The 144179-nt window shown below is 38.2% G+C and overlaps 2 protein-coding genes and 1 pseudogene across 3 annotated transcripts; 1 reads left to right on the top strand and 2 right to left on the bottom strand.

The window, feature by feature from the left end:
• Window positions 1-52412: 52412 nt before the first annotated feature.
• Window positions 52413-102717, bottom strand: IDO2 (indoleamine 2,3-dioxygenase 2). The gene is made up of 10 exons (XM_036250613.1): window positions 102604-102717; window positions 88353-88448; window positions 76636-76755; window positions 74192-74310; window positions 72265-72279; window positions 70950-71049; window positions 69473-69590; window positions 61474-61525; window positions 55421-55569; window positions 52413-53960 (listed from the first exon to the last, which is right to left on the bottom strand). The coding sequence occupies exons 1-10, from the start codon at window positions 102700-102702 to the stop codon at window positions 53605-53607; spliced, it is 1224 nt and encodes a 407-aa protein (XP_036106506.1). The 5' UTR covers window positions 102703-102717; the 3' UTR covers window positions 52413-53604.
• An 8201-nt stretch (window positions 102718-110918) lies between these two features.
• LOC118622332 lies at window positions 110919-111759 on the top strand (annotated as a pseudogene).
• Window positions 111760-114814: 3055 nt separating this feature from the next.
• Window positions 114815-133231, bottom strand: IDO1 (indoleamine 2,3-dioxygenase 1). 2 transcript variants are annotated; one of them, XM_036250609.1, is made up of 11 exons: window positions 133026-133230; window positions 132833-132937; window positions 129273-129368; window positions 129039-129155; window positions 122625-122743; window positions 121587-121601; window positions 119916-120015; window positions 119215-119332; window positions 118093-118144; window positions 117500-117648; window positions 114826-116246 (listed from the first exon to the last, which is right to left on the bottom strand). In XM_036250609.1, exons 1-11 carry the CDS (start codon window positions 133119-133121, stop codon window positions 115897-115899), a joined length of 1317 nt encoding a protein of 438 aa, XP_036106502.1. In that variant the 5' UTR covers window positions 133122-133230; the 3' UTR covers window positions 114826-115896. The 2 variants fall into 2 exon arrangements, with proteins under 2 accessions (XP_036106503.1, XP_036106502.1); XM_036250610.1 differs by lacking the exon at window positions 132833-132937 and having other exon boundaries at window positions 114815-116246; window positions 133026-133231.
• Between the last annotated feature and the right edge of the window lie 10948 nt (window positions 133232-144179).

The following is a 144179-nucleotide window of genomic DNA, read 5'->3' as shown; positions in this document are numbered from 1 at the left end:
TTGTGGAACCTGACAACTTTCCACCGGCTTTAGGTCAGTTTGCTTTAAAAGCAGGGTTCTGAAAATGAATCCAACTAAATGACAATTTACTCAATTATTAAATTTAATAAATTATTAAGTTGTTTAAGGACTTTTTAGTTTTTCTTTCGCTTCAAACTCTTGCCCCTGCTTTTGTCCGCTCTTCCGGCAGCCCTGCCTGCATTGGCTTCGATGCCAGCCTTCTGTGTTTTTATGACAGTGGAGGGTGCTTTCCTGTAAACACTGGCATGAAAAGAGCTGCGGCACATAGTGTCAGACCCTGTGTGAGTGTAAGATGTTTAACAACCTCTTCGATTGAGGTAGGTACAGAATCGAGGGCAGTAGCAGGACTCAAATCCACACAAATAAAGTAGTGAGTAAAAAGCATAAAAAGAAATGATATCTATTTACATATAAAATGGAAAATAGAAGCAAGAAATATAGATGTAAGTCCTGCATAGGAGCTGAAATAAACAGAACTTTGAAAAATTTCTAATTGGGGCCAGCCAGTGTGGCTTAGTGGATTGTCATCCCATTGACTGAGAAGTCCCTGTTTGATCCCTGGTCAGGGCACATGCCTGGGTTGTGGGCTCAATTTCTGGGGCAGGGGGGTGCAGGAGGCAGCAGATCAATGTTTCTATCTCTTCCTTCTTCTCTCTCTAAAAACATAATATAAAAAAATTTGATCTATTAGTAAATGGTATTTTGTAAATTGAAATATTTCTCTTGCACACGATTCCATTTTTGAGTTTTCTTATGAGTTTACTATGTGCCTTGAGTCAGAGCCCAGAGCTATATTAGTTTCAATATTTCTCTCTATTTAAGGGAGGAGGGAAAGAGCAGGGGTAATGAGAAACTTCTTCTAAGTTCTGAATAAAACCACTTTAAGTATATCTAGTGCCTGCTGTCTTGCTTGAAATAAACCCACTTGACCCCCAAAACCTCTTTAAAAGAATGATGGAATCCTCCTTTTATAAAATAATTTAGGAACCAATAAAGATAATGGAGAGTATGCTAGTGATCTGGGCCAGTACTGCTCCTAAATATTGTAGGCTAATTTCACACATCCTCACTATAATAATAGAAAGTCCTGAATGATATTGTGTTCTACCCAGATATCTGTTGGAAGAAGACAGTGAATGGAGGAAGGGAGAGAGGAAAAAAGAGAGGGAAAAACATTGTGTTGAACTCTTTTGGTATGACCAACATTGAGCTCAGTGCTGTGGAGATCACAAAATAAAGATTTTCTCACTTTTTTTTCACACTGGTCTCTCCCAGGAACAACCTTGTCACTGTTCTCTGAACACAATGTACTTAGCCTGACCTTCTTAGCACTATTACCTTTCCTTTCTGACTCTCCAAAGTCTACCTATTTGTCAGGGTAGATTAATGGCCCCTCCTCTATGTCTTTCCTATACACCCTGGTGTCTTCCACCTATTTCTTCTTTGAATTTATAGTAGGTTTATAAACTCATTTGAATTTTAGCCCCTTTTCGTTGGCATAAACTTAGAAATTAATGAGCAACAAATGAATAGGACATTATTATTTCTTCTGTGTATTGTATAAGAGTATGAGCAAGCCCACTAAAATACAATGTCTTGTATTTTCTTCCCGTTAGTGTTTACAACAATGCTGGTCCTATTTGACGCACATATAGATCGATAAATAAATGAACAAGTGAGTGAAGGCACTGATCTAACAGTTGCAGACATAACTGGAAGAAGGATGACGAAACGGCAGGCAATAGAGCAAAAGATCGGGTCAGAACGAAGTACTGGCTTAGCACCCGCTCTTTCCCACAGAGCTCGGAGTTTTCTTTACAGATTGAAACTCAGTTGTTTCAAAATAGTCAAGGTAAAAAATGTGAAAGAAGTTCAAAAGAAAAATGAATGATTTCATAAACACAGATCCCTACACTAATAGCCCTTTATGGACAATAAAATGTCCATAAGAGGCAACCTAAAATAAATTTCCTTTCTCAGAGCTCAAGAGAAAAATAATCATTGAACATCTTTCTTTAATCAAGTCTACATTTTCAGTAATGAGGAAGCTCAAACAGCTCCATTTCCTGTTTATGTCAAAGGTTTGTCACTGGATGCAGGAAAAATATTCATCTTGGTGGCCTTCCCGTAAAGGTAGCACCCACTCCCCAATGCCCTATTCTTTCAGAGTGCAATTCATTAATGTCACTACCAGTAACCCAAAGGCCATATTGAGTCAAAGCTCTGTGTCCTGCAGTTGCATAAAGAAAGAAATCCCACTTGCCTAATATTTTATTTTGTTCCATGCCCAGGGCTTCTGGAAAGCATACTTTAAAGTCCAGCATGGGGCCTGCCTGAGTTGGTGACTTTTAGAGATCTCTTTTGTTGTAAACTGAACCAAGATGCATAACTGTTTACATGGCATTTGTTTATTGCTTGTCTTCAGCTGGCAAATGCCAAAACTATGCATTTGTTCGAACTATATTCTTGTCCTGCCAACACTGTAGAGATAGCATCATTGAAAGCTGGCCCTTGTTACTGCTGACTCCATCATTCAGAGGCAGGGGACAGCATGTAATTCTGCCTCTGGTAATCCATTTGTGACAGGACTTTTACAGCCTGCATACCTTTGCTTACTAGGCCCAGATGTTGTCTGATACTTTCTCAATAATGCATATTTTAAAGACTTTCTCTTAATTACTTGTTTTGAAATAATTTTATACTTATACCAGATTTTATCATTCTCTCTCTCTCTTGCGCGCGCTCTCTCTCTCTCTCTCTCTCTCTCTCAGTGTGTGTGGGGGTATATGAATTTTTTTCTGAATCTTTTGAGAGTAAGTTGCAAAGATAATAGCCTTTTACCTCAGTGTGTATTTCCTAAAAACAAGGGCATTTTCTTACAAACCAGAACACAATTTTCCAAATCATGAAATTTGCATTAATGCAGCTCTATTATCTAATCCACAGAATTTAGTCAAGTTTTATCATTTCTTTTACCAAATTCTTTATACCATAAGAATTTTTTTCTGGTTCAGGATCCAATCCACAATGTCACATTAGGTTTCTTTGGGTTTTTATTCTCTATTAATTCAAAATAGTTCTTCAGCCTCTTTCTCCTTCATGATCCTAACATTTTTTAAAAAGTAGTGCCCTTTATTTTTTAGTATGACTCTCAGTTGGGAATTTTCTGAAGCCTCTTTATGGTTTTATTGATGAAATACATTTTTGGCAGGAACACCGCAGAAGTAATGTTATCCCATCAGGAGACACACGTTATCTCTTCATCTGATTAGTGGTGATGCTAACTTTGTTCACTTTGTCAAAGTTTCTCATGAAATTTTTACCCATTGATTTTAGTACCTAGTGATGGTTTTTGACTCAAGCAATTATGACTACAGTGGTTGTGAAATGGTGACTTTTCTGAATACATTTATGCCATCTATATTTATTATTTGCTATTCTACTATCAAAAAAAACTTTCCCCTCTTGCTTGTTTACTTATATTTATGTGCTTATGAATATTTCATATTTATATTTAATATATATTTGGATTGACTGTGTGTATAAAATATATACATATAAAATTTATATTTAGTTTAAATCTGCATATATGCCAAAACTGAGTTCTGACACTCATAAATCCAATCCAAGATACAAATTGTCAAAGTGAAAGGCCTGTTGGACCCCAAGAAAGAGAAATAAAAACAAATTTTAAAATATCCCATTCATTTTACATTTAAAAACATTTCATCACATCAAATAGAAAGAGAAAATCCAAAATGAGATTTGATAGATTACCTAAAAAAATAGGAACCTAATTGTACTAAAAAACACATAAAGCTTTTGAAAAAATCTTTAGGTTTGTAACTATACCAGAAAAATATATTTTTTTTCTTAAGGTTTATAACATAAGTTTTTTGCCATTGTGACAAAAAAAAAAAAAAAAAGGCATAAATCATAAATAAAAGAGGAATTTTTCCATGGAACTTGACAAGCTATTTCTAAAATTCAAGTGAAAAAGATATGTGTAGGAATAACTAAGCTATAAAAGGGGGGAGGGGGGGGATGCTTGTCCTAACAAATACCAAGACATATTATAAACTTTTAAATATCAAAGCAATCTGCTAAGAAAACAAATAAACACCAATAGGCTAATAGAACAGACCAGAGAGTTGAGAAACAGAACTTACTAGACAAGAAAATTTCTTATAAGTGGTGTCTTTATTTTTTTATATATATATTTATTTATTTATTTATTTTTGTGGTACGTACCCCTAGCAGGAACTGAACCTGGCACTCTCTGGCCCGCAGGCTGATCCTCAACCGCTGAGCCAAACTGGCCAGGGCTTAAGTGGTGTCTTTATATTAAGGAGAAATTCTTACACATTAAAAGATTTTGGAAAAATTAGCTATACTTTTCGAAAAGTATTAAATTAATCAATAGTGGTGATATATTTTTAAATAATGCATTATATATTACCTTTATGTATAGTTACATTTTTTTATAAAAGCAAGGGCAGATCATAGAGATGTCTAGGAAAAGTGAATTAGAAGAAACAATGGAGATAACTGTTGTCTGTGAGGGACAAGTCTAGAGAGGGGACCGGCAATATGGAATTTAGCCCAAGTTGCTTTGTGAAATTTTTACGGTCATCCAAAAATAACTAATTTAGCTCTCAGTACAGGAGGTCATGTGCAAAAGGGAACTTCTTACAACCCACGGAGCTGGGAAGATGGGAAAGCAAAACACCACTCAAGTCTCAAAATAACAAGGGTTAGCTTCTTGGATTTTTTCTAACTTAATAACTCTTTGTGGTTAAAAATTAGAACCAAAAAAATGGATAGTTTCTCTTTCCTCGCTATCAGTCAACAAAATACTCTGGAAGACAGGAGTGAGTACATCTTGTTTATCTTTACATCCTTTGGCTATGCATGTCAATAAAACATTATTAAATGGAAAAAATAAATACAAAAGGATGGGTAATTGAATGAAATCTGAATTAACTTCTACCTCTATATAGTTTTTCTCTGTCACTTTGAGGCAAAGCTACCTATAAATTTTTGCCCAACATTCTCTTACAAATTTTAGTATAATCTAGTTATTTGTTGCACATCTCTCTCTTTGAGTAGACTATAAGTTCTTTAAAGTTAGGTAATCTATCTTATTCAATATTGCATTTTCTTTTTCCAACATCATCACTGAACGTACTGATTAGGCAACATAAGAAATGTTTGGTAAAAGAAAAGTGGGGCAAATGTGAGAGCAAAAGGCTGTTCACAGTGAAAGGAGGAACGGGAGAAGGCGAGGGAGAGGGACACAGAGAGAAAATATGCACAATTTCAAAACAGAAGTAGCAAAAACTCTGTTAATACTATGTGTGGATGTGAAAATAATGTCTTATAGAGACACTATATTTCCAAAGAAAAAAATAAGAAGTAATAGAGATTAGAACTGATAACGGTAAAGGAAGTTATAGTGCTATTGAGAACTGAAATAGTTGGGCATTTTTTATTTGGTTTGTTTTTATAAATACATTTTTACAAATGTCACAGCCTTCATGCTTGCTACTGCAAAGCGATGATGTGGTCAAGGTGGCAAGTTGATTCCAAGCAGGTAAAAGTAGAAGATATTGCCAATATAGTGAACCAAGAAAAATATGTAAAATTCAGAGTACCAAAGACTTGCAGAGGGCAATAATAATATATTGACTTTGAGAAAATATTATTTGGATAAAAGCATTAATCAAGAGAATAATGGAGATGGTATTAGAAGCCTCTTAAACACTTCAAGGAGGCCAAACAAGGAACATTTTTATAACAGGAAAAGACTTTCAAATGTCTAGCAGCTAGGCTAAACAGAATATTAATTACTATGAATGGGCATACTACCAGGGCAAATAAGTACCAAAGCCAACCTGACTTTGAAAGCTAAGTTAGGAGAACTCTCCACACAATTTGCTGAAAAACAACTGCACCACCAACAGCAAAGCCTGAACCATCTGGCACATCCGCACAATCTTGTTCTAGGAAATTAGCCAAGTGTGATAGAAACTGTTCAAGTTGGGCAGCATCTAAAATCTAAGTGTTTCCAACCTAATCCCATTGTAAATAATCATGAACATAGAAGTTAAAGAAGAGAAGCAGAAAGAATACTCCTTTGTTTTGTGCAATCTGGCTTCAGGGAGGGTAGGATACCCTGAGGAAAGCAAATGGAAACACCATGAGGATTAAAAAAACTATTTTAAATGATGGGAATGATTTCAGAGGCACTGGGTTGTGCTTGGAATTAAAAAATTGAGCTTTGTGGAATTCTGAATGGGGGGAAAGGGCACCCAAGGTTAGCCAAAGCTGGCTGAGGAGAGATATTAGCTCTCTGTGAGTAGGGAGTGAAATGCTCACAGAGTAAAAAACAGCCCAGAATTTCCAAGGAAGTTTATTTTAGAGCACAATTTGCACAAAGCTTTCTAATCAGTTTTGCTACTGAAAGTGTTACAGGAGAATTCAGTGGGCCAGATTTCCCTGGCACTCATGGGAGTGAGGTTCTTGAGGAGCCTCTGAAATAAGCATTTTCAGAAAACCCCAAGGGAGAATGAGATGTGGTGAAAGATTTTATTTGCATGGAGTTACATTCCTTGTGTTGCAAAGTCCAATGTCCCTTAGTCCAGCCTTGGAAAAGGGGCAGCTATGGGTTCAGCAAAGCTCAAGTAGGGCCAGTGTCCAGAATATTCATTTCATGATGAAACTGGTTCCGGCAAAATATTAGGCAAGATTCAGTTCATTAATCCATTGTGTGAAGTCCACATGGCTATGGGCCACATGGGTGAATGCAAGTGAACACTTCCCCTACAACCAGAGAGCCAGGAGCTCAGGCAAGCAAGAGAGCAAACAAACCAAGAGAGGGAACTTCCTTTTTTCAGGAGGTTATGTATCTCAGACTTTGCGTCCTTACAGTGGCCATGTCTATTCTGGCCATTGACTTATTCTCATGTGTGAATGACAGGTAGGCACCTTCCCATATCACCTACACCTTACTGGGTGTGGATCTAAACTGCCTTTGTTCAGTCCCTTGCCCCATCAATTTGTGGGGAACAGACCTGGAGAGTGTTAACTTGCAGCTTTCTGGCAAAGCTGTATTAATGGCATGCCTGTATTATCTAGTCTCCCCTTCACTCCTTTCCTGTTAAATAATAACCAGATTATTATAATGGTAGCAAAAGAAGTAAAATCAGGGCTGCCCACTTTCCTTTTCTAACATTATGCAAAAGAAATCAAGTGTGTACCAAAGGAACACCAATTAGGCATTTTCTGAATTACTATGGTTTACTTTGGTTTATTACAGCTTAATACCATAATAAAGTAATAAGTATCTACTGAGAAACTACAGTGTACAAGGCAGTAGATGCCCCACATGATAACCAGAGTTTGATATGCATGTTTGAGAATGGACCCTTTGGGTAATTTTATCACATTTCTGTGCATATTAGTGGTATATATCCAACTAAAATTAAAACACTAATTAAATTAAAACTACTATGTTCATTGCAGTGTAATTTACAATAGCCAAATATGAAAGTAACCTAATGGCCTATCAATAGATGAGTGGCACATATATACAATGGACTATTACTCAGCCATAAAAAATAATGAAATCTTATAATTTGCAGCAGCATGAATGAACCTAGAGGGTATTGTACTAAGTGAAATAAGTCAGACGGAGAAACACAGATGCCATGATTTAACTTATATGTGGAATCTAAAGAACAAAATAAACAAACAAAATTGAAACAGACCCATAAATACAAAGATCAGACTAATGGTTGCCAGAGGGGAAGGGTTTGGGACCTAGGTAAAAATAGTGAAGAGATTAAAAAGAACAAATCGATAGTCATAAAATAATCACAGGGATGTAAACAACAGCAAAAACATAGTCATTAATATTGTAATAACTATGGTGCCAGGTGAGTACTTGAAATATAGGGGGAACAGTTTGTAAAGTATATAATTGTCTAATGACTATGCTGTACACCTGAAGCTAATACAAAATAATATTAAAAGTGAATCATAATTGAAAAGTAAAAAGTAAAGTCATTAAACGTTGAAAAAAAGAATATTCTATACTCACTGACTGTATTTCATTTTCAATTTATTTTTTAATCTATTTTGTGTCTATTTTTTACAGTGTAAGTATTTATAAAATGCTTAATATAGATAAAAATAAACAGGCATATATATGCATATTCACCAATCAGATTTAACAAATATCATTTTTTTATACCTGCCATAGCTTATTGTTTAAAGAAAAAACAAAATATCACAGAAACACTTACAAACTCCCACCCATATCCCATCCTTCCTTCTCCCATCTAATACATAACCATTATTTTGAGGTTGTGAAATAACATTCCATGCTTATGGTTATAAATTTAGTAAACATGTGTGTAGAATTTTTTCTAAGCCAGTATTATATGTCCTAAAATTGATTCTTGGTGGTTTTTGTTTTTCACCTTTAGGACCTTGACTCATGGGGAATTAATTTTCATCACAATGTGTAGCTTGGGGTAGTTAAGAGCTAAGTTTCCAGAGACTCCCTGAACAAAGCAAAATTCTGCTTCTGCCACTTACTTACTGTGTGACTGTGAGCACATACCACCTCTTTCTGAGACTCGACTTAATCATCTGTATAATATCTTATTGGCATGTAGAAAGGATTGAGTTAACTCATATATAACATTTATTAGACCGGTGCCTGGCATGTAAAGAACACTCAACAAATGTTATTTATTATTGTGATTGTTTTTGCCGTTACTATTATCACATAAAGTAGAAATTTAATTAAATCTGTTGTAAATGGATAATTACTCTAACACTATCACAAATACTCTCTCCCCCCAAATACTGGTTTCTAAAGCTATCTCATATAACAAGCTTCTATATATGCAAGTGTCTGTTCTGGTCTCTGTTTTTCAGTTGCTCTGATTATCTATCCCTGCATCTATTGCACACTGCCCTAATTATGGTAGTCTTCTAATATGTCTTGTGTTTGAGATAGCTAGTCAATGCTCCTCTTCTTATTTTGTATCATTTTGGCAATTCTTGGCCCTTCATTCTTCCATGTTAGTTTTAGTATCCATTAGTTACATTCTTTTAAAAATAACAAACAAACAAAAATCCACTGTGAACACAGTTAGAAATACAGATATCTGTTAGAATATCTGTTAGAAATACAGATACTAAGTGTTCCTAGTCATGAACATGACTTCTATCAACAGTTAATTTGGACCTTTTAAGCATATCCTTCAATAAAGTTTTATAATTTTCCATAAAGTTTATTCTCTACTTTTCATAATTATATTCCCATATACTCTTGATGATGTAATGGATAAGGTTTCTAAATTTTTATTGTCGGCATAAAACATTACTGTTATTAATTCTAATAGTTTATGCATTGTTTTTCTTTTCTCTGTAGATAACCATGTCACCTTTGAATAATGATCATTTTGTTTCTTCCAAATTGCACATCATTTACATTTTCCTGTCTTATTAGTCTGGCTAAGACTGAAGTTACAATTCTAAAGAAAATTGCTGATAGCAGGCATCCTTATCTTTTTCTTTGCTTTAGGGGAAATGCTTTAATATTTTAAAATTAAATACCATATTCGATTTCAGATGTTAATTGACAAAGTGATAAAAGTTAATGCCATTTTATGCCTAGTTCGTTGAGATTTTTTAAAAACCATGAACATTGAATTTTAACATATGCTTTTTTGCATTTATTAAGATAATCTCAGAGTTTATCTCCTTTAATCATAATTGTCAAAGTAGTGAATGATAGTTGCATAGTTTCTAGTTAAACTATCTGTGAATTACTGAGATGATGCACCTTACTTGTTCACTGAAAAATATGTCTGAATTCAATAGAGTTTAATAATATTTTATTTAGAATTACTGCATCTGTATTCCTATGTAAGATTGCCCTACAATTTTTTTTTCTTTTCATACTTCCTCAGGCCAGTTTTAGAACTGGAATTATATTGGCTTCATAAAGTGATTTGGAGAGCTTCTTTCCTTTGCCTATTTTCTGGACTATATTGTATATTAAGTCTGTTTTAACTCACTTTCTAGGTAGGACTTTTTTTTTTTTTTTTTTTTTTTGAGAGGGAAGATGGGAAAAATAAGGGATAGGTAGATTTTTGACCATCCGTTGAATAACTTTAATGGCATAATTTCCAACCAGGTCTCTCTCTCTCTCTCTCTCTCTCTCTCTTTCTCTTTCTCTCTCTCTCTCTCTCTCTCTCTCTCTCTCTCTCTCTCTCTCTCTCTCTCGGATTTGCCTATATTGTTAATCTTTTCAAAGAACCAGCTTTGATTTTTGTTAATCCTCTTTGTTTTCCTTACTCTTGTCTTTCTCTTCTTTATCATTTACTTTCCCTTTCTTTATGTTCATGCTATTAGCCTTTTCATTCTTTATAAATGAACACATAGCTCACTAAATTTTTAAATCTGTGTTCATTCTCAATTTGTGCCTTTAAGTCTCTAATCTTTATTACTTTAGTTGTATCTCATAGTTTTGATATGTGGTTTTTCAGTTCTCTAGACATCCTAATATCCATTCTGAATTCCTCTTTGACTCAGGAAATACTCAACTGTTCTAATTTAAAAATTTTAAACAAGTTATTTGGCTACTTGTAGTTTGTTTTTAATGTCTGTCGGTACCATGTCAAATTCTGACACATCTTCAGGCATGATCAGTCATGGAGTATCTTAATTTGGGGAGACAGGGTTAAATTATATAATAATTTAAGCAAATTTGTTAATTTGCTCTTTGATTTTTTTTTTTTTTTTACTTTTTTTCCAATTGTCCTGCTTCTGACAAGTGAAAAGTAAAATATTTTGCTATGATTTTATTTTGTCCATTTTCCTTCTGATTCTGTTTTTAGTTTTATATATTTTGAGGTTGTACTTTTAGAATAGATGGGTTTAGTATTATTATATTTACCTGAGGAATTGTTTATTTTATAATCTCTTTGATTATCTTTATTACTAATATTTCTTTATATCTTTAACTCTAATTGGCTAACATTTTTTTGGTATACAATTTAACATTTGTTTAGATTAGCATTTGCCTAATATATCTCTTCCCATTTTTTGGTTAGCATCCTATCTGTATAATGCCCTTAAATTACACAAAACTTAACTTTGTGTTTATCTAATCAGAGGGTATTAATTTTTTAGCTGATGAGGATGCTCTAGATTTGGGGATATTATAGATATGTTTGGAATTATTTGTATAATTGTTTATTGTGTTTTCATACTATTTCTTGATTTTTATTTTTATTTTTCTTAATCACCTTTCTGTTGGATGACTAGAATTTTTTTCTGCTTTTCCCCCTCTCCCAAATTAAAAAGTATTCTATATATATTGTCTGATAATATGATGTAATGCTAAAATGAATACCTGAATTAACAGATTTTTCTCATTAATAATAAAAGACTGGAATGAGCACATCTTCCATATCATTGTTGTGTACTATATCAGTCACATCCTGTTATCCCTTTCTTTTCAATTAAGCATAATTTTAAGTATAGTCATTAACTTTACAATAATCCTTATTTAGATTCATTCACGTTTTCATAATTTATTTTCTAACCATTCAATTTTGCTTCCTTTTTCTGCCAGGTTCAATTTTCATCTTTATGAAATATACTCTTCAGTAGTTCTTTCAACAGAATGTCTGAGTGGTAAAGTTGGTATTTATGAGAAAACATTACTATTTTACATTTGCTCTTGAAAAAGAACTTTAACTGGGCATAGAATCTAAGTTCACATTATATTTCTTAGCAACTATAAGATATTATTTAATTATTTCTTTCTATTTTTGCTGGTGGTTCATCTAATTGACTATTTAATTGCTTATATTTGGTAGGTAACATGTCTTTTCTATCTGATAGCTTCTGAGTTATTTTGCTTCTTCTTTCCTCTGTACTTCCACCGTGGTGCATCTCATTGAATGCTTATTTTTACTTATCCAGTTCGGGAATTCATATGATTTTTTCCTCCCTTCCTTCTTTCCTTTGAATTATTACAGATGCCCCCTTTTTTTTCCCATTGACCCCCTCTTCCCCAACCCCATTCCCCTCTTGTCTTCCCCACACTATTGTCAGTGTTTATTGGTTTTGCATATATGCATAGAAGTTCTTTGGTTTATCTCATCCTGCCCTCCCTGCCCCCTTCCTTTTGAGGTTCATCAGTCTAACAACCAATTTGTACTTTTTAATTCCTTCATTTTTTTCACCCATCCTCCCAGCCCCGACCCATCTGGCAAGCAACAAAAGTTCTCTATATCTATGAGTCTTTCTCTGTTCTACTTGCTCATTTTGTTTGTAAATTCAATTGTTGATAGATATGTATTAATTGCCATTTTATTGTTCATATCTTTGTTCTTCTCCTTCAAGAAGACCTGTCAACATTTCATATAATTCTGGTTTGGTGCTGATGAATTCCTTTAGCTTTTTCTTGTCTGAAAAATTCTTAACATATCCATCTAGTCTAAATGATAGCTTTGCAGGATAGAGCAATCTTGGTTGTAGGTCACTGCTTTTCATCACCTTGAATATCTCTTGCCACTCCTTTCTGGCCTGCCAAGTTTCTTTTGAGAAATCGGCTGACAGTCTTAAGGGAGCTCCTTTGTAGGTAACAAACTGCTTTTCTCTTGCTGCTTTTAAGATTCTCTCTTTGTATTTAACCTTTGGCATTTTGATGATGATGTGTCTTGGTGTGGACCTTTTTGGGTTCATCTTATTTGGGACACACTTTGCTTCCTGGGCTTTATATCTGCTTCCTTCACCAAGTTAGGGATTATTGTCATTATTGTCTCAAATAAGTTTTCAATTTCTTGTTTTCTCTCTTCTCCTCTGGCACCCCTAAGATACAAATGTTGGTACGCTTGAAGTTGTCCCAGAGGCTCCTTGCACTATCCTCATTTTTTTTTATTCTTTTTTCTTTTTACTGTTCTGATTGGATGTTTTTTGCTACCTTATATTCCAAGTCAATGGTTTGTTTCTTGGCTTTACCTCCTCTACTATTGATTCCGTGTAAATAATAGTTATTTCAGTTAGTGCATCCTTCATTTCTGACTGTTTTTTTTTTTTTTTAATTTATTTTTGTTACAGATGTTTCTCCTTTTTCCCCCATTGACACCATCCTCCCCATCCCCCACTACCCTGTCCCCAGCTTTGTTGTCCATGTTCATCAGTTATGCATACATGCATAGAAGTTCTGTGGTTTATCTCTTCCCCACCACCCTCTCTTCTGGGCATTGTCAGTCTGTACCCTACTTCCACATCTCTGGGTCTACCCTGTTCCTCAGACTGTTATGTTCATTATATTCCACAAATAAGTGAGATCATGTGATATTTGTCTTTCTCTGCTTGGCTTGTTTTACTTAGGATAATACTCTCCAGGTCCCTCCATGTTGTCTCAAAGGATAAGAGATCTTTCTTTCTTATAGCTGCACAATATTCCATTGTGTATATGTACCACTGCTTTTTCATCCACTCATCTACTGATGGACACTTGGGTTGTTTCCAGATCTTAGCTATTGTAAATAATGCTGCTATGTACACAAGGGTACATATATTCTTTCTGAATGGTGTTTTAGGCATCCTAGGGTATATTCCTAGAAATAGGATCTTTGGGTCAAATGGCAATTCAATTTTTAAACTTTTGAAATAACACCATATTGTTTTCCATAGTGGCTGCATCAGTCTGTGTTCCACCAGCAGTGCACTAGAGTCCCCTTTTCTCCACACCCTCGCCAACACTTGTTGTTTGATGATTTGTTGATGCCGACCATTCTGACAGGTGTGAGGTGATACTTTATTGTTGTTTTAATTTGCATCTCTCTGATGATTAGTGATGTTGAACATTTCTTCATATGTCTCCTAGCCTTTTGTATATCTTATTTGGAGAGTTGTCTATTTAGGTCCTCTGTCCATTTTTTAATTGGGTTCTATGTCTTCCTTTTGTTGAGTTGTATGAGCACTCTATATATTTTGGAAATTAACCCCTTTTCTGATGTATCATTGGCAATTATGCTCTCCCATACAGTGGATTCCCTTTCTATTTTGATGGTTCTTTCCTTTGCTGTGCAGAAGCGTTTGAGTTTGATGTAGTCCCATGTGTTCATTTTCTCCTTTGTTTTTGTTGCCTTAGGTGATGTATCAGTGAAAATTCTTCTGCGTATGATGTCTGAAATTTTGTTGCCTACATTTTCTTCTAGGATTTTTATGGATTCATGAGTCACATTTAAGTCTTCTATCCATTTTGAGTTTATTCTTGTGTAGGGTGTAATTTGATGGTCTAGTTTCATTATTTTGCATTATTTAGCTGTCCAATTTTCCCAACAACATTTGTTGAAGATGCTGTCTTTACTTCATTGTATGCTCTTGCCACCTTTGTCAAATATTAAATGAGCATAATGTCCTTGGTCAATTTCCGGGTTCACTGTTCTGTTCTGTTCTGTTCCACTAATCTATATGCCTGTTCTTGTGCCAGTACCAGACTGATTACAGTAGCTCTGTAATATAACCTGATATCCAGTGTTGTGATCCCACCTACTTTGTCTGACTGGTCTTTTTTGTTGTTGTTGATGTTCTCACTAAGTTCCTTGGATGTCTCCATAAGTTCCTTGCAGGTCTCACTAGTTCTCTGAATGTCTTACCAAGTTCCTTGAGCAACCTTATAGCCTGTGTTTTGAATTCTACATCTGATTGATTGCTTATCTCCATTTTGTTTCATTCTTTTTCTGGAATTTTATTCTTTTCTTTCATTTGAGATATGTTTTTTTGTCTCCTCATTTTGGTTCCTTCCGTGTGATTGTTTCTATGTATTAGGTAGTTACTATGTCTCCTAGGCTTCAGAGGTTGGCCTGTTACTGTAGGTGTCTTATAGAATTCAGTGGCAATTTCCCTGATCACTCCAGCTGGGCCCTCAAGGTGCACCCCTAGTGTCGACTGTACACCCTTCTTTTGTAATTGAGCCTTGATTGCTGTTGGTATGTCAGTGGGAGGAATTTACTCAGGCTGATCAGCTGCAAGGACTGGTTGTGCCCACTGACCACTGGCCTCTGACTCCCTTGGAGAATCAGCTGTGTAGGGGCCCACCACACAGAGCAAGACTTGCTTCATCAGGGCTACGGTACCCACTGAGTTCGCTCATTGAATGTATCACTTGTGGAGGTGGTTGGGTGGTGGTATAGCGCTGTGGTCTGAAGCTGTCCACTGGGTGTGCTGGCTCTGGGGCAAGGTCAAACACTGCTTGTGTTCTACCCAGGGCCACCTGGCATAAGCAACAAAGTGATCTTCAAATGGCTGCTTCTTGTGTTGGGCTTGGAGGTGCCCAGGAAAAGCCAAGTTGTGAACCAAGGCTGGCTTCTTCTATTGCCAGGCCTGGGGCTACTTAACAGGAGGTATGGGGCTCACTGAGACCAGATGCTGCTTGTTTGAGAGATTTTAGGAAACACTGAAGCAGGATCCAAGACAGGCCAATCCTATGGTAAAGCCTTTGGAAACAGCTTGGGTAGGCCCAAAAGTTGGGTGGGGCGGGTCCTCAGGGAATCACCTCAGGCAAACAGTGTGAGCCCGGTTGCTGGAGTCTCAAATATGGCAGCCGTCTGCTACCCCAGGGAAGGGCTCACCAAAGGAACATCAGCTTCCGCCAGCAAGTTTTTCCAAGAGAAAGCCGCCTCTCTAGCCTTTGTCCTGAGGCCAAACAGCTCAGTTCTTCCCTGTATGTCTCTGGTGCCCCTCAAGCTGCCTCCCCATTGAACTTAGAGAGAGCAAGTCTGAGTAAGTCTGTGTGCGGGCCCTTTAAGAGGAGCTGCCTGGGGCTCCAGCAGCCTCAGCCTCAGTTTCTGCTAGTTTTACTGCCAGAAGTTATGGGGACTTCTCTTCCTGGCACTGGAACCCTGAGCTGGGAGCCTGGTGTGAGATGGGGACCACTCACTCCTCACTCCTCAGGGAGGACCTTCACATCTGAGGTGTCCTGATTTATTCGCCACATGTGGGTGTGGGAACAGCTTGTCTGCACCTCCGCCCCTTCTACCAGTCTTGATGTGGCTGCTTCTTTAATTTCGTAGTTGTAGGACTTCCATTCAGGTTGATTTCAGAAGGTTCTGAATGATGGTTGTGCTGTAGATTAGTCGTAATTTTGATGTGGTTGTGGGAGGAGGCGATACCGCGTTTACCTGCACCGCCCTCTTCTTGACCGGAAGTCTCTCATGTGGTTCTTTATAATGAACAGTCACTGTTTTTCATCATATCTAAAAATTCTTAGCTACTTATTTTGTACACTTTTATATTTGCCCAACTTTTCCCTTATTCTCTTCTTCTAGAGCCCTTATTAGACACACATGAGTCATCTTTATTCTATTTGCCATGATGATCAAACTTTACATTTTCTATTCCTTTATTTCACTGTATAATTATGTCCTGTAGTAACTGCAGATGAATTACCACAAGACACTACTACAATTAGTGAACCTACAAATCTTTCACACTATTTCTTTATTTAGTTGTGTTTAAAATGCTTTATTCAATTGTGCTCAAAATGATGTGTAACTAAACCTTTGAGTATTTAATTCCAATGATCATATTTTTATTTTTAAAAATTCTTTTTTTTAAACATGATTTCTAAAATGTTGCCTTTTTTAATAATGTTGTTATAGTTTTAACTCTTTAACAATTTAAAGAACATTTTGTGATTTTTCTATTACTTCTAATTTGAAGCCTTATTCTTAGTGTTTGCTATTAACCAATGTCTTCCTTGAGATACATTATTTTCTTGTGTGGTTTGTAATTTTTGTGTGTGACTTTTTATTTAGCTGAGATATGTTTGTGTGTGTTTGTGTGTGCTGTATAAAACTCCTCCTAGAAAAAAATTTTCATTTGCTTATGTCAGAATCCCAGCATATCTGCACTTTTGGACCAATATTTATGGCAGCTTTTTCTCTTCATTTGGCATAGACTGGGATTTCCATTTCCCAATGAATATATTTTCTCCCACTTTTTTTCCAGAAAGAAATCAGAATTTTGTTTCTTTCTTGAATTAGCAGATGTGTGTAGTTTTGTTTTCTTTTCACGCAGTGAGCAGCTCTCCCCAGTTCTGTATTTTCTGCATGAGTCTGGATAATATGTTGCTTTTTCAAATGTGCCTGAGTCAAGAACCCACCACCTCCTCTCAGACCATCATCCTGGCCCCAGAAATTAAGGCCCATATTGGAATTTAATTCCTTCCTGAGTTACCATGGTGTTACTCATGAGCTTTCCTGTCTGACTTTAACATATTTCTTTGTTTCTGCATCTAATAATTTTACCTTATTTCTTTTTATGTCAAATATGTATTAAAATATTTTTGTTTACATATTATCAAAAACTTCTGTGTATTAGTAACAAAAAAATAGGCACATATTCAGCATACTATACGGTGAAACCAAAAGTTCATTTACTCTTAAAAAAAAATCTTTGTAAAATAAATATATGTATGTGTGTCTGTATGTAAAATGAACTCCTACAGGTCAAGAAACAGAGTTTCATTACCAGCACCCGAAGTTCCCATGTACCTCTCCCCATGATGACACTCTTCTTCCCATGGGATAATTACAATCTGACTTTTGTGATGGGTATTTTTTGTCTTTTTGTTATAAGTTTACTACTTATATTAATTATAAAGCAGAAGACTTTACTTCTATGTGATTTTTAACTTTATGTGATGGGAATAATTCTTCTCTGTTCATTCTTAAGTTCTACCTCTTCTGATCAAGAGTATGTTTTAACATCCATGTATGTCAGGGTTTGGCAAATCTTTTCCGTAAGGAGCCAAATAATAAATATTTTAGTCTTTTCAGGCTATGTACATTCTCTGACACATATTCTCTGGTGTTTGTTTTTCTGTTTGTTTTACAAGTCATAGAAATGTAAAAAACATTCCTAGCTTTTGGGCCATACAAAAATAGGTCACAGTGGATTTATTTGGCCATGGGCGGTAGTTTGCTGAATTTTGATCTATGTTATTGCAGGCAACTATAGTTATTTATTTTTATTACTATAGAGCAGGCTACATTTATTCATTCTAATGTTGATGAGTGTTGGAGTTTTTCTTCAAGTTTTCTGCTATCATTATTCTTCTAGGATTATACTTGTACATATTTCTTGATGTGCATATCCATGAGTTTATACTTAAGAGTGGAATTGCTTAAAATGCATATATTTGACTTTTGAAAATACTTAAAAAATTTTATATTCTAATTATATATTTCAATTTACACTCACACCAAATGGTATAACATTTCCTATTGTTATCTATACCCTTGTCAATATAGTAGTGAGGAAATGTTAGATTTTAGCCAATCTTGATGTATAATAGTATTTCATTTTGGCTCAAATTAATGTTTTCTTGATTATAAGTGAGGTTAAACTCATTTTCAAATGTTTATTGGCCATTTTGATTTCTACTTTTATGAAGTACCTATTCACATATTTTTTTATTAAAAAAAATTGTGATATCCTGTTTACTTCTATATTTACTTCCAGGTTTTGTTGTTGTTTTTTTGTTTTGTTTTATTTTTGTAAGAGTTTTTTATATTTTTTACATGGTAGTTCTTGACTAGTTATATGGGTTAAAAGTATTTTTTATGTTCTGTGGCTTGCCTTGTCTCTCTATAAATGCTGTCTTTTGGTAACAGAAGTACTTAGTTTCAAAGTAGCTCAATTTTTTAATCACCTGTTTTGACATCTCATTTAATAGCTATTTCCCTATTGCAGATCATATATTTTTTATATATAAAAATGTTTGTATTTTTCCCTTTATATTTAAATTGTTAACTCACCTAAAGATGTTTTGTGTGTAGTATGCAGTAATGTTCAAATTTCTTTTGTCCACATGGGAAACGCAATTGTTCTAAAGCCACATATCTTAAAAAATGTCATATATTAAATACTCACATGTTCATGTCCCAGTTCCAATATCCTCTATTCTATTCCATTGCACTACCCCAGTACAAATACAAAGCTTTAAAAATTATTACAGCTTTATAATAAGACTTAAAATAGGTTAGTTCTTCTGAATAGGTTCTTCTTCCTTAAAAGTTCCTTTGTCTTGCTTGACCATTGCATTTCTATGTCGTTTTTACACTAAACCCATCACATTCTAAGATAAAATACCAAGGACAATTGCTGGGTTGTTGATTGTGATTCTACTGAATCCTTTAATATTGAGCCTTCCAAGTCATCTATAGGGTCTGTTGCTTCTTCTATTTATATCTTTTTCTATAATGTCTCTTAAAAACATTTAATGCCTCGTAATTTCTCCATAGAAGTCTTTCATACATTTTGTTATATTTTTCTTAAGTGCTTCATATTATTTGATGTTATAAGTAGTACATATTTTTATATATTTTAATTTCTAAATGTTCATATTTTTGCTATAATATGAAAGTAAAACTGGTTGTTTTATATTGCTTCAGTATTCAGCTACCATTTAAGAACAACTATTAATTTTAATAATTTTTCTATAGTTTTAAATATATATAATATATATCTGAAATTATATTATCTCTGTACAACTGATTTTTTACTTTCTTTCATTACAATCCTTATAATGTTTAATTCTTTGTTTTGCCTTGTTTTTTTCAATAAATGTGGAGTAGAAGCAGTGATAACATACCTATCTTTTTTCAGCTTTCAGAGGAAAAGCTCTTGCTACTTCACTAACAAGTTTTGCTGCAGGTTTTATGTAAATTTCTCTGATATCAAGGAGTTTTTCTTTGACTTTTAGTTTGGGAGTTATATCATGAATGAACGTTGGATTTAATAAAATTGTTTTTCTGAATGTCTTGAGAAAATCATGCAAATTTTATCTTTTAATCTGTTAATATTGTGAATGAAATAAAAATTTGAAGATAAAAATCTATTAATCACTGGTATATAAATTATTCTTAAAGCCAAAAGAATTCATAAGATCATATATGAAAGAGTGCAAAGACAGAAGAAAAAGTCAAGGACTGAGCCTTGAGTAAATTCAGATTTGTAAAGTAGAAAGAGCTGGAAAATAATATTGAGTAGGAATATTTGGTGAAATAGAAGAAATACCAGAGAATCAAACAGTCTAATAAGATATCTCGTTGGCAACGTACAGGTCTTTTAAGTACCTTTTACAATAAACATCTTCAAAGAGTGGTGAGGAGTCATGGTGTCGATATGGAGAAACCAAATTAGAAAGAATCCAAACTGGATTCTGAAAAAAAAAATTTTGGGATTTGTGCTCCCAGTTGGGGATTTGTGCTCCTAATAAAAGCAGCTTCAAATCTAGACTTGGGTATCCTAAAAATCTCTTTAAAAGCACTAAAGAGTTCACTAAATAGTGTAAACATCCTTGAAAAGTTCCGAAGGAAAGCTGGAATCCAGAGATTTAAGCAAAATAAGGATAACCAAGCCAATTTTGTCTGAGAGCATTTTGAGTGTAGGAATTAAGGGCAAAGATGACATGTGAGAATTATCCATTGGCCCACTACTGTCCTTAGACCCTGACAAGAAAGATCCCAACCCTGAAAACACACTTCAGATTTCTCCTTATACCATAAATCTAACAACAATAACAATGTTAGAGTTATTAATCCTCCCTAGGCAACTGTTGTCACTTGGGATCCCACACCCAACCTTGGCAGAGCACTACTCATAACTGCCAACCTTTGCTTTGACTAATACCACCCAAGGGAACACTTTCACATCTTTTGCCTTATATACTGGGAAGAATAGCCAATTTTGTTCAAATTCTTTAAAGATTTGAGAGTTGTGTTGCTGCTGATTTCAGAGAAAGACGCTGTTTTGAATTACCCAGTGGATTTTGAGGGGGAGAAGTGTTTAGATATATTATTTAACCTGTCAAGCCCTACCTCTTAGATAGCATGAATGCAATAGATTTTTATATTTCTCAGAAGTGTGTAGTATCCATTTTTGGTTCCTCTTTCATTCCAATTTGGTTCTGGAGATTGATTTTATTTTTTATGTAATAGAAAACCATGAGAGTATTTTAAAACAGAAGAATGATCTTAGCTGACTTTGAATTTAAAGAAATGATTTTTATATTATGTGGAAATTTTACTGGAGGGGGATGAGTCAATACAAGAGAATAAATTAGGAGATTATGGTAATCTAGGCAGTATAAAATGATGTTTAGTGCATTATCTCTGGACACAGGCTTCCAAAGTTTGAAATCCCCTTTTAGGCACAAGCTATTTCTATGACATTGTGGAGATGACAACCTCTTTCATTTAGTTTTCTTCTCTTCCTAATCAGTAAAATGGAATTAAAAATAATTTAGTTTATTAATAATTTTTTTGTAAAGATTATATTAGCTATGCAAAGCACTTCCAACTGTGCCTAGCACTCAGTAAATGCTCTGTGGGTGTTAACTATAATTACTGAAGGTGGAATGAGAAAGAATAAAATTGAGGGCAATTTTAATATTTCTGGTTTAAGCTACAGGATAAATGGTGGCAGCATTTACTGAGGTAAGAAATACTGGGAGATTAGCAGATTTGGGGGAAGAGAATAGAATCAAGAATCCAGCGTTGGACTTACTGAATTTGTAATTTCCAGTAGACATTTAATTGGATACTGAATGTTGAGTAGGCAGTTGGATCAATGTGTCTTTGAGAGGAACAGTTAATTTATATGAATTTAGGAACCAACAGTGCACTGGTTGGAAAAAAAGAGATTTCAGGAAAGGACCTTAGGGCACTGCAACATTTAATATTTGGGGAGAAGAGAGAATCCAGAAAGAAACAATGAGGAAGAGCAGTCTGTGTGGTAGGAGAGCCAGAACTCTACAGAAATGTGGATGTGATGTTTTTAAAAGGGATTTTAAGAATGGGTGAGTCATCATTTGTGTAATAAGCTCCTGAGAGTTCAGATGGGATGATTGAGGTCTGACCATAAGGTTTGATCTTATGGAGGTCATGCTGACCTTGATGACCATGGTTTCAAAGGAGTGATTGAAGAGGTAAATGTATCCAGTAGACTCAAGACTGAAAAGAAAGAGAAAAACTCAAAGCTGGATATAAACAAACTTTTGAGTTGGTGTCTGCCAGAATTTTTCATTGTAGTTATTCTTTTCCTGTTTAAAGTAAGTTGCATGCAGTTTACTTTGATCATAGGCAAATATTTCATTTCAAATTAAATATTCAATAAATTTATTTATTTATTTATGCCATAATAAGATTCATGGTTTTTTAATGGTATTCAGTGGGTTATATTCTGTTACTATAATTATTCACTTTAATGCCCAAATTATTTCTTACTTGGCTAGTGGAAGCCGTTCAAGCTGGCTTCTATGTTCTTTAGATATGCTTACTCTCTTTAGCTTGTTTGGCTTATGCCAGGCTGGCTTCTTGCATGGATGCCCTCTATCCTTCTTGGGACATTACACTGTGTTTTTCCACTGCCAATGCCCCTGTCATAGATTCCTCTTTACCCAGTGACCCACTTCTCTGAGCCTCCATGGTCTTACACCTACCTTGCTTGATAGCACTTAATGACTAGAGAAACCAAATTGTTCCAGAAGGAAAGTAAGGACAAAAGAAAGAGAGGAATGTATAGGAAAATAAAGAGAATTAAAGAGAAATAAACTAAAGAGAGAACAATGAATAGGGAAGGGAGAGAAGAAAAAAGAAGGGAAGGAAAACAGAAAAGAAAGGAAAGGGATGAGAAGAAAAGGATTAAGGAAGTAGAAGAGAAAAAGCTAAAATAACTTTAGTTGTTTTTGTTTCCATGTTTTCTCATGATCTACCCCATCCATCATCCACAGAGCAGCTGAGTGGCATTTGCACAATCTACATCAAATCATGCCAGTGTTTCATTTATTCAGAGTCTGAATCATGACCCAGAAGGCCATAGTACTACGACGACGACGACGGCGACTACTACTACTACTATAATTTGTCTTCTAGGGACTTTCCCATCTTCATCTCTTCTCACCCCATAATTGATTGTGATGCTGCTACACTCAAGTCACTTTAACCTTTAGGTTTTTTCACTGTTAAGCTTTTTCCTTCTTCAAGGTCCTCAGCACATGCTTCTCTGTGTCTATAATCCTTTCACTTTCCTTTGCCTGGCTAACTCCCACCTAGCCCTTTGATCTTTGCTTTAATAGAACTTATGCAGAAACATCGCTTTCTGCCTGCTGATGTATAAAACATCTCCTCTGTTGTTTCTCTCACAGAACACCACGGAAGCTTAACTCATCGCACTTAACACAATGGATACTCACGGGCATAATATTGGGCTCATTCGCTAGGGATAAGGTCTACTTTGTTCATCATAATACATGCAGTACCTAACATATATTAGGTACTTAAATATTGTGGCCAGATGAAAATCAAAATAAACCAAGAAATAGAAATAGTTGACTTCAAAGCCAGGTTGAGCCCTTAAAACTACTGATCCTCTACCGCTTCTTTCCAGGGAATCATGCTTTCTCTTATCATGTAACTTCTGAACCTGCCACCTTGACCTTTAATGATGGTCTGGGATGTGTACACCAGAAATAATTCTTATTCTTGTGTGATCCTGGCATACTTTATCCCAGAGACATGTCTCAAAGGAGGCTGTTGGACGATTTTCTAATTCTAGAACTCAACTGCCGACGAGGTGTGAACCACGTTCCTAAAAACTAAACTAACAAGATCTCTTTAGGGCAAGATGACCGTGAAGTGTACTTTAGATCAGCCAGTCCAGGGATGCTGGCCTGCCATGATTACTTCAGCTAATAATAATGTATTGATGTATTGGACATTTCCTATATATCAGGCATTTCACAGATCATTTTATTCACTCGTTTTATCTTATTTATTTTAGCTATCTATGAGGTAAATACTAGGGTGAATGTTATTGTTTTCAATGTCAGTGTCTCAAATAATCATAAAATAATACTATAGTATTTACTTCCAGATGAGGAAACTGAGCATCACAGTGGTAGATTTTGTGGTGGGATGTGAGTTCGGAGTAGTCTGACTCAAAAACTCCTCGGTCTTGATTTTCGGGCACTCTCCGGTATTCTATTTTCAGGTCCTGCCCAGGTGCCCACACATTCACAGAAAGTGTACACATAATATGCTTCATAAAAAGGCTAAAAAATAAGGAGAAGTAATAACCCTTCTATCATATGATTTGCCATATCTGTTGCTAAACAAAGCCTCATCCAGAATTATGGAAGGGGAAGGGTAATTTTTAAATCTTAAAACCCTTCTTCTTTCCCAACTCTCCCTTTCTCAGGGTCTGACACTATACAAGGTGGGCAAAAGTAGGCTTACAGTTGTGAGTACAAGAAACACAGAATTTATTGTATTATTATTTATTAAGTATTATTTATTAAGTATAAATTATTATTTCTTTGTATTACAGCTATAAACCTACTTTTGCTCAGCCCTGTATTAGCTTACTGCAGCTACACCTCTTGAAATAGCACATTACCAATCTGTGCTCACAAAAGGGGAACTTGATGGACCTTGGCACTTGCCTATTTGATCTATTGAGGAAGGTATCTGACGTCCATTCTTCCTTTTGAAGTGCCTCCACTCAAGTCTGGGATCTTGTGCCACCAAGTCAGTTAGCCCTTCCTAGAGCAAAGGCACACCTTTGTGAGCAGTTAACAAGTTGAGTCACCTGCTGATTAGCACTTTCTAAAAGGAAGTCCCTATAGATAAGTGCTTTTCTATGCACAATCCAGTGGTGTTTGTTTTGGCAACAGTTTGCTCCAGAAACTTTGGAGAAAATACGCCTTGGACTAAATACTCTATAATGACCTGTTATAGTTCCCGGTAGACTGACTTTTGGATTTGGGGGCTGTGGTTTTGATTTCTTTTTTAGGTTGAAATCTGAGTAACCAAATGGTTAATGAAGTAACCAAATGTTTCTGTCTTATGAGGTTATTTCTCATGAGTGGTACAATGCCCCTCACAAGTTGCTACTTACCTAAGAGACGGAGATTTGGTAACCTTACAAGAAATTTTATCATCCATAAGTTTTAGTTATATTACAGTGATTTCTGGTTTAACCAAATATTAAGAGAAATTAGAGTCATATTTCTTAGAGCCTGGAAGTATTTGTTTTAACTATAATCGTACGGACTTTGCAGGATGTCACTCCCCCGTTAAAATAATATACTTAATATTCTGACATCCAAGTACCATGGTGCTTGTATTAGGCCTCATTCCACAAAACACTTGAGTCAGCTTGCAAAATTGCAAGGGAACATTTTGACTAGAATATCAGATTGAGTTTGTGGGCAGAGTTAGAAAATAATCTCATGGATTATGGGACTGGGATTGTGTTTTGGTTGAAAAAAAGCTGAACAGAAACAAGGTGACATACCTGAGGAAAACTCCCACCCAGAGTCTGCTGGATTATGGCAGCACAGTGGGTAGGTTTCACCTTTCTTATCTCTTTATCTCTACCCCAGTTCCACATCCAGAGCTAAGGAGTTGACTTTGGTGGCCTGTGTGGAAAGGCACCATGTGGGTCCTGAGCCACCCAAACCTGGGGTGAGGCTGCGGTTTGGTGGGGTGGGAGATCTCACCTCAACAGTGTTTTCTCTGCCTTAGTTCAGGTGGTCACAGGAGTCAGGATGCCCCCAGATGGTTCAGACCTCACACTCAGACAACTTATTCTCTACTTATTCTCTCGTTGATTCACACACTTGTGAATTCAAAATAGCTTAATAAGTGCGTACACTATTAATAATCACTATTTTTTTTAAATCCTCAACCAAGGATATCTTTCTATTTTTTGTTCAGATGGAGTGGGAGGGAGAGAGAGAGAGACAGAGACAGAGACAGAAACATAGAGACAGAGAGAGACAGAGAGAGAGAGAGAGAGAGAGAGAGAGAGAAACATCGACGTGAAAGGGACACATCGAGTGGTTGCCACCCACACAACCCAACCAGGGCCGGGGACAAACTGCAACCGAGGTACATGCCCTAGCAGGAATCGAACCCAGGTCTCTCTGGACCATAGGCCAACGCTCTAACCTCTGAGCCAAACCAGCCAGGACAATAATCACTATTTTTAAAAGCGCTTGTTATGTGCTGAGTTCCTTAACTACTTTGGTTATATAACACATCAAATAATTACTGTTGTGTGTAATCATCTGTTCAATTAGTTATATTATCCTCATTTTAGACAAGAGTAAGCTGAACCTTAAAGAAGTAGAGGGATTTTCTTAACCTTATACAGCTGCTAAGTTGGAAGTTTCAGAATTGGAACGCAGGTTTAGTTTGAGAGCATAGACGCTCCTTTATTCTACATTACCTGCTAGGAACACAGTACTGACAGGGGCGTTGCTAAATACCTCCAAAACAAAGAGAACTGTATCTACTGAAACATTTCACATATTTTCCAATAAAGAAGAAAAGATGTGCTGATGTGAAACTGGTCAAAAATGACATATGTAGATAGATAAAACGTTTCAGAATTGAGAGCAGGGACTTTAAGAGATGTTTGTACATCCATGTCCATGGAGGCATTATTCTCAAACTCCAAAGGGCAAAGGCAACTCAAATGGCTGAGACTGGATAAACAAGGCATGGTGCATATGTACAATGGAACATTATTCAGTCTTAAAAAGAAAGTGAATTTTGACACATGCTATAACATGGATGGACCTTGACATTAAGCTAAATGAAATATGTCAGTCACAAAGAAAAAATACCATATGATTCCAATTTATGAGATATTTAGAGTAGCTTAATTCATGGACACAGGAGGTACCTGGGGCTGAGGGAGAGGAGGAATGAAGTGTCCTTGTTTAACGGGTATAGAGTTTTAGTTTTGTGAGATGAAAAGAGTTCTGTGGATGGATGGTGGCGATGGTAGCACAACAATGTGAATGTACTTAATGTCACTGAACAGTACACCTAAAAATGGTTAAGATGGTATATTTGATGTTGTGTGTATTTTACCAAAATTAAAAGAAATATTTGAGACATTCAGCAAAGGCAAAAGATCTTGGTTGGCGAGAGGACTGTGGGAGCTCTGGGGGAAGGAAACATGGTGTCAAAACAGACACTTTGAAAGGGGGTAGGTCTGGTCTGAGCTTCTCCCCTTCCAGTGGTGGCCGCAGCACAAAGCCATAGAAACAGAATGTTAAAATATATATTCATCTGATCCTTTGGCAGGAGCCAGGGTGATTTTCCTGTAGTAAAAATATGATAACATCTCTCCTTTTTTAAAATAAATTTTCTGACTCCCTGTTGCTGTCCAGATAAAGACAGAACCCCTCAATATATCTTCCAGGCCTTTTGTGACCTAACCTTGGGCACCTCCAAGTCCCTATCCCTCTCTTGCCTTGTCCACTCTCCACTTCCTAAGCTCCAGGCCTACTAAACTGTTCTCATTCTTAGACACTGTATTCTTATCGATCTCTGGGCCTTGACACATGTCAAGTCCCCTCATTCCTTATTTCTTTCCATCAGCCCTCATTCCAATACTCTCCTCTTCCTGTTCTCCTGGAAAACTCTTTATCATCCTTCAGGACTCACAGAGACACCACTCCCTCCAGGAAGATTTTGCTCAGCCTCCTCCCCACTCCAGCCTGAATAATGTGTTCCTATTTGCATTCCTATAGTACTGCACATCCTCCATTTGTAGTTCATCAAACTCCCCTACTTTTTTTTTTTTGGTCTAGATCCATCCCCTAAAAGACAATAAACTCAGTGAGAACAAGAACTCCATCGCCTTGTTTGATGTCTTATCTTTAATGCTTCGTTCGCATAGTGCCTAATATTGAGTGGGAAGGCACTCAACAATATTGGTTGAATAAATAAATTCAGTGTATAATAATGTTTAGTTTTATGCAAATGTTTACCTTTATAATAATGTTTAGTTTTATCTACACAAACACTTTCTCATTTGGTCCTCTTAAATATTCTGCCAGCAAGATTGAATAGATCGAACAGCTTCCATTTCACAGATGTGGAAATTGAGGTCTAAAACATTAAGGCAACAATGTAGGGCTATGAAGATAGAAAGTGGTGGAGCAACTCTTGTTAGAGTCTTTGTTTATATCACCATACCACACTTCATGACCTGGCTTCCTATTCCATATAAAGAAGACTTCCCCTCTCTAGATATCTCTTCATTTGTTTCTCTCAAAAAGCAAATTTTGTGTGTGTGTGCTGACTGTAGCAGTCACTGTCAATGCCCCAACCCATAGCCCCACAGTCCACTTCTGAACTCTCCTATGGTGGTGGTAGTTAGTTTCCAGATTGTTGAGAACTTTCCACCCCAAGCGCCTACATGTCTCTTCTTCTCTGCTTGAGGGTTTTCTTCAGTACCGCTGGGCTTGTGCTCTGCATGCCAGTCAACCCAGAAGTGTGTGTAGGGGGTTAAATCCCTTGTGAGCAAACCACAATGCATGGGGATGGAGTCACTGGGTACACCATGAAGCCTCCACACTCCCTGGTGGGACAGTTCTGAGGTGTGCTCCCTTCTCATGGTGTCTTGCAGGGTCTCCGTCAGGGTTGAGCCCCAGTTTCCTGCAGAACTCAGTCCACTCAATAACATATGCTTTAATGGATGTTATTCCTCCCTGAATCACTGTCATCACCCTGTCAATTGTGCTTCTAGAGATTACTTCACACATAAATTACTGACATCCAAGTCTTTGACTCAAGATTTCTTTGGAGAAAATCAATCCAAGGTATTGATACATCTATTAGTAAGAAGGACATAGAAAATAACATATCTTTGTCTCCATTGCTAAGTAAGTGTCTTTTGTTTTGTTTTTTAAATATTGATTTTGGGGAGAGAGGAAAGGAGAGGGAGAAAGAGAGAGAAACACTGATCAGCTGCCTCCCGCACATCCCCCTAACCCCCACACTGGGGATTGGGCCCGCAACCTGGGCATGTGCCCTGACTGGGAATTGAACCGACAACCTTTCATTGCATGGAATGATGCTCAATCAACTGAGCCACACTGGCCAGGGCCCTAAGTAAGTGTCTTTGGAAGACCTTCTCCTGCCATTTTCCTCATCTGCCTCTTCATCCAATAATTTTTCAGTGCCCCATTTATCTCTGAGAGGTCACTCATTCTACTTGAAGCTAGACTTATTGACTAAATGCCAAGCTCAGTGGTAATTGTCTTTCCCAATGTGGTGTTCTTATAGCTGCACAGGCACCCTCAGGACACTGACCTGTGGCAGGTTGGTAACTGGCACAGAGCAAGCAATTTCCAACCTCTGTGCCAGTTCTTTCTGTCCTTTGTTTATCAGAACTGGCTGGAATTACTAACTAGAATCCCTAAGGGGAGGACAGAAGTTGCAAACAACCACGGCTATCTACACTCCATTAGTGGACGCAGACAGAGCCAGGAGCACAACAGAGCATTAACTTCCAGACATACACATTAAGTTTTAGACAGTCCATGAAGAAGGGTCGGGAGTGCTCAGACTAAAACATACCCATGCACAGAAATGCAGACAAGAAACACACCAAATGCCCTTGGTCAACTGTTACACAACAGGTATCTGAAACCAGTTTCCCCAGAGTTGCTGAAATGATTGTTTACTCAAAAAACATTTCTTTAAATTCTAAAGGTCAACATAGTTGATGCGTGTCATGCCACCTCCACCACAAAATTTACACTTCTGATTTGTGTCCTCCTTTCACCTCTCCCTGGGGATAATGTGGTTGCCTGCTTAGCTGGCCCTGGGCAGCAACTTACTGTTCTCTTTGCCTCCAACTATTTAACCTGGTGACAGCTCCACCACACACTGTCCTAGCAGAATGAAATCACAGGTGCAAGGAGGGAGGGGGTTACAGGTGATCAAACTTTGGGTACCTCAGGAAACTTTTTTCTTATTTATCTTCATGTCCCATTCCTATGCCGAGTGTTTGGCACTTAGCACATGCTCATTAAATATATGTTGAATCCTTGGATGCATGCATGAGTGGATTAATGAGTACATACATAATTCTTCTAGCTGGAAAGATTGAGGCTTATACTATGAATATATTTCCTGAGTAATTAGCTGTGCTCATAATGGATGTGCAATACATGTGAATTAATGAATCAATAATATGCCTACAAGAGCTTTTCAGAGAATAAATCACTGTGGAGGTTTATGAGTATGCCCCCACCTTGCTGTTGGTGGATTGCATGTTGTACTCAAAGAATGACTATAGTCTCATATAAGTGATTCGTGTGATACTTTGTACTGTTGAGATTGGTAAGACATCATTTAGTTGGGTTTTCTCTTTCAGCTTGTGCCCTTTTCCCATACCCTGTTTCATATTAGTCTTTTGAATCATCTCAGCAGGGAAAAGTGGGGAAAGACCAGAGCTATAAGTATGTTTCAGACAAATGCCTTAATTAAATAAGAGTTTGTCTGTGATCTTAGGTGTTAGCAATTAGTCCCCAAGGTGAGTACTAGCTGTGTTATCTATAGTACACTATGAGCATGCAATACATTTTATGAAGCCATAATAGAGTAATAGGACAATCATTGATTGTTATCTTCATTTGTTTAAAGCTGTTTCAAAGTGCTATATCAAATACAGTCTTTTTTTATTTTTGCTTTATAATGATATTGTGGAATTGAGATGTTTTGTTTTTCTACTCTCATATAGCATTGAGTGTTTCCAGAAAATTGTATACACAGCATACTTTGACTCAACATATCTTATATTTAATAATAATGATAATAATTATAGTGATAGCAGTTCCCATTTTAGAGCATTTACTATGTGTTAGACTCTGTACTAAATGCTTTGCATGAATAATCTTAGTTATTCTTTGCATTAAGCTTTGGAAGCATTTGTTACTGTTTTCAGTTTACATATGAGAAAATAGAAATTTAGAATGGTAACTTGATCAGTATCTTATTGCTGGTTGAGGTCTGTTTGATTCAAAATTCTTTGCTTTAATTACTAGTATGCATGCAGAAATACTTTACAAAGGCTAAAATTAGGATTACAAATTGATAAATATTTTATTGTATGGCTCCTAGATTTTGAATCATGTAAAAATAAAACCTTCATTTTGAGATTATAAAGGAAAAAAATGAGACTTGGGATAATAACAGCTATCATCAGATGCTATGCTAAATGTATTATATAAATTCTCATTTAATACTTAGGTTATGTACTTAATAAATTCTGTAGTATAGCCTCCTTATACAGATGAGAAAATTTGAACTTCTAGAGGCCATGCGATTTGCTATAGATGACTAACAACCAGGTAGAAGAACTTTAAGCTAAACCACCCCTGTCTTACATTGAAGCCTTATCAGCAGCCCCGTAATACTCAACTGTATCTAAGAAGGTAGACATTGCCAGAGTATCCATAACAGATGTTTATTATTTTTGTCTGGATAACATTTATTCCCCCTTCTTATTGACATTTTGCTTTTGATTTTTTTTTTTTTTTGTCAGGGGAAAGGAGAGATTACCTCTTCTCATGTGTATAGAATTGTTGAACAGTGAATCCATATTTCTACCTTTTACTAAAGAAGTTGAAGGGGCCAGATTCTACCTTCTGTCATCTCATGTGGACAAGATGTGCACAGATGATCTAAATTTGGATCAACTGGAATCCTTTTTTTCGGGAACTCAAAATTTGATGGTCTAATGCAGGCAGTGAACCTATGATCGGAATGTATTAATCTCATTTCTTTTCCATCCAATTTCTCTGCTATGAGATTATTCTTGTGATTCCCACACCACTATAACCTCACTCAGACATAACCCTGAAGCACAGTGAAGAAAGAAAATTATTCCATGAGCCAAATTCTAAAGAGCATATTTCATCAACTTTACTTAGGAAAGATGGTGTGAGAGAAGATTCTTACTTAATCATGGGCAGTGGCCAATAATTTGGTCAGATGATGAGAAATTTGGAAGGAATCTGTTTAGGGAATTGGTGACAAGGAAGTCTTGAGGAGAATAGTATGTGGATGGATCTTGAGGAATGAACACTATATTACTCAGGATTTGTTTCAGCATACACTACTGACACCCTACAGAACAGTAACCAAATGTGAAAGGTCATTTGTTTGTTTTGATTTCGGTTCTAATATAATAGAAGTTGTAGGTAGAGATCCAGGACTAATATAACTTCCCGAGGTCATCAACGTTGCTTCATAGCCCAAGACGTCTGCTGGAACTCCAGTCACTCACGTTCCAGGCACTGGAAAGAAGGGACAGCAGAAGAGCAAAAGGAGGAGTGCTTCCACGCTGAACCAGCTTCTTTTAAGCTGCCTTCCTGGAAATTCCATACAATATTTCCATTTACATCTCATTGGCCGAAATTCAGTTACATGGCTACACTTAGGTACAAGGGCGATAGGAAGTATAGTTTTATTAGCTAGATGGTTTGATACTGTAAATCAAAATCAACATTCTACTTCATGTAAATTATTACCAACAGTTTAGCACTACAGAAGGGAATCTTAATAATCAGTTTGACAGACTTGCTTTGCATTAAGTTTCTTTATTGGTCACCCTAGAATTGCCCAATACACTCACAAACAAAATAGCCCTGTTGGCATGAAAACTGTGCACTGGCTCAGCCACTGTTAGGCCCCCCATTGCTGAGCACCTAGTTTGCTAATAAGAGAATTCAGCACAATGATAGTAGATTTCCCACAATAGGCCCCTTCCATTATGAAGGGGGCAAAGAGTAAATTTTACTGCCACAACAATTTTGCTAGAGTTGGATTTGTTTTCCATGTCTGTCATGCCTTTGTCAGCACTATCATCCATGAGCTTGTAGAAGTTCTTATACATCATCATATCTTACACTTTTATAATATCTAGACTATTACCGCAGTGTCAAAGCAATAAGACAATGATTCCATACTAATGGTATTCTCTGACCCTATTCTATATCTTCGCATCCTGAAGAAACAGATTTACCATAGCTAAGAAATAAAACCTTGCCAAGTGGTGCTGCTGTGCTGAAGAATGTAATGAATGCTATGAGGCAATGACCCAAACATGCTGGTGTTTCACCCACATCTTAGAACTAAAAGATGAAAATAGACTTGGTGCTTCACAGAGTTACATATCTACTTGCCATCTAGAAGATTGTTTTCTGTCCTCAGCAACTGGAGATCTTGAGAATTTGGGGTTCCCCATGTCACTAGGTGAATAGACCAAAAAGGATGTAATGGTTTTAGCTACATGAGGAAATTGAATTATAAATATACATGTGGGCAGGAAATAATGGATGAAACCCAAGTTATTTCCTTTGGGGTTTCCTAGTACAATAAGCCTAGTAGTGAAGGTTAATGAAAGTTCTTACTAGACCACTGCCAAGGTCTCAGTTCTCTCAGTAAGGCAAAGGTTTTGGTCACCATGTCAAGCAATCCTCTGAAGAGCTTCTTATTGGCAGACAGTGAGGGAAATACAGCACATGCATGGGAGAAAGGGAGAGAGAAATATTATCTATGGTCTTGTGGCTAATTATAAATGAGATCTGTAGTCTCTACCTTTATGCATTTATTGTGCTATGTCAACACAATCCTACAAATATTTTAAAATTTCTGTTAAATTATCTTATTTCTTTTTTGTTCTCTGTCATTGAATAATTGTATTTGTTGGCTGTTACATTGTAAATATAAAGATGAAATCAGCAGAACTAGTGGAGGAGGAATGCTCATCAGAGTTCCTTGACTTAGACATGTATTTTTAATGTGTAAGACTTAAGTTTATATATTTTTTATTGTATGTGAAGGAGTTGCATTACATTAGTGGGATGGAGTATTTTAGAAAGTGTATCTAAAAGAAAAAAAAGTGTGGATATTGGGCAGCAAAATAGATGACTTGCAGACACCATCGATGGTTTTGTATGTGAATGAGATCTTCCAAGTATTAATTCCTTTCCCCCCAAAAGCATCCTATTTTCCTTTTGGGAAAAATTGTGGTTGTGATAGAACAAGAGTTAAAGAAGCCTAACTCAACACTGAAAGTTGTAAGGGCCAAAATGACATTTTTGCTATGATGGGGGTAAGTACATGTCCTAAGCTTGGCTAGACGATTTTTTTCTCTTAATTGGAATTTTAATAGTTGTAGAGTATTGATCCTGATGTTGGAAACTCGAGCAGCTTGACAGAGATCATTATCAGAGTCCTTGTTTCTTAACTTCCTGCTGAGATGCATTCTTTCTTGCCCTTTTCAAAGTCTAGTTTATAGGACTTTTAATTACGGGAAAATAATAATCCCTACTACCCCTTCCTGCAGCCTTTAATTACAACTAAAATTCCTTGACATGATTGATTAAAAAAAAAATAAGACCCTGAAAAGTGGAGATTTTAAAAGCACGTAGATTAAGGACCTCAGGACCCAAGTGATGACATGGTGGTGAGCTCACTAGGTTTTCTTTTGGCCTCATATATGCCTGACTGGCAATTGGCAATGCCAGCCACCCAGGAATGCCAATGGGTACAGATAGTAAAAGCCCCAACAAAGCCTACTGCCTTCAGCAGAAAGGGGCTGCTGGCAAAACAGAAAACTTAGAAACTAGCCACGCTGTTCCAGTCAAATCACACAGAGAATCTGCTGCCAACAAAGGCCAGTGGGGACAAGCTGCAGGAGTGCCGTTACTGCTCCTCAGTGAGGTCATGGTGAGGGGGACAGGCCTCCTCCACCGGGCAGTAATTCTCCTCTAGCCTCCTCTCATACCACGACGCAGAGAAAGGAGGCACCTCATTGCCAAAGGTGGTGGTGGAAATCCATGGTCTCCACTGACATCAAGTAAGGTGGTGATAAGTGTTCTAGGTCTTCACTATGTGTTCTCCAACAATACTTTGGCAAAGACAGGAAGAGACATTTCACCCAAGAGAATATATGGCAGATGAATAAGCACATGAAAGGGTTTTCAGCATCTCTTGCCATTAGGGAAATGCTAGTTAAGACCACAATGAGATATCACTATACACCTATCACAATAGCTAAAATTGAAAATAGTGACAATGCTAAACTCTGACAAGGATGCAGAAAAGCTGGGTTTCTCATACATTGATGGTGGAAATGTAAAATGATATAGTCACTCTGGAAAATAGTTTGGCAGTTTAAAAAAAACAACAACAACAAAAAAACAGTAACTAAACACCTTATGACCTAGCAATTAGACTCCTGAGCATTCATCCCAGAGAATTGAAAACTATAGTCCAAATGAAAACCTGTGCAATGATGGTTCCTAGCAGCTTTATTTTTAATAGCCGAGAACTGGGCACAGTTAACATGCCCCACAATAGGTGGATGATTAAACAAACTGTGCTCCATCAATGTCATGGAATCAGAAGAAATGAACCATTGATACATCAGCAACTTTGATGGATCTCCAGGGCATTATGCTGAGTGAAAAGAGCCCATCTCAGAAGGTCACATACTGTGTGATTATGTTTATATAACAATTTTGAAAAGACAAAATTACAAAGCTGGAGAACAGAAAAGTGGTTGCTGGGGCTAGGGATGCTGGGGAGGAGGGGATGAGTGTGACTGTAGACAGGTTTAAAGGGATACTTTTGTGGTGACTTAATCATAGTGGTGCTTGCATGAGTCTACACAGTTGATGAAAACATTGTAGAAATATGCCAATGTCAATTTTCTGTTTCAATATATTATACTACAATTATATAAGATGTTACCCTTGAGGGAACCTGGCTGAAGGTTACATGGACCTTTTCAACACTATCTTTGCAACATTTTGTGAGTCTATATGTATATAAAAAACAGTTTTGAAAAAGCTAGTAATATAGCCTTCCTTCAGTGTCATAAATTCTTATTATCTTTTCAGTAAATCCCTTTTTAAATTAATATACCATGCCTTACTTTCATCCAAATTATCCCGATAAATAACTTTTATGTAAACGATTCATCACATCCTTAGAAGAGTAAGAAAAAGGCTTCGAGAATATATGCATCAGAAAAAGGGATCAGCAATTAAAATTATCTTTTTCTTTCTTCTTTTATGTCCAAGTCCAATTATGTTAAATGTGGCTTGGGTGCTCTTTCTGCTGAATACAATTACTCATTTCAAACACACACACTGACCCCCACCTCACCCCCACCCCTGTCTTAATCTGTTGGGACAATCAGAGCCATCCTTATATTTGGTAAAGAAAGCATTACATTTTTACATCATTTATTAGACTTTTACAGTTAGTTGCAAGGGGCAAAGAGTCACCTAGCTAGATAAGCACCAGGAGCTCAGTTGAGAAATATTAATTTCTTTCACATAGAGTGGTTTGGGATATAAACTTTCCATGGATGTTCAAACTCAGGCTCTTCAGGCTGTATTTTTTCAGTCAAGGTGTTGATTCATGGACTTTCTGTGACGTCTTACAGTGTTCCTCCTTTAGTGTGGGTCAAATATTGAAAATGTAGGTGTTTCTGCGTTTTCTACTTTCATCTGCTTGACCGTGGGTCCCAAGAGGACTGGGTGACACAGTACAAGCCATGTAGACAGAACAGATTTCCTTAGAAGGGAAAGTGAGCAGAGCAGGAAATGATCAGTATCACTGAGAGTGGCTTTTTATAAAAAATGCTGGGAAAACTTCAGAGGCACTGACCTGTACGCACTGCCGGAGACCTCATCTCATTCCTCTGCAGCTCAGAGGTGCAGGGGGAGTACTAATGTGGGCATACTCCTGCAGTTAAGGGGTTTCTTTTCAAAAACTACCTGATACTGTGGAGGGGGATCCAAGCTCAGCTCTGTTAGTCATCCGTAGAGTTGCTGTGTGCCTTCAGGTCAAGTGGGAATAGCAAAGAAAACAGACTGGGATGAGACCCAGTGCAGACGGTGTGCTGGGTTTCCTGGGCTGCAGTCACTGGCAGATCAGGAGTGTGACTGTAAACTTAAGTATTCAGCAGAAACTGAGCCAGGGGCATGGCCAGCACTGGGGCTCTACTTAGCACCATGGAGAATATAACGCCTTCTCTGGAAATCCACCAGTGTGAAATTCTGTTACTAACTTTGAAGTCCCATGTGGCAGAGTTAAACAACGAAGCCAGGTACAGATTCCAGTAACGGGGATTAGTGAACAGTGAGGACAAATAGATGTAGACAGGCGCTCATTGTGTCTAGGTTTTGTGTTTTTTGTTTGTTTTTGTTTGTTTTGTTTTGTTTTTTAATATAATGTATTGGCTTAGGTAACTGGGAAGTCCAAGGGCAGAGCTGGCATCTGTTATAGTGGCTTCGAACAAGTATCTTCTAATCTCTCTTTCTCTCTCTTCTCTCCTTCCCTCCTTCTCTCTCTCCTTTCCTCTTCCTGTTTTCATGCTCTTCTCTTAGCACCCAGATATCCAAAGTCAGAGCAAACTCTGATTGGCCCTGTTTGAGTCATATACGTTGCCCTGTGGCCACTCTGTTCAGATGTGGTTAAGTCACCTACTCACATCTGTGGACAGCACCGTGGGTAATACAGGAAATGGAGAACTCAATGTCACCTTGGTCCTAAAGCACTAGCGGGAGTGGAAGGGTCTCTTGCCAGTGAGACAGAGCCAGGCACGTGGGGAGTGACGGCTGGGTGTGAAGGCACAGAAAGCTGACGAGGACAACAGAACAGAAAACGGGATGGAGAGGCCACTGCAGACAAAAGAATTCCCTTCAGCCTTTTCTCAGGAGAGACATGTATGGGAGGAGACCACCCAGGGAATAATTTTGACGTAGGATAATTAGTGTTGGCCAAAGGAGGCAAAAGAGGAGGTTTGAATTTCCCCAGGACCATGCTGCGCTGTCTCTGGACACAGTGGTTGACCCCAGGGTTTGCTTACATGGAAGAAAATGGCTTCTGGCTCAAGGACATGGAGAAAAGATGGTGATAGGACAGCCTGTGTATCTTCTGAGCTTCATCACGGAAGAAGCTGAAAGTCAGCCTGGGCAGAGCCTTCAGCTACCGTGAAACCATGAGTGAAATAGCACAGAACAGGCCAGGAACGTAGTCCACAAAGCAAGTCCTATTAAAATGCTAAACAGGCCTGAAGTGACAGATTTTTGAAGCACCTGGTAGCACCACCAAATGTTAATGCATCATTTGATGCCTGGAGCTCACGGCGTCTGAGTACCAAACAAGGCCAGAGCTGGTTGTGGTGTTTGAAAGGTAGTGTGAACCTCACTCGTTCTTTGACTTTCTGGGTAGACAGCCAGCTCTGAGGACATGTCTTCAGACTATACAGAGTGGGCAAAAGTAGGTGTATGGTTGTTCATATGAAAAGTAATACAATCATTAGTAAATACTAATACAAGAATAAACTGTTTTGTGTACTCACAACGGTAAAGCTACTTTTGCCCCATGCTGTTTGTGTAAAAGCTGGTCTAGAAATGAACATTCTGAGGATCTGGTATCTGAAGTTTGTCCTTGGTTTGGAAGCATAAAGCCAGGTCTCCATTGTATATCCCTTTGTAAGAGCACTTAGTTATTGACTATGCACCATGTAACACCTTACACGCTGACATTTCAGTCCCTTAGCTGTAAGTAACACCCACCTCAGGGAGCTCTTTGCCAGTGTTGCTGAAAATTTCAGTCCAGGATCATCTATGCTTGGGACAGTCAAGTCTCCCTTACCCCTTTGGACAGAGCGATTGGGTGTGTAGCTCTTTGATATCATTAGGGTTTCAGAGACGGACATCAAAGAAGCACCAAACCAAATTCTTTTCTGCTTTCTCCACCCAGCTCCTGCTAAAAGCTGGGGAGGATATTTCAAAGCCACGCCTGTGGAATTCCTTTATCATTGCTACAGTAAAGGGTGATTTAGGGTAACCCCAGTCTCTGGATTAATCCCAGAGCTAAGAGGGCAGACTGCAGATGCACTCTGTATTACTCTCCCTGGCATCATGGGGGGCCCTGGAGGTGACCACCTGGATGAGGATGGAGGAGGAGATACTAACTATCTATCTATCTATCTATATATATTTGGTACGTGCCCTTAGTGGGAACCGAACCTAGGACTCTCTGGTCTGCAGGCCGATGCTCCAACCTCTGAGCCAAACCGGCCAGGGCAATATCCTAACTATATTAATGGTGATTTCTACTGAGAACCAAAAGGAACATCTACTTTCATTTTCCATTCTCTTTATGCTCTGTGAGGGGACTTCTTACATTGCTGTCACCATTACCTCTGGCTTTCAAATGAAAGACTTCGGAAATAAATGGAACTGTTTATGAAGAATGAATTAAAGATTTGAGTTAAATAGCCCAACTCAGTGGTGATTGAAGGGTGGTTCACTGTAAGGGAATCTCTGCCCAAGGTCATTAACGTAGATCCACCAATTAGGGCCACCAGTCCTGGCTCCTGTGTGTCTGCTGCCAGAGTGGCCCAGCAGCTCAGAAATGAAACAATGGGGCAGAGAAAAAGCCACTGAAGGCCGAGGCTGAAGGACTGACTCCTCTGTTGGGCCACTTAGGAGGGACTGAGACAGGCTGGCTTTCAACAGACTCCTCCCTCTCCCCACCAGACCACACGCACGTAGTTCTCGGCATTGTTTCTCCTTTGGCAACTATACTGTGAGAAGCAAGACAGAGACCATTGCATTTGGAGCCAAAATATGTGGATTTACGTTGTAGTCCCGTCACTTACTGTGCTCTAGAGCTTGTGAGAGTCGCCTAACTCCTTCAAGCAGTATTTTCTTTACTAAACATACTGGGTAAAACTATGTTGTAAAAAGTACGTGCAATAATATTTGTAAAAGCCTTTCATAAATTATATGCATCATTCTTATTGTGATGTGTATAATAATAATAATATAAATGCCCTAGGTCTCTCAGTGTTCAGAGTTCTGCTCGGTATAAATTTAAACAATATTTTACTAGTATAAAAGTATGGTGAGAGCCCGGCCGGTGTGGCCCAATGGTTGAACATCATCCCATACACTAAGAGGCCGCCTGTTGGATTCCGTCAGGGCACATGCCAGGGTTGCAGGCTCAATGTGTGTGGGGGGAGAGTAGGGGGTGGTCGTTCGATGTCTCTCTCTCCTCGATGTTTCTATCTCTCTCTCCCTTTCCCTTCCTCTCTCTGAAATCAATTAAATATATGTGTGTATATATATATATATATATATATATATATATATATATATTAAATAAAAGACAAGAAAAAGGTATGGTGAGGGAAGGACTTACAAAGTTAGTTGTGCTCAGCTGCAGGAGCTACAGAGACAAGTTGACTCCTGCTCCCTCCTAAGGCAGTTTTTTCTATAAGTTCAAACTGTGGTTACATTGATGACTACGGTCCTCTTTACACACCCTCTGAGCTTGTTCATTACTTCATTCAAAGAATATTTACTGAGCACAACCTCGGCTTGGCATAGGGAATACGGAGGTGACTTTATGAAACTCATAGCTGAGTGAGGAAGCATGTATAGAACAGATCATTCCAGCTCCTCCATGAGACATGTCCAGCCACGGCAGCAAGACCAAGGTGTTAGGCAGCATATAGTTTGGGGTGTGGGGTACGGGTAGCTAAGAAGGGACCCCTGGAGCAGACACCTGAATTGACTCTTTAGGAAAGTATAGGAAAAGATAGAAGTGGAGGGGCAGAGGGCATTTCAGACTTTTCAGTAGACTGGAGTGGAATAGACTGACTTAGTCAAATATAAATTATTAAGAGATTAAGATAATATGAATTAAAATATCAGTAATCACTCTACTGTTCTGTGATATTGTTTGAAAAGAGCAGATGGCTATGGATAATGAGGCCTTGCTCAATGGAGCTGGTAGTTGGAAGCTGGGTGTTTCAGGTAAGAAAAAAGATAGGTTTCTCTGGTAAATTTCATTGTTAAAATACAATTAGTTGGTTTATTAACTATCACTCTTTTTGTCATAAACATTACCCGTGTTTAATACACACAGGCCGAGTCCAGCTTAACTGGCATTGAACCAACTAGAGGTCAGAACAATTCTTAATTAATGTTACAAACAGAACTAATTCCCTGAATGCTCAGCACAGGGCCAGGTCTTACACACTCATTAGAGAATCATCAAATGTTAGGAAAGAGAGAGACCTTAGAGCTCATCCGGTCCAGTGAGAGGAGTCACCATGCCTAAGGCAGGCAAGCAGAGAGGAGTGATACCATCAATTAGGTCCACAGTGTATATTTATTTGCAAAAGAATCCTGTGTGTATTAAACATTGTTCAGCTCTGTCTATTCTCATTAACTTTTGAAGGAGTATTTTATTCACTAATTTTAACATCACTTAAGACACATACCAAACTAGTTTCAATTTAATTCCCAGAACTAGTCTTCCTACTAATAAAATCATAGTCAGCAGTTGATTTGGGATTTTGCCATTTTGAGGAAACCATCCATCTCCTTTCCTTGTTTTTTGGCTCAAGCTGTCTTGAAATTTTTTATTAGATCCTTCATTTGACAATAGCATTGCCTTGTTCCTGAAACTTGATTTTGTTTTCTACTTCTGTAAAATTTAATGGTGTAAGAGACTGATCAAAAGAAACATTTTCTTTATAACGTGCAAACACTTTTTTTGCGTGATTTTGGAGAGGGATGGGTATGCGGGTCACCAAAACAACTTAAGTATTTTATGCTTCATACTTAGATGATTATAAAGAACTTAAGATTTCTCCCTTCAGAAAGCAAAATTATCTTTCATTAAATGTGAGATAAATTATAGGTAGTGGTGGATGGTGCCCTTGATAACATGAGAAAGAAGAACACACCATAAACTAGTGGTTCTCAAACTTTAGCTTGTAACGCCATCACCTGGGAACTAGTTAGAAAAGCAAATTCTCAGGTCGAACCACAAACCTACTGTGTTTTTCAAGTTTCAGCAAACTCTGATGTAGAGGGCTAAAGTTTCAGATATAGACTGCTATAAACGTATGGAATCCAATCATTTAGAGAATTTACTCCTCACCTTGAGAACAGGTAGAATTTCTCCTAATCTGAGAGCAAGTATTTTCACACAGCCAGGACTTTGCCCTATCAGTAACACTCAAGTTGTATTACAGCTTCAGTACAAGCTGGCTGGCCGACGTTGAGGGAGGGTTGCCTGTGTGCTGGGTGGCATATTTCATTCTTTCCAACATTACCTGTGCTCCCTCTATTCCCCTCTCCCTCCCTTGACGTTTTATTAGCATTGCTTAATAATTATACTTAAGGCTTTAATGCTCTGATACTTCCAATTCTTTAGGTAGAGTTAATACTTTCATCCTTTATCGATCTCATACAATGGAGTGGGTTTTAGATGCCTTTGAGAAACATAAAGGGCACTGAGAAAACTGGGCTCTTAAGGAAAGTGTAATATAAATGAGTTTTATTGCCTATCTCAATATGCAGCCAGCCCCTTCTTCCTTGGTTGATGCAGCCCTATCTTTTGCTGGGTGGATGGCTGTTCTACTGAAGGACCACATTTGCCCCTCTTCATTGCAGCCAGGAAGACTACGGAAGTAAGATGTCGTACGCAGACAACCAAAGATACGTAGGGGACTTCTTAAAAGTTTCCTCAAAGAAGAGAAAATTGTCTTTCATTTCCATTTTTCTTCCCATGACCTGGAAGGTAGATATAAAGGCTGGAGCTCCAGCAGCGATCTTAAACCATGAGTTGAAAGACACTTCCAGAGGATATCAGGCCAGAGAGACAACAACTTGATTTATTAATGATTCTCTAGAGCCATCATTTCATCCCTGGGTAATTTAAAACATAAGAGAGAAACAAACTTCTATTCTTGGGATTTTTCTGTTTAAATACATTATAACGTCCTGATAGATGTCTCCAAATGGGGGTTGGCAGCACAGAAAGGGGAGGTTAGAAGTGTGGAAGCTAAACTTCAGATATTTTACAGCTTAACCAACCCTGCCAGGCTGCAGTATATTACATTTCTTCTAGAAAAGTAGCTCCCCCTGCCAATATGCTTATGAGTCTGTAGCTCTGTAAACCTTAGTCCTGATTTTTTTTTAAAAAACCTATAGAGCCTCCACTTTTCTCAAAGAGTGTTGTAAGGCCTCACTACAACACTAACATGACTTTAGTTTGATTTTAAAATGAGACATTTCATATGATTGAAGATTTAGGAGTGAGATCGGAAAAGTTCTTGCATAGTGAACATGACAATAATCACACAGTTTCAGAAAAATATTTCTCTAAAAAGAAGAGAATGCCATACCACAGAAATTTCTCATTTTTTCCCAAAGGTCTTCCTCTGAGGTTCTTAGACAGTAAAATTGCCCTTCCAGATGAAGCCCAAGAGAACAGAAATGAGTGGAACCCTTGCATGACTATGCCTTGGATTTAAGAGGCAAGGTTTCCTTCCTCACCATGCAACAGTGTTCCCAACAGTCCCTGGCAATTAAGAAGAGCAATCATGATAGCAGCAAATAGTTATATAAAGTTCGCTATATATACATAGACACTGGTCTAAATGCTTTACATGTATTAACTTATTTGATTGTCATTCCCTATAATGTAAGTGTCTTTATTACCCTAAAATTGACACACAAAGATGTCACAAATATGTAGGATGGAGGAACTGAAATTTCTACCCACACAAGTGACTAAAAAGGAGGAATGTCATGAGTAGAAAATATGTGTGGTCTTCATACTCCGATCCTAAATTTATGTTTGTTATGTAGCTGAGGAAGATTGAGTAACATAGTATAGATTTGTTGTTTTCATGAGTTTTATATTCGAATTTTAAATTCTCTGTTCACTATGTTTATCAATCACTGGAAATTAATGGACAAGGAGGTGATAAATAAGAACTCTTGAAAATGTTTATGCTTATTTTGTATTTTAACATAAGGTTGAACTTGTGACAATGGGCAGTTTAGGCACTGATTTCATCTAGTGCCTCAGTCCATCTGCAGTTTTCCCTCCAGGGACTGAATATAATCTCGGTGATTGTCACAATAGGACATTTTAAAATGAACCATCTTTTTGCAAGTACAGACTTCATCACTGAACTCTTATGCTATTAGGTATATCCCAGGGGTCACCCATAGTTGCGTATAACAGAGTTGGGATAGGAGAGAGAAATATTGATGACATTTGTCTTTTCTTGTAGACAAAACCTAAACTAATCTCTTTATAAGCCTAGAGTAGTTATTTGGCTTTTCTGTGGTATTTATATGATTTTTCTTTTTAAAACTAGTCCTCTACCTAATCATTTTACCAGTTGGCAACATTTAAGCTTCCCTGACAGTAAAGATTCTCCAGGAACTCTGGTCACTGAGAGAGGATGAAGAATTCCTCTTCAACTCTTAAAAACCCACGTATTTATGTTTTTATTTTTCAAAAAGTAAACTATAAAAGGAGGAATACAAATTATTTACCATTCTGCCACACAGAATGTCCCTGTTAAAATGTACAAGTAAATGAAACAGGATTTGCTTTTGGACACAGAGAGGTTTACCTGGATTGATTTAGTGTGGTGCTAGCAGGAGGGAGGGCTCTGGGTGAGGACCTTTCAAGATTCCTCCCAAGCCCACTGTAGAGAAAGAGATATAAAAAATAGGAAAATATTTGGGTCTGTGAGATCAGAGGGGAAATGCACACCTTGTTTGGAGCTGGTGGAGTATATTGCAGGTTGCTATTGCCCTCTGGTGGTAACAGGTCAGACTTACAAGCAAATTTGATACTTATAGTGTAAAACAGATAGGCTGTCCCCGCCCCTGATGTTTGCCAGGGCCAGGGTTAAAGTATAAATGAACATCCACAGCCATTTCTACACTTATCTAAAAGTTATAAATCAAACTAGATAATTGTTAAATAAAAGGTGTTCTATCAACTTACCTAGAAAAAGATACTTTCTTTATTACCAAGTTAGAATTCTCAAACTCCTTAGAATTTCGTGGAGACATGAAGACAGATGGTCTCAGGTCTAGCCTCACTCTTCCCTGCCCACTCTGGTGCATACTTCCGGGGGCTGCTCTGTCATGCCTGTGGACACTCCAGCCACCTGGCTAATCTCCATCCATAGCTGCAAAGAGCCCCCTCCTGCCTACACACTCTGTGGTCCCAGGCAAATCTACACCAAGGACACAGTCAGGAGTACACATAGGAGAGCGGACTGTGCAGGTTCTAGAAGCAGTCTTGAGTCCATCTGTGCAAGGTATTCTGAAGTTCCAGGTACCCAGAGTGTGATTTAGAAAGCGGCGCTCGTGGAGGTGGTGTGGGTTAACGGAGGGCAAATCGGGTGAATACACAGGTTTGCTTAAATCTGTTCTGTTTTCAGTACTTAAAGTTCCCTGACCTGGGAGGCCCTTCACCAGGGGGTTCCAAGTCCCATTTTCTGATCGTGCATGATTAAAAGTAAAGTGTAAAATTCACATGACACCCCCTCCCCCCAAAATAGGGGCTGAAATTAACATTCGTGTCAAATATGGTGTAGATTATCCATCTTCCACAGTCATTGTCAGTGGTTTTTCCCTGATAGCTGATGTTGGCAGCTGTGATTTGTGATTTGCAATAATGGATGTGACTAACGTGTGCAATTTAAGTGCCTTGTAACCCTAAATGTTCACAGTCTGTCTGTTACTTTTCTGGATTAACATTGTGCTTTGTATTGAGATAGTCTAAGTTTGATTTTTCATATGTGATCGTGTTTTCTGAACTCATTTGAGAAGTTTAGATAATTAAAATAAGAACCATTACATATTGTTTAATTAGCTCTCCTACTAATTATTACTAACTGTCACTGTGAATAAGAGAATTGTTTTGTTTAAATAATAACATTTATATAACAAAAGTAAGTAAGTAGACACACATTTCCTTTTTTCTTTTGGCTGTGCTAAAATATTCCATCTCTTGATTGCCCTCAATACCTCGATCCCTGGCACACTTTTTTTTGAAGAGGACCCTTTATTTTATTTTATTTATTTATTTATTTATTTATTTATTTATTTATTTATTTATTTTTTTATCCTCACCCAAGGACATTTTTCCATTTTTTGTTCAGATAGAGCAGGAGGGAGAGAGTGGAAGAGAGAGAGAGAGAGAAACATCGATGTGAAGGGACACATCGAGTGGCTGCCACCCGCACGACCAACCAGGGCCGGGGACAAACTGCAACCGAGGTACATGCCCTTAGCGGGAACCGAACCCGGGTCTCTCTGGACCGCAGGCCGACGCTCCAACCGCTGAGCCAAACCGGCCAGGGCCCTTTATTTTATTTTTAAAAAATATTTTAAATTGAACTTACAGAGAAAGGGAGAGATAAACATTGGTATGAGAGAAAAGCATCTATTGGTTGCCTCCTTCACGTGTCCCAACTGGGGGGATTGAACCCGCCACCTTTTGGTATATGGGACAATGCTCTAACCAACTGAGCCACTTGGCCAGGACATATATCTTCATATTTTAATGATAAATCAATAATACCATGTGCATTGTTATTATCATGATTGTTGCTGCTGTTATTTGTCCAGTATGGCTGTGTCCCTGATAAGTTTTCTAACGAGTTGGTTAATCTAAAAGCAAGTCCATTGGCCCCACCACTTCTCGCCAAGTAGGGGGATATGGGCTGCTAAGAGCCACCGTGGGGTCTAAGGGCTCCCAACATAGGCTTCAGGTCAAATGTCGGAAAACTTTAGGAAGGAGAAAAAAACCAAGAACCTGTTTATGGACCATTAAAGGCAGATACATAATTGAGTTTGGTTTGAAATCTATATTGCTGCCACAGAACCGTGTGAGCCAAAAGATTTGTGAGACTACAAAGGAAATTACTTTGCAAAAAAAAAAAAAAAATCATTTGCTTTTGATGATGCTTACATTCAAAAACTCAGTTTTCAACATCGCTGGAAGCAGATGTTAAACTGCAAAAATTAACTAGAGTTTGCATTTCAGAAAGCAATGATATCCGACTTCTTTATGAAGTTTACTGTTAAGTGAACAAAGGAAGAGAAGAGCATTTCTTCCATTAGCCAAGCAAATAGGACATCTGTGCCCCAGAAAATGCAAAACAAAACTTGGTGGGTGAAATTTATTGTTGTGGAAAGAATGATTGGCTTGTAGGTACCAAAAGTTATATTCCACATCTTAAATTGGACCGGATCTCACAGGTTTTAAGCATGTCTTTGTTGTTGTTTAGTTTTATTGTTATTTTAACCCTATTTAGGTTGTATTGAGACAACAAAAAAGAATTTTGGACTGACGGCCAGGGAAGGAGAACTCAGTTTCTGAGCTTTGCTGGTCTTGACACTGTAAAGTGAGAGATCTTTGCGTCCAGGTGTGAGAGATTCCGACCACCTGCGGGTAGCCCCCAAATCACAAGGGGGCCTGTGAGCCCCACAGAGCGAACATTACATGTGAGCCATGACATCTAGCTGGTGTTTCTGTTAAGCATTTTTGTTTGTTTTCTTTTCAAGTCATCGCTGAGTAATAATGTCTCCTGAAAATTACCAAACCAATTCTAGCTGGACTGGACCTGGGCACAGGATGAAAAGGGACTGGCGCTGCTTTGTCACCAGCAGTGGTAGCAGTGGGGAGCCACCGAGAAGGTCAATCTTGTGCACAAGGCTTCAGACTTCAAGACCCTACCCCCTTTCCCAGGCGAACATTTTCCCTATATTCTCAACCTCAGAGGAATGGGTTGTTATTTTTATTAAGAGGGACAATTATTTCATTCCACATAGATCACCCAATGCAAAGCTTTAAAAATTAAAACAAAAATTTTCTGTCACAATCTACATTTGATATTATTTTGTATTAGTTTCAGGTATGCAGCATCGTGTTTAAACAATCATATAGTTTACAAAATGCTCCCCCGGATATCTCAAGTGCCCGCCTGGCACCATACACAGTTATTACACTATTATTGACTCTACTTCCTGTGCTGTACTTTACATCCCCGTGACTACTTTGTAACTACCAATTTGTACTTCTCAATCTTTTCATTTTTCCCCTCTCAGTCTCCCAGCCCCCCTTGCCTCTGGCAACCACAGTCTGTTCTCTGTATCGATAAGTCTATTTCTGTTTTGTTTGCTTGCTTTAGACTCCACTTATGAGTTATAAACTAAGTCAGATTTCTCTGCGGTATTCTCACTTCTCTCTGGTAGCTTCTGTGTAGCCGTCTGCTGCACCCCGTCCAGGCAGCTTATAGGTAATAGCTTCCCTCTGCACGTTTTTTGCCTCTTCTCCATCATTGCAAAGGAAGATTCTCCTTCTCTGGTAGAAAGTGTGTGTTGGATACCATAACTTACTCTAATTCAGGCCCTTCTCAAGGAGACTTGTGATAGCTAATGTTGTATGTCACCTTGGCTGGGCCACGATGCCCTGATAGTTTGTCAAATATTATTCTGGATGTTTCTGTGAGGGTTTGTTTGCTTTTAAATGAGATGAACATTTAAATTGTTGTACGTTGAGTAGATTGTTTTTCATAATGCAGGTGGGCCTCATCCAGTCAGTCAAGGGCTTGTTAGAACAAAGACTGAATTCCCCTGGGCAAGAAGCAATTTTGCCAAGAGCCTGCCTTTGGACTTGGACCACAGCATTGGCTCCTCCCTGGGTCTCCAGCCTGCTGGTCTACCCTACAGATATCAGAATTGCCAGTCTCCATAATCACATAAGCCAATTCCTTAAAATAATATATCTTTTCTCTCTCTTCCTCCATCATCTTCAATACACACACACACATACCCTATTGATTCTGTTTCTTTGGAAAACCTGAACTAATACAAGTCTCTAAGTAAGAAACCTCTACTGATTATATAGCATTGACAAGAAATCCATGGGTCAGCATGAATTTGGTGAACCTTCAGATTGAACATTTAAATGGTGCTCTACCTTTTTGTAGGAGTGGCCCTGTACAATCACTGAAGATGTAACCTCCCTAAACTGGGAAGAAAACATGAATTTACCTCCACCTCTACGTGGTCCCTGGCAGTCAGGCTGAGGATCCTGGAAGCAGCTCTTTTCTGAAGGCAAGAATTTGTAGGTGTCCCCACTGTTCCACTCAATCCGGGTGTTGATTTATTCTACAATTATTGTGAAACCACTATGTGTTACACACTACAATTGGTTTTGATTATATCCAGATACACTTAAGATATAATCCTGTCACAGCATCCTTCTTGGTTATTATCATTATGAAAAGACATGACATCTCTTCGAGCACAGTGGACCTGTCCTGGGGTCTGACTCTCAGTGGCTTGGCAGCCTCTTGGCAGTCATAATTTTGCATCTTGCACACATATACATGCATGCACTATTCCACATGTGTTCCGAGAAGATGGTTTCTGCAGACTTCTTGGTTACATGTCTGTTGGGTCTCCTCTCCATTCTCCTTGGAACGTACCAAGTGGAAGAGAACGAGCTTTCCACTCCCCTTCCTGTTTCATTTGCCGATGGTTGTGTTCTTGTCCAGATCAAGGGGGCCGTCTGGGAACACACAACATCGTCATAGTAATACCATTACTCGGGCTCTGCTAGCGGACAGACCTATATTAGCTTTACTTGTTGCAAAAGCACTACAAGGTAGCCATTGTTGTCCTCATTTGCCCATGTGACTACGACGACTCTGCAACGTTAAGCAAGGTGGGTAAAGCGGCAGAGTGAGGATTCAAACCTGCATTTGCCTAGTGTTAAGCCTGCTCTTTTGCCATTCCTTCAAACATGCAGCAGCACCCTCCCATAACAATACTAATAAAATGATTTCTACCATTAAACAGTTCTCTTTTTTTACTGGTCTGGATGCCTTTTAGAGCTCTAAATCTTGAGGAAGGTGTGTTCTCTTCTGTACCGGTGTCTTTATTTGTACCACTGTACCATAAAACCAAGAATGGAACTCCTTGGCCCATGAAATCAAACCTTGACAAGTGAATTAAAAGGTAATTCATTGGGAAATTAGGTACAGTTGTTTGCATTTGTATCATCCTTGTGCAATGACAACAAACAAAAAATATATATATATGGAAGTTTTGAAAGACTGGACTTTGTAAATGTCTTCTTCCACCCCAGTTATTCGATCTGGTTTTCTATTCAGTCAGCATCTATGGAAAATCTGTTCTGAATTAGGCTCTGTGGTCTCTGGGTTGGCTTGCAGCTGCTGAAAGGATCCCAGATAAAGTGATTCTTTGCAATCCTGTCTGCTGAGGGACAAATCAGGGCCCCGTATGGTACAGATCAAGATTTAAAGCCTTGAGTCCACATGTGCCTACATTATTTCAAGGATATTCTGTGTTATATCTTGCTTTGCTTGCTTGTTTTAAGGTCATGTGCTCTCTTTCTCTCTCTGTCTCTCTCTGTCTCTCTCTGTCTCTGTCTCTGTCTCTCTCTCTCTCTCTCTCTCTCTCTCTCACATGAGTCTACATCTCTGTTGTCTGTTGAGAATCTGTCTATAAACCATCAATCAATCACCTATCTATATCTCTATCATCTGTCAACCATCAGTCCATTCATCCTTCTAGAACAAGAAGCTGACTTGACTGAGCCTTGCCATGTTTTAAGAGGTAGAACTATGAAATGGTGGAGATTTTGTTTCACATGGAGGGAAGGTTTATAATTTTAGTGAAACAGCAGAGTTAAGAACTCTCATGTCCTCAGGTGAACAGTTCAGTACACAGACTGTCCCTGCTTGTCCCTAAGAAACTTGCCACAGGTGTAGACATGCTTTCATCCTGCTTCTTGCTAGTGTCCTCAGCGAGGCTTGTCCTGAGCACAGGGACGGGTGTTCAGTGTGTGCAGGTGGGGACACTGTCCCTGGCTCTGCGGGTTCTGTGAACCTGTGACCAGCTGCTGTGACATAAAGGGCCTGTAACCAACCTCAGTAATACACCTGTGCTGTGCAGCTGGCCAAATAGTTCTTCACAGTACGGTTTCTTAAAATCTGAAGAAGGGCCAAGTTGGGATTGGAATATGCACAGTAAATCACACACTTCTTATGTACAATGATTTATGTAAATGAATTTTTCTTCTGTTGTATCTGATTAGATGAAAATAGCTATGTTTGTGGGTTTTAATATAAATATTTATTGGTGTGCTTCGGGAAGAATAATTTACCAAAGTGACTTTTTGTTCACAGGTTGAGAGAAATGAGGTTTTGATTTTTTTGTTTGATTTTTGTGTACAAACAAATTCACTGTGAAGAGCTAGGTGTCTGCTCTTTCTACTGATGTTTTATTATTTTTAATACAAAAGTGATGTCTTTAAAGAAGGTAGATTTCATCCTTAATGCTGAGATTTAAGAAATTAAAATACCATTTTTATAATCAAAAATATAATTCTATTGCCCCGCACAGTAATTACAATGTTCCTTCTTTTACAAGTGAGTAAACGGCAGCCCTGAAAGATTAATCAGTCTGTCATTATATAATGTGACAAAGCTGGAATACAAACTCAGGTTCTGCAGCTCTTGAAGCCCCCACTTACATCATTTTCTACTTTCCAAACTCCCCAAATGATAAATACTAAATGGTTGTTTTGTTACTCTGCAGACTGTGAGTCCAAGCAGCATGAGGAATACAGTGTGCTCTCTTCATGCCCTGGGCCGCACCTCACAGCCAAATAAATTTTTATTGGCTTTTTCCTCCTTGCCAAGGACTATCCCTGCTGTTACTAATATCCACCCGGAGACCAATCTGATCACCTCAATTTTATAATAAAAAGCTGAGGATTCATGATTTTTCTGAAGTTGATCAAAAGCCACTTTTTTTTTTTTTTTTAAATGGAGACATCAGAATTCAAACACAAGTCCTATTTTAAATGCCACATTCTTTTCATCTGAGAATGATATCGAGAAGGGACAATGCTTTGAATCATCAACCAGTGTGCCTTTATTCTCTCCTCCCACCTAGTGCACTTGGTCTTCCTCCTTGGACCATGGCATCCACCCTGCCCAGGTAGTTAAGAGAGCCTTGGTATCAAGGCAGGGCAGTTAGAAAAGCCAACCAAAGAGAAGTAAGGATATCCATGCTCATTTTGAGTTTCATAGCAGGCTTTTCAAACACAAGACAGAGAGCATGTGGACAGAAGGCTTTCTGAGCTATGAGGGGCTAGGTCTTTAAGCTCAGATCCTGACCTAAACACTACACAGAGGACACTCTCAGACTCAGGGTTTTTCCTTGGCCCATTCCGACTAGAAGGCCTGGCACCTGTCATGCCCTACCTCCCTCTTAACTTTTGCCAGACCAAGCCCTCAAAGCATATGGGACAATAGGAGCTCTCCTAGAACCCCAAGTGGAAGATATTGGTTCATGACTTCTTACCAAGGGCCCTGAGAGTTGACAAGAGTCCAGAAGTCCCCTCCTTCACCCCCTTCACCACCATGACTCTAGAGCAGTGGTTCTCAACCTTCCTGATGCCACGACCCTTTAATACAGTTCCTCATGTTGTGGTGACCCTCAGCCATAAAATTAGTTTTGTTGCTACTTCATCACTGTAATTTTGCTACTGTTATGAATCGCCATTGGAAATATGTGTTTTCTGATGGTCTTAGGCGACCCCTGTGAAAGGGTCATTGGACCCCCAAAGGGGTCGCGACCCCCAGGTTGAGAACTGCTGCTCTAGAGGAGTGCTGGGCAGATATGGAGCCAATCCTGTTGTCTTCCAATACTGCTGGGAGATGTGGAAAGTAGTCAAATTGTTTTCTAAGTGGCACAAAAGGACTTGAGGCTGAGAAATCGGAAAGTTCTTTCAGACAGGCTAAGACAGGTGGTGAGCTCCATCTGACCCGTCCCTCTATGGAGAAGGGGACGGCTCAGCAGACACTGGTTTGGACAGAAGCTGCCCCCACGATCAGGTACCTCTCCCTGAGGCCACAACACTAGATCTAATGCTGTGGAATTCACATACTATCCCAGATATACATGTATGTTCAGAGTGGGGAGCATGTCTAAATTAGTGGAGTTTATCCTAAATAGGCAAGATTCAAGTTTTCTAGCTTTGTACTGTCAGGTAGAATGAGATCTTGTAAACATATGGATTTACTATTTATTCCCACATTGCTCATTTACTTCTAAAGGGTTAATTAATTCATTTTACAAATACAATCTTTCAGTGTAAGGAGAAAGGATCATTCTTCAAAAAATAAAGAAGGAAGCTAAAATAGAATCTGCACAATTATGAACCATATGGAAGATTCTCATCACTCCCGTGTCATTATTCATTTTCCTACTGGTGACTTCCGAGTCTTGTTAGCTTCCTCATTCCTCCTCATCCCCCCAAACCAACACATACAGGGGGACGAGGGCCAGGCCGGGCCACAGAAACCCTTGTTCTAATGCCTATGCTGCACTCAGTAGGAACTTAATACATTGTTAAGTGAATTAATGAAGGCACGAATATTTCTGTCCACAGGAAATTTTTTTGGTTTTCTAAACATTTGATTGGTTTTCCACCACTTTGCAAACAGAATAGGGTTTACCCTTGCTCCTCTGTGGGATCCTGAAAGAGGCAGCGTCCACAGTTGTTGGTTATTAACCAGTGATCAGGTAGAGAAAGGTTTCAACAAAGGAGAAGATGATGTTCTATAGAGCTGGAACATGAATGAGGCTGAGGTTGATTTCGGGGTTTTCCAGACAGAACCCTGACCTTCATTCTCCAGGCCCACCTGCTCTCCAACGGGGCATTCGCTGCTTTTGCATTGCTGGGGAGAAGGACTTTCTCAAGCACTTTGTGGGAGGATGGCCTCTAAGGTCTTATTCCTGACACTCTTCAGGAAGCTCAGCACTGGGGTTCCTCCCGTGCCCCTATCTTCTAAGGCCTGAGGTGGCTCTGGGAGATGGCTTGTCTTCCTGCCCTTTGCTTTGGCTGCAGCTGTGATGAGGTATTTGGTCACCATGGTTATATGATAGCTGCGCAGCCCTGCCAGGGCCTCCACACATTGGTTATATGCGCTCAGAAGCTGGCCATTTCCAGAGGACAGGACATGATGCCGCAGTGAAGGAGCTGACTGGATTTCTTCTATGAAGGCCTTATGAGAAGGAGGCATGTAGTCCCTCATTTTGAGCAGAAAGTCACCTGAAAGAAACAATCCAGAGCAATGTCATAGCTCCACCCAGAAAGACAAGAGAGCCCACCTACTTCTCCAAACATCAATGCAGCACTGTTGCTGTCATTCTAACTTCCAATCGACTTGGCTGGCTCTTTTGCTAGTAAGATTCAAACATTCAGATGCACACCCCTGACTATTGGTAGGAGATGGGGAGGGGGAAGAAGTCAGCACATCCCAGATAACTGCATTGAACTAGCTCTATCAGCCAGTGTATAAATGTTTATCATATAGTAAATGTGGGCAAAGTATCTTGCTAGTCACTATTAGAGGACACTTACAAATGTAAGCCATAAATTCTAAAATTAAGTACCCAGATACTCTGCTGAATTTTGTTTCATAAATGCTTTGTTTTGGAGGGAGTGCTAAGGAAGAAGAAAGTAACAGAGTCTATAAGAGTAGGAAGATAAAGAATGAGCGACTCTTTTATTTTTATTTTGTAAAATATTTTTCTTTATTGATTTTAGAGAAAGGGGAAGCAAGAAGGAGAGAGAGATAGAAACATTGATGAGAGGGAACATTGATTGGCTGCCTCCTGCATGCCCTCCATTGGGGATTGGGCCCACACACACCCTGGACATGTATCCTGACCAGGAATCAAACCAGTGACCTCTTGGTACATGGGTTGACACTCAACCAGTGAGCCAAACTGGCCAGGCGAATGAGCAACTCTTTTCATAATAGCCTCTTGTTGTCTAAAAGTCTAATCAATAGATATTTATAGGAAGTGTAGCTAGATCATTTATAGGAAACCCATTACATGCTTAATATTATGCATGGTAAGCCAACTACTAACATTCCCAAGTCAAAATCCATGCAATGTGATAACGATTCTAGAGAACTGGCTTCTGCAGATGAGACTGTACTCTGTGACACCAAGTTCTCGTCTTTTTTTTCTAATTCAACCTGAAAACTCTGTACTATGAAGTGCTTTTGGCAGCCGTTGAACATTTCAAGCCTGGCAGGTAAGGAAATGAGCAATTTCAAGCTTCTAAAATGGTTGGCCCTTCCTCTCTTTGGGTCTAAATAGAACTGGCTTGAGGTTGCACCGTATTTATGCTGAAGGGCTATAGTGAAGGAAGATAGGCCCATCATCAGCAATGTGAAGACTGACCAAAAAAATTTCATACCCGTCAAACTCCAGAATTCTCCCTCACTTTAGAGAAAGAAAACCATTGCCTGAAGATCCAAACAAAATTGCAGTGAACAGCTGGAAATATAGCAATGTTTTAAGATTTGAAAATGAAACCCAATTTCCTGTTGAGATCTGATACTAATTGACTTGACACAATAACATAGAGCAGGCGCACAGTTTCCTGGTTAATTTGGAAAAGAATAGACTTCGTGACATTTTGAGTTACACTTGGCTTTATCAATCTGTAAAAACACCTGTGTTCTTTTTGCCTGTTAAGAAAAATGTCTGACTTACCACTCTCCTTGCTATGACGGATGCCCAAGAACTCATCAAAGGCGTGAAGCACTGTGCTCTGAGCTGCACTCCCTCCCGAGTATTTCAGGGGCTCTGTGGAGACTCCTTCGTATATCAACCCCACCGGCAATGCTGGGTTATCTTTCCATCTAAGCAAGAGTAAAAGTCAGAGAGAAGTGGGTGCGTGGACTTAAGAATATATTTTCTGATATAGAACCAAAGAGTGAGCAAATAAAGAGAACATCATTTCGATGGCACTTTTAGGGCAAAAGACTGGGTATCTTTGTAGGATGTGTACTTAAGCGTCATCTTGACCCCAATTTCACAACAGGACATAGATTGCAGCTCCCCACGCCCTTCCTCATTTAAAGGACTTTTACAGAAAAGTAAAGAATATGTAGAAAAGAGTCCCTGGCATTTGTTCCATGTCCTATTACTTAGAAAAAGCCAGTCATCGAGATGACATCAGTGCTAATTAACAAGAGCAAACTAGGGATTCTGGAACAATCTTCCCTACTTCTGATAAAATAGCCTTGATGCCCTAATATTCCACAAGTTGAGATTTGAAAACACACACACACACACACACCCCTTTGCTCTTCCCTGAAACAGTTGTAACGGTTGTAACATTAAACTATCAGTTCTAAGCATTACCTGATTTTATGGGAATATCTTTATCAAATACCTTGTTGATAATGGGTACTGACAGTAAGGGTAGTGACAAAAGGAGCACAATACAAGCCTGCATGTTGCCAGAGGCTAAGTTCAAGGACATGTGGAAGGACTGGAAGAGAGGCTCTTAGTCATGCTCAGACTGAGTTGTTCTCCCCTCTCCTCTCTCTTCTCTCCTTTTCTCTCTTCAGCCTCCCTGATTCCATTTCTTCATTTTTTTTTGTCTCTGAAATCCCCTCTGTGTACCTCCAACTGTTGTACTCATTTCCCTGTCTCATTTTCTACAGAGTCTTAAACAATCACAGAGTGCATGTGGGGGGCTCCATGGGACCAAAACAATAGCACCAAGAACACATATATTTGTTCTCTCAGTGCTTCACAGTTTATAAAGCACCTATACATCCATGTTCTTGTTTGATCTCTTTTGAGTAGATCAAGGCAGGTCTCTTAAAGCCCATTTTACACATAGAGAAACAAAAACTCAAAGCAGTCATTCTCCAGGGCCACATTACATTGCTAGGGAACGGGAGAACCAGAACTTAAACCCCAAACTTGTAATTTTTGATTTTCCCATTTTTAAGACCCACATCTGTGAATTTCCACTTTTTATAAGGAACAGAATCATCTTCTCTTATCACCAGGAACAAACTACTGACCCAGTTGTTAATAGTTTAAATGACAGGCGTATGTGATGTCTCACCTTCTTCCCATAATTCTAAAAGCCACTTCTTCCGGAGAAGGAAGGACAACACACATCGCACACATGCAAAAGCCATCGACCAACCACTCAGCTGGCTGTCCCTGACCTTTCCCACATATTTCTCTGAGGCAGGAAATGCTACAAGAAGGTGGGTTGTTTTCTTTTGGGGCTGTTTTGGTTGGCCATTCTATGGTTTTCACTGGATGAATATCAGAGTGGCCACTGCAGGTGGGACAGTATCACTCTAGAAAGAAACGAGACACACAAAGCAGTCAGAAGGACCAGCAGGAAGAGGAAAGGAAGGATTCTGGTTGTAAGATCATGACATGCTGTAGCTGTTAGGAAAGAGGACTCTGTTTTAGGCAGATATGGAATTTAATCTCAGCCGTGATGTTTGTTAACTGTGAGCCTTGGCTCAGGTAAATCTTCTCTGAGCCTCAACTTCCTCATCCAAGCAATAGAAGTACCTGCCTTATTGGGTTGTTGTGAGAACTCATTAAAATAATAGTTGCTCAGTGCCTGGAACATATTATTAAGCATTTGATAAGTATCAGCCATTTCTGATCTTATTCAGCATGAGTTGGAATCCCTGCTCTCCCTTTCATTATTTTATAACTTTGTACAAACATTTCTGAGTCTTAGTTTCCCTAATTTCTGCATACTTACTGAAGCTGTTGGCAGAACTGAATGGGTTTCAGAGAGCTTTCATGACTTGTCAGCGTTCAGAACACTGGTCTGATAAAATTTCTACACGACATTTTGTGGGAAAGAGGTATTGAAGATACGACGGCTACTATGTGTAGGTGGACCGAACACAATGATCATAGTTGTTCAGATTTTCTTTGTAATCCCTTCAATGATATTCCCTAGTTATTTTGGTCTCCTTCACGAGTTTTTCCCATCATGCCACTTCCAAGTGGTGGACTCTCTCAGGGCTCAGTCTTTGGACTTCTCCTTACTCTCACTTCCCAAGTAATCTTATGTTGCCTCACAGATTTGAAAACCTATTCTAACTATTTAGAAATGTGTACCAACACCTTGCCCTCTCCCCTGTATTCCAGACTCACATATATGACTGACTGCCTACTAGACATGTCCACAGGAATGAACATGTCCCAAACTGACCTCCTGATTCCCCCACCCTTTTGCCAAACTTGTTACATCTTTTCGGCAGATTTGGGCCAAAAACTTTAGAATTTTCTGTGTTAGATCCCTTTCTCCTCCATTCCATGTGCACTCCAGTAGTAGATCCTGTCAACTTGACCTTCAATCTGTATCCAGAACTCACTCTAGTTGAAGCTACCACCCTGAATTATAGTAAAAGCATCTTAAATACCTTCCTGGCTTCCATTCTTGCTCTGAAATAGTCTATTTTCCACTTAGAAGATAGAGTGGTGATTTGAAACTGAAGACAGATCATGCCCTTCCTCTGAAACTTGCCAGTGTTGCCTATCTCACTCAGAAAAGAAGCCAACGGGCCCCTCCGTGATCCAATCTCCTGTCTAGGCGGCTTACTCCTTACTTCCTTCAGATGTCTGCTTAAGCACCACTTAGAAGTGTGGCATCCCCAGATTGCAATAAATAAATAAGGAACTTCGGCCACCCCCCCCCCCTATGATGCCCTGTATCTTACATCATATTTCCTCACATTGCCTATTGTTGTAACATATCCTGTATGATATTTGCTATTATACTCATTTCTTCATCTGCCATCCATCATTAAAATGTATGTAAGCTCCACAGAAATGAAGTTGCTGTTTCGTTATACTGCTTCGTTTCCAGCACCCAGAACTGTGCCTGGCCTATGGGAAGCACTCATTAAATATCTGATGAATGAATAAATAAAAAATATAGCATTTGATAATCCTGTATTCTATATCTAGAATATATAGACCCAAGTGTATTTCCTAAAAAGACCCGGCCAGCCTAAAAGAGCCTTCGAATGCTCAAATGGCCAAGACATCAATCAGTCTCCTTTTCGTGCCCCAACCTGAAGAAGATATGTTGAAGCCACATAAGAGGTAATAGAGAAAATAACAGAGTGAAAGTCAAAAAGGTAAGAGGAGGGCATCTTCTTTTAAATCCCATATGTTCTCTCTCTATGATGACAGTAGTCTGAGGCAGGGAAATTGAGTTTCTGGAAAGGACTTGCGGACTGCTCCCATGCATTCTCAGGCCCAATCTGCTGTTTGTGAAGGAAAGGAATTATTTTTCTTTCAAATCTCTGTAGGCAAGATTATTTTTAGCCTTTCTTGTGGCATATTTTTAGGGAACTTAATAAAAGCAGACATTTAAAAGAAAAAAAAAAAAAGAAAGGAAGGAGATGACATTATTTTTCCACAGGGGCTATTAACTTCCCTGAGAAATTTAATTTGAGTGGGAAATAAAGGGAATGTGATTCATCTGCAGATGAAATCTTTCAACTCTCCTCAATAAAAAATGTTTTAAAAAGTAAACAAAAATAATAAATCAAACAAAGGACAAAAATCAAGAATACAGGAGCAGATTTAAATTTTTAGGTTTTTCACAACAACCCTATTTGGGAAATGTCAGCAATCCAGATGTTTTAGGTCATCTGCTCTCATCAATACACTTAGGATTTGGTATTGGTCACTTGTTTAGCTACATGGGAAATATTATTGAGGATCAGAAGCAGAGGGGAGACATTTATGTAGATCACAGATAAAATGTGTTATTGACCTGGAATTTATTTTAATGAAACAAAGTCACCTTCTGGTGCTCATTTAAACATAATAGGCAGAATCCCAACAATGTTGCCCCCTGATTCCCATTCTAATTCCTTGAACTGTTAATATTATGAGCTATCATGCCTATCGATATAATAATATTACAAGACAAAGTGACTTTGCACATGTAATTAAGGTTACTTATCAGTTGACCTTAATACAGGGAGTCATTCTAGATTATCTAAGTGAGCAGAATCTAATCAATAAGACCTTAAAAGCAGAGCATTTTCTCTGGCTAGTGGCAGAAGGAGAAGTCAGAGAGGTCTGAAAGACTAGAAGGATAGGAAGAGTCACTGCTGAGTTGGAAGAGACCATGTGATGAAGAATTCTGGAGACCTCTGGAGACTGAAAGCAGATCCTGTCTGACAATCCACAAGGAAACAAAGACCTCAGTTTCAAATCCACAGAAAATTAGATTCTCCCCAAAACCTGAGTGAGTGAATTCTTCCCCAGAATCTGGGGTTAAGAGCTCAGCCCAGCAGATACCCTGCCTTAGCCTTTTAAGACCCTAAGCAGAGAACCAAGATGAGCTCACCCTGACTTCTGAGCTACAGAAATGTGAAATCATTAATGTGTGTAGCTTTTATCTGCTACATTTGTGGTCATTTGTTATGTAACAAAGAAAACTAAGTTAAAGTACAAAGAGATTTTTCAGAATTAGATGCTTCCTAAATCCCAGTCTATTTTAAAACATTTTTCAAATGACCCGCTTTTCTTTTGTCTAATCCTACAAAAGTGCATTTACATGTTTTGCTTACTATTTGTTGCTAGAATCTTTTTTCTACAATCAGATCTTGTTTTGACCCTGACTACATGAAAAACAGAGAGAGAACAAGAAGAGGTCTATATGATATTTCTTTGGGGGGCATTTCAGGAATGAAGGTCTGAATTCTGAGACACACTCCCAATTCTACACTGTCATTCACCTATTTTTCCCACAAACTAGACACTTATTACTCTCAAGTTATTCTGCAGAAACCTTCTTGCTTTTACTCTCTGCACCCTATAACATATGATCCCCACCCACGCCGGCCTCTGGGGGGGGGGGGTCACTTTCTCATACTCTAGACTTAATCTATAGGAAATACTTAGTACTTGTTGTCACTATTCTTGCACCAATGGATTATACCACTAAATCAGTAAATTTATTGATTTTGGTATCTGACATGTTTCTTCTTACATCCAGGTGCAGCTTCGGATTCTTTCTATCAATAGCACTTCTATTTCTACATACACATGGAACACTAGATGACATCGATTTCACGGTTTTTACCTCATCAATCCACTGCTGCCACCTTTCACTTTTCACTGTTCAAGCAAGCAAACAAACAAATGCATTTTCTTAAAGTGAATAGGAAACCAATCTCTAGGAAACCAATCTCATTAAAAACGTGTCAATGTATGACTAGTACATTTAAAATAAGAAATGTATCTAAGACTAGAATTCTGTTTTTGGAGAAAGTACAGGTCATGTGACAAAAAGAGAGGACTCAGGTATATGAGAAAATGGCTTGAGGTAGCCAGCTGTTCTAGGTATGTTATAAGAGCGCTTCCAGGCTACTGTCTATACCTCCATCTGTTTCAATAGCAAGGGGAGAGGGTAAATGTAAATGATTGAGCTTTGTGGATGGCACACTGGGCTTTTTTCCCTTTTCCGTCAATGTGTGGTTCTAAGAAAGGTAAATACAAATTAATCGACTAGGACAGCCTAAGGACAATTACTCTAGACACAAATGTGCAACCTTTAAAGGCATTTGCCATGCAGATGGTACCCCTCTTTGTTTATCCAAGAGTGGATCCAGGTGATTACTTTGCTAACAAGGGTTACTTGGTGTGTGTTTCTCACTCTAGGAAGCTTATGTCAGTTTCCATCCCCATAAATTTGGAAAATGCTATAGAGACCTCATACAGGAAAACAGTTGAACAATACTTACCCAGAGAGAAAGATCCGGATGACTGCATAAAATATGTCTGGATCTACATAATCTGGAGGAGCAATCAGAATGTGAACTTCACTACAGGCAAAAAAAGCAATTGGTTACATGTGCGTGGGCCCTGCTGTGCTCCGGGGGCTGCCTCTCTATCTGATCTGCATGGAAACCTGGAATGAAAGCCACACGCAAGAGGTGGATGGAATGTTCTCATTCTGTAGTTGTCCTCATGGGCGCGCACAGAACTTTTAAACTATTCCAAATGCTGCCCTTTTCTATTTGTGGTATTTGGTACTTCCTCTTCTGTACTTAACAACAACAAAAAGAGAGATCAAGGCCATTTTTAAAAAGTTAATAATGTTAAGGAGAACGCAGAGAGAATCAGCTCTCGCAAGGCTTTCACGAGAGAGGAGAACTGAAGCCATCTATGCTCAAGCTGGTTCTGAATAGTCAGCAAAGGACAGAGCAGGGGGAAGCCCCTTGCCCAGGGGTCACCACTCCAGGTCAAGTACAGATTCATTTAACTCCACGTTGAGCTCGCATTTATTAACTGTGTAGCTATTTTGAATCTAAGTGGATGCTTGAGGAGAATTGATTTCACTAGTTAATAAAACTGTATATAAGGAAGCAGGTTTTCATATTTGTACACTAAGTTTCTTTTCATCAACTTTTGAAGGTTGTTCTCTCTCTTCATATAACGAAGCCCCTTGGTGACTAAGCATGTTTCTTTTATCCATATTCCTATTCCTTTTTATTCCTGAGGAAAAAAAAAAATTTTTTATGACACATAAATAGTAACATTTCTATACCATCAATTTTCCTTTTCTACCGTCACACCTACGCTCTGTTCCCCCATCTCTTATTTTCTCAGCAGCCCCTATGACTCAGGTAATGATTGTCTTCCTTTGGCAAATCCATCCATGATTAAATAAATAAATAAATAAATAAATAAATAAATAAATAACACATTTTAGTTCATTAGGAACAGGAGAACTCATCCTTGAACTGATGAAAAGGAATTCCTAGAAAGCCTATAGTACACATTATACTTATTATTAAAATATTACAAATAAGTCTTTTAAAATGTGGAACAGAACAAGGATTAGCACTTTCAATACTGTGTTGGGAGTTCTAGCATAAAGAATGAGAACAAAAATTAAGCAGAAATAAAAGCTGTATGTATTGTAAAAGAAGAAACAAAAGAAGATTATTCTCAAATGATATGATTTTTATATAGAAAACTCCAGTAATCTTCACATAATTATTAGAATAAATAAGAGTGTTTATCAAGGTACTATATTCAAGGTTAATATTCAAATATCAATTTTATTCTATAAACCAGCAACAGTCAGGAGTTAGTTAAATAAAAGATACTGCATTCACTTAAAATAAAATTATAATGTAACTAGAAAGGAAAAGAAGATATTTAACTATTTTATCTTGAAAAAAATTAAAGAAAATTTAACAAATTGAAGTTTGTCTATTTTAAGAAAGTCAAGAAAACTCAGTATCAATGCCTTAAGAGAAGAAATGAACCTCTGAATAAACTTTAGGTTACATGACAAAAGAAGAGTCTATACTAATATGAAGACATGACTTGGGACAGCTTGTCTAGGAACCTTAGTTAATACTTTTATGCTGTCTCTACCTCTCTACCTGCTTTTGTCATAAGACAGAAAGACTGAATATGATATCTAAACCATGCATTTTTTCAAATTAATATACAGATTTAATGCACTTTGAGCAATATTCTTAACAAAGATTTTTAAATAAAATTTACAAGCTGATGGTAACAGTTTATAAGAAAGGCAAATGCTCAAAAATAAGACAAGAAGAGCAAGGTTAGAGGGTTTTCTCTACCTGAACATGAGAAACCCTATGATGCTCTAGTTCTTAAGACAAATGATATTGGTGTAGGGAAAGATAAACAAAAAATGAAACAGAATAGAGAGGCTGAAAACAGATCTAGTCATTTAAGAAAATCTGATATAAGAAATAGTTAATATTGCAAATAGGTGATAATTCACAGAAGGGAATTTAAATTTATTCCCTATGTTAGACTACATATAGATAATAATTAAATGTAAATGAAGGACTAAAATGAGAAAGACAAAACAATTTTAGAAGAAAATGCAGGAAAATGTATTTGACTTATGGTTTTGAAATATCTTATGCAAGACCTCCTATAAAACATAGACTTTTATTAAAGAAATGTCAGTTACTTTGATTATATTTAGAGTAAGAATTTCTGCTTTCAAAAGGCACAAGTAAGACTTCCAGTCAAGATGGCAATGTAGGTAAACATGGTTTCACCTCCTCCCACAACCACATCAAAATTACAACTAAACTACAGCAGAACCATCATTCAGAACTGCCTGAAATTGAGCTGAATAGAAGTCCTACAACTACAAAATTAAAGAAGCAGCCACATCAAGACTGGTAGGAGGGGTGGAGGCATGGACAGGCTGCTCCCACACCCACGTGTGGTGGATAAAACTCAGGTGGGATACCTCAGCTGTAAAGGTCCTCCCTGAGGAGTGAGGGGTCCTCATCACACACCAGGTGCCCAGCTCAGAGTTGCAGTGCCAGGAAGAGAAGACACATAACTTCTGGCTGTAAAAAACAGCTGAACTGAGCTCTAGGCAGCAACTCTTCAAGGTCCCATGCTCAGACTTACTCAGACTTGCTCCCTCTGAGCATGGAGGGGAGGTAGCTTGAGGGGCACCAGAGACATACAGGGAATAACTGAACTGTTTGGCCTTGAGACAAGGGCTGGTGAGGTGGCTTTCTCCTGAACAGATGCGCTGGCTTAGGCTGCTGTGCCTTTGATGAGCCCTTCCCTGGGCCGGCAGACAGCCACCATATCTGAGACTCCAGCAACCTGGCTCACACTGTTTGCCCCACCCTGGTGATTTCCTGAGGCCCTGCCCCACCCAACTTTCAGGCCCACCCAAGCTGTCTCCAAAGGCTTTACCATAGGATTGGTCTGTCTTGGATCCTGCTTCAGAGTTTCCTAAAATCTCTCAAGCAGCATCTGGTCTCAGCGAGCCCCATACTTCTTGTTAAGTGGCCCCAGGCCTGACACTAGAAGCAGCCAGCCTTGGTTCACAGCTTGGCTTTTCCTGGGCACCTCCAAGCCCAACACAAGAAGTAGCCATCTGCAGATCACTTTGTAGCTTATGCCTGGTGGCCCTGGATAGAACACAGCCAGTGGCTGACCATGCCCCAGAGCCAGCACACCCAGTGGACAGCTTCAGACCACATCGAAACACCACCACCCAACCACCTTTATAAGTGACACACTCAATGAGTGGACTAAGTGGGTACCAGAGCCCTACTAAAGTAAATTTTGCTCTGTGTGGTGGGCCCCTACACAGCTGATCAAGGTAGTCAGAGACCAGTGATCAGTGGGCACAGCCAGTCCTTGCAGCTGATCAGCCTGAGTGCCAACAGCAATCAAGACTCAATTACCATAGACGGGTGTACAGTCCTCACTAGGGGTGCACCTCGAGGGCCCAGCTGGGGTGATTAGGGAGGCTGTGGCACTGAATCCTATAGGACACCTGCAAAAATAGGCCATCCTACGAAGCTTAGGAGACATAGCAACTCTACCTAATACATAGAAACAATCATAGAGAAGCAACCAAAATGAGCAGACAAAGAAACATGTCCCAAATAAAAGAAAAGAACAAAACTCCAGGAAAAGAATTAAACAAAATGGAGATAAGCAATCAATCAGATGCAGAGTTCAAAACACAGGTTATAAGGTTGCTCAAGAAACTTAGTGAGACCTTTAAGAACTTAGGGAGACCTCCAAGGAACTTAGTGAGACCATCACAACATAAAAAAGGACCAGTCAGAAATGAAGGATGCACTAACTGAAATAAATAATATTTTCCAGGGAAGCAATAGTAAAGTGCATAAAGTCAAGAAGCAAATCATTGATTTGGAATATAAGGAAGCAGAAAACATCCAATCAGAACAGCAAAAAGAAAAGAATCCAAAAAAAATGAGGATAGTGTAAGGAGCCTCTGTGGCAACTTCAAGTGTGCCAACATTTGCATTATAGGGGTACCAGAAGGAGAAGAGAGCAAACAAGAAATTGAAAACCTATTTGAAACAATAATGACAGAAAAGTATCCTACTTGGTGAAGGAAACAGACATACAAGTCCAACAAGCACAGAGAGTCCCAAACAAGATGAACCCAAAGAGGACAACACCAAGACACATCATCATCAAAATGCCAAAGGTTAAATACAAAGAGAGAATCCTAAAAGCAGCAAGAGAAAAGCAGTTTGTTACCTACAAAGGAGCTCCCATAAGATTGTCAGCTGATTTCTCAAAAGAAATTTTGCAGGCCAGAAAGGAGTGGCAAGAGATATTCAAGGTAATGAAAAGCAATGACCTACAAACAAGACTACTCTATCCTGCAAAGCTATCATTTAGAATTGATGGACATATCAAGAGTTTTCCAAACAAGAAAAGCTAAAGGAGTTCATCACCACCAAACCAGTACTATATGAAATGTTGAAGGGTCTTCTTGAAGGAGAAGAAGAACAAAAATATAAACAATAAAATGGCAATTAATACATATCTATCAACAATTGAATCTATAAACACAATGAGCAAGCAGAACAGAAATAGACTCATAGATACTGAGAATTTTTTGTTGCTTGACAGATGGGTGGGGGTTTAGGGGATGGGTGAAAAAGATGAAGGAATTAAGAAGTACAAATTGGTTGGTAGACTGATGAACCTCAAAAGGAAGGGGGGAAAGGGGGATGAGATAAACCAAAGAACTTCTATGCATGTATACATAACCAATGAACATTGACAATAGTGTGGGGAAGGCAGGAGGGGGGTGGGATTGGGGAGAAGGGGGTCAATAGGGAAAAGGGAGGAACATCTTTAATACATTAAGCAATAAAGATGAGTTCAAAACAAAACAAAAACAAAAACCAAAGACACAATAAGATGAATCACATTTTGTAACGCATATAACTAACATAAATTATTTTTAAGAGTATACAATAATTCATATAAATCCACAGTAAAAGATAAAAAGACCATTAGTAGTATAAGGAAGGACACATTTCACAAAAAAAAAAGGGGGGACATGAGTAGTGAGTGCAGGCACAGGTGCGCGCGCGCGCACACACACACACACACACACAAGTATATACCCATACACACACACAAATATATACCCATACACACACACACAAATATATACCCATACACACACACACACACACACACACACACACACACAGCAAGAGAGAGAGAAGATAGGTCATGCACTGAAAACCAGAAAGATGCAGGAGTGACATCATTATCATGGTGGAGTAAGACTTTCTACTGTCTCTCCCTCCCACTATGAATGCTGATTTAGACAGGCACCCGTAGACAAGGGAGCCTTTATGGAAGTCCAGGAGCCCAACAAAGACCAAAGCACACCGCAAGAGCAAAAAAAATCCCAGACTGAGTGCACTGAAGAGAGTGAGAAGAACATTTCACTTTGCCTACATCACCCGTCCCACAGGGAGATTCGGCTCAGGACCAAAAGAGACCTTAATGGCCTGTGATTTGTCCCACAAGGAAAAGCCAGAACATGTGAGTGAGTGCCTGGTTTCCCAGCTGCATGGAATGCTTCCAGCGACCCACTTCTTTCTCACCACTCCCCTCCCAGAATACTGAGGCGAGCTGCATGAATGAGAAGACTGTGGGGGTGGGCAGCTGTGAGAATGCCAGATAGGACTCTCGGAGGGCATTAAAGGGATGCAGATCCTACTGACCGTCTCACAGGTTCCAACAAGACACCATCCCATGAGCTGATGGGGATGCCTTGCCTGCAGATCCCCCCAAACTGGCCCATGAGCACCCCTACTGTTGATTGTGCCCTACCCACTCACTACACACCTACACTGTGGCCATGTCCTTGTGTGCAAAGCTGAAGAAGGAAAGCTTGAACCTTTGTAAAAAAAAGAACAAAAATTGGAAACATCATGCTCCTTGATTTCAAACTATACTACAAATCTATAGTAATCAAAACAATATGGTGTTGGCATAAAAACAGATACACAGACCATTAGAACAGAACTGAGAGCCCAGAAATAAACCTAACCATCCACACATATATGAACAATTAATATATGGCAAAGGAGTCAAGAACATACAATGGAGAAAAGGCAGTCTCTTCAATAAATGGTGTTGGAAAAACTGAATAGCCACATGCAAAAAGAGTAAAACTAGACCACTATCTTACACCATACTAAAAAATAAACTCAAAATGGATTAAAGACTTGTATGCAAGACCTGAAACCATAAAGTTCATAGGAAAAAAAACAAGAAAACAAAACAGGCATAAGCTCCGACATAGGTCTTAGCAATATTTTAGTAGATCTGACTTCAAAGGTAAGGCAGACAAAAGCAAAAACAAACAAATGGCACTACATAAAACTAAAAGGCTTCTGCACAACAAAGAAAACCAGAATCAAAACAAAAAGGCAACCTACTGAATAAGAGAAGACATTTTCAAATCTTATACTTGTTAAGGAGTTAGATCCAAAATATATAAAGAACTCATACAACTCAACAACAACAAAAAACACACAAATATTCCATTTTTAAAAGTGCAGACAATCTGAATAGACATTTTTACAAAGAAGACACAGAGATGGCCAACAGGCACATAAAAAGATGTTCAACATCACTAATTATTAGAGGAATGCTAATTAAAACCATGATAAGATATCACCTCACACCTGTTAGCATAGCTATCATCAAAAAGATAAGAAATAAATAGTGTTAGAAAGGATGTGTAGAAAGGGAATCCTGGTACACTACTGGAAAATAGTATAGAGAGTACTAAAAAAATTAAAAATAGAACTACCATATGATCCAGTTATTCCACTTCTGGTTATTAATATGAAGAAAAATTAATTATTTGAAAAAATATATGCACTGGTATGTTCATTGCAGCACTGTTTACAATAGCCACAACATGGAAACAACCTAAGTATCCACTGATGAATGAATGGATAAAGAAGTTGTGAGATATATATATGTTACCACTGAGCATAAAAAAGAATAAAATCTGGCCAACTGCAACCACATGGATAGACCATGAGGGTTTTACGGTAAGTAAATAAGTCAGATGAAGAAAGAAAAATACCATATGATTTCACTCATACTGGAATCTAAACAAAACAAAACAAATACAGAGAACAGATTGGGGGTTAACAGAGAGGACAGAGGTTGGGGTTAGGAGATCTGGGTGAAAAGAATCAACTGCATGGAAATGGATGGTAACTAGACTTTTGGTGCAGATCACTTTGTAGTGTATACAGATGTGAAATTATGATGTACATCTGAAACATATATAATGTTATATACCAATATCACTTAAAGAACAACAACAACCACACACACACACACACACACACACACACACACACACACACTACATTTTTAAAGTTCTTCTGATAGAGGAAGTTGAAGAGTTGTCCCAACATTGGAGATGGAAATAGTCACCTGAATAAAATGTAACCAGTAGCAGGACCGGTGAGCCACTGAACTGGCTACACCTATTAAAACTCATTTCTGCACTAGCCACAGAATGGTAGCCTAAAGCCAAGGTCGATCATTTCAGGTTGCATTCAAGAAACAAAGAATAAAAAGGGCATTAGAGAGTGTAAGGACAAGACTCCACAGTAGCTTAACATTGCTGGATGGACTATACACAACCTGTTGTTGTTTGCTTCCTTCCCTCCTCCCAAACTTCATGCAAGACCTCAACATACAAAGAAATATATGGCCTCTGAGCGAGGGCACTACCTTAATCCCAAGAGAATATTAGAAAAAAGGACAAAACCTCAGAATGTCTTTGCAGACCAAGAGGTCATTCTCTATTATGAACAGCAATTGGTTACCATAAAACAAAGCTAATACACTAGCGCCATCTCGTGGCTGTTGCCCAGCCTCCAGGCCCTTTGTCTATACCATGCATTAGTCCCAAGGTTCTGGTGATGTCCTGGATGGAGAGTCTCAGCTGCTGCAGGGCTTGGAGCAGGGAGTCGTGGCTGGTCTGCAGGATGGCATTCACTGCTTGAACAACTGCCTGGGGAGAAGATTCGTTCAGTTAATCCATCAGCATTCACTTATGGTCCACTGAAGTGGAGTGAGCTGAACATCAGAGCTGTGGGAATGCGGAAGGGCAGCCCTCTGACTACTGGACTGTTTTACAGGGCTCCCCTAAACTCAATATGCTGTGAGGTCTCCCTGAAAGGATAATCTCTCTGGGAATCTCCTGAATAGACTCTTGGACATGTTTTTTTAGATCTCTCCACTGACCACTTCTTGTTATAATTCTCAGGGGCATAACTCTATCATTTTTTTCCTTCCCTCTTCTGTATTTATGACACATTATAATCATGTCTACGGCTGCATCTTGTGTTAGGGCACCCTGGCCCCTGAGCTCTGTTGTTCATGAACTCAGACAGACTCCATGGAGCCCTCAGCTGCTCGGCCCCTCTGTCAGGAGGTGTTCCTCACAGTCTCCACCTTACCTGAGCTATATTCAAAGACCACTATTTCATTGTGTATCTTTTGATGAACTAAACACACTGATGAGAAGTAAAGTGACCATATATTTTCACTTTTGAGAGTGATATAATACTTATGCCATGACTGGTGACCCCACTGAGGACACTGTAAGAACTCAAAATATGCTTACCAGGGAAGGTGGAGAGGAAAGACATACACCTAATTAATTATGTGTAGGCAAGGCATGGCTGCTCAGCGGGTCACCTGCTGCGGCCCCAGTCTTTTGTCGGACTGAACCTGACCTTTCTGTGAGCTGCCTGACCCCTGAGGGACTGAGTTTGCAACCCCCAGGGCGAGGTACTCTCAGAGATGGGTCCTTTTCCCGAGGCTTTGCACAGCAGTTCTCTCTGCCAGAAGCATGTCCTTGCGTCTGTTTGTCTTTCTGCCTGTCACTCTCTTTTTCTCTCTTTGCTTAATTCCTTTATATCACTCAGGTTTTAACTTTAACAGTCGTTTTCCCTGGGAAGCTTTGCCTGACCCTTCAGTTCTGAATAAGATTTTAGATGTGTTTTTTTTCCCCATAAAACTGCATTTTTTTCCTTATTACCCTATACATCAACCCATCTTTCTCCACTCCATCAAGGGCTTCTGAGGGAGCCAGAACCATGTCTGTCTTGTTCTAGATATTTCATTGTCTAGAACAATGCTTGTTTGTTGAAGGGGCAAATGGTCAATTCCAGGTTTTATAGGAGATGGGAGAAGGGAGTATCTCGTGGGCTAGAATTCAGACCTCTTCCCTCAGGCGTAAACCAACAGGATGAGGCCTATGCTCATCTATGTTGATTCATGCCCTGAAGGGAAAGAGACTGGATGGGAAGTCAGGCTCACAGCGATTTCTCATTTAGGAAAATAAGTGCTGTGGGTGGAAAGATACCTTAATCCCAGGTACTGCTGCTTTCTCCACCAAAACAGTCACTAGAATGAAACCGCGCAGGCTTTCTCCCCCAGGAAATGAGAACAGGATGTCCAGATTCCTTGGGAAGGAGATGACCACATGGTTAGAGAGGCTTGGACACTGGGAGGATGCATGGCCCACAGGTCCCCTCACAGTTAGACAACTGTAGTGCAGGGTAGAATCAGTGAGCATTCAGGAAGGAAAGAGAACACATCTTTTCAAGCCCAAGTTCACGGGATGGGAGGCCTCTCGAAGGCCAGCATGGCCCTGCTGGTCCCAGACCATCCCTTCAGCGGAACAGCTGAGGCATGAGTGGGCAGGTGATTCTGACTCTCCCCAGGACTAGTCTACAGCCCATGACACCATTCCCATCAGGAGCACAGAGTCTGAGAGCTACAGTGGCCACAGGCAGCAACGAATTCCTTGCTCCCCTCCTTTTATAGATACGGCCCAAAGAAACACAGTAACTTGCCCAAGGGTGTATAGCTGATTAGTCACAGAACCAGGTGGGGAATAGTTTCATAGCTCAGGCTAGTGCTCTTTATAATCAACACTTGTTATTTTGTTTTGTGTAATAGAGTACAGAGGAATCACCTTTAAATGACCTGTGACCATATGGATTCAAACATCCCAGGTAGACAGCCAGTCTATAAAACTTAAAAACTTTACTCCACAAATCACTCCTGCTTCTAACATTTAAGCATGAGAAGAAAGGGAAAACAAACACAAAAGAAAACTAAGTCAAGAACACCAGCAGTTACATTCGTGTAAGGAAAGTGACTCCATCCATCCATCCCTCAGTGTTCTGAGCATCAGCGTTTATACTGAACCCTTTCATTGAGCTGAGCTTTGGTCATGGGAGAAGCAATATCAATTTAGAGGCCAATTTTGCTCTCCGGGAAAGAGGAGCTTAAGGATCTCGGCCAGACCTGCCAGTCCATGTGACAGAGTATTTCTAAGGAAGTTATGGTGACATAGGAGATCTTTCCAGATCACTGAAGAATTGGTGAAGTTGTATTTTTTTTTGCATTGCACGTTACTTGTTTTATTATGTACAGACTGGAAAATATAGTAAAGAAAGTCAATCCCCTAATCCTTACAAAGCAGAGGCAACAACAGTTAAATTCAGGCTGCTAATTTTGGGCGCCTTTTCTTCCAGCCTTGTTTTTTTGCATGCTCTTATATACAGCTCACAGGCTGTATGCACAATTTGGTATGTTTCTTCCTTGTTTTGTTGTAATCTTTTAAAGTTAGCACGGATTCTCAAGTAAGTGAAGGATTTCTGAGGACTTACCTGATGTTCAGGGGTCTGGTAAAATTTCAGTTATTGACAACCACAAACAAGGAAAGAAAAAAAAACACAAATCAGTTTGCAAACAGATATGCCTTCTAGGGTCACATGCATACAGGCACACACACTCACACATCCATGTATTCACAGGCTGTGACTACACTACAGGCCAGTGTGTGACAAAGAATGAGTCGATTCTCAACTTGTATACCAGCTCCTTTTATATTTTTGCAATTACTACAAACTCCTATTTTCATTGCAGGGATGCTACTCCAACATACCTTTTAACACCTACTTTAGATCAAGCTCCACCGGCTCATCAAGCCTTTCCCCGATTGTTAAAGGCGCCATTGAGGCGATTTCTTTGAAATTCTGAAGGGTTTACTGTTTGTGTCACAATGGCATTTGTCAGGCACTGCTTTGTTTTGTTATTTAATCGTGCTGGGTGAACTTTGCTTTCATTTCTTCATCGCACTTAGCACTGTGTTAGGCAAGTTAAAAGATTCTAAAAAATAATTACCAAAGAACCCTGAAATTGTGTCTGCATCTTTGGGATTAAACTAGCCCTGCATTCTCAACTATTGAAAAACTAGATTTTGTTGATGTACTTTTGACTTTAACATCCTGGTCCAGCCATTTTTCCCTTCAACCTTCCCCATTCCTCTTTGAATCAGAGATTTGGTGCATTAAATATTCAAAGTCTTGAACAGAGTCATTTCTTCACATCTATTTATTTTTTATTTCTGTTCAAATTCTGAGCCAGATTCTGCACCTTTCCATGGGAAAACTGGTCACCAATTTTGTTATTAAGGCAGAATTTGTCAAAGATCATAATTCAGAATTATAAAAAACAAAATCCCAGGGCTCAGAAGTCCTTAGATGGATGAGATGGTCCAATCTCACTCCAAGGGGCGCATAAATTAGTTTTTTGCTACATTGTTTATTAAGCATTTAATTCCTTATTTTTTAAAAAATAATTTAAAAAGTTGATTTTAGAGGGAAAGAAAGGGAGAGAGTGAGAGAGAGGGAGACAGAAACGTTGATTTGTTGTTCCACTTATTTATGCATTAGTTGGTGGATTCTCATATGTGCCCTAACCAGGAATCAAACCCACAACCTATCGGGCCTGGGCTTATAAGCCTTTCTTTAAAAAAAGATCACCATTATCTCTGGCAATACTGTGTTTACCCACACCCTTATACTAAGGAAGTTCTCCCTCACATCTGACTTAGACGTCCCCTTAGCTATTTAAGTAAGTCATAAAAGTACTGTCTCTTCCATCTGCAGCCTGAAATAAATTTGGCTGTAAAACTTATTTCAAAGGGAAACTTAATACTTCACCCCTTCCATCCCATTGTATTTATTGGGATTTCTTGTTTTTAAAAATCGATGTCATTTTTTTCTTTAGACAAATACCAACACCCCCAAGCCAACTGTCAACGGAATGATGCCAGCTTGGAAGAATAGATAGGATTATTAATCAAATTTCAATCCAACATGCCCAAAGCACTTACTCTCGATTCAGACATAATCCTTCATTTATGATCTCTGTGTGATGACCATTTACTGACGTTCCTGGTGCTAAATTGACCTGAATGGAGGACATGTCAGGGAATGATTGAAGCCTGAATAGGCAGGAGCTTTAAGGTCAGGTTGAGAAATTCAATTTGATATGGAGGCAAGCAAATAAAAATAGTCTGCCCCAGTGTATTCAATGTGGGTTGAGAGGAAACTTCTGGGACCTGCGATTTTTAAACTTCTTTCAAGTGTATCTCTTCTTTGCAACCATATAGCAGAAAATAAATATGGACATCTTTAATCGTAAAATAGCTGGAACAGCCTGCACCTTTCTGGCAGGGAGAGTACAGCGCACAAGACTGCCCCCCACTCAGTTTCCATTGAAATCCAAAGCTCTCTCTCCTTTTCTTACCTCTCAGGATTCCTCATGGTCCAGTTCGTCAGCACCAAGTCTGAGTGCACCAAGATAGGAGGGAGCCCCAGGGTACTGGAGACTTCCACAAGGGGAAGGGCAAGGTTTCTTGGCAGCACCTTTCGACATAAATCCTGACCGTTAGCATATTCTAGAAAGAATGCAGCAAAGAAAGTAATCATGGATGTCTTTTACTCCAGCAATCCTGGGGTAGAGAGATGCCTTGGGGATAAACTGGGATTATGTGAGTGATCCACATACACACACTTCACTCTCACGTTTTTTCTGTTAACAACTTAGTTTATGAGTGCGTGCAATCTAAAATGTATATGCAAAATTATAAGATTGGAACACACACATATACACACAGCATAAAATAATACCTGAATATTAACTATGCAAAGAAGGCATTACCAACTGTTTCAGCATAAACTGGGGGTTGAAGTGATGAGCAGTAAGAAAAAATCTATCTAAATCTATCTATCTGTCTATCTGTGTCTATTTATCTGTCTATCAACTATCTACATGCATAGATATGCAGATATATGTGTGTTTGTGTGTATAAAACTAAAAGCATATATATGTATGTGTGTGTATATACATATACACATGTTTGTGTGTGTGTTTATGCGTCAGTGAGGGAAAGGAATGGGGAGGATAGAACACCTCATCCTGTGTGGCCACTGATGCTGATTCTGTCAGTCACTTCATAAGTCTAACAGAATAACAACTTCAGGCAAGTCACCTCAAGACAGCCCCCATTCAACCCTGAGTTACCTGAGAAACACTCTCAAGAGCCTATCAGCTCCCAAATCCAGGAAAGCAACTTGGATCCATGGAGGGGTCTCTACCTGCGGATAAGGCTAGTCTAGATCCAAGAGAACATCCTTAGGGTCCCTTTCTCTCACTTCCATTTTTATTTATTCTCAAGATAAAAATATCTATTTAGAAGCCTTGTTTCTGCCCTTGCTTTTTCTGAAAATATGTTTAAATAGACTTTGGACGGAACTCTTTCTTAGGCAGAAATAATAAAGAGCTTTAAACAGTTTTAAAATGCAAACGTACGCTAGCTTCCCTCAGGAGGCATGGGGATGAGGATGACCGGGCTGCACCTTGGGAGCAGGGTAAGGGTCTACTTAGCGGACATATCAGAGAAGATACAAAGGCCAGAAGGTAGGGGGCTCAGGGGCCTGGAAGTACATGGACACACCTCACCTCACAGCTGGAGACGCCACCTCCTGTCACCCTTGTCTACCTGTTCCCTGATGTCGTATTCTGGTTTGGAGAACAGGTGGGGGAGGGAAACCCAATTGGAATGTTCTGTTGTGGCTCTAAATATCAGACTTTCCAACATCAGACACAACACTTTTTTGAAGTTATCTATACTGACTTTTTTTTTTTTTTTACTTTTATTAACATTTATTTTATGTTAACTTGAGCTCCCAGGCCATTAGCTTTTGTTTCTTCTGGGACATATTTTTCTTCTCTGAAGCCTCCTCATCTGGTTTAGAAGCAACCTGTACTGTTCCAGTAGAATCCTGTCCACGTGGCAGGGAGAGCTCGCGTGTCGGTTCATCTTTGACCTTTGATCTTTGGCTCTATAAGGTCTATGCTGCATCTTGGGAGCTCTGTTCCCCTGGACCAGAGAATCTACATCTACACCCTGAAGTTCAACTTTACTCTGCATTTTTAAGCACATGCAGCAAAAGTTCAGCACCCTGATTTCTGGAAAAGATGCATTTATATGAAACCAAAGGCAGTGGTCTTTTATACTACAACTAGTGAGACTCAGGTTTCGTCTCAAGGTTCGGGCTGAAACGGTAAAATGTGATGCAAAGATTCAGAAGAGATTTAAATGAACTGTTTAAGCAACAAACCAATAATTGGTGGAGAGCAAGCAGTTGTGTCGTAAATGTCCATGTGTGGCTCTGGAGGAAGGAGTTCACATTTGGTGAAATTAGAAAGTTCGAGGTCTGGCCTTGAATTTTCCACAAGCTTGCCATCTGACTTGGACTTCTGTAGTCTTCTGCTGTCTGTAAAATGGGCACAGCTTAGCTCTACCTCCCTTATGGGACTGTGAAAACTGGCTGAGACCGTTTTTGTCTCAGTAGTATGAAATGCTGTGAAATGTGAGCTATAGGGACGCTTTTCATAAGATCTCAACCTTGCTTTCAAGTGCAAACATTCAAACATTCTTGGAAGAGGGTGTCAGAAAAAATAGATTCAAAAAGTAATACACGGGCTACCAGTTCTAAAGAAAATTAACTTCCTAGTCAGGAGGAACAAGTTTTTCATTTAAATGGGCCTTCTGCACTTTCACTGACACCCAAAGAAAATAAGAAAAGAACCATTTTCCAGAAAAGCACTGTGGTTCCAAGCAGACAGCATGTTCTAGGTGCAGCCGACCTGCCGGGTGAGAAGACAGGCATCTATTTGTCTCTCACCTCTTGCGGCTGTGTCTCCCCTTCCTGCCAGACATAGCCCATGGTGATGAGGCTCAGGACCAGGTGGGCCAGGCGCTGTTCCCGGTAACTCCTGAGGAACTGGCAGGTCAGGAGGGGCATCTGTTCAAGAGAGTTTCCAGAGACGATCAGTTTCAGGAGAGGGGATGGCCATAGGGGTTCGGTGACTTGAGGGTTCTTTGGGTATCTGGGACGGGTTCTATTTGAATGCAGGAACAACGCACACCCATTTCTTCCCTGATTCTAGGACACTGCAGGATAGGAGGAGGTATTCCAAATTATGTTGTTCTGAAAGTACCTAGCCGCCCCACCCAGTCCTAGGTACAGCCTGATCTACATCTTCCTTGGTGCCCCTCTCCGGGATCCAAAACCTCCGAAGGAGCGGTGGCGAACACCCTGTGTGTCCCTTAAAGCCACAAACAGGGCCAGTGAACTGGGACCCACTGACCCTCCCGCCCAGGCCCAGGGCTGCTAGCGCTAGAGCATCTGCGACGGCACCTTCGTCCGCTGTCCACTAGGGGGCGGCCTTTCCCAACTTGTCTGAGAATCTTACAAACTGGCTCTGAGATAAAGTTTACTTAATATGTCCTAAGTTTGTGTGTGCGTGTTGGGGGGGGGGGGGGAGGGGTGTGTTTTTCTGAGATGTTTCGTTTTAACAGGAATCAGCCCGAGAATTATGAGTTATAACGGCAGTTACTTATCAAGTATTTATTCTAAGACTCTTACTGAACAGCGTCCAAGGCACAATGCTAAAACTGCCCAGCAGAGTGATTTTTCATCTTCCCCCAAACCCACAGGCCAAAACTGAGAGTCAGAGAGGGTAAGGTATTTGACCAGAGTCACAGAGTCTGGAGGGATTGCGCCAGGGTGCTATTTCCGTTCTCCTAACCACAGCCCTGCTCTCCCAAGTCAGTAGTATCTGGTAGGTAGAAACAGGAAAGCTATATGTGTGATATAAAATTTTCTAGATGCCACATTTTAAAAATAGTCAAAAGAAACAGGTGAAATTTTATTTAAAACATTTCTATCTCAGCCAACATATCTATAATGTTATCAATGCAATATCAATATAAAAATAATGAGATTTTATTTATTTATCTTTTATTTGTGTGATCTTTAAAAATTAATTAAATTATTTTTGTTACAGATGTTTCTTCTTTTTCCCCACTGATTCCCCCCTCCCCAACCCTCCCCGCCCTGTTCCCAGCTTTGTAGTCCATGTCCATTGTTCATGCACACATGCATATAAGTTCTGTGATTTATCTCTCCCCCACCACTCCCTCTTCTGGGGATTGTCAGTCTGTACCCCTCTTCCACGTCTCTGGTACTTCCCCATTCCTCAGACTTTTATGTTTATTATATTCCACAAATAAGTGAGATCATATGATACTTGTCTTTCTCTGTTTGGCTTGTTTCGCTTAGGGTAATACTTTCCAGATCCTTACATGTCATCTCAAAGAATAAGATATTTTTATCTCTTACAGCTGCATAGTACTCCATTGTGTATATGTGCCACTGCTTTTTCATCCATTCGTCTACTGTTGGACACTTGGGCTGTTTCTAGATCTTAGCTATTGTAAATAGTGCTGCTACGAACATGGGGGTACATATATTCTTTCTGATTGGTGTTTTAGGCTTCTTAGGGTATATTCCTAGAAGTGGGATCACTGGGTCAAATGGAAGTTCAATTTTTAATTTTCTGAGGTAACAGCATATTGTTTTCCATAGTGGCTACACCAGTCTGCATTCCCACCAGCAGTGTACTAGAGTCCCTTTTTCTCCACACCCTCGCCAACACTTGTTGTTTGATGATTTGTTGATGGTGGCCATTCTGACAGGTGTGAGATGATGCCTCATTGTTGTTTTAATTTGCATCTCTCTGATGATTAATGATGTTGAGCATTTCTTCATATGTCTCCTAGCCTTTTGTATATCCTATTTGGAGAGGTGTCTCTTTAGTTCCTCTGTCCAATTTTTAACTGCATTCTTTGTCTTCCTTTTGTGGAGTTGTATGAGCACTCTATATATATTGGAAATTAACCCCTTATCTGATGTATCATTGGCAATTATGCTCTCCCATTGAGTGGGTTGCCTTTCCATTTTGATGATTGTATCTTTTGCTGTGCAGAAGCTTTTTAGTTTGATGTAGTCCCATGTGTTCATTTTCTCCTTTGTTTCTGTTGTCTTAGGTGATGTATCAGTGAAAATTCTGCTGCGTATGATGTCTGAAATTTTGTTGGCTACAGTTTCTTCTAAGATTCTTATAGATTCATGAGTCACATTTAAGTCTTTTATCCATTTTGAGTTTATTCTTGTGTATGGTGTAAGTTGATGGTCTAGTTTCATTTTTATGCATGTAGCTGTCCAATTTTCCCAGCACCATTTATTAAAGAGGCTGTCCTTACTCCACTGTATGCTCTTGCCACCTTTGTCAAATATTAATTGAGCATATTGCCTTGGGCCCATTTCTGGGTTCTCTGTTCTGTTCCACTGGTCTATATGTCTGTTCTTGTGCCAGTACCAGGCTATTTTGATTACGGTGGTTTTGTAGTATAACCTGAAATCTGGTACTGTGATCCCTCAACTTTGTTCTTCCTTTTCAAGATTGCTGTGGCTATTCGAGGTCTTTGTTGGTTCCATATGAACTTTTGAAGTACTTGTTCTAATTTTGTGAAGTATGCCGTTGGTATTTTGATGGGTTTGCATTGAATCTATAGATTGCTTTGGGTAACATGGACATTTTAATGATGTTAATTCTCCCAATCCATGAACAGGGTATGTGCTTCCACTTTTTTATATCTTCCTCTATTTCTTTTTTAAATAACCTGTAGTTTTCTGTGAATAGGTCCTTTATTTCTTTGGTTAAGTTTATTCCTAGGTATCTTAATCTTTTTGCTGCAATGGTAAATGGGATTGTTTTCTTAGTTTCTCTTTCTGTGAGTTCATCCTTGGTGTATAACAATGCCATCGATTTCTTGACGTTAATTTTGTATCCTGCTACTGAATAAATTCATTTTTAAATCTAGTAAATTTTTGATGGAGTCTTTGGGGTTTTCTATGTATAGTATCATGTCATCTGCAAATAATGACAGGTTCACTTCCTCCTTTCCAATTTGGATCCCTTTTATTTTTTCTTCCTGTCTGATTGCTGTGGCTAAGACTTCCAGTACTATGTTAAATAAGAGTGGCAAAAGTGGGCATCCTTGCCTTGTTCTTGTTCTTAAGGGAAATGCTTTTAGTTTTTGCCCATTGAGTATGATGTTGGCTGTAGGTCTTTCATATATGGCCTTTATTATGTCTAGATATGATCTCTCTATTCCCACACTGCTGAGCATTTTTATCAGAAATGGATGCTGGATTTTGTCTAATGCTTTTTCGGTGTCTATTGATATGATCATATGATTTTTATCTTTTATTTTGTTTATGTGGTGTATCACATTTATTCATTTGCAAATATTGTACCAGGCTTGCATCTATGGGATGAATCCCACTTGGTCATGGTGAATAATTTTTTTGATGTATTTCTGGATCCGATTTGCTAATATTTTGTTCAGGATTTTGGCATCTATGTTCATCAGGGAATTGGTCTGTCGTTTTCTTCGTTTCTAGTGTCTTTTTCTGGTTTTGGAATTAGAATTATGCTGGCCTCATAAAACGAGTTTGGAAGTCTTCCTTCTTGAATTTTTTGAAATAGTTTGAGGAGAATGGGTGTTAGTTCTTTGAATGTTCGGTAAAATTCCCCATGAAGCCCATCCGGGCCTGGGCTTTTGTTTGCTGGGAGAGTCTTGATTACATCTTCAATTTCTTTTGTTGTTATTTGTTTTAGTTTTCTATCTCTTTCGGGTTCAGTTTTGGGAGACTATGTGTTTCTAAAAATTCGTCCATTTCACTTAGATTGTCAAATTTGTGGCCATATAATTGTTCATAATATTTGTTAATGATACTTTGTATTTCTGTGGTGTCAGTTATTATTTCTCCTCTTTCACTTCTGATTTTGTGTATTTGGGTTCTCTCTCCTTGTTTCTTGGTGAGTCTAGCTAAGGGTCCATCAATCTTGTTTATCTTTTCAAAGAACCAGCTCTTTGTTTCATTGATCCTTTGAATTTTTTTTTTTTTTTTTGGTCTCCATGTAATTTATTTCTGCTCTGATCTCTACTATTTCCTTCCTTCTACTTGCTCTTGGGTTTTCTTTTTGCTTGTTTTTAGTTCTTTAAGTTGTGAGGTTAGATAGTCTACTAGAAATTTTTCTTACTTCTTGAGGTAGGCCTGTTGTGCTATGAACTTCCCTTTCAGAACTGTTTTCGCTGCATCCTATAGATTTTGTGTTATTGTGTGTTCATTTTTATTGGTTTCCAGGATGTTTTAAATTTCTATCTTGATCTCCATGGTACCCCTTTCATTGTTTAATGACATGTTATTTAGTTTCCATGTGTTCAAATGTCTTTGCATGTTCTTGTTGCAATTGATTTTTAGTTTCATGCCATTGTGATCTGAGAAGATGCTTGATATGATTTCAATCTTCTTAAACTCATAGAGACTTAGTTTGTGCCCTAACATGTGGTCTATCTTTGAGAATGTCCCATGTGCACTTCAGAAGAATATAAAATCTGCAGTTTTGGGGTGTAATTATTGGTAAATATCTAAAGCCATTTGATCTAGTGCTTCATTTAGGGTCTGTGTTTCCTTGTTAATTTTTTTTTTAATAGAAGATCTATCCCATCATGTCAGTGGAGTATTGAAGTCCCCTGCTATGATTGTAGTGCTGTTGATTTCTCCTTGAAGTCCTCCAAAAGATATGTTGGTGCTCCTATATTGGGTACATATATGTTTACCAAGATTATATCTTCCTGTTGGATAGATCCTTTCAATATTATGTAGTGGTCTTCTTTGTCTCTAGTTATGGCCTTCATTTTGAAATCTACTTTATCAGATATGAGTATTGCTACCCCAGCTTTTTTTTTTCTTTCTTTTCGTTTGCTTGAAATATTTTTTTTTCATTCCTTCACTTTCAACCTATGTGAGTCTTTTGTTGTGAGGTGGGTTTCTTGTAAACAACATATATGTGAGTCATGCTTTCTTATCCAGTCAGCTACGCTGTGTCCTTTTATCGGAGCATTCAGTCCATTTACATTTAAGGTGATAATTGATATGTACTTATTTATTGCCATTTTTGTTTATTGTGGTTCTATTTTTCTTCCTATTTCTTCTACTAACTACAGCAGTCTTTTAAGCATATCTTGCAGTGCTGGTTTGGTGTTTATATATTCCCTTAGACTTTTTTTTTTTGTCTGGAGAGCTCTTTATTTGACCTTCTATTTTGAATGATAGCCTTGATAGATAGAGTAGTCTTGGATTCAGATCCTTGTTTTTCATGACCTTGATTACTTCATGGCACTCCCTTCTGGCCTGTAGTGTTTTTGTCGAGAAGTCAGCTGAGAGCCTTATGGGGTTTCCTTTGTAGGTAACCTGTTGCTTATCTCTTGCTGCCTTGAGGATTCTCTCTTTGTCTTTAATTTATGGCATTTTAATTACTATGTGTCTTGGTGTGGGCCTCTTTGGGTTCTTCTTACTTGGGGCTCTCTGTGCTTCTTAAACTTGAATACTTTCTTCCTTCATCAAGTTAGGAAAGTTTTCCTTCACTATTTCTTCAAATATATTCTCTAACCCTTACCCATTTTCTTCTTCTTTGGGGATTCCTATGATTCGAATGTTATTACGTTTCCAGTTGTCCCACAGTTCTCTTAACCTGTCTTCCTGTTTTGTAATTGTTTATTCCTTTTGGTTTTCTGATTGGTTGATTTTTTCTACCCTGTCTTCTAATTTACTGATGCGGTCCTCAGCTTCCTTTACTCTGCTGGTTAGTCCTTCCAATGTGTTCTTTATTTCTGCTATGTCATTCTGCATTTCCACTTGGTTGGTTTTCAATGTTCTTATATCTTTACTCATGGTGCTGATGTCCTTATTCATGCTGTTGAGCTTCCTCAAGATCATGGCTCTGAACTCTACCTCTGATAATTTGCTTAGCTGCATTTCATTTATCTCATCTTCGATAGAGTTCTCTTGTTCTTTCATTTGGGATTTGTTTCTTTGTTTCACCATTTTGGCTATCTCAATGGGTTTTGGAGCTTGTCAAAATTTTCCTGTGGGTGTTGGTGTTGTGCTATTTGTGGCTCCATCTCCTGGGTTTGAATGAGCCTGGTTGGGTCCACATTAAACACCACTGTCAAGTCTTACTTTCCTGGGTAGATTTGCAAGCTCAGGAAAGGTTCAGTTATCTTCTAGCTTTTTCCTGGTGGCTAGTAGTCTAAGTTACTCAGTGCCTTGGAATGGTCTGCATAAGAGGATTTCCAGAGGGTGGGATAGATTCTGGTTATTAATAAGCCTCAATTTGCATTTCTGTGCCTCACATGGGAAAGGCTGAACCTCAGAGGGGAAGGGCTGCTGCTTTTCCCCACAGCTGGGGGAAGGAGCACCCTGGCCACTGTCTTTTGTGGCCGCAACTCAGCAAAAACTCTGAGTGCCCTTCAAGTCCCGGATGTCCCCACAGAGCTCCAGCCCAGTCTGCCCTTCCTCTGCCATAGCCCCCAGGTGAGTGGCTGTGGCTATTTTAGGGCTCTGTCCTGGCTCTCTGCACTGTGGAGTGGGTTTGGTCTTTATTCCCCAAGAGCGCTGCTCATAGCTAAGACTGCTGCTGTCCTTGGGCTCCCAGCCCTCCACCCTCTCGCACCTCCGCAGATCCCACCAGTGATCCTGGTTATATGGTCCTATCCTGCTGCTTTTCTGTTGCTTTTTTTCTGAGGATTTGCTTTATTTTAGTTTTAATTCCTGTTTGGTCCTGGGAGATGGTCTGTGTAGCTTCTATTCCCTCCACCTCCATTTTTCACATCCTCTATGCCTATCTTGTGTGCAGCTGGATTGCACAGGCCTTTCTGGTGCCCCTGCACCCTGCAGGTCCCGTGGTAACTGGATTGCACAGGGGACCAGGCTCCATGCCTATGTTGTGGGCTTCTGGATCTCACCAGCCTCTCTGTTGCCCCTGCACCCTGCAATTCCCACAGGCAGGCAGCTGGATCACACCAGCCTCTCTAGGGCTCAGGCTTCCCACCGCTGTTGTGAGCTACTGGACTGCACAGGCCTCTGTGGAGCCCCAGGTCCCACTGCTGGCTGCTGGGGATGCTGCTGCCCCGTGGGGCTCAACTCCTGCTCAGCTTTTGGTGTAGTTTTTGGGGATGGGTCTCAGCTGCTGGTCTGTGCTTCTGTTGCCTGGGGATGAATGTCTGCTCCTCAGCCTCTGTTGATGGGCATATATCTTGACTCTGATGGGGCTGCTACTATGGGGGATGGTGCTGGGCTCCAGGCTGTCCGTAGCTTCCGCGACTGGCACCTTGGGAGCTCCACTACTGTGCACTGGTCTGTGTTGACACAGAGTGTCCATTGGTCTGATGGTGCCAGGTGTGCTGGTGGGCTCCGGTTGCTGGGCCCTAGCTGCTCCCACTGCCTCCTCCCAGGAAAGACCCGGGATCTTCCAAAATGGTGGGACCTCCCGCGGTGCAGGGAGAAGACCCTGAAGGGCCGCTCACCGCGGTAGCCAGCTGCTCTGTCCTTAGCACAGGAACTTTCTGCTCTGCATCTCTGCACTGCTCAGGTTTGGTCATCCACCTTCACATCCACTCACTCTCTCACACACTCACTCACTCTATGACACACTCACCCTCCCTCTGGTCCTGCCTGCTGCCATCTCAATAATGAGATATTTTAATCTGTTGTTATAGTAAGTCTTCAAAATTCAGTATCATGTGTCTCTATTTGTTATCACCACATTTCAAGTGATACACACACACACACACACACACACACACACACACTTGGTTCTGTTTCTTGGGAGAACTCTGACTCGTATGCCTCCTAATACAATCACATTGGAAGTTAGTATTTTGACATATGAATTTGGGGGCAACACAAATATTTAGTCCATTGTACTCAGTTTAATGATTTCCCCATTGAGGGATGTCTTGGTTGTTTTCAGTTCAGGTGATTATCAATAAAGTTGTTTTAACATTTACACACAAGTTTTTCCATGAACATAAATTTTCAGTTTATTCGGGCAAATACTTGGGAATGTTATTGCTGGGTTAAAGTCTATGTTTAACTTTACAAGAGTCTGCCACTTGACTTCCAAAGTAGCTATACTGTTTGCATTCCCACCAGAGACATGAACAAGAGTCTCTTTTGGTACATGTCCTCAGAAGTAGCTGATATTGCCAGATTTTTAAAAAAATTTAGCCATTCAGACAGATGTTAAATTGTCTTTTAATTCTATTTCAAACAGTTCTTTGTTATTTGGTCATTACCTAGTTTTATTTTTATTATTTTGTGATTAAAATTTGTAAATTTTTCTTTGTATTCCAGAAAATATAAAATTGCACCCGGATGTCTCTGTATGCCTTCCTGCCTCCATTGTTTTCCTAAGAGAATTACTTAAATCACATCAAAACAATTTCATTAATATATGTTGAAGCTTTGCTTTTTCCCTACCTACACAACTGTTTGTGAGAGCTATGTATTGTGGAATTTGAATCATCCATTTATCTTGTTCACAAACTTTTATTTTCTGATAACAGGCATTTGTTTAAATTTTTCTTTATGCTTCATGAAACATTTTCAAGAAATTCCTTCAATTTCCACTTTTTCCCTGATTTATTTGGGTTTTTATTGCTGCTTTTGTTTGTTTCTTTGCTTTCCAAAAGTTCCTTTTATGTAGCAATTTCACTTAATTTTACCAAGTAAATATAATTAGACATTAATTTTTTAAATGAATGATTTTAGATTAATTAAATTAAAAATTTTAAAGCATTGATCCCATATTTTGTTTTGTTTTGGAGGTCATTGGCTCTAATATCCCATCTCCCTTTCTCCTGCTCTTTGATTTGCTCATTCTCTGCATATTCTTTGATAATTTGCGGTTATTTGTATTCAGAAATGGGGGTCAGTTTTAGTAGGTTTAAAAACCAGTATAGCTTCCCTTATAATGTTTCCAGAATACTACTGAGTGTCCTAGCTTTCTATAAACAGGTCAGTGTTTTATGGCAAGAGGGTAGACGAGGGTGAATTTTCCTGGAGGAGGAGGGATGAGACTAAGTCAATGAACAAGTTGTTTACCAAGATACAGATTCACTGGGGATTTCTAAGAGCAAGTGGTTGGCCTGGAAGTACTGTGAGGTCAAAACTATAAATTCATCATTGCGTTGTTTGTGCCAGATAAAGGGCACAAGAAGATACATATTTTAGTCCGGAGCTTCATGTGTGGTTCTGGAAATAATTATGTTTTCTTCTCATGACTGATTTCCAAATGATTCATTCTCAGCTGATGGTAGTAAAGTCTGAAAAGGTAGAGGCTTTTTGAGTAATTAGTATAGAGACTGACTAAGAGTGTGGTGTCAGTCCCAGGGCTGCCTTAACAAATGCATACAGACTGGGAAGCTTAAAACAACAAAATTTATTCTCCCACAATTCTGGAGGATAGGAGTCTGAAATGTAGGTGTTTACAAGGTTGGTTCCTTCTGCAGGCTCTGAGGGAGAACATGCTCCGTGTTTGCCTCCTAGTCTCTTGGTGAGACTTATAGTCGCCAATTCCAATCTAAGACTCTGTTTTCACATGGGGTTCTTTCCTGTGTATCCAAACTAGCTTCTGCTTATAAGGAAACCAGTCTTGCTGATTTTGAGTGCACCCTCATGCAACCCGACCTCGCTTACCTTGACATCTGTGAAGACCTTATTTCCAAGGTCTTCATGCACAGGTTCCAAATAAACATGATTTCTGAAGAGATACTATTCAACCCAGTAGAAATGACAGGAGATTAATTTCACAGCTGTGTGGAAGCTGTTTCCCCAATGCCCGTGTTTTCAGTGAACAGAAGTTAGCAGGAAACTCCGGGCCTTTGCTCATTGATACTTAGCACATGAAGAGTATGAAATGGGCAAGTCTTTCATCTTATTTATGGCAGTTTAATCAAATAAAGGTTGAGAACAGGCTGGTACAAAGCACTGTGTAGTTTACAAGCTGAACTTTAATTTGTCTTCTCACAAACTGTCCCAGAATCCCTCTTTCTTTTTTTGCCCTGGTACTGAGATTGTCTCTGAGAGGTGGGAGGGGGGCCTTCTTTTTACTTTGGTTGAATGCTTGGCATGGGTACTAAAGACTTATTTGTAGATCTGCCAGATTTGCTTAAGATGGTACAAACATTCTTAAATTTTTATCTCAGCTTACTCTTATTTTCCTACACTACAGATATTCTTTTACCTTTTTCTTCTTTTGTATAATTTTGGTCACATTAATGAGCCTTTATGCATCAGGAAAATACGTTCTTATGTTTAGTTTGCCATCTTCAGAGACCCTGGAGACAGTCTCTTACTGTCTTTACAGTGTCTAATTTTGTGACTGCACTTAGCAGGCATTCATTCAAGAAGTCATTGTAAATGCATTTTTAATTATAGACATTAAGTATGTGTTAGTGAAGGAGAATTTTGGTGAATGGAATATATTTCTTGTATCTTTGAAATCACACAGCACTTCGAATTGTGAAACTAAGACAGATGCAAAGAAACTAGTGGGAAATATAAAAATGTATTTAACGCTGTCATGTGGCAGGAAATATGAAAGGCTGTTTCAAACACCTTAGTCTTAGCAGCAATTCTATGAAACCAGAATTTCTCCCACTTTATAAATAGGGAAGCAAAATGACGTTAAGTAATTTGTTCAAAGTTATGTAGCTAGTAATTGATAAAGCCAGGATTCAAACTCAGGTCTTCCGGAATCAAAATCTATGTTCTTCCTGTTACACCTCCTTACCATTCTTGTGCAGTCATGGTTCTGCTGGGACCAAGAAGGTGCACTGTTCCTTATACACTCTTGGCGGACATTTCTCATCTTATCCCATATGTATTTACAGACTTATGGATTATTCCGGCAGAACCTGACAACCCTCACCTTATAACTCAGAAATTCTCTGAACCGTTCTGTGTGGCTCCCTGGTACGATCAAGGCAGACACAGAGGCGAAGGAGCACTGATCCCCCAACACACAACGTGAGTTTCTAGGATTGTCCTCCCTCAGCTAGATCTTACCCATCAGCTGCCTAAAGTCCCAACCACATTGTCCTCCTCACCCGTGGACATTTTTTGATATTTTGTTCAGACAGAATGGGAGGGAGAGAGAGAGAGAGAAACATCAATGTGAAAGGGCACATTGAGTGGCTGCTACTCACATGACCCAACCAGGGCCGGGGACAAACTGCAACTGAGGTACGTGCCCTTAGAGGGAACCAAACCGGGTCTCTCCGGACCGCAGGCTCACACTCTAACTGCTGAGCCAAACCGGCCAGGGCTGTCCTCTTTTTTAAAGAAATGCTTGCTAAGTACTTCATATGTTCCAGGAATTGTTTTGTGCGTGTTCTGGAAACTTGAGGGAAACACCTGTGTCAAGTCAGGAACAAGCCATTAAGCTCTTCGGGAAGGGTGAGATCATTGCGCCAATTAGACCAAGGGTGGTGCGCCGTGCCCAGATCAACTGGCCTGGTTCCACATCACTGAGAAGGAAAGGTGGGGGAGGGCTTAAATAGAGTGAATAAGGTGGTAAGAAGGGGTTAAAGAGCAATCTCATGTGTGTGTGTGTGTGTGTGTGTGTGTGTGTGTGTGTATACCTTGTTCACTTGAGCTCGAAGCTGGTGACTCTCAATGAAGTGAGGAAGTTCGTTGGCAATTTCCATCCAAGGCCTGTAATGATTGGGAAGTTCTCTCTGCATTAAAAAGAGAAACATCTCAGTATTTTAGACCTGAGAATCAGCTTCCTTGAGACGCTGCTTTCAGCTTTTACTCTCACTGGCTGGGCCCTGGGCTCAGCACCGCAGACACACAGGTGACTAAACTATAATCCTTGTGCTAAGGGACATATACAGTGATACCTCGGTTCTCGAACATAATTCGTTCCAGGAGGACGGTCGAGAACCGAATTGTTCGAGAACCGAAGCAATGAAACCCAATAGGAAAGCGGACTCCACAAAGCGTGACTCTCTCTCTGCACTCACACTGATGACGCAAGCAAGGTGCGCTGGGCCGAATGAACGCCGTTCGGCTCAACTCGGAAGTTCGAGTTCCAAATATTTGTTCGGATTCCGAGACAAAAGTTTCTCGAATCCTGATTTGGTCGAAAACCGAGGCGTTCGAGAACCGAGGTATCACTGTAGTCTATTAAAGGAGAAAAAAATGTAGTCAGATATGTCTCAAAATAATGTTTAATTACTGATGTGTGTATAAGCCTAAGAACTTGCCAAGAGGAAAAAGTGTTTAATTCTATCAGCTGTGGTGGGGTATGAAAGGGAAGTCTGTGCAGGAATACAGCAGTTGGGGCCAGTTGTAGAATCTGCAGTGACTTTTCCAGGTGGAAATTTGAAGATGGGAAGGCAGTGAGGGGGATAGTGGATCAAGAGAGACAGTTGTCTTCTCGGGACTATAAACGATTCAGTGTTACTAGAACATAAAGCTCAAGGAAAGGATGATGGAAGATGAGACTATAAAATCAGATCAAATGTGCTTTTAATAGAACATAGAAGAATTTTCTTTTTATGTAAGTTGATCCCATTATTTGATGACTATTAGAAAGTTAATTTTGTTTGTAGGATTTTAAGACATGCAATCAGATTAGGAAGCCTTTGAAATACTGTTCAAGGAACAGTATTTTGCTAAACTTAAGCAATGGCAATGAATGTGGGAAGGAGAAGTCATGTATTCAAAAAATATTTCAAAAGTAAAATTGAAATGATGTGATGATTAAATTATAAGGTGGGGGTGATAAAAGCAAGATGATTCCTATCTGCATAGCACCTGATATGTGCCCTCTCTGGGCCCAGGATTTAGCTAAGCAGAGCAAAGTCTGGATTATAACAACCCCGACTCAATCCCAGGAACTGACAAAATACAGTTATTGCTGTAATTAAAAACTTGTATTGGAACACAACCACAATCATTTGTTCACATATTGTCCAGTGCTACTTTTTATTACAGCAGTGGGATTGGGTAGCTGCAACAGTTATATCAAAGCTTAAAATATTTACTGTTCAGCTCTTTACAAAAAAGTTTAGCAACTCTGATCTATCCCAGAGTCTGGGCCTCCCTTTTGGGAGTACGCTCTGCACAACTGAATGTTGTATCTCTGGGTAAAGAAACAAAGGAGGTGAGGATGATTTTCAGGTTTGTGAATTAGGTGACTGAATGAATTGGTGGTAACACAAATTGAAACAGAAATGCAGGTGGAAGTCAAAGAGAGGGCAGGGCATAAGGATAGTGAATTTCTTTCTTTTCTTTTTAATATTTTTTAATTCATTCTTTTAGAGAGAGGAAGGGAAAGGGAGAGAGAGAGAGAGAGAAACATCGATGAGGGAGAACATCAATTGGCTGCCTCCTGCATGCTCCTCACTGGGGATTTGGCCCACAACCTGAGCATGTGCCCTGACCAGGAATTGAGCCAGCAACCTCTGAGTGCATGGGTCGATGCCCAACCACTGAGTTACACCAGCCGGATGTGAATTTCTTTTTTAGATAGATACAACCTAAAATATCTGGAATATCCAAGTATAGTTGTATACAATTTGAAGTTCAGGAGAAAATTAATACTAGAAATATACAACTGGGAAATATAACTGTAACTATAACTCCATGTTGTGGTTAAAACCACAAAAGTGAGTAAGGTCATTCTGAAAGTTGCAGAGTGAAAGGAGAAGAAGGCCTAGACCAGCACACTGGAGGTTATTTATGAGGCAGAGGAACTGAATCTAGCAATACAGATCAAAAAGATGCTTATAATTGTTCAATGAGTCAGAGGAGAATTACCCTAGAGAAGTCATGACATGAGAGAATTTCACAGAACTAGGGAATTCAGAAAGTCAAATGCATCATTGGAAACTTAAAATAAGATTGTTCCCTTTGGGGAAAACAACAACAACAACAAAAAACTAGGAAGTCACTAATACATGTTAGTCTCCTAATATATATGATATAGAAATTTAGGTCACGGTCATGGAAGCAGGGTTTACATTTTTGTGTGCTGAACAAGTAAGACAATAAAGACCATATATGTAAATTACTTTTGGAGGAGCGCCATAGGCATTAGCAAAGGGGAAGTTTGTGCTTGAGACTATCACCATTTAGGAATGAGAAACATAAGCCATTTATAGTCTGCAACTGGAAGAGGGACAGACTGAAGAGAAGAGTTAAGAACGCTGGCAAGAATCAAGCAGAAAGATGTATGGAGCACTGACAACTTGTATTTTCTCTCATCTATATGATGCATGTTTAGGAACAAAAATGGAATGCAGTTACAGAGATAATGGAGTATAGTCATCAGAAAAGAAATATCAAAGATACAGGGTTGTAATATTCAGGTTTTTAAAGTGGGTTTTAAGAAAGTAAGATGTAACTAAGTCATCACTTCTGTCCTTTCGTCTTTGAGGCCCCGATAAGGAATCCTGCTCTGAGAATTGAGTTAAGCATCTGGATTTCTGCTTCCTGTCGTGCGTGGAAATTCTTAAATATTGCATTTTGCCTCAATCTAAGCATCACTCTAGTCTTTAATATTTACTTTTTCTTTCCCCTGAGATTGCTAGAGTATTTCCCTTTCTTCTCTTTTTCATCTATAAAAAGTTCTAAATTTTGGACTTCTGTATCACCCCACAACACAAGAAAACCATGAGCGTGGAGATCCTGTGGACTTTCCAGCTGTGGTCCCCAGTTCAGCAATTCTGGAATTATTGGGGAACTTAGAAATGCAGACCCGGAGAGAGGTCCCCACGCCAGACCTACTGAATCAGAAACTCTGGAGGGGGCCCAGCAGTACATGTCTTAGCACGCCCAGTAGGTGAAACTGATGTACCCTGAAGCTTAAAAACCACTGATGTGGTGACCTTGAAAGTGATCGTGAAGGGTAGAAAGGCCCCAGCTGGCGTGGCTCAGTGGTTAGAGTGTCAGCCTGCAAAATAAAAGTTTGCAGGTTTGATTTTTGGTGAAGATCATGTACCTGGGTTGCAGGTTCAATCCCTGGCCCTGATTGGGGTGTGTGCAGGAGGCAGCCAATCGATGAGTTTCTATTAATGTCTCTTTCTCTTTCTCTCTTTCTCCCTCACCCACCTTCCAATCTCTCTAAAAATCAATGGAAAAAAATATATATATAAAGAAGGGGAGAAAGGATTTAAAGATATTTTATACTTCATTAAAAACGTACTCCTCTTTTTGGCTTTTCCTAAGAAAGTATTGAATTCTGTAAATTATTTTTATTAAAGATACAGTGTGGGAGGAACTGAAAAAGACCCCGAAAAGCTGCAGCAAACTTGAGAAAGAAAAACAAAGTAGAAGGTATCATAATACCAGATATCAACTTATACTCTAAAGCCATTGTAAGAAAAGCAGGCATATAGATCAATGGACCAGAACAGAGAACCCAGAAATCCACTCAAGCCATTATGCTCAATTAATATTTGACAAAGGTGGCAACAGCATACAAGGAAGTAAAGGCAATCTCTTCAATAAATGGTGTTGGGTAAATTGGACAGGTGTGTGCAAAAAATTGAAACTAGACCACCAAAGTACACAATGCATAAGAATACACTAAAAAATGGATAAAAGAGTTAAATGTAAGTTGTGAACCCATAAAAATCCTAAAAAAAAAAAAAAAAAAAAATGTAGGCAGCAAAATTTCAGACATCTTACATAGCAGAATTTTCACTGATACATCACCAAGTGCAAGAGAAACAAAGGGAAAAAAATAAACACATGGGACTACATAAAACTAAACAGCTTCTGCACCGTGAAAGAAACCAGCATCAAAATAAAAAGGGAAACCATGGTATGGGAGAACATATTTTCCAAATGACACATCTCAGAAGAGATTAATTTCCAAAATATATTAAGTACTCATACAACTCAACTAAAGTAAGACAAAAACCCAATTAAAAAATGAGCAGGACCTGAATAAACACTTCTCCAAAGAGGACATACAGATGTCCAAGAGACATATGAAAAAATGCTCAATGTCACAAATCAGCAGGGAGATGCAAATTAAAATGACTATAAGGTATCACCTCACACCTGCCAGAATGGTTACCATCAACAAATCAACAAAAAATAAATGCTGGCAAGGATGTGGAGAAAAGGGTACTCTAGCACACTGCTGGTGGGAATGCAGACTGGTGCAGCCACTGTGGAAAACAATATGGTGTTTCCTCAAAAAAATAAAAATAGAACTTCCATGTGACTCAGTAATCCTACTTCTTGGAATATATTCTAAGAAGCCAGAAACATCAATCAGAAAGAATATATGCACCCTATGTTCATAGCAGCACTATTTACAATTGCTAAGATCTGGAAACAGTCCAAGTCCAAGTGCCCATCAGTAGGTAAGTGGATCAAAAAGCTGAGACACATTTACACAATGGACTACTATGCAGCTCTAAAAAAGTAAGATGTCTTACCCTTTGAGACGACATGGGGGGACCTGAAAAGTATTATGCTATGTGAAATAACCCATCAGAGAAAGACAAATATCACTTGATCTCACTTATATGTGGAATCTAATGAACAAAACAATCCTATGAATAAAATAGATCCAGAGGCAAGGAAACATGGAACAGACTGACAAATTTCAGAAGGAAGGGGTTGGGGGAGGGAAAATTAACCAAAGAACTTATATGCATATATGCATTGCCCATGGACACAGACAATAGGGTGGTGAAAACCTGGGCAAGGTTGGAACTGGGTGGATAGGGTCAACGGAAAAAAAGGGGGACATCTGTAATACCCTCATCCATAATGATTTTTAAAAAGGTAAAAGTGATTAAGAGGTACAAATTGCCAGTTATAAAAGTAGTCATGACAATGTAGAGTGTAACATAAGAAATGTAGTCAATAATATGGTAATAACTATATATGTTGCCTGATGTGCACTAGACATACTGTGGTGATCACGTCATAAATTGTATAAATCACTATGTTGTACACCTGAAACTAATAATATAATATAATATGATATAATATGATATAATATGATATAATATAATATAATATGATATAATATTATAATATAATATAATATTGTATGTCAACTATAATTAAAAATAAATTTAAAAAATATTTTAAAATTAAATTATATTAAAATAAGTGCAATAAATATTCAAAAGAAAAGTTACGGTGTGGGAGACAGGATTAGCTGATGAGTTTTTCACTACATAGCATACTTTTTGGTGTCACTTACTACATATATGTCACATTTGTTTTAAAACCTGTACACTATCATAATATTCTAATAATAAATATTACCAATACTTATAATTTTTCACTATTGTTAACAAGTCAGAAATAATCATCCTCATGTGCATACTTTTAGATGTTTTCTCCTTAGTAGAACAAATTTCTAAAAGTGGATTTGCTGCATTAAAGATTGTACACATGAAGAGATTAAAACTACTTTTTTACTTTCTTAAAAAATTACATGAATTTGCCCTGGCCGGTTTGGCTCAGCGGTTAGAGCGTCGGCCTGCGGTCCGAAGAGACCCGGGGTTCGGTTCCCGCTAAGGGCACGTACTTCGGTTGCAGTTTGTCCCCGGCCCTGGTTTGTCGTGCGGGTGGCAGCCACTCGATGTGTCCTTTCACGTCGATGTTTCTCTCTCTCTCTCCCTCTCTCTCCCTCCCACTCTATCTGTACAAAAATTGGAAAAATGTCCTCGGGTGAGGATTAAAAAAAAAAAAATTACATGAATTTATAATTGTATTTATAATGTATCTTATATATAAAGGGAGTGCCAATTTATCTATGATTCTAGCAACATTGAACATTACCAACATTTTGTGTTTTGCCATTTTTTAAAACTGTTCTTATTGACTTTAGAGAGGAAGGGAGAAGGAGAGAGAGAGAAAAACATTCGTGAGAGAAACATTGATTGGCTGCCTCCTGCACAACCCCTACTGGGGATCAAGCCCCAAACCTGGGCACATGCCCTGATCATCAATCTGGTGACCCCTCAGTACATGGAATGGTGTTCAACCAGGCTGCTTGTCATTTTTAAGATATAATAAGTATTGCATTATTAGCATTAAAATTTTATAATTGTTTTAATATTTAACAAACATTAAAATAACCACCTAAAAAGTATACCTTTCAGAAATGATGATTAAAAATGATACAATCAATGTTTATGGCAAGACAATCAAAAAGCACAAAATTTGCAAGATGAAAAGTAAAAGTAGCCTCATTTTCATCTCCCAACTAACAATGATGAACCTTGAAGTTTTCCTGTGTGGTTTTCCAGTAATTTATATGGTATCATTCTATTGTTTAAATTTAATTTCTATGATTATCAGTGAATTTGAATGTGCTTTCATATACTTTGATAATTTGCATTTGTGTGTGTGTGTGTGTGCGCGCGTGTGTGTAAAATAGCCATTTATAACAGGGTAATCTAGTGAACCAATATTTTTCCTTATTCTTCTGGGTTTTAAATCATGCTTAGGAAGTTATTCCAATTCCAACATTATTTCTTTTAGAGTACTTTTGTTTTATTTTTGATGTTTGCATCTTTAAATGATCTACATCTGTGCTGTACGTTATGAGTTAGGATATATTACCTCACTGTTTCCATTTCGATAGAGGAAGTTAAGGCCCAGTGTGGTTGGATGAGTTCCCTGAGGTTACACACCGGGCCAGTGACCCAGTCAAACCTCTCTGACTGAAAGTTCAGAGTACATTCAGTTACCTCTCAAAAAAAACACATGGAGAATGGTGGGGACATGGGGAGAGCAGATGGAGGGTTGGTGCAGAGGATAGGAAATTAAAAAAACAACACTTAACATGTTTTTCTTCCCCTCAGTCCAATAATCAGTAAATCCAAAGTGCGATGGATTAAAAATACTAAAATTTTTGGCCTTCCTTTAAAACCAATTTTTAATTTTCTATTATCCTTTTCCTAGACTTTACACTTGTTAAACTATTATTTTCAAAAAATTTTTAAAAATGACTTATGCCAATATAGAACATGTGCCCTGAATATACTTCATTAATGAGGAAATCATCAGGATGGCACAGTTGTTTCAGAAGGACTTGAAAAACTGAATATTTACAGAACTTACAAAAAAATAATGTTGAAATAAAATTTCTGGGTTAAAGATATAATTGGTTAATGTCTTATTGGGCAATACAACCATACATTTTAGGGTTATATTTTCTATCCAACAAAAATCATCTGAGGCTCTTTTGCATAAAAATCTACGAGTTAATTTGTAACTTCAGAGATTGGTCCAAGTTTTATAGTATGGAGTCAAAATTGCAGAATATAGGTTTGGATATGCAATAAGGTTACAACTTTACAATTTTGCAGACACACACACACAAATACAGACATACACACTCTTAGATAAATTATTCTTAAACAACAAAAGTATTTTGATTTTGTGGTGGAGCTATAAAAAATTAGTTTTATATTTTATTTTTTTATCCTCACCTGAGGACATTTGTGCATTTATCTTCAGATAGAACGGGACAGAGAGAGGAGGGAAGAGAGAGAAGCATGGATGTGAGAGAGACACATGGACTGGTTGCCACCCACATGACCCCAACCAGGGCTGGGGACAAACTGCAATCCAGGAACATGCCCTTAGTGGGAACTGAAGGTCTCGGGACTCTCTGGTCTGCAGACCAATGCCCTAACCACTAGGCAAAACCAGGGCTAGCATTATATTTTTAAACATTACCAATTTTTATTTGAAACTTCTATTAATTTAGTAATAAAATCGCCATAGAACATTTTTTTATTAAAATATTGTGGCTAATGATGAGCCACCATACGTCAGTAGTCTTCCAATTTCTAGAGAGTAATAATAAAATAAACTATCAGTAAAGAGAAATGTGAAGTATGATTTCAAGCAGTGTATTATTATATTATAGGACTCATTAACCTGAGATTATATATACCCAACATATTAAAAGCAGTTGGATGATATTTACAATAATTATATGTTTCAGCCTGGCCGGTATGGCTCAATGGATTGAACATCATCCCATGGACTGAGAGGCCCCATTCCATTCCCGGTCAGGGCACATGCCCAGGGTTGTGGGCTCCATCCCCAGTAGGGGGCATGCAGGGGGCAGCCGATCTATGTTTCCCTCTCACATGGATGTTTCTATCTCTCTCTCCCTTCCTCTCTCTCTAAAAAAACAAAGTAAAATAAATGTTTCAAAATCAAATTAAGACACATAGTGTGATAAATATTGGCATAATTATGGTATGAAATGGGATAAAATGTTCTATTTCGAATTAGTAATGATTTAGAAAACCTGAGCTGTAAGGTCCTAATTTACCTTGTTGTAAATAAAACCCAGTGCTGAGGTTGGCTTAGTACCTAGTTGTAAACTCAAACCAAAGTGCAGAAATTATAAAGGTAGCAGCACTATCTAACTTTTATTGATTTCGTAATGCATTACTCAAAGCATGTTTATGCAGTATTATTCTCACAAAAGGAAAATAAGACTCAAAAAGATTAAATATGACTTTATAGTTTTAAAACTGATAAGAGATTCAAACTACAACTAGTAGAACTATTATAGACTTTCTCTCTGCCACTAATCAGACTTTATTATATTGACTATCTACTATTTCTCAACTATAGTAATGCATAAAGTTGTCTTAAAGAAAAAATGCTCATAAATCCCAGAGACTAGTTTCCCAAGGATCCCAAATTCTCAGTTGAAAAAATAATGATAAAGAATCTAAAACTGTAAGATAGTTTTTTTCCATTGCAAGTTATCACTGCAACATAAAAATTTTATTTTTGTATCTAGTCAAAAAATAAAAACACTGAACTTCTTAGAATTTATACACTCTCAAGAATGTCTTTGCCCCACTCCCCTCTCCCCACTCCACAGGCCACAGTTTCAGAAACATGATTCTAGTTCATCTGTTTACATTTATGCAGGACACAAGCCTCCATTCCCACTTAGCCGTGGTCACATAATTACTGTGGTCACATGTGAAGACAAGGCTGCACCTGAGCTCAAGTGGGTTACCTTAGTTGCTTACCCCTTGCCCACACTGTGTCTTATATTCTAGCTTTCCTCTGACCTTAAAGCTGTACTTTTACAGCATAGGATGTAAATTTTCTCCAGCATATCAAGGTCATACTGGTGAATATGGGTTAACAGTGTACTGACCATAGCAGTCAATGTTATTGAAGTGTGTCACTTCTCCCTGACTGTGTTATATTTTACATCCTCCCCTTTCATCATCTTTCACCCTCCCATGTCTGTGTGGTCAGCTTTGGGAATTTCAGCACACAACAATGGTTTACTTCTCATTGCCCAGCTCACTCCCTCCTTCTAACTCTTTATCTTTTTACCTCACTTCCTGTGGTGGGTTGAATGGTGCCCCATCAAAGATATGTCCACTTGGAAACTGAATGTAACCTTATTTGGAAAAAGGGTCTTCACTGATGTAATTTAGTTAATGATCGATCACAAGATGAGATCATCTTGTGTCAGAGTGGATCCAATGACCAGTGTCTTTGTAAGAGAAGGCATAAAAGGATGGAAGATGGCCACAGAGAAGACCACGTGAAGATGGACACAGAGGGTGGAGGCAACCTAGCACAAGAGCCATGGGAAGATAGAAGAGGTGGTAAGTCTTCTCCCCAAGAACCTTTGGAGGAGAATGGGTCTGTGGACAGCCTAATTTCAGACCTCTGATCTCCAGAACTCTGAGAGAACAAAATTCCATGGTTTCAGGCCACCAAAATTGTGGTAGTTTCTTAGAAAAGCCTGAGGAAACAAATACACTTCCTGAACCTTGTGTGGACTGAAAACAGCCGATACATATTTTCCTCTAATACTTTCATCCTTTTTGCTTATAGGGTCTGTCAGCTTACCTCTCCCTATGTGGTTCCAAGTTTCCTACAGCTTAGATGTTATGGGTGAGAAAGCTCCTAGTTACCTCTGCAAGGTCAGGACAGAGGAAAGACTGCTGCAGGTTTCAAGGTTTCCTCCCCTATTTCTGAAACAGGTTTCAAGGGTTTCTTCTCCTTAGCTGGAATGCGTTTTCTGTACCAGGCACTGATGAGCCCGGTGGACACATCCTACACAGGCAGGTGCTGGTGTTGCAAGGGCTGGATGCGTTTGATAGACCCTGGGCCTAGAGGCTGTCAACATCTACCCTATGTAAGCAAATCCCGCTTTGTGGTTCAGGGCTGACCCTATCTGCTTTGCAGATTCTGTAAATAAAGTTCTGTTCTTGCATCACTTTGGCCTCAAGGTGTTCCTCCCTCAGCGATCTATTAAAATTATAGTTTCCAGAGAAGTATCTTGGCTGCCCTTCCTCCCACTTCTCCTTATTTCTGTCTGTTACCCCATTGGCTCTACTCACCTTTCTTGGTTCTTAAATTTTGGCACAGAAATCCATACCCCATATAAACTCCTTCACCCCAAACAAATTTTTCTTTATCAATAAACATCAACTGTTATGAAGTCTAATCTTTTTGTTTCTACCTCTAATATATTACCACCATTGCCTTAAATTCCTATTCAACATGAACAGGCAGGCCCCAGATCCTAGCAGAGGTGACAGTTTTTCAGGGAAATACCTGAATTCTTCCTACCTCTACCTTCTATTTGGAAACTATAACCTCTTGTGGCAATTGTTTTGCTACCCTTCCTTCTATGCAGCTGGAGTCTACTGCTTCTATGAAGTGTTTTGAATTTATACAGGAGAGTAGATATGTATTTATTTTTCCGAAACTGTTGCTTTTGCTTAATCACTGAAGAATAACCACATCCCCATTACTGTTTGCACTGATCCTTTGCCTCTGCTCCATGGCACATGGAAAAGTCCTCTTTCCCTTTGTTTTTGTATTTAAACTACTTTCAAGACCTCAGTGTTTCTCATAACCATGGAGCCGTTATTTCCATACCCAGCCTTTCAGATGGAGCTCTCATTTCTCATTTGGACCTGCACTGTCCTCTTTGTGTATGCTCTTCCAAAACTGAACCACTTAAGCTAGACATTCTGAATTAACTGTTCTGCCTGGGACTCTGACACCAGTCCTTTTTTTTATTTTTTATTAAATTTTTGTTTATTAATCGATTTTAAAGAGAGAGAGGGGAGAACAGGAAGAGAGAAAGAGAAAGAGAGAAAGAAACATTGATTTGTTCCACTTGTTTATGCATTCATTGGTTGATTCTTATATGTGCCCTGACTGGGGATTGAACTGTAACATTGGCTTTATCAGGCACTCTAACCAACTGAACTATTCAGCCAGGGTGGGCATCAATATTTTTTAAAGCTCTCCAACCAATTGTGGTATGCAGTCCAGGAACTACAGCTCTAACCCACCCTCCATTTAACGTTATGCTAGGGAAAATATTTAAATGCCAGTTGCATCATGTCATTTGCCAGGTGTATAAAATTTAAATTTCTGAGGCTAATTTTCAAGGTCTTTCAGTTCTACTTCAATATAATTTTATCTAATCTAATGTTATAAACAACTTGGCCTCTCCTTTGTTGCTGAGCTAATTGCCTCAGATTCTTCATGTCTAAAAAAAAATTACCCCCCCCCAAAACACACACACACACACACACACACACACACACACACACACAACATGATCTGGCAAAAGTTCATGTATCATATTTATGAACATGAGTCTGAGACAGACATTTTCCAAATTGAAACATCGGATCCCAGACATGTTTGAGATATAGTAACAGTGGAGTAAGGCCTTTGAAACCATCAGTTTCTTCTCCACAAAGACAGAATATTTGCTTATTCATTAGCGTGACTGTTTTTTCCAGAGAGACTTGAAGTAAATATTTACGGTAACCAACTACTTGACTTAGAAGAACCAGTTGACAGAGAGGAACGGCCCTCACATCACTTGCTTTAACGGAAAGGAAAGCAAAGCTTAGTCATGCCCTGAGCAAAGTCACTGTCAAATGTTTCCCTTTCTGGTCAGCTGCACCAATGCTGCTGCTGCCTGGTGAAGGAGAGGACAGTCTCTCCTGCTCAGTGGGGCAGCCCGGAGCAGATTCTTGCTTCCCCCACCTCTTCCCAGAAAGGGAGATGTTTAAACACAAGTGAGAGAAACTAAAACTAAAACAACCACATGTTTAGATATCTGGCCTATGACTGTAATAAAGTGGACTCAGTGTGCCAGGGAATTTTTTAAACACGAGCTCAGGAATGAAAATTTCTCCTTAGGGCTATCCATCAACTAAATCACAGGACAAATATGGTCTGACTCAGGACATTGTAAACACTTGATTTTGCTATTATTTCTCATTATTTATTAATTTATAAAAAGCAGCAACAACAAACAGGAAAACTCAATATTTATGGTCCTATCCAATGTTTATATACTTTATAATATTGTTCCTCAGCTCAGTGAACATATTTAATCCCAATAAGAGCTTGTTGCTCTCTGAGCTTTTTCCTCCTTGTGAGCTACGGATGATGAGAATATTTCTGAGTTAAGTAACACAGAGAGAATGGAATTTCTAATGAAGCGAACTGAGGGTCAGGAGAACTGTCTTCTTAGTCCTTACACGGCATTTATCAAAATGCTTTCATGCTCCATAGCAATCCAGTGGGTTCGGCAGCACGAAATCTTCATCCAGTAGATGTAAAAACTGAAGGTCAGGCAATACTTACGATTCACTGAAGGGGCCAAGAGTTTGTAAGAGCAAGTTAGGGCAACTGATGCATTCTGGTTTGCCCAGCACTTCCCCGGTTTAGCATGAAAGTTCCTTCAGTTCCTGACAAATGAAGACTCTTGGTGACCCTCGTGGTAGTGTCAGAGAACATAGTCCAGTACCCAGGGCTACAATCCTACCTTGCATAATGTCCTGCAGTTATCACTTTTAATGCTTAAGTTACTCACATATTTGTAACGTCGTCTCACAACAAACAACTCTACAGCAGAGCTTTTAGGACTATGAATTGATCCTATCTTCACTCAGAGGTTCAGTAAAAACTCATTAAATTACAGACCATTCTTTAACCATAGTTAAATGGCAATTTAGGCCTGTAGGAGGAAAAATGTGGATCTAATAAGTTATTACAATGATAGTAACATTAGACCCCTAGATTTTAACTGGGTGGCCTTGTCCCTTATTTATGATATAGAAGGAAAATAAATGTCAAGAGTCCTGAGTGCTAGTTCTGCTTTTGTCAGTAATATGGTTTTTGTCACTAATATGACTTTTGGGCTCAGCTAGCCCAAATATAAAAGGTAGGGGTTGTGAATTCCATGAATTCTTGTTTTAGCATTATAGGTTTCAGAACCACATTCAAAGGAGAAGCAGTGCTGACAAGGGTTAACTGATGAAATAGAATTACATTACTGGTTGTACCTTAAGCAGAATTAAGAAATAGGTACTGTTCTTCCTGAACAGTTCCTTCTTTTCTGTAAATATCTTATCCCTTCCACCAGCCCTGAAAGCGCTCAAGATCCTTTGTGTTCTCTTTTCTGTCCCACTAACAAGTCAAGATAAACTGGTTTGCCCATGTAGTTGATTTCTACCCAAGAGTTTTTGTTGTTGTTGTTCTTTTTTTTTGTAACTACTAGATTTTCTCATAAGTTTATTTAATGGACAATCTGTTGCCAAAAAACAACCCCCCCCCCCCCACCAAAAAAAACACACACCAAACTGGCATTAAAACATTCCAACATTCCATTTGGACTATCCTCTGCTGTAACTATCACTTTTCTTTCATTGGTAATCATGCTTTGCGTTATTAGTAACCTTTTCCACAGGTCAACAGCTTGGTATTTGTGTTATCTCTCTCTTAATGACTATGTGAATCAAACAAACAAGCCAATAAACCAGCCTATCAATAAATCTATTCTGACTTGATCAAAGGTATGCTTACCAGAGGATTTGGAAGAAGAAAACCACAATCTTCAGAAATGTGAAATCTTCCTAAAGATAATGTCAGTGTTGTCTTTAAATCCTGACTGTGAAGTTCCATAATTTTGTTTGAAGTATCTGCACCGAAGCTGCTACCGAAGAGACAACTACTCCAAATATCAAAGACCAGGTTAAGGGAGCTTCAAAGGAGCATTTTTATTTATTTATTTATTTTTCATTTCAGTTAGTTTTGTAGTATCTCTGCAACAGGGAAGAACCTTGGCCCGAGGTTAAATTCCAGACTGCTGTGGACTTTAACGTAAGGCTGAGTAAACGATTACAAACTGCTTATTAAAAAAAACACAAAAACAACAGGCTGACAAAAGCACGTCAGAAAAAAATTGCTCCTTTATTTTTTTCACTGACATGTAAGAAAAGAAGATTGGTTTTAAAATCAGAGATAAGTTGGTTATGACTAATTTCAAATTCCCTGATAGGAATCTGATCCATAATGAACCTTGACAGTTGGGTCTTATCCCAAAGGAGTAAACTACTTAAACCAAAGGTTAGTTCCATGTAGATATTTCAGTGACTGGTGGTGAGTAGGGTAGGAAGGAGAACTCAATGTATATCAAAACCTCAGAAGTGCTTTGTATGTAGTTTGAACAATATTCTAAAATTATAATTTCTTCAATCTACATTTAAAATAATAGTTTGTAATTTTAAAAATCTTTGAAAACATTAAAGAAGGATATATGTTTTTTTCAAATTAACACATGAAACAGTGAATACAAACAAACTTGAGAAGAGCCTGCACAGATCATTTGATTTAACCCTTGACTTTTATCAAACATCTTTTGAGAATCTGTCAATAAGATGAATGATTTTAGCTATGAAGTAGGCATTTTACAGATTAGCATTTTGCAGATTGGCAAACTGTGGCACACCCACGTGAATAACCCTGATCATTGTCCCACCACTAATTTACAGCAGACTGAAGACTAGAGTTGAGATAGCTTGATTTCCAAGCCATTGCTCTGTTCACCAAATCACGCTGCCAGGCTGTCCATTAAAGATGCCATCATGGTTTGAATTACTGTAATATAGAGTGTTAAATTCCAAAGATCTGCACTGTGAGAATTCTGAACAGTCCACCTATGACCCTGGGTTGTAAACAAATTTATTTGGAAGTTAATTACCTATTCACGTCTTTTCCTTCCTTCCATTATCTAACGAAAACAGAAAAGCTAAGAGTAGAAAGTGTTCTGATAATTCATTGAACAGTTCTCATGACAGGTTTCGTTTTGAAGTTGTATGTCAAAACTAGCCTAATGGATTCATGGTTTATCAGACTCCTAACAGCCATCTTCAGTTATCTGTTTCCGAACTCAGTCCAATATCTAACCAATCTCCAAGTTCAGTTTCTTATGCCTATTGAGTGCAGTTTCTCAAACTTGTGTTTTATTATCTACTTCTTTCCTGGAATCTCTGATTAAAAGAGGACCCAGTTATTTTTGTTTATGCTAGTCATCATTTTTTCATCTACTGTTCTGCATCCTCTCAAGAAATTGCTGTAACATTATAAAAGCATAGAATCATAAAATATCAGAACTGAAAGGAACATTATAGAATGAATGATCTAGTTCAACACCCTCATTAAACATGAAAAACCTGAGATTTATAGGAGTGAAATGACTAAGCAAATGTCATCCTGGAAGTTCATATCAGAATTGGACTAGAATTGTGACTTGCTGTCTCTGAGCCCAAAATCTTCCCACTGTTAACTCAGCCTGATTTACCTCAGTAAGAATCCCTACTCTGTCACCTATTAGCTGTGTGGCTTTTTTAACAAATGGGAGACAAAAGTGAGAATTTTAATACTGAGACTCTGTTTCAACATCTGTAGGAAGTAGTGATGTTTATCCAGGACATTTTTTTGATGAATAAATGAGAAGTTATAAGGAGAGCATATTACAGATAACAATAGTAAATATTAATTTTCTTAAGTTCTTTCACACTCATTCTAGAAATCCTTTTTTTTAAAATTGATTTCAGTGTGAGAGGAAAGGAGAGGGAGAGATAAAAACATCAATGAGAGAGAACATCGATTGGCCGCCTCCTGCATGCCCCGCATTGGGGTTTGGGCCCACAACCTGAGCATGTGCCCTGATCAGGAATCGAATCGGCGACCTCTTGGTGCATGGGTCAATGTTCAACCAGTGAGCCATACTGGTTGGTCTAGAAATCTTTTTTAATATTATGTTTTTCTGTTTTTTCTCCTACCATTCTGACTATATCTTTCTGTGTTAATCATGACTCCTTTTTAGCCCTGAAAATATAAATATTTGCAGTGTAATTTAAGTATTTCTTGCTCTGGGAGGTTTGGCTCAGCAGTTAGAGCATTGACCCTCAGACTGAGGGGTCGACGTTTTGATTCCCAGTCAAGGTCATGTACCTGGGTTGCAGGTTCAATCACCTGTGAGGGTTGTGCAGGAGGCAACCAATCAATGTGTCTCCCTCACATTGATGCTTTTCTCTGACTCTCTCTCCCTCCCTCCTTTCCACTCTATCTAAAAATCAATGGAGCCCTGGCCTATTTGGCTCAACGGTTAGACCCTTGACCTGCGGTCTGGAGAGACCCGGGTTCAGTTCCTGCTAAGGGCACGTATCTCGGTTGTAGTTTGTCCCTGGCCCTAGTTGGGTCGTGTGGGTGGCAACCACTTGATGTGTCCCTTTCACGTTGATATTTCTCTCTCTCTCTCTCCCTACCACTCTATCTGAACAAAAATATATATATAAAAAAAAAAATGTCCTCGGGTGAGGATAAAATAAATAAATAAATAAAAAATAAAACAAATAAAAATCAATGAAAAAATACCCTCAGGTGAGGACTAACAAAAAAAATAAACAACTGTTTCTTGACCTCAACATTCTTATGTGCTTCTATCTGATCTTAATAATTAATTATATGCCCATCTCCCTAACTTTGCACATTCAGTCTTGATCTTTCTTGTTCTCCAGGTTTAGATCCTTGGTACTTGTGGGTCAATGTACATCTCAGGCCCTGCCATAAAATCTTTGAAGAGCTCCTCACTGTAAATTAAATAAAGTTCAAATTTCCTTGCCTCACATTCAAGGAAGTTCATCATCTCACCCCAAAACACCATTCTAGCTGTGTAAAATTCTAAAATCACCTTGACTTCTTTCGCATCACATTTCAAGTTCTATCTGGTTTGATTGTTACTAATGTATTTGTCTTATCTTGTCTGTCAGATTGTAAGCTCCTTGAAGAACCTGTATCTAACCCAATTTTGTATTATTTTTTAGTAGTGAGTCCAGTGTCTGGAGCTCAATAAATGTTAGTTAAATGAATAATCTGTTAAAGCCTTATTGTGGACCCTATATTTTTAGAACTGGGGTCTTAACGCCAGATAGGGATTTGAGCTAGTTTCTGTGGTCCCCTTTAAGCCTCGCCCTTGTGGCAAGGAACACAGTGGCCACACTCTCCATGCAGCTCTCTGCTTTGCATCTTATTTTCCAAGAGGAAGTTTGTCAAACCTAATTGTGCCCAGCAACTCCTCCACGTTACAATAGGGGTTGTAATTTTAGTTTTCCCATAAATCACAGTAGTATCAGTACACAGCTTAGTTTGTTTCTCTTGGATTGGGTATTTGGGCCTTTTGGAAATGAACAAAGGACTTGTGAGGACAGAAAGAAACAAGACATCATTATATGTTTACTGGTGCTAATATCATTTGCAGTTTCAGTTTCAAACTGATAAAGTTCAAAATCTGAATGATTAAAAACAATCAGCTCAAACAGTACTGGTACACTTTGTTCATAAATTCAATGGGACTTTCTAATCTGTTTCTTGACTAATTATTCAGGCATCTGGCAATTGACCTACTTCTTTAAAAAAAATGGAAACTCTCTTCTTTTGCCTTCTGCTATGACACCTATTTCTTCTTATTATATTGTACTTAAAAATAATAAGGAAAACACTAATAGTTAACATTCACCAATTTTTCTTCCATACTACATCCTATTATATACATCTTTAATGGAATGTCTCATTTAACCCTCACAACAGCCCTGTGGGTTAGATACTTATTATTCCTGTAATTCATTTGAGGAAAACTTAAGTAAAAGCCTAAAATCATACTTTTTGTAAGTGGTGAAGTCAGGACTGGAGCACAGACCATCTGACTTTAAGTCATCATTTTTTTTTTTTTTTTTAAAGCCATCATTCTTAATCACTGGAGGCATGACTTTCCTTATTTGTTTTTTGTCTCCTGTTTCTCTGGTTACAGTTTATACTGTTGAAAATCTCCATAATCCAGGTCCTGACTTCCTTCTCTTCTCTTTGTTCCCTGTCCCTGGGTGATCTCATCTACTTCAGGACATCAATCATCATCTCTAGGCTGATGAATCTCAATATTGTTTTCGTTGAATCTCTCCTGTCATCTTTATTTGACTGCTTTATATAGGTTTCATATGAAATATATTAACATATCAAGCATATACTACATAATGTCCATTAAAGCAGCTGTACTTGTCACTTATTTTCTCATGAAAACTCATTTTCTTCATCTATCCTATGTCCTGGTGAATAGTGTCACCGACCTATCATTCTTAATTCGTTAATGCTTTAGTTGTGTCGAATGATATGTACTTCTTCAAGTAGATCATGTTCATGCCGCGATTCTTTATACACCCTTCTTTATTTTATTTTATTATTTTTATTACTTAATTTTTGTTACAGATGTTTCTCCTTTTCCCCCCACTGATTCCACCTCCCTCCCTGCCCTGTCCCCAGCTTTGTTGTCCATGTCCATTGTTCATGCATACATGCATATAAGTTCTGTGGTTTATCTCTCCCCCACCACCCACTCTTCTGGGGATTGTTAGTCTGTAACCCACTTCCACGTCTCTGGGACTACCCCCATTCCTCAGACTGTTATGTTCATTATATTCCACAAATAAGTGAGATCATACAATACTTGTCTTTCTCTGTTTGGCTTGTTTCACTTAGGATGATACTTTCCAGGTCCCTCCATGTAGTCTCAAAGGACAAGAGATCTTTCTTTCTTACAGCTGCATAGTACTTCATTGTGTATATGTACCACTGCTTTTTTATCCATTTGTTACCTGATGGACACTTGGGCTGTTTCCAGATCTTAGCTATTGTAAATAGTGCTACTACAAACATGGGGGTACATATATTCTTTCTGATTGGTGTTTCAGGTTTCTTAGGGTATATTCCTAGAAGTGGGATCACTGGGTCAAATGGCAGTTCAATTTTTAACTTTTTGAGGTACCACCATATTGTTTTGCACAGTGGCTGCACCAGTCTGCATTTCCACCAGCAGTGTACTAGAGTCCCCTTTTCTCCACACCCTCGCCAACACTTGTTGTTTGATGATTTATTGATGGCGGCCATTCTGACAGGTGTGAGGTGATACCTCATTGTTGTTTTAATTTGCATCTCTCTGATGATTAGTATACACCCTTCTTTTTTTTTCCTGGCATTTTTCAACTTTATTTTTCACTTGCATAAATACTAATTAACTTATCTCACATATTATCTCATCTAGGAAAGTCTACTATTGCCACAACCCTTTCTGGTACCACTTCCTCCTTCTTTATTTTGTGCATGGAAACCCCCATTCTTCCTCTGCTGCCCTCTAGTCTGGGTTAGGGACTATTGCTCTTTGCTCCTGTGCTCCCTGTTTATATTTGTATGGCCCATATTCCATTGTACTGAAATAATTAATTTGTCTAGTTGCCCACTAGTGAGCTCCTCAAAAGTAGAATTGGTGCCATTAATCTTTCAAACTCTATTATCTAAGAAACTGGAAGATGGCTTAAAATACTGGTTGTCAATAGAAATGAATAGGAGGGGGATGGTTGTATCAGTATGATTGATCACTGGCGCTCTTCCCAGGGCCCATGAGGCTTTGACCATCTTCGGAGAATTAGATAGTTTTGTACGTATATTCTTCTAAAGAGTCTCTCTTCAAAAGACAAGTTATCTGGTATTACTCACTTCTCATTTTCCCTTCCTCCAACCTTTTGAAAGTCACTAAAAATGAGGAACATTATTTCTGTTTCAATTTCTGACAAGGTTAGAGATAGGAAACGATGCCGTTGACTGAAAACACTCTGTAAACTAAAATATATAAATATATAAAAATAGTGTTATATCAAAATTATTGTTTGTATGATCTGAAAGTAATATATTATTCTACTTTTAAACACTTTAATATTTTGTTTAAAAATTCCATTAGCTTAACCTAGCCTATTAATTTATTTTTTAAAATATGTTTTTATTGATTTTAGGAAGAGAGAGAGAGAGATAGAAACATCAATGTGAGCGAGGACCATCAGTCGGCTGCCTCCTGCATGCCCCCAACTGGGGATCAAGCCCCAAACCCGGGCATGTGCTCTAACTGGGAATTGAACCAGCAACCTCTTGGTGCATGGGTCAATGCTCAACCACTGAGCCACACCAGCGGGCATAGGTACAATGTTTTTTTTTTATGTAGCATTTTCAATTGAGTTGCTAGCCCCAAATTGGCAGTCTTGATGTTCCCATTATACACAAGTAAGAGGTGAGTTCCTGGTGTAATATGTGTTATGAGAATAAAGATACAGCATTCTTGTGTTGATATAGTGCATGAAATTTTAAGCTTTGCTTTTTGAGAAGACTTTCATTCTGTTCTTTAGAAATCTGTTTCTTTTCCTATTATGATACATTTCTAATACTAGCTACACATAATTGCTACCTTCAAAATAGTTATAAACTCCAAAGTAAAAGGATATTTCAATTGGCAATGCATTTTCACCTCTTATTGGACATTCTGAACCATTCCAATTTTCTTATCTCTTATTTTGACTACAACTTCCAAAACAGTGTGAGTAGACTCAGCTTTTTGATACCAGCAAATGGTCTTTTATGGAGCAGATTTTCAACTCTTAAATTTCCCATCTTCTCTCCCATGCAAGTCAACATATTCCAGGCACTAGCACTGTTCCCATCAGGCTTAGCTTCCTTCAGGCTCAGCTTCCATGGCTCCAGCTCTTATGGCCAAAGCACAACCACCAAAAGATCTTCAGGGCACCTTCCAGGTCAGGGTTATGCCTCTGAGCTCCCATTTTGAAAAACTTGGCTGTTGTAAATAATGCTGCAATAAACATAGAGGTGCATAGATGTGGAAGCAGCCCAAGTGTCCATCAGTTGATGAGTAGGTAAAAAAAAAGCTGTGATACATTTACACAGTGGAATATTACTCAGCCCTAAAAAAGAAGAGAATTTGACTCTGCGACAGTATGGATGGACCTGGAGTTAATTATGCTAAGTGGAAATAAGTCAGTCAGAGAAAGATAAGTACCATATGAGTTCACTTTTATGTGGAATCTAATAAAGAAAATAAACTAACAAAGGCTATAGAAACTGACTCATAGATATACAGGACAGACTGACAATTGTTAGAGGGGAGAGAAGATTGTAGGGCTAGGTTAAAGAGGTAAAGTGATTAAGAAAAAAAAAGCCTCATAAACAGACTACAGTATGGTGATTAACAGAGGGAAAGGAGACTTGACTTGGGGAGGTGAACACACAATATAATATATAGATAATGTATTATAAAATCGTACCCCTGAAATTTGGATTATTTTATTAAACAATGTCATCCCGATAAATTCAATAAAAAATAAAGTTAAGAAAAAAAGAAAGAAAGAAAAGCTTGAACTGGTTTTCCCACACAACAGCCATGGGAACCAGTACAGGTCCTTTTACCACTACTCTCTGGTTACCACAACATAATAAAAAGTCACGCAGGAGTTGGAATTTTTTTGGGAATCGGGGGTGGGGGGGTGGGTAGGGGGAGGTGGGTGGGCCATGAAATCAAGTATTCAGTACTTTGATTGTTAAGGTTAAAGGAGCAGAGTTCACTTGAGAGGAAAATGTTTCCTTCAGGGCAGGTTGTACGGTGTAGTGGTTTGACATATTCCAGAGTTAGATTACTTGGGCTTAATCTTTTACTCTGCCATATACTAGCTGTGTAGCTTTTGAATGCTGCTGAACTCCATTAGGTCTCAATTTTCTTAAAATTAACTAGTACTTCTCTCATAGGCTCATTGAAAAGATTAAGTGCATTGATATATATGAAACTGTTAGAATAGTAAGAGGTACATAGAAAAATTAAGTAATTATTAACTATCATTATTAGTTTATAGATTAAAAAGTGAAGTTTAAATATATGAAGTTACCAAGTTTTATATGCTAACATATCATCAACCGCTATGTCTATTATGTTAAAAATGTAAATATTAGTAATGATTCTTACTTCCTCACACAGAGGCTTCCTTTCAACTTCTAGGAGTATTAAATTTACTTTTACAGTTAAAAATTCGTATTCACAGCTATCAGAGCTGTGGTCTAGACAACAGCATGTGACTCAAGCTCTCCAGCCCTCACCTCACCCCCCAGCCCCTGCCTGCAGCCCAAGGCAGCCCCAGCAACACCTTGGTCAGGTGCACTGTCAACATATCTACCTGTACAACCTCCTGGCACTAGGCACCTGTCAGGACACAGCCACCCTGAACTATAAGGACTCACCCTCTGTCTGGGCTGCTTTCCCTGGAAAAAACCTGTGTCACCACGCCAGCTGAAGTTGGTGTCCTGATTGAGGAAGATAGGTCAAGTTTTGTCGTGAATGAACTGATACTTGGGGGCCAAAAATGTCCTGTGACCTGCTACTCACTGCTACAGAATGGGGAATTTACAGTGGATCTTTGTACCAAAATCAGTGGCGGAGCCCCACCTTCAGTATCACTGTCACCATAACTGCCAAGACGCTAGTCCTGCTGATGGGCAAAGGAGGTGTCCACAGCAGTATGATCAACAAGACATGTTATGAAATGACCTTCCACCTGTGGTGTTCCCAGTACTGACTCGGCTTCCCTTCCATCTCACCACTCACCAGTGCTTTTGCACCCCTCACCCCCCCACTTTTTCGCCCTGCACACAAACAACATTTTTACTTGGAGGGCCATTACTCCCACTCCTTATTGCTACTAAAACCACATGGGCTGGAGACCAGGGCTGGATGGAAGGACAGCTCCCCCTACCCTTGTCCCTCCTGTGTGTGGTTGGAAAACTTATTTGTTTTTCTGAATAAACAAGAAGCTACTTAAAAATAAATAAATAAACAAACAAACAAATAATAAATACAAATAAAAAGTTTCTCTGTGAGAAGATTTCATATATTAGATAATTCTGATCTTCATTTGAAAATTTATATTGTTTATATTAACTTCTTGAACTGTGGAAGGTGGGATTGACACGCAAAGGTTTATGTCTGCTTGTTTATTAATGCTGAAAATTCAGGAGACATTTTTTTTCAATTAAATTGTAACAAACTTTAAAAGTAACCCTCAAATGTTACTTCCTGTAAGAAACTTTCTTCAACCTTCTTTTTAGAATACAGCGCCTACTCTGTGCCTCTATAACACATTCTTTTTCTTATTAGTCTAACAATTAGAAAGGTAATCAACCAATGGAAATATAATATGAGATGCAAGCATATATTTTTTTTTATCCTCACCCAAGGACATCTTCTCATTTTTTTGTTTAGATAGAGTGGGAGGGAGAGAGAGGAAGAGAGAGAGAGAGAAACATTGACATGAAAGTAACACATCGAGTGGCTGCCACCCGCACGACCAACCAGGGCCGGGGACAAACTGCAACCAAGGTGCGCGCCCTTAGCGGAACCGAACCCGGGTCTCTCTGGCCGACGCTCTAACTACTGAGCCAAACCGGCCAGGGCAGGAAATATAATATGATGTTTTGTCTTTTAGACTATAAACAGAATAGGATAAGTGAATGTATTTTATTAATTTTTAAATCCAAAGTGACTGGCAGATTACCTACAGAAAAGTGAATCAAGTTTCTCTGTGTTAAAGAGTTCCTCTTCTCTAGAAGTATTCCCACAGCAGCTGGGTAAATTTCCCCCTATGGGGATTAAGAGCTCATTCTTCTGATCCAGAGTCCCTGAGTTCATACCTGGCTTTGCCTCTTACTTGTGTTTTTTAAACATACTTCTTGACTTCTTTGCATCTCAGCTTCCTCATGTGTAAAATAGGGAGGATAATAATACTTATTTCATAGAGTTGCTTTGAAGATTAAATGAGCTAATATGCACAGACCAGTTGGGACAGTAATCAGAAGAGTAAGCTCAAAGTAGGAATTTGCTATATGGCCAGAAGTTTTGGAGAGGAAGAGGGACTCCCGAGTTGTGTGGGCCATTGTGTCTCACACATGGCAAGAGCCTTAGAGAATCTCAATTGCATGTTTATATGCCAAATTTTGAGCCTTTCTGAACTTCCGACTTTTCAATTGTTAATTGTCTCCTGAAACAATTCTGTGAAAATGAGAAAATTTCTATCTTTAGTTTATGGGTAACCAATAATAACTCTCTGTACTCGCTCTTAAATTAGGGTATAAGGAGTTCAGAGCAATATGAATTGAACAATTTTTTTTCTGGACCATGTAATATTATATTTAACATATTAGCATGAGGAAAAAAATAGGGTATAAATTGCAAAGCAACTTCAATCATTTATTGTACAAAAGTTAATTATGTAAGAAAGGGGATAAAGAATATTTAATTTTCTGAATTCTTTAAATGAAAAAGATGCATGCTTTAAGCTACAGTTTTCTCACTTAATGGAAAACAATATTCCTCACTTATGTGGAGAAATGTATCTCTACTAACTTCTGATTTTACTAGGACACAGGCAGGGATGGAATTATTATTAATTCTATTTATATAGGATCCATGTTACTTGTAAAGAATCCATTACATCTAGCTAAAACCTTCTCTTATGGTAGGACATTACCTTCACCTTCTGGTGACCCTTCTCCCAGAGGACCACTGTGAGAGCAGGTCCACATGGTATGGGGAGAAGAAATAGCAGGACTTCTTTTGAAACATATTCAATATTTTGTTGTATCTCTCCCACTCCAGAGATAAGTTCAAGGAAAATTAGAAATATTTATTTTAAAGTTAAAGCTGATTCTGTTGTTTTTTTTTTTTTTTTTCAATTACAGTGACATTCAATATTATATTAGTTTCAGATGTAGAGCACAGTAGTTAGATATTAATATAACCTACAAAATGATCCCCCTGATAAATCTGGTACCCACCTGGCACCATACATAATTATTACATATTATTGACCATATTCCCTATGCTGTACTTTACGTCCCCCTGACTATTTTGTAACTGACAATTTGTGCTTCTTAATCCCTTCACCTTTTTCACCCAGTCTCCCAACCATCTGGCAACCATCAGTTTGCTTTCTGGATCTATGAGTATGTTTGGAATCTTGGCATCTCTTATTTGGACAGATAGAATGGACTCTGGGGAACAAGCGTGTACACTCTGTGAAGAACGGGAAGCCTGCGTTCCGTTTGTTCATCACCTACAGAGCAACAGTGCAGTGTCAGTGACAATGTCCCTTCCTTCCTCCTTCCTCTACACACCTCTCCACCTCATGTCAGATGTATGTGATGTTCTAAAGAAGAAGATGAAATGCAGGGACCAAAGATGCTCTGCATCTCAAGGTAATCCAATGCTGATTGGTAAAAGCAACTCCGGAGGTCAAAGAAACACCTGATGTGTAGCCCTGTGATGTGTAGCTATAAAGCCAGAGTGATCAGTGTAGCAGAAAGGACAGGAAAAAAATCTTGACTTGGAGCCAATAAATGATCCTTAGCATTTTACTTACTTATATTCTAGTACTACTGTATAGTGTCCAGCACTTTAACATTGTCCTAGCAGTTAACTTGTGAATGAGGCAGGGCAATTACTTTTATAATCATTTTACAGAAATATGAAATGTTTGCCTCAGATCACAAACCTGATTGGACCCAGGTCTCAGTCTCTTCACTTTCAGTTTAGTGCTCTGGAACAGTGAGTGTCAAACTCTAAGACATGATAATCTGTCTGATGATCACTTAAAATTACACTCATGTGCACACCCATATATGTATTTGGTATGTAAGTATACAAGAATTCATAATTTTTATTATAAACTTATATATACTCATTGCAGAAGTATTGACTAGAAAATAAAGAAGAAAATGTGTACCACACACCACTGACATTTGATGTATTTTCTAAGGAATCAAGTACAATTTTGCTATAAACAGGAAGATTATCCTTCATTTCCTTGGGTTAGGGTGTGTTTGAGAAACAATATTACAATTATTTTCAGATGTTAGACCACATTTGTTACCACATTTCCTTCCTCAATTTTACTTGGTTTTACTCAACCTACCTCCTCAGAACTGGGCATTCCGTAAATTGAAAGTGCTTGCTGACAACTGTTGTACCTTCTTCCTCTTTTCATATTTAATAGAATACCCAATTTCTGGCTAACCATCTACTATCTCATGAAATCCTACTAAGTCATCTCATTTCCTACACCTCCCAGCTTCCAAAATTCTCTTCTTCTCTAATCTAGTTTACTTCAAGTCAAGTGAAAAGATGAGAGTTGTCAAAAAAGTTAAGTTCTCCTCTCACATAACTCCTTGTACAATCCTAAGTTACTTCACTCTTCTGAGCCTCAGCTCCCTCATCTTCAAAATGTGTTTACTCATGTGATTTTTGAGTTCCTCTCCAGCCCTAACTTTCTTAGATTCCATTGTTAAATAGCTCACTCCAGAGTGTGAGTGCCTGACAGCTCTGAACTCTTAGGAAAAGTGTATTTCAAATGTGACTTCTTGTTAACACGTATTGATCTATTCATAACATCAATGAAATATTCATCCAAAACATTTATTACATCTTTATTAAGAACTAGAGATGCATGGATCTGGTAAACCAGAGAGTCCCTGGTATCATGAAGCTTACATTGTAATGAAAATAAAGACAAGTAAACAGGTAATTATGAAAAAGTGTGATATTACTAAAGAAAAAGTCCAGGAATCTATTAGCCATGCTCGAAGGGTGGCAGTGTAGAATAGGTTTCATTTGGAGCAATATTTAATTATAGTTATGAATCAGTCAACTTTTAGTTCTTTTATTATATCACATCAATTTTTATCATTACATTCTAATTATATAGATCATAACACTTCTATCATAATTGCTTGTTATTGTTTTTATGCAAGAAATTCACAGACATCAGAAGAAATATTTTTAAAATAATTAAGAAATTTTTACATACTAATTTGTGGATCTGATAGAATGAGTAGCATTAACAAATGCAGACATCTTTGTCCTGAAGAAATATACCTTTGCTTGGGTTACATCATCAGGGCCTTCTCAGTTGTACCTCTTACAGTCTTTAGAAATTTCATGACATCAGTGCCTCCAGTTCCTTTATTTTCCTCTTCTGGTGGCTCTTCAGATGGCTGGGTATTTTTGGTCTGTTGTCTTGCAGGAATTACAATATATATAGTCACTATTTGCAAATGGTAACTTCTTAGGGAGACCATGGCATTCACACATTTCTTGTAAGTTTCCCATAGGTTATCATCCTTTTGTGAAAGGACAAACTCGCGAACTGAAGGTGCTGACTCCAAAGAATGAAGAAATTTCTGATGAGCTGGTGGCATATATGTTCGCATTTCCTGGAGAAAGTCAGCAGCATGTGCTGAAGGAACAGGTGAAAGATGAATTAGTCGAGAAAATGAAGCATCACACAATCCAGGGAGGAAGGACAGAGTGAGGTCAAAGTGGGCGGAAGATCACAGGCCAAATGCCTGGCATAAGGCAATAAATGTATAACCATCCTGTTAGAAAGCTACTAGTTAGTCTTCCTACTAGTAATTGCAATTATTGTAAAATATACTTAATTTTGAAAACCTGATGAGTTAAAGTCATTCTTTCATAAGATGAATTTTTGTGTTTCCTTTCTCGCTTTCCTACTCTATTTGATCCTTTGAAGAAGTCAATGCTATAGACAGTATATATATATATATATTTATACTGTATTTGACAGATTATGACACCAAGTCCAAGAAAGTTTAAAGAATGATTTTTAAATAAGTGAATGAACTAAAAAAAAAAAAAAAGCATATTTTCACCTATTTCTATTAAACAAAAGGTTAAGAAAAAAAGAGAAAGATAAAAGTCCTTCCTTTAAGCCCTCAGAAGGAGCATAATGAATATATTACCCCCGGGTTGCCGGGGCAGCAGCATGGCTGAATAAGAGCGGTGTCAACCTCTTCTTGTCGCTGAAGTCTCCACCTCCCCAGCTTCTACTCATAGTCCTATTTATTTGCAGGTGACTTTCTCATTTTGAATCTGATTGTACATGATCAGAATATGTGATATAGGTTTTACCATGTTCAATCAAGCCTTGTAAATACATATTTAAACGTCAAGACCAAGAGGACAATGAACATAGGTTTGAGTTCTGGCGTCAGTGCTTTCTAGCTGGTTAACAGGGAGACAGCCACTTATGCTCTTTAACTTTCTGCTTTTTCATCTGTGAAATGGGATGATGGCAACACGCGTTCTAGTGATTCTCCTAAAAGTACCAGACAAGCTCAGATAAGAACTTTGATGAGAAGATGTTTTGTCAGATATTTAAAAACTTGTATTCCCTAGGCTGGTTTGGTTCAGTGGTTGGAGTGTCGGCTGCCTACCAAAGAGTTACAGGTTTGATGTCCCATCAAAGGCACAGGCCTGGGTTGCAGGTTCAATGCCTGGCTCTGGTTGAGGTCTTGAAGGAGACAACTAGTCAATGTGTCTCTCTCACATCAATGTTTCTCTCTCTCCCTCCCTCTTGCTCTCTCCCTTCTACTCTAAAAATTAACAGAAAAATATCCTCAGGTGAGGAATAACAACAGAAAATATTGTATTAACATAAGAGATGATTATTATTTGTCATTTTCTGCTCACCTTCACCAGCACTATGCTGGATGCCCAGCAGAACATCAAAGCACTGAAATGTGCTGCTTTGAGCTGCACTACCCCCAGCGAACATTTTTGGGGTGTCCCAGACGCCTTCATACAGCAGACCCTCTGGAAGCTTGGGGTTTCCTTTCCAGCTAGGCCAAGAAGGAAGAAAAATCATTATTTGGATGGATTGCCAAATTTTCAGATATAAAATATTGCAGTGGAGAATAACACAAGACAGAGTTTATTCTTCTTCTTGCATATTCCCCTATCCACTCCAGTGAATGCAGGAGAATAATAAGTAACATGATTCTGAGAAAATTTGGCCTAAGTATTCTATAAATGGAATGTGCAGTTGCATTAGCAAAGATCATTCCTCTCTTTTTAAAATGACTAGCTTTTCTGTCCATACTCCCTTGTGCACCTGGACAAGTAATAACAGAGAGCATAGTCTATCATTTTTCTACAACATGTATTTTAGAATATTTAAAAAAATATTTTCTAAACATGATGGACAGTGGGGACTATCAATGGGAATTTGATATATTCTTTATGTTAATTATGTAAGAGAAAAATTCAAGCATAAAGCTACATACCCAGACAAGTATATGCGAAGAACATTGAAAAAAAGATGTGGGTCCACATGGTCTGTAAAAAGATAGAATGTGTTTAGTTAAGTAACATCCGTCTAAAAGGGAAATGAAGACATTGTAAACAACTGACAGAGGAGTTCAGTAGAGGCTACAGGAAAGGCATGAGGTCATTCTTTGTAGAGAAACTTCCTGAGGACAAGCTCTCACTCACTTGCCCTCTCCCAGGTGAGCCTCGCCCTTCTCTTGTGCCTCCTGAATGGGATCTACCAGGGGGCTAACACATGGCTTATATCCAAGAGCCTGGACCCACCTGCTACTCGTCCTCAGATCAATTAAACTGACAACATTTATTTAAGGCTACTTCATGTGCTTACTGACATAACAGATACATTTTGTGCATAAACAAACAAACAAATTTGAACAAGAGAAAAACAGAAACAAAAACTTCAGAAGTCCTATGGCCCACATCCCTAGGTCTGCCTCTTCCCATACATACATACAAAGTTTCCTAATGTCTTTGGTTTGAAGGTCAGTCTTCTCACCACGGACCACTCAGCATAACTCAAATCCCAGTGACAGACACATACTTATTAAGGCCTCCCAGTAGAGCAAATTTCCTTTTGCAAATCATACTTATGTACTTTTTTGGTTATTGTTTTGTAGCTGTTAATTTTGCAATTACTTTGGAGCTCAATGATTTTCTTTGTTGTTTCTTAGTTAACTTGTGAAAAAGCAGAATTTATATAGAGTTCTTATCAAGCAAAAGCTAAGTCTTTCAGAACTTAAAACAGCCTGCACTCTTGGCAAGTTTCTCCAAGGGTTTTAGTGAGAGGCAAAGATGTTTCTAGTTAGGTAGATTCAGCTGGGAGTCTGGCTTCAGTATTTAGTCCTTTGTAATCTTAGGTCATTTATCTTACCTCTCCAAATTTAGATTTTCTTCTCTATAAAATGAACATGAAAAACACTATCACTTGGAAAATATAAAAATTCAGTGAGATAAAATAAAATGAAAACACACCCACTAGGTGAGAGTGTGTTTGCTTCCATTTTGTCAACAACTCTATATCTCAGGTAATCAGAAACATTTGTCAGAGGCCTAGAATGTCATATGCACACAATATTTACCACGAATTTGCTGAAATACTTTAAGGGCTCTGTCCAGACAAGAAGTTACAAAATCCAGTGCATTTTGCAAAGTTTCTTTGTCCATATGCTGTATTGCATTGAATATAGTGGGAATTTTCTACAATAAAACAAAACAAAACAAAATAAAATAAAATAAAATAAAAAGGCAAACACTCAAGATTTCCTAGCATTAAACAGTGGCATAGAATAAAATCCCTCTAAGTCTTAATTCCTATATTAAATTTGTGATTTTTATTTCTTTCTTGAGCTGAGGATTCTCCAACTGTTTGACTAATTTTCTTATATATCCTTAAGCTTGAACTTGTCTTTCTTCATTTATCATTTAGAGATAAGTTTATAGCATTTTATATATTTCTATTTCTACTTCTAATAGTCAAAACCATTAGATTTATGTCACTATGTAATATAGTTCCCATGTCAAATTGCATTGAAAATATTCCTCTTATTGGGGTTTCAAATTTTATTCTAAATATGTGACTCCTACATATTATATTTTAGGCAGTGCACAAAAAATAAATAACATATTTGTTACTACCAGATTATCCCTTATCTCCAATTAAATAATCAAATGCTATATTTAGTCAGGATAAATTTACTTTATGCATAATATAGTTCAGTTACGAAGTGATTTCTCTGCTTATATGAATTGAGATACAAATTTTCTAAGATGGTTGACATACTTGTATTGCAGCAGCAGCTTCTATTTCAACCAATAGAGAAATCAGAAAGAATCCTTTACTGCAATCCGCACCAGGAAATGAGAACAGAATGTCCATGTTCCTAAGAAAATAAATTTAAAAGTCAAGAATGTAGCAAGAATATTATCAGTATATTTGTTGACTACTTTATATTTTTAAAATATTTTTACTTGTCTTGTTTTATTTTAGAATAATCTTTTCAGATAAGTATTACAGGTTTTATAATCTTCATTATATAGTCAGGAATATTAATGTTATATCTATTGTCTAAGATCATATCATTAATAGAAGATTAAGCTGGGACTTGAAATGCCATTGTAGAACTTGGAGCTAGAAATTCCAAGATCATTTATGTTAGTGCATTCATTTTTCCCATGCATGTATATATACGTACATAAATACATAAACACACACTCAGTGTTTATAGAGATATCTGTGCAATCTAATTTTAAAAAGTGGTCTTTTTGCTTAAATAACTGTATATGCATATTTTTATCTGTGAATCTGATTCAATTTATCAGTAGGAATTGTCTGGCTAATTCAAATAACTAAATAGACCCTATTTTCTTTCTTATTGACTATTTGCATTAGTGCAAACAGGTCTCAGTATCTGTATATCCATGAGTTTCATGGTGGCTAAATTCATAGTCTCTAAAGTCATACCACTGCTGTAGTTTACTTGCTGTGTTACTTGGAGCATTGATATTCCTCTGTTTCTGCATTAATATTCTCATCTGTAAAATGAGACTAATGACATCCTCTCACTTCCATAGCTTCCTATTTATTTTCAGATAGTGCTTAAACCCCTTATAATGGCCAAAAGTCCTACATAATATTTTTAAGTTTATTTATTCATTTCTTTTTTATATTGTTACTTTCATCATTGATTTATCAGCAACAACAGCTTTCCTTCAGCTCTGATAATGCACCAAGATTTTTTTCCTTTTCATCAAATGTATTGGGGTGACACTGGTTAACAGAATTATATAATGCATGAAGATTTTTGTCACTTGCTTTATTCTCCACAATGAACACTCTTTTTTTTTTTTCTTCTAGCTAATTTATACTTATTCTTGAGGACTCCGTTTAAATAACTTGTCACAGGGATACCTCCTTTGTCCCTTTTATTTGGTTGGACATTCCAGTAGTTTATCTTCTTATCCCTTCTCTTAATTATATAGTAATTTGTACAATTTTAATATGTTTCCTTTTCTCCCCATTAGTCCAGCTTCATCAGGGCTTGGTTATTCCTATGACATTTACCTTTATTTCTCTATCTCTTAACCTTTGCTTAGTATATGGATAAAAAATAGCAAGAATGGGGTCAAAAAGAATAACTTTATGTTTCTGGCCACTGAGTTCATTGTCATAGATAACAGATGTATGTGTATTTTATATTTAGACCTATTAAATACATTTGTATATATGCAAGAATTACATTCATATATATCTATAGCTATAATATCAAACAGTCACACCACCATCATAGATATAATTAAAGACCGGGATTATTTGCTCTTTAAATAATTACTTGAATTTTATTTTGCCTGAATTCAATTGACCTTTAAAAAATTATTTCCAATGATATTGATTAACCTATATTCACTTTGAATAACAAATAATTCTTAGACTAAAATAAGAACAAATACTTACTCATAAGTCATGGGCCTTTTCAAAGCAACAGTGAAGCAATGGACCAATTGGAAGAGAGAAGAAAGAAAAACATTTTAAAAATCAAATGATTTCAAGTTATTGATATTAGATTTAGTGCTGCTGTTATTAGATTTAATACTACTTATAAGAATTAATACTACTATCATTAAATTTAATGGTTCTTATAAACTATAGTTAGTAGATTTAAATATACTGTTAAAGGTACGACATAGTTGGGTAAAAAAGAAAAAGTATATTTTTATATTTTTCAAGTCATTGCAAATGCTTAGAATTTTATAAGGAAAATAAAAATTAAATATTCAACAAACATACATAAATAGTCATACTGGTTGTGACTAACAAAATAAACTTTCCTCAATCCATTCATTTCATTTTAGGCCATTTCCATGTCTAGAATATTCTTCTTGAGATACACACACACAGAGCCATGGGGCACCATAATTGTCTTATTCTTTTATTGTAGGAATTCCCATCACTAAATGATTAGGAAGATTCTAAATTCTGAGCAAGCTACTCAAAAAACAAAAAACAAAAAAACGCAGACATTGCCATCTCTACTGCTGAAGATGTTCTCTTAAACTCAACTGGATAGTTAAAAATTAAATTTGTAGAATCTCAGAAACACGTTAATCAAGAGAATCTAGACACAAAAGAGTACACATTCTATGATCTCATCACTATGAAATGCAATAACAGAAAAAACTAACTTCTGATATGGCAATATCAAAATATATTTGCCTGAGGTTAGAGAAGGGAATTGAAGGGAAAGAGCCACAAAAGAATTTCCCGAGGTGATAGAAATATTCTGTACCTTTCTTAGGGTTATACATGATTATAATAGACTTAGCAAACTGACCACTTAGGATTTGTGCATTTTATTGTATGCTAATTATACACCTCTCTCTCATATATGTACAACATGTTTGTGATACATCAAAGAAACCTTACCCCTGAAACAGAGGAGAAAGCTATACTGCCCCAAATTAAACATTTTTATTATAATCACTGTTTACATACCCATTGGGATCCTTTTTCTTCCAGTTTGCCAAGACACAGTCTGCATATACCAGGATGGGAGGCAGTCCCAGCTTCTCAGAGAGTTTGCAGTAAGGGATAGCAATATTGCTTGGCAGGACCTAATTAAAACACAATATTTAGTATAATCTTTGAAGAGTCTTAGTTTTCTTTTGCTTCCTGGGTGCCAAAACATGAACTGTTATATAGAAGGGCACCTTGAAAACAAATGCTTATTTCTCTTCCCCATTTTGTAACCTAGTTCTGGTTAATTGTTAAATGTTTGAGTTTTCGATTTGTATTGATGTGGTCGCAATCTAATCATAGAGAAAAACGGAAGTAGAGGGCAAGGAGAACAATGACTGTATCCTTGACTGTCTCATGACCCTATGCTATCTGCATTCATTCATTTATTCATCCCATGAATATTGGTCAAGCTACTCTGCTATGCAAGGCACTGTTTATACACCCACAATGCAAAGATAAAATTAATTGTCTCAAAGGAGCTCAAAGTCATTTGTAATTAAGGCTTTTGGATATGATACATAATAGAAGTGCAAAAAGATGGCTGCACTTAGAGTACAGTGTTGACAGAAACTCTCTACTGGATGGTTTTTTAGAAAACCTCACCATAGGGGTCATTAGTGCTTGGCCTTAAAATCTTACCTGTGTTGGTAAGAGGAATTGCTCTTGTTTTCTATTTCCATGCAAAATATATCAACGGGAGTGACATTCTTGGCTTATCTCAGCGCCTTTACCCACCCCTCTTCAGAAGTTTATTTAATTGCTGAGTTTTGGAGTAAAACTATAGCTCAGTCCCTTTTTCTCCTCAACTCTTCTGTTCTGGAACCTGTTACTCGTAGATGCTCTGTTTTGGGCCACTTCATAAAAGGCTCCTACCCCTACGAGGGGGATCCTGATGGGTAAGTGCACTCAGCTTGTCCATGGTTGACACATACTAAAGCCACATTCTCCAACTGCTCTATTAGTCATGAAGCTGACATTTTCTTTTTCATTTGCCTTACTTCTTCATCTAACTATATTTGGTTTATAATTACATGATCCCATGTAATAATTATAGTCATGCTTATCATCAGCTGCCTATAGTTTGGGATACGCATATCTAACCAGGCAAAGGACAGGGATGTGTGTGGCCCATCTGGGGTAGTGCATTGTAGGACTTAATGATGATTTAACCAAAATAACAAAAATGTAAGAATAGAATCATTGATTAATAAAAGAACACTTGGCTGCCTGGCTGGTGTGGCTCAGTGGACTGAGCATCATCCCATGGACTGAGAATTCCCAGTTCGATTCCCGGTCAGGGCATATGCCCAGGTTGCAGGCTTGATCCCCAGTAGGGGGTGTGCAGGTGGTAGCCGATGGATGTTTCTCTCTCACATGGATATTTCTATCTCTCTCACCATTCCTCTCTTTCTTAAAAAAATCAATAAACACACACACACAAAAACAAACAAACAAACAAGCAAACACTTAGATGTGTACTTTCCTTTGCAGACCTTGTGCTACTGGAAATAAAACATTCTGTTTGGCAAATGCTTTCCCTATATTTCAAAAGGAAATACATTGTGTTCCTCTCTAGATTAGAGAAAAGATCAAAAGGGAACAAAAGGGAAAACATTTAATCAAATAATTCATTTGAAATGGCTTAGGAAAATGAAAGGAAATGTTCAAACACATCTTCATCTGTTATAGACACCCATGCAGCTGCTAAGAAATTCAGTCGCTAATTCCTTGCCCATTCTCAAGCAAAATGTGCCTTGTATTGATGTAACCTATTTTTTATACATTTATTTTTTCTTCCTACAATTTTTTCACTTAAAAATTTTTTTTAATTTTTGTTTTCTTTATTGACCTTAGAGAGAGAGAGTAAAGGAGAGGGAGAGAGAGACAGAAACATTGATGAGAGAGAACATCGATTGGCCACCTCCTGCATGCCCCTCACTGGGGATTGGGCCCACAACCTGGGCATGTACCCTGACCAGGAATCAAACCGGTGACCTCTTGGTGCATGGGTCGATGCTCAATCAGTGAGCCACACTATCCGGGCTTCAGTTAAATTTAAAAAGTATATTTATATATTTTTTTCATCACCAGCTTCTAAGATCTCTTTTAAAATGAATGATATGGATTTCCGGTCAAGATGGCAGAGTAGGTAAACGCGGTATTACCTCCGGCCACAACCACATCAAAATTACAACTAAACTACAGAAGAACCATCATTCAAAACCACCTGACATCGAGCTGAATGGTAGTCCTACAAGTAAGAAATTAAAGCAGCGGCCACATTGAAACTGGTAGGAGGGGCAGAGGCATGGACAGGCTGGTCCCACACCCACGTGTGCTGGATAAAAATCAAGAGGGACACCTCTGCTGGGAAGGTTGTCCTTGAGTAGTGAGGGGGTCCCCCTTCCACACCAGGGTACCAGTTCAGGGTTAGAGTGCCAGGAAGAGAAGTCCCTATAACTTCTGACTAGAAAAACCAGTAGGAACTGAGGCAGAGAAAGGGTGCGGCTGCTGGAGCCCCAGGCAGCTCCTCTTAAAGGGTCCCTGCATAGACTTACTCAGACTGGCTCCTTCTGAGCTCCAGCCTGGCAGAGACAGCTCAAAAGGCACCAGAGACATACGAGGAAGAACTGAGTTGTTTGGCATTGGGGCGGAGGCTGCAGAGGCAGCTTTCTCCTGGACAGATTGCTGTCAGAAGCCTTTGTTCCTTTGGTGAGCCCTTTCCCCATGAGGCCACCAAGTAACAGCCATATCTGGAACTCCAGCCACCTGGCTCATACAATTTGCCCTGCCCTGGTGATTCCCTGAGGCCCTGCCCCACCCAACTTTCAGGCCCGTCCAAGTTGTTCCCAGTTGCTTTACCATAGGAATGGCCTGTCTTGGATCCTTCTTCAGAGTTTCCTAAATTCTCTCAAACAAGCAGCATTTGGTCTCAGTAAACCCCATAACTCTCATTAAGTGACCCCAGGCCTGGCACTAGAAGCAGTCAGTCTTAATTCACAACTTGGCTTTACCTGGGCACCTTCAAGCCCAGCACAAGAAGCAGCCATCTGTAGGCTGCTTTGTAGCTAATGCCTGGTGGCTCTGGGTAGAACACAGGCAGTGGCTGACCTTACCTCAGAGCCAGCACACCCAGTGGACAGCTTCAGAACACTGTGAAACACCACCACCCAACCACCTCCACAAGTGACACACTCAAGGAATGGACTCCTTGGGTACCAGAGCCTTTCTAAAGTAAGTCTTGCTCTGTGTGGTGGGCCCTTGCACAGCTGATCATCCAAGGTAGTCAGAGGTCAGTGGATAGTGGGCACAACTAGGCCTTGCAGATGATCAGCCTGAGTAAAACCCTCTGATTGATGTGCCAACAGCAATCAAGACTCAATGACAACAAAAGGGTATGAAGTCCACCTGAGGGGTGGACCTCGAGGGCCCAGCTAGGCCACTAAGAAGGCTGGGCCACTGGACCCTACAGGACACCTACTACAATAGGTCACCCTAGGAAGCCCAGGAGACATAGCAACTCTACCTAATATATAGAAACAACCACAGGGAGGCAGCCAAGGTGAGGAGACAAAGAAACATGTCCAAAATGAAAGAACAGAACAAAACTCCAGGAAAAGAACTAAATGAAATGGAAATAAGTAATCTAACAGATGCAGAGTTCAAAACATTGCTTATAAGGATGCTCAAAGGCCTGGCTAGTGTGGTTCAGTGATTAAGCATCAAACCATGCACCAAGAGGTTCATGGTTCAATTTCCAGTCATGACACATGCCTAGGTTGTGGGCCAAATTCCCAGTGGGGGGCATGCAGGAGGTGACCAATCGATGTGCTCTCTCATTGATGTTTCTATCTCTCTCTCCCTCTCCTTTCCTCTCTCTCAAAAATCAGTAAAGAAAAAAAAAGGATGCTCAATGAACTTAGTGAGAACTTCAATAAACTTAGTGAGGGCCTCAAGAGCATAAAAAAGGACCAGTCAGAAATGAAGGCGGCACTAACTGAAATAAAGAATAATTTACAGAGATTCAATAGTAGAATAGGTAAAGCCAAGAAGCAAAGTATCAATTTGGAATATAAGGATGCAAAAAACACCCAATCAGAACAGCAAAAAAAAAAAAAAAGAATCCAAAAAAATGATGATAGTGTTAGGAGCCTATGGGAATTTTAAGCATGCCAACATTTGCAACATGGTGGTGCCAGAAGGAGAAGAGAGAGAATAAGAAATTGAAAACCTATTTAAATAGCAATGACAGAAAACTTCCCTAACTTGGTAAAGAAAATAGGCATAGACATCTAGGAAGCACAGAGGGTCCCAAACAAGATGAATCCAAGAGGCCCACACCAAGACACATCAGAATCAAAGTGCAAAAGGTTCAACACAAAGAGAGAATCTTAAAAGCAGCATGAGAAAAGCAGCTACCTACAAGGGAGCTCCCATATGACTGTTAGACTGTTAGCCGATTTCTCAAAAGAAACTTTGCAGACCAGAAGGGAGTGGCAAGAGATAATCAAGGTGATATAAAGCAAGAACTGACAACCAAAATTAGTCTATCTTGCAAAGCTATCATTAAGAATTGATAGACATATAAAGAGTTTCCCAGACAAGAAAAAGCTAAATGAATTCATCACCACCAAGCCAGTATTATATGAAATGTTGATAAAAAATATGAACAAACAAAATGGCAATAAATACATATCTATCGACAATTGAGTCTACAAACAAAATGAACAAGCAGAATAGAAACATTCTTATAGATACAGAGAACATTTTGTTGGTTTCCAGAGGGGAGGGGGGTTGAGGGAATGGGTGGAAAAGGTGAAGAGATTAAGAAGTACAAATTGGTTGTTAGACTGACAAACCTCAAAGGGAAGGGGTAGGGGAATAAAACAAAAAACTTCTTTGCATATATGCACAACCAATGGACACATACAACAGTGTGGGGAAAGGCAGGAGGGGGGTGGGAGCAGGGAGGAGGAGGGCAATAGGGGAAAAAGGAAGAACATCTGTATCATATTCAACAATAAAGATAAGTTTAAAGAATGAAATACAATGAATGAAATGGCATATAAAAATATACATATTTATGTTTTATTTTATAACTCTGATATCCAACCTGGTGAATGTATTGTCTTTTGATTTGGCCATGTACATTCTGATGTCCACATTTTTTGCCAGCTTCTATCTTTTTTCTGTTCCCCTCTTGTGTGGATAAGCATTACCAAATCTTTCAAGCACTAATTCAAATTCCACTTCCTTCTTGAAGCATTTCATGATTACATTAACTACAATTTAACTCCTCTGGACTCTCATGCTTCTATATCTATAGTTTGTTGTCCTAAATTATTGATGCTGCATTATGGATATTCTTTTTATATACAATGTCCACACATTTAGCTAGACTCAGATTCTGGCAAGTCCAGTAAGATCACATGCTTAGCTAAATTTTAAGGTAGGTTGCCAGACTAGAGCTTATTTTAAACTTTTTGTGTCATCACAAATCTTGACACAGCAGTTTAATGATTATAAGGAAATACAAGTTGTCCCATGATTATAAAGAGCAACCTTTTCTCTTTTCTCTGTATCAGGGAATGACTCATCACATGGGTGGACTATATGTGTTGTTCTATCTTTAAACAGGAAAGAAAAAGCTAAGATAAGCTACCTTCCTCAAAAAAGAAAGTAGTTTCACTAAATGCCAAAGGTGCGCTTGGAATCTATGTTATCCCTTCATGATGTAACAGTTAGGTATTATAGTCTATCTTGGTTTCATGTGATTAGGGTTGCCAGATAAAATACAAGATGATATTATTTTAAATTTAAAGTTACCTACTGTTGATGAGAGTAGAGTGAAACTAATATATATTCTTTTATGTTGACAGATGTAAGATATCATTTTAACATTAACTAAGAATAGCCATATAATTTTTATATCTCCCAAAAGTCATAGAGAAAAGGTTTTCATATTCAAATATATTGATTATGTATAATTTATAATAATAAGCCACTAAAATCAAGTAAAGTATTTTTTAATAACAAATTGAAGTTCAGAAACTCAATAAAAAATTATAAAGTAATTTCAAATGATGACTAGAATGCTTATATAGTAACTAAACATTGTTTCCAATATAATTTAAATGAAAGAAGCAGGACATATATGTATTTGCACAGAATGGAACAATTGTGTTATATTAGTTAAAGACTAAAAATTTAATAATGATCACAGGTGACGTTGCAAAGTAAGTGAATAATTTTTTTTCCATTTTTTTTAGTTGCCTTATTTTTCAAGTTTTACAAAATGCAGTTATAATAGTTTTAGAATATTTTTATGTTAAATGTAAGTTGGATATTAATCTGTCATGTAGCATAAAAAATATTAGGAAATCTCCATACCTTACAAGCATCATCACCTTGGTTCCACACATATGCCATGGTGATATACCCTAGGACCAGGTGTGCAAGGCGCTGCATCTTGTGTCCTTGGAGGTCATCAATGCTGAGCAATGGTAACTGGGAATAAATGGAGAGGTTGACCCAGATTAACATGGGTGACATTATAGCTTCAACACCAAATTAAAAATGTTAAGAAGTTATTGAAAAGAAGATCAGTGTAATAGTTATTCACACCTTTTCAGCTTCTGCACGTAGTTCATCCATCTCAATCAGGAGAGGAAGTTCTTTAACAATGGAAATCCAAACATCATAAGGGTGAGGTAGTTCCTCCTTAAAAAAAAAAAAGGTTATTATAAAATAGTTTTGTCTCCCACTGATAGTCTGTCTTGCCTTTAAATCAATACTGTGCAATGCAGCCCTGACACACACTTGCCTATTTAACTCTATCAACACCTGCCCAGCATTGCCACTGGCACACTCAAGGCTCATCACCTTCTCTGCATTCCTCCTCCTCTCCCAAGCACTCTCATCTCCTCTTTTTCAAAGGTCATCTCCAAAGTTCTACTAAAATCTTCCTGACTACTACATATTCCCAATGATAAATCCTATGTATTGCATACCTTTACCCATTTTTAAGTAATATATTTGTTAACTGTTATTATATTTACTTCTCAGCTAGATTTTAAGTCTTTTTTGTAGGAAAGAAATATGAGATTTATTAAATATCATCAGCAGACTAGGAACTTCACTCAATGATTTCTCATTTAATTATTGTAGTGACCCAAAAAGTCGATTGTCTTCATGTCACAAATATGGAAAAAGGCTTGGACAGTTTACTAACTTGTTTTGTATATATAGTTCATTGTGATTCAAATTTGTTTCCAACTTTCAACAATCCATGCTCTTTTTACATCTTACTACCCGATGGCAAGGTCTTTATCATGCTGTGAATTCTATATTTCCTACAGAACCTGGCACAGTGCTGGATACGTAGGAAACGCCATATATATATACATGTTGAGTGCCCACTCTGGCTCACTATAGGTTTATTTTTTTCCCAAAAAGTTCAAATAAAAGTGCCTCTCTGGATCTTATCATATTTATAATCTAATATGAAGGGAAACATATAAGCAAAATACCTAGGAAACACTCTAAAATGAGATTCAGATCCCTGAACAACTACCCCTATGCCCTGGTCCCATCTCTCCTTCATTAAGCTACTTCAAGACACGTCCTTGGTGTCACCAAGGCTGACCTCTATGGATGGAGAGATTAAGTGAAACCAAAAGGGTGAAATTTTAAACTGTAAAACAAAGTTAATGTTATAAATAAGTTATAAAACAAGAATGCACATGTACTATAAAATTCAAACATTTTCAGGGCTGCAGACAATTGGCTAGTCTTAATCTGTTAGAGCAGAGTTTTAGCAATGAACGAGTTAGACAGTATGTTCACTAGAGTGTCACCTTTCTTGTTTACCCTGAACTATTCTCCCTAACCACACAAATGCTGTGCTCTAGTGTTTTTAGTATTCTTATATATTTTTTGTTGTGTGTTTCATTGGGTAGCATACCAAATTATTGGCTGTTATTTTTCCCCAGAACAGAAATTTGTTTTTGGTTACATATCATGATCAGAGTCCTATTTAACAGAAGTTTCAACAAATATAAAATCCAATCAATAACATACTTCTGGTTCAGAGGATGCCTAACTGACACCATACAAATGAAGGATAACAAGAGGGCCATTCAATTTATGCTACGTTAGACAATGTGTTTTGTATCCATATGGAATTAAAGACATATTATTTTCTTTGGAACTAGGAAGCTGATAGGTTATAAGAGATGGAATGCATTTTTTTGAAGCTTATACTTTGCCTGAACGATCTTCAATGAAGAACATAAAGTAACCCTTAATTTTTGTGAGTGTTTCAAGACACTGAATCTAATTTCCTAAGCATCTCAAGTAGCAACATTATTTTTTTAAGTAGCTCAGGAAGAATTTTGTTTTGCCTCTGTTTGGAGTTTTGCTTTAATGCATGGAATCTGTTCTATGGAGTCTCCATAATTACTGTGATTTTTTTTTTTTTATTTTTGTACAAGAAATGAATCTTTTTTGGGGAAAAAACTAAATATGAGGTTTGGTAATTTCTAAAAAAGTTATTTATTTATTTATTTATTTATTTATTTATTTATTTATTTATTTATACTGTTGATAAGTATACTAAAACAAGCCAGTACTGGTAAATGTTTGTGCTTATATGGAGAAGGAACAAATCGGACTAGTATTGATTTGCAAATATAAAGTAAACTAGGTGCTTTTGGCAATAAAATTAAAATCTATACTTCACAGTCTTCTTTTTTATCCTCACCTGAGGAGGGTTTTGCATTTACCTTCAGACAGAGTGGGAGGGAGAGAGGGAGGAAGAGAGAGAGAGAAGCATCAACATGAGAGAGACACAACGAGTGGTTGCCACCCACACGACCCCAGGGACAAATTGAGGGCACAAACTAAGGGCACATTCCCTTAGCAGGAACTGAACCCAGGACTCTCTGGTCTGCAGGCTGACGCTCTAATCGCTGAGCCAAACTGGCCAGGGCTATACTTCCTAGTCTTAAATTAACTTAATAATTTGAAGGTACAAATAATGGATTAGGAGGAAGAATTTGCTTTAGATTTTCCTCTATTACACTAGGTATTTACAGAATGTTATTTCTAAGTACAGTTAGAGTGGAATCTCTGACATATATATTTACTGCATTTAATAATGCTTTCTAGAGTGTGGACTCTGGTTGAGCCACAAACAGAAACATATTTTTGTACATTATTCTTGGAACATGGAACCAGTTCCTAAAAACACTCTCCTGGACTCTCATTATCTTGTTACACTCAAGAGTGATGGTGGGGAAGGGAGAGTGCCTAGTGATTTCTTCTCTTAAGAGAGTCAGCATAATATAATGGTTTGAAAATCATGAACTCTGAAGCCAAAAATATTAGACTCATATCCTGTCTCTGTCATTGCTAACTGTGTGAGTTTGGATAACTACTAAAATTGTGCATAGCTTAGATTTCTCATCAGAAAAATCAGGTTATTAACAGCACACTTTATAGGATGGTTGTGAAGATGGAAAAGATGCTTAAAATATTAAATTAATATTTTGATAATGAAAATATTGATTAATGATAAGAGTTTTCATGGCATTCTTTTCAGGATGAATTAGGGAAATGCCATTGTTAAGGTAAACATTACTTGTGTTTCACTTTGTAGACAAAACTTGTAAAAAAAAAAAGGTAGTTCAGACTCCTTTTGACTCTTTGACAACATTATTGCTTGTTGCTTAGTAATAACAAGCAATATTAATGCAACACACTTGCTAGATGTGCCATCTCAGAAGCCTAATCAAAATACAAGCATATACTTTGTACAATTTACGGTATACCAGGCAAGAAAGGGGATACCTTTGACTATGGATCAATTATTATTTCATTGTTTTTCAAAATGCCCTCCGAAATCACAATTGTATTAAACCAAAATACATCTACTGTTTCCCTATCTCATCACACTCTGTATCTGTGTAAGATAAGTAGTGCATCTAAGAGTAAATTCCTAGCTTAAAAATTTTAAGAAAGTTAAGCAGAACCCATTTGTTAAAACTCTGCCTTCAAGTTTGGCAAGCTTTATCCATTTATTAAGCAGGAATGACTAAACCACATTTTTAAAAAATAGAGGTTGACTTACCCAGATAAGTAATAACAAGAAAATATTTTTGCCATAATTCAGTACCCTCTCTTACCAGTGGATTCTGTAGAGCAAAGCCCACATTTTCATCTATGTGGTATTCTTCATCAATGTCCCAAGCACTTCCCATAGGAGTTACTTCATGTGCCATTCTTGCAGTCTATGCATTTTAAAAAAATAGAGGTTGACTTACCCAGATAAGTAATAACAAGAAAATATTTTTGCCATAATTCAGTACCCTCTCTTACCAGTGGATTCTGTAGAGCAAAGCCCACATTTTCATCTATGTGGTATTCTTCATCAATGTCCCAAGCACTTCCCATAGGAGTTGCTTCATGTGCCATTCTTGCAGTCTATGCCTCTGGCTCTCCTCAGTCTGCAAGGAGTTTCAGAGCATCTATTTATTGGAGATGTTGCCATAAGCAGTGACCACAGCATCTCAAGTAGAAAGTAGGAAATTACTTCCACTTTTGAAGGAACAGTTTCATTTTCCATTTCGTTTGTAATCTGATAAACAGCGAGATCACATAAACATCATTGTTCATCATATAAAGAAACTAAAAGTTTATATTCCATGACACATTTTTATCTCTGGGAATATCATTTGTTTACTGCTGTAGGGGAGCTTGGAAAGGACCTAATTGAAATACAAAAGCCATGAAAATGGCTGACCAGAAGAGAACATTTTTATTTTATGGGAACTTTTAAATCTTTGAATTAAAATGATGAATTTTACCAAGGCAAAAGTCCTAAACCATCATTTATTTACTACTGTTATTGGCTTTCTTTTAACTTACCAGGGATCTTTGAACATACTAATGTGTTGTTTCGGCAGCCATGAAATACAACCTGTAATACAATGAACTGTTAGTCAGTGACTCTGAAGTAGAAAAAAGTGGTAGCACGTGAAGAATTTAAGAAGACAGTACCTTTTCACCTTCCATTTTTCTTACCCAGTCTTTGATCTGTGTTCATAATGATGGAGTTTTTCCTTCTCCATATTCCTAGTAAGTCACTTTATTGTGATTTTCCTGCATCTCTACTATATCTGACTTGTAGGGACTGAGGCAAAAGTTGTTCACACTTGAAGACTTTGTAATATATTGAAAAGAAGGATAAACTACCTTGTTTTTGTTTTTTTTAAGACTGGGCTTTGCCATACAGACTTAAATATACATTAAGACTACATTTGATAAAGGTTTTCAGGGTGTCTGCTGGTCTATGAACACTTACAGTCATTGTTTCAATGTCACTAACAAAGCCCAAGCAAAAACAGTAGCCATATTGTTCCATTTGATGATCAAAAGGTGAAGAGAAGTTAATGTTCAGTACATTAAAAGACAATGCAGTTTTGTCATACAGTTAATCAGTACTGGGAATATATTTTAATAGTACATGACTTTGTGACTACATTCTAGGCATAGTTCTCACACTGTTCTTCCCTATTACATTGAAGCTTTTATAATGAGGATGTCATTTTACAAGAATATGTTCTTAAAATAAAGGTAAGGGAAAACGAAACAGAAATTTTATAGCAAAGAGTACACAATGACTCAATCTCTTTAAAATGAATGATTCACCACAGAACTTATATGCATGTATGCATGACCAATGGACATGGACAACTAAGCCGGGGACGGGGCGGGGGTGGGGTGGGGAGGGGGGGTGCCAATGGGGTAAAAAAGGTAAAATATCTGTAACAAAAAAATAAATAAAAATTAAAAAAATAAATAAATAAAATGAATGATTCATGAGGCTGATATTGAAACCAGTTCCAAGAAAAAAGAAAACAAATAAATAAAATGTTGACTTACCATATCTGTATAAAAACCCAAAATAGCCCTGGACAGTTTGGCTCAGCAGTTAGAGCGTCGGCCTGCGGTCCAGAGAGACCCAGGTTCGGTTCCCGCTAAGGGCACGTACCTCGGTTGCAGTTTGTCCTTGGCCCTGGTTGGGTTGTGTGGGTGGCAACCACTCGATGTGTCCCTTTCATGTAGATGTTTCTCTCTCTCTCTCTCTCTCTCTTTCTCTCTCTCTCTCTCAGTCTCTCCCACTCTATCTGAACAAAATATTGAAAAATGTCCTTGGGTGAGGATTAAAAACTAATAATAATAAAAATAATATCAACAATATATTGAGAATTGAAAAATGTGTGGTTATTTCCACGATTTTTTGTTCTTTGCACCTGAATCATTTTATGGGTGAGTCAAAACAGAGGAACGTAATGCATTTTTAGATAATTCTGTCTGAAAAAAAATCTCTGAGGATTGGTTGTTTTTTAAAAGAAACATGATTTGAAAACATTTTTCTTGACTCTACTTATCCCACTATTCAACTAAATCTATTCTACATTTGACTGTAGAAACACTCCTTTACTATCCTATTTTTATCTCAATCTTTTTAACTTCAAACTTCAAGATCTTTTATATTTCTGAAATACATTCTCAGATGATCCTCATTCTTTATTCGTCTTCATTTTTATTTAGCAATAACCAAATCCAGTCATGCAGGATTGCACAACAGTACAGTAGTTCAAACTCTGAGTTAACACCCTCTTTATAAACAGTGAAACTGAAAAAAATGCTCCAGCCTCCAAGAGTATGAGAGAAATCACAAAAAGAAATAAAATATGACATTTCCTTCTTCTCCTATGAACAGTCAAAAATTTTAGACTCTCCACTGAACTGTGCACACACAGAGCAGATCCAAGGAAGTACAGTAAACTCCCAGAACTTAACTACAATATAAATGACTGTCCAAATCCCAGAATAAACCTTGAGTGGTACCAGCTAACAGAGGTAGCATAGAAAAAGCTTTGAACTGACTTTGAAACTCCTCTACAGGGAAGATGATACAGCACTTGTGGTCAGAACCTAACCAGCATAATTTCATGCTAAAACAAACAAAAAAATCAGCCTTCTCCAGAGGATTTTAACAGAATCTAGAGCCTCACGTCATAGTATAATCCAAAGTTACATAACATTTAAAAGCCATATAATCTGACTGAAGTTTAATAGAAAGGAAAATCAGCAGATGCCAATCTTGATAGAATGCATATAATAACCATCTGCCATGAGAGAAATGTGAACATTCATTAACTTAATGAAAAGCTCCACCTTCTCAGTAGAGAAACTAAAAATGTGAATCAAATGCAAAATTATAGTGTATAATATAAAATGAATACATGCTACTTAACAACAAATGGGTCAAGAAAGAAATCAAAAGATAAATTTAAAAATACCATGACACAAACAAAAATGAAAATACAAGATACCAACATGCATGAGATGAGGCAAAAGCAGTTCTCAGAAGGAAGTATTAGTGATACATACCTATATCAAGAAACAAGAAAAATCTTAAATAAATAACTCTACACCTCTAAAAACTAGAAAAAGAAAAAGAAATGAAGCCTAAGATTAGTAAAAGGAAAGAAATAACAAAAATTAGAGTAGAAATAAATAAAATAGAGAATAGAAAGACAATTTAAAAAAATCAAAGAAAGTAAGAGATAAAATTGACAAACATTTATCTAGATTCACTAAAAAGAAAGGAAAAGAAACACAAAACTCAAATAAATGATAGCAGAAATAAAACGATACGTTTATAACTGACAGCACAGAAAAATGAAGGATCTTAAGAGACCACTATGAACAATGAATTTGACAACCAAGGAGAAATGAATAAAATGCTAGAAAAACTGAATTATGAACTGAATCATAAATAAACAGAAAACAGAATCATAAAGTAACAGAAAACCTAAACAATTTGCTTACTAGTAAGGAGACTGAATTAGTAATTAAAAATATCTCAACAAACAATATTCTAGGACTAGACAGCTTCTCTGGTAAATCTTGCTGGCTCTTACCTAGTTCCTTTGTTCCTTTCTTCCTCTTGTGCGGTCTTCCTTTGTCACGTGATCACTTTTTGTAGTGTATGTTTTGATTCCTTCTTTTTTCCTCCTTATTTTATTTTCCCATTACCATTGCATCCTCCTATATTCTTTTCCCTCTCCCCCCACTGGCAGTCACCACACTATTGTCCATGTCCATGAGTTCTTTCTCTTTTTCTTCCTTTTCTGGTCAATCCCTCCACTCCCTCTACAACTACCTGCCCAGAGCTGTCTGTGTGCTCTGTATCTATGAATCTGTCTGTATTTTGCTTGTTAGTTTAGTTTGTCCATTAAATTCCACATATGAGTGAAATCATATGGTACTTATCTTTCTCTAATTGGCTTATTTTACTTAGCATAATATTCTCTTGGTCCATTCAAGCACTCACTAAAGGTAAAATTTTCTTCCTTTTTATGGCAGAGTAATATTCCGTTGTGTAAATATACCAGTTTTTTTTTAATCCACTTGTCTGTTGATGGATACTTCGGCTGCTTCAGAATCTTGGCTATTGTAAATAACACTAGAATGAACATAGGGGTGCATATATTGTTTTGAATTAGTGTTTTGAGTTTCTTCAGATAAATTCCCAGAAGTGGAATTGCTGCATCATAAGGCAATTCCATTTTTAATTTTTTGAAGTAACTCTATACTGCTTTTCACAGTGGCTGCACCGATCTGCATTCCCACTAACAATGTACAGAAAACATACAATGCGCTAAAGATAGTCTATTCAATGAATAGTGTTGGTAAAATTAGACAAGATGTGTGCAAAAAAATAAAAATAAACCACCTTCTTATACTGCACACAAGATTAAACTCAAAATGGATTAAAGACTTAAATGTTAAACTCAAAACCATAAAAATCCTAGAAGAAAACATAAGCAATAAAATTTTAGACATTTCTGATAGCAATAATTTTTTCTTATATATTTCCTCAGGTAAGAAAAATAAAAGAAAAAATAAACAGATGGAACTATGTCAACAACAACAAAAAAGACAACCCACTGAATAGGAGAACATATTCACTGATATATCTTATAAAGGGTTAATATCTAAAACGTATAAAGAACTTATAATCTCAACACCAGGAAAACAAACAATCTAATTGAAAAATGGGCATAGGATTTGAATAGACATTTTTCCAAAGAGGACATGCTAATTTCCTTCTTCTTTATTTTTTGTACATACTAGATAGTTTTTATTTGTGGTTACCATGAGCCTTCCAAAAACCATCTATTTTAACCTAGTAGCTTAATTTCAATTACATACAAAAAATCTACTTCTTACTTTATTTTTGATGTCACACTTCACATATTTTTATATTGTGCAATTATTAACAAATTCTCTTGTAACCTTTATCCCAGAGTTAAGTGATTTATACTGCACCTTTAGAGTAGTGCAGTATTCTGAATGTGTCTCTATACTTGTCCTTTCCAATGAGTTTTTTACTTTCATGTTACTAAAAACATGTGTTGTCCTTTCATATTGGCTTAAAAGACAGGTCTAGTGGTAATAAACTCCTTCAGCTTTAGTCTTTCTGTGAACATTGCCATAGCTTCTCTATTTCCAAAGGACAGCTTTGCCGGATACTAGTTGGCAGGTGTTTTTTTTGTTTCTTTCTTTGTCTGTTTTCCTTTCAATGCTTTGAATACATTCTCCCACTCTCTCCAGTCCTGCACAGTTTCTGCCAAGAAAACTGTTGATAGCCTTGTGGGGGTTACTTTTGATGTGATAAGATTTTAAAAATGATTATATTTATTTTACAGAGAGAGAAAGGTAGAGACAGAGATAGAAACATCAGCGTGAAAGAGAAACACACCCTCTACTGGAGAGCGAGCCCAAAACCTGTGCATGTGCCCTGACCAGGAATTGAACCAGGACCTCTCAGTCCATGAGACTGACACTTAATTCAATGAGCCACACTGGCCAGGCTGTTTTTTTTTTTTTTTTTTTCTTTTCTTTTTCTTTTTCTTTTTTTCCTCTTACTGCTCTCAAATTCTCTTTGTCTTTGATTTTCAAAGGTTTTATTTCAATGTATCTTGATGAAGTCTTTTTTTATGTTGAATCTGTTTAGAGTTCTATCAGCTTTATGAGTCTGGATTACCATATCTCTCCTTAGATTTGGAAAGTTTTCACCCATTATTTTTTAATTAAACTTTCTGTCCCTTTCTGTCTCTCTTCTTATTCTGGGACTCCTATTATGTATATATTTTTTCATTGATGGGATTCTAAAATTCATGTAGGCTTCCTTTTACATTCTTTTTTTCCCCTTTTCTCCTCACAGGACAGTGTTAGATGACTTGTTTTTGAGTTCACAGACTTTGTGTGTGGGTGTGTTTTGCCTGCTTAATAAAGTCTGCAATTGATACTCTCTATGGTTTTTTATTTTATTTCATTTATGATCATTTTAGCTCCAGAATTTCAGTTTGGTGCTTTTTAAAATATTTTTTATCATACTGTTAAAACTCTCATTTATTCATGTACTTTCTCTAGATTTTATAGAGTTCTATTTGTGTCCCCCAATAACTCTATGAGCTTCCTTAAAACTGAAAAATTATTATATTCATTTGGTGGTGTTGTGTTTTCTAGACTTTTCATGTTCCTTGAAGACTTGCATTGCTGTCTTTGCTTTTGAAGAAGCAATCACCTTTCCAGTCTTTACTGACTGGCTTTAGGAGAGAAATACCATCACTGGTCAGTCTGGCTTGGGATTCAGAGGGTCTCACATCTTTTCTATGGATGTACCTGTTCCACAATCTGTGTTCTCTCTGCAGGGGAATTCTTAAGATTGTATGCTTTGTCTCAAACTGTAAAGTGAAGCAGAGTGTTGAGAGCCCCCTGCTTGTTTTTCCTATGTTGGTGCCCTGACATGCTCAGGTTTGTGAGCTTTCTCCCAACCCTATATAGTCAGAAGAACTTTTTGAATGTTCTCTGTAGTCATCTGTGAAGACTAGCACTCTCCGTTCATGGGAGCATGAGCAGAAGATGGGCATGGGAATGGGGTGAATGAGGTGCATGGTGCTTTTTACTGCTTGTTGATTTGTTGGGGAAGTCCACAGGTAAAGTGTCCTCAGTGACTAGTGAGTGGGCTTCCTAATGGAGTCCACAAAGTGGTTAGTAGGATCCTCATCCTACTGACAAGTTCTGTGCCATGGTTGGTGTGCTATCGGCTTCTTCCAACTCTTCATCCATGAAGATGACTTTAGTATTATGAACAGGATGAGAACAAAGGGATCCTCATAGGCAATATCCACTGTGGCTGGGAGGCCAGGTTATCACACACTCTCACTCTCCTTCATGGGAGAATTGCAGGCCTAGGGGAACTCTGTTGGCACTGAACTGTGCTGGCTTGATAAATTGTCTTTTAAATTTTATCCTAGAGTTAAGCAGTTTACATACCACCATTACAGTAGTTGGGTATTCTGAATTGGAGGGGTCATGTAAATAAAGTGAAACTTCTTACCTTCTTCTATGCATCTGTTCTCAGATTTTATTGTCCTAATAGTGTGCTAAAACCTTACCACTGAAGTCCAACCCTCCCACAGAGGTACTCTCAACTGTGGGTATTTGTCAAAATTGCTGAGTTTGGTAGTAGAAAAATTCTATTCTGCCATCTTACTGACATCGTTCATCTATCAAATGCATATAGCTTTAGATCAAATTATTATCTCAAAATCTTCACTGCCTTTTTCTGTGGCCTCATGGTGGTTAGAGTGTATTTCCTTGCTTCTTAACTTTGGGTTCTGCCATAAAACTTTCGACTACTGGAATTTTACTGTTGTGACCCTGTCAGAGTTTTAAAATGTGCTGTCATAGTAGGGTCTCTTGTACTTTTACTATATCCATGAGAAGAATCTAACGTGGGCAGCTGCTAAGTCTCCAGTGTATAACTTCCTAATGACACAAGACATTAGGCACAAAGCTGCCCTGGTTCAGCCACAGGTCTGCAGCCTGAATTAGACCCATCTCAATCAATCCATGCTCACAGACATTACAAATAAAACATTGTTAATTGTTGCTGAATTTTGTGTCTATTTTCAGTATCACTGTTATAAGTAACTAATCCATACCCTCTGACACCATCAATTTTATTCCTTTGTATATTTTCAACAGAAATGTAAGTAAATATTCACAAAGGGACCTCTGTGGTTGGGAGAGGCAGAATAAATAGTGAGAGGCAGATAGGAATATCAAAGGGCACTGAAGGAATATTTTTCTTGCCGTCTGCTTTGGGATTTCAGCAGGAGGTCTGCACACAGACCTCTGGGTGTGCCCCAGTAGAAAATTCTTTCACAAAGCATGTATACCTCTCCCAAGTCCCAGGTGCTAAACCTGAACCTCCTCCCACTCTGATGCCAACTCTTTGTGCATGCATCTGAGAACATCTTGGAAAGCTGGCCCTGGTAGGAGAAACCATCAACTTGAGCTTGTAGTGCCACCTCCTGGAATTCAAAGGAATGATTCTTTTCTCTCTTAATGTATCTTTATTGTTGAAAGTATAGCTGTCCCTCTTTTCTTCCCCCATTGTTTCTAATTTCCAACCTGTTGAATTACAAGAACCAAAATAAACATATATTCTTAAGAAAGTTGTCTGCTACTGAACATGCAAAACAAAAGTGTATATCATCAAACACTATGGAAAGTCAAGGACATATGGTATCACAACAACAAAAGGATAATTCCCCGGAAGCTGAAGTCAATGGCATGGAATATTGCAACGTAACTGATAAAGAATTCAAAATAGCTGTTATAAAAAAATTCAATAAGCTACAAGAAAATTCAGAAAGGCAATCCAATAAACTAAGAAATAAAATTAATGAACAGATGGAGTTCTTTACCAAAGGGATTAAAATTATTTTTTAAAAAAAAAGACAAAACAGAAGCTCTGGAACTGAACAATTCAATGAACGTGATAAAAAATGCAATAGAGAGCATAGGTAACAAGGCAGATACAATGGAGGGTAGGATTATGGAAATAACTTGTTATAAGAGGATAGAGAACTTAAATTTTTTAAATACGAAAAAAATGTGTCAGAGCTATTGGATTCAATTAAATAGGCAAATAGAAGAAGAATTGGTGTTACTGAATAAAAAGGGAGAAGGCAAATAGTTTGTTTAAAGAGATAATAACTGAGAGCTCCCCAAATCTAAGTCCATGAAACTAATAGAACACCCTATTATCTCAATGCAAAAAAAAACCAACTTTCTCCACAACACATTATAATGAAACTGTCCAAAATAAATTATAAAGAAAAAAATCTTGCCTGACTGGTGTGGCTCAGTGGATTAGCATTGTCCCATGGACTGAGAGATTCCAGTTCGATTCCCAGTTAGGGCACATGCCCTGGTTTCATACTCAGTCCCCAGTGGGGGGCATGCAGGAGGCAGCTGATCAATGTTTCTCTCACATCAATGTTTCTCTCTCTCCCTTCCTCTCTCTCTAAAAAAAATATAAATATAAAAAAATTTTAAAGTCAGAAAAGGAAAAAATAAAACAACCAACAGTCTTGGCCTGTTTGGTTCAGCTGTTAGAGTGTTGAGGAACAAAGGGTCTTGGTTCAATTTCAGGTTAGGGGCATGTACCTGGGTTGCAAGTTCAATCCCCAGATCTGGTGGGGGTTGTGCGGGAGGCAACCAATCAATGTGTTTCTCTCATATCGATGTTTCTCTCTCTTTCTCTCATCTTCCCTTCTGCTCTGTCCGAAAATCAGTGGAAAAATATCCTTGGGTGAGGATTAGCAAAAATGAAATGAAATAAAATAAAATAAGTGCAACCAACAAGGAAACAAAGAAAAGTGCATTCGGCTAAGCAGCTTTCTCAGCAGGAAATATACAGTTCAGGAGAAAGTAGAATGATATATTCAAAACTTAAAAAGATAAAAAATTGCCAGCTAATAATACTTTATCTGCTAAAGTTATCCTTTAGACATAAAGAATAAATAAAGACTTTCCCAGACTAACAAAAGCTGAGAGAGTTCACTACCAGGAGACCTGCCTTGCAAAAAATGCTGAAGAGTTCTTCAAGCTAAAATGAAAAGATGCTTATCAGTATTTTAAAGACATATGTAAATTGTTGACATAAGAACATCCAAATCTGTAGGGAATTTTTATAAAAATTTATTTGAGCCAAACTGATGATATTGTCAGGAAGCAAGATCTAAAATATTCTGGAAAAGGAGAGTTTGCAGTTTTGTCTATGCGTTTGAAATCAAGGAGGAAATGTGAGGAAGAGTACATGAAAGGTGGGAGAAAACAAGGTTGGATTAGATTGTGTGTTCCTTTGAGGGATGGTGCCTTAGAAGGGTCTGGAAAAGAGAAGTACTTCTGATATTTTAAAGGTGTTAATCTAGATACACAAGAACAATGGACAGGATTGACTTAAAAACTTTTCACTGAAGAAGTTATAAGCCTGGGGTTTGACTACCCACCATGAACTGCCCAGCTAGGAATTTATGATCAGATCACCCTGTGAAGTTATTTTTGCTTAGATTTATTATGACACCCCTTTTTCATCACCAAAGTACACAACACTGTAGTGAAGGTAAAAAGCTGTCAGAATTAGAAAACTGTAACTGTATTAGAATGATATGTTAACCACTTAAGTACAGAGGTTAACGATATGAGTTAAGGAAAAAGAGTATTAAAATAACTATAGCTACCATAATTTGTTAGCAAATTTACAACATAAAGCAAGATAAATTATGACATTAAATATATAAAAGGAGAAGAGTAAAAGGGTGCAGTCTTTTAGATAATCAAAGATAAGCTTTTATCAACATAAACTAGACTGCTTTATCTATAATATATTTTACATGAACCTCAGAGTAATCACAAAGGAAAACTTAAGAGTAGATTCAGAAAACATAAAAAAAAAGGAGACTGAACATATCATCATGGGAAACCATCGATTTACAAATGTAAGCAAAAACAGAAAATAAAAGAATCAGTGGACATACAAATAGCCAGAAACAAAAATCAAGATGGCAGTAGCAAGTTCTTCCATATCAATAGTCACCTTGATTATAATACATCATCTGTATATTGTATTGTGTGTTCACCACCCCAAGTCAATTCTCCTTCTATCACCACTTATCTCCCTTTATTTTATTTTATTTTTTACCTCCCTAGAGCCCAATTTCCCCACTGGTAATCATCATACTATTGTCTGTTTCTATGAGTATTATTATTTTTTTACTTAATACCTTCACCTTTATTACCTAGTCTCTTAACTCCCCTTTTCTCTGACAGCAGTCAGACTATTCTCTGTATGTATGAGTCTACTTTTATTTTGTTTGTTAGTTGATTTTGTTCATTAGATTTCACAGATAAGTGAAATCATATGGTACTTGTCTTCTCTGACTGGTTTATTTCACTTATCATAATACTCTCCTAGTGCATCCATTCTATTGCAAAGGTAAGATTTCCAGCCCTGGCAGGTTTGGGTCAGCGGTTAGAGCGTGGCCTGCGGTCTGGAGAGAGCTGGGTTCGGTTCCCGCTACAGGCACCGACCTT

This window comes from Molossus molossus, unplaced genomic scaffold (genome assembly GCF_014108415.1).
Source record: "Molossus molossus isolate mMolMol1 unplaced genomic scaffold, mMolMol1.p scaffold_m16_p_9, whole genome shotgun sequence".
Lineage (NCBI taxonomy): Eukaryota > Metazoa > Chordata > Mammalia > Chiroptera > Molossidae > Molossus > Molossus molossus.
This window is presented reverse-complemented; position numbering and strand designations above follow the sequence as displayed.

Coding starts and splice junctions, on each gene's coding strand:
- IDO2 (XM_036250613.1), bottom strand. CDS start 102,702: ATGGAACTTCACAGTCAGGATTTAAAGACAACACTGACATTATCTTTA. Junction 88,449..102,603: donor TTCTTCTTCCAAATCCTCTG/GTAAGCATACCT, acceptor TTTTTAATGCAG/AGAGAACTTCCCAATCATTA. Junction 53,961..55,420: donor CCGTCATAGCAAGGAGAGTG/GTAAGTCAGACA, acceptor TGTTTCTTTCAG/GTGACTTTCTGCTCAAAATG.
- IDO1 (XM_036250609.1), bottom strand. CDS start 133,121: ATGGCACATGAAGCAACTCCTATGGGAAGTGCTTGGGACATTGATGAA. Junction 122,744..129,038: donor AAGGTGATGATGCTTGTAAG/GTATGGAGATTT, acceptor TGTTTTAATTAG/GTCCTGCCAAGCAATATTGC. Junction 119,333..119,915: donor AAGCTGCTGCTGCAATACAA/GTATGTCAACCA, acceptor GTTTTATTGTAG/AAAATTCCCACTATATTCAA.